The sequence below is a fragment of the Sceloporus occidentalis genome, unplaced genomic scaffold (assembly GCF_023333645.1).
Source record: "Sceloporus occidentalis isolate IW3139 unplaced genomic scaffold, rSceOcc1.0.p SCAF_2, whole genome shotgun sequence".
NCBI classification, from domain to species: domain Eukaryota; kingdom Metazoa; phylum Chordata; class Lepidosauria; order Squamata; family Phrynosomatidae; genus Sceloporus; species Sceloporus occidentalis.
Window position 1 is genome coordinate 55,436,198 of NW_028316982.1, and position 119,092 is coordinate 55,555,289.

Here is a 119,092-nt window from a genome sequence, read left to right on the forward strand (position 1 = left end):
ATTTAGATTCTTTTGTTGAGCATTCACCATATTCTACTACCATTTACCACTATTCTGACAGACTGCACCCTGACTCTACCTGCAATCTACTAGATTCTACTCTGCCCATTCATTGAGCACTAACCAGACAGATAGTATCATGGCTCTTCTCTGGTAACATTTATCAGAATGATTGTGTGGTTGGCTATTATCACCTCTTTAGACAAACTGAACAGTTTTCTGTAGAATCCACATGGCATTGAGAAAGGGGAAACACAGTACTTCCCCTCACCCATTGTAACCTTTCTATTTTCCAGTTATGTAAGGTAATATATGGGGTGTGCACATGGCACATGGTGGTGTGAAACGCTCTCAAAAAATTTCAGCTAATAAGGCAGATCATTGGAGATAGCTATCACTTCCCAGATCAATCCGAAGATTATCATTGGGGTTCTGTTTGTTTTTTCAATAAGAATTTTAAAAAATCTGCTCCTCCCTCGCATTCATGGACTGACCAATATAAAGAGTACAAGGAACTGGAGAAAACAGATACTATATTGTATCTGACGTATGACAGGTGAGAGAAATAATGCCATCTCCCTCCCTTGTTAGTTAGGACAGATTGAAAGCTGGATGCTTAGGAGCATTGGTGAGATGAAAGACAATGAATAATAGCGAAAGAGTAACAGGCTGTTATTAGCAACCTCTGCTAATACATTTGAATTCTTAAAGAAAGATGAGCTGACAGTAAGGATCATAACATTTTCTAGGGATATAACCACATATTTTACTTTGATAGAAGTTAGGAGCTTTATCCTACAGGTTTTCTGCATTCCTACATCAAGAATGAGGAGGAGATTAAGGCTTTTGTGTGGTGAAGGGTGACAAATTTTGGATAACAAAAGAAAAAAATGGATGCAGTGGGTGAATGATCCTAACCATCCTATACTCTGTCTCAGGATGTTTAGTTCTGATAGACCATTGGGAGAGAGGGACTTGCGGAAATTATTGAAGCTTTATCGCACAGAGATTTCAATGGCTGTGGATGATGTCTTTCCATTACTTCATGGACTTGCAGACTATGACGTTGTCACTGAAGACATGTTCAAGGTGAGAGAAGCAAGAACATTTCTGAGCCTGTTTGTTCTTCAGGGGATAATGCAAGAATATCTCCAGTTCTGTTACAGTGTGCATATAATTTGTATACAAAAATAGTTTACATAATTGCACTTTTAAGTTCATATAAAACCATCATATTCAATCTGAATTTTTGTGCTTTGTTTTTGGAGTTGTAATGTTTTATTTTGCATTTCTGTATGGAATTCTGCACAAGGTTTTAATTTTTTAAAATTGCTCGTTCCTATAGTGGGCAATGTATACTTTAAAAGAAGATACAATTTCTCAAACTAATAGGAAAAAAGCAAATGTCAGACATTCAACCTATACAATGATATCTTTTGGGGAAGTGTGGTCATTGACACCATTCTTCACAGCCATGCATTTTTATTCCCATTCTGCTTACACTGGCCTTTCTCTGAGCCCAGTTCTGAATAGAAAAGTTCCACCAGAGACTGAAATTGGGTAGTATACTGCAGTACCAACCTTTGGGTTGAACCTTGAACTGTGCTCCAAAGTCTGGTCGATGTCTTACACACCAAAGACTATTAATATCTTTTCAAAATCCTGACAAATAGCTAAAAAATCTGTATCTGATACTCTGTGAAATGATTGTATCGTAGCTCTTCAGAGTTGTTTAACATTCAGACGATAACATATAACAACATATCCACAAAATCAATACCTTTATTAAATCAACTAAAATGCACAGAATACATCATACAAACTTCAGGCTTCACTGGCTTGATGATCATACAAAGATGTTAAAAACACTCAGATGATAAGTGATACTTGTGTGGTTTCCTTGTTATTCAGTATTCCCCTTTTTAGTTGTATTGCCTTCATGGTGAAACTTCACTTTGTGGAAGCTGTGAAACACATCCAGCATAAATATAATCTTACATAGTCCCCATTTAGCCACTGATTCTCTCCTCCTGTGGAAGATGGATCTCACTGAAACATGTTAATGGCCCATTCAACTCTGTTCGGTGGTTCTGTTTGGTAGTTGGGTTTTTCCCCCCTTCCTTTTTCTTTTTTCTTGAAGGAGACTCTTCATCTGAATGAAAAGGAAGGCTGTCACAAGGCTTTTCATGCCATGTTAACATGGCTGCTGAGCCAGGATTCACCCTCCATCCAGGACTTCTGGAGGGTCCTCTTCAAGGATTACAACATGGAGAGATATTGCAAGCTCCAGTCCATTCGAAGCAGCTTTCCTAAAGGTAATTGCTCATAACATCGTAGCCTGTTTATCAGTGAATTATAAAGAAAAGATGGAGAATGGCACACCCTTAGGTTTAGAAGCTGGGACTTAGGGGTTGAATCCTGTGATCTTTCCTATTGAAATCAACAATATGGAACTTAAGTCATGACTAACTTGTTCCACTGATTTCCAAAGGACTGAAGTTTGCTCAGTTACAATAAGGATCCAGTCTTAGATATATTTCACATTTCTATTTTGGAAGATCACACTTGAAACTTACAGAACCACTTGAGGATACTATTTCCTCCTCTTTAAAATGACTACTGTAAGAGGGGGGACTCTTATATAATATCTATTCCATCCTAATTGCCATTGTTGTGGCAGCTGAGGCAGAGAAGAATGGGCAGTATCTGATGGACCTAATCCCCTCCTCCATTGCCATTTCTTTTTCTTTGTGTGTCTCATCTTATTTAGACTGTATGCCTTAGGGCAAGGAACTGTCAAATTAACCATTTGTAAGCTACTCCAGGAGCCTTTTTGGATGAAGGGCAGGGTATAAATATTCTAACTAAATATCTAAAGCATAATTTATTTGCTTTGGAAAATATATAAAGTATATGTAAAGATATAACTAGTAGCCCATGTGTTCCATAGCACAACATTATTTGTCTTCCTGCTTTATGGAGTATGTCTTCCATTTTCACAGGTAAGGTTTCTATAGGTTTAGCCAACAATCCCCATTCAGTCTTGGTGGTTTCCCTTTTTTTAGATATGGATTTTAACAGGCATCGCAAGGCAAGGAAACTCACATCTAGTCCCAAGGTACTGATTCAGCACAAGGCTCAAGGAAAGAGGAAGGCAATGGAGGAGAAAGACTGTCTGCACCTCTCTCAATCTTCATCAAAAGGCGATCCACACTTTGGTACAAAACTATATCTTTGGCTTTGATGTAGTTTTTGTGGACATTAGAATTTAGCTGAGGAAGTATGGAGAATAAAGTTTAGCCTTCCACATCTGTATGCACAAAACAAAAGCCCCAGAGACAGAATTCTGTTAAGATAATGTATTTCCTCTTTTTGTACATAAGAACTGTGTGTATATCAAATGCAACATGGAGTCCATAATTTTCATTTCATTTCATTTCATTTCCATTTGTGTACAAATGATGCATGATCTTCTGACAACAGCCCAGACAACCTTTGTTATCTGAATGGGATCTGTAACTACTTCTCAGTCTGGGGGGGGGGGGGGACCCATATCCTGCTTTTAGTACAGTATTATAATTTCTTTTGTAAATCAACAGGTTCCCTTCCAAGGACAAAAGCTATGAAGAAATCAGAAAATGTTGGGATTCAACATTACTCAATTCTCACTGGTAAGCTTTATTTATAAATAAAGTGACTGCAATGCTTATTTGTTTTGTTGTTGTTAACTGCCTTCGAGTCGATCTTGACTCATGGCGACCCTGTTGATGAGGCATCTCCAAGACCCCCTGCCCTCCATTGCTCTGCTTAATTCCTGCAACCCCATAACCGTGACTTCCTTAATACAGTCCATCCATCTGGCATGTGGCCTTCCTCTCTATCTACTTCCCTCTACCTTTCCCAGCATAATTGTCTTTTCCAATTAGTTCTTCCTTCTCATGATGTATCCGAAGTATGCCAGCCTCAGTTTGTTTACCTAAAGTATTTATATATCACCTCCCAGCCTACCAGGGCACCCCCCCTCCCACTATTCCCAACCAGCTTGATTTCCATTTTTAAAAAATATATATTTCTTTTCTTATTCTTTTTATAAATTAACTTGTAGTAGCAGAGCTCTGTAATTCTGTGGAAAAAGTGAAAATAAAAATGAAATTTAAAAAATGCAAGGCATACTGGGCACAGGACAAGGAGGCAGGGTTAAGGGAGAGTCAGGAAGGGAGTACGATGGGATCAGCAGCCCCAATTGCATGATTGAGAAGACATGCCATGATGTTCAAATTTAAAAAAAAACCTGACATGATTCCTGTGAGAATGGAGTTCATATGATAATGCCCTTAGGTTGAAAATCTGTTCCTTGTTTTTGGGAATGTAGAGATTTGTTCTGTTCACAGAATTCTCACCTAGCCAAGCATCTGTGAAATTAGATGGAAAGAAAACTACTTACCCGAGACACTCAGGAACTTATATAGCTAGGCATTTGAACCCAGATTTACCATATGCAAATCCAGTAAGCTATCCATTGTACTGCAGTAGCATCTGTACCTACAATATTTTTGTGAACCAAATTATTATCTGAATTTTTGTTCTTTCACATATAGTCAGTCCTCCTTAACCACGGATTCTGTGTCCATGGATTCAAGCATCCAAAGCTTTAAACAAATTCCAAAAAAGCAAACCCTGATTTTGACATTTTCTATCAGGGACACCATTTTATTTCACCATTTTATATAATGGGATTTGAGTATCTACAGATTTTGGTATCAGGCACCAGATGTTGTCTGATCTTGGAAGCTAAGCAGGGTCAGCCCTTGTTAGTGCTTGGATGGGAGATTACCAATGAACACCAGGTGCTGTAGGCTATATTTTCAGAGGAAGAAGCACTTCTGAGTATTCCTTGCCTATGAAACTCCTATTAAATTCCTGGGGTCGTCATAAGTCTACAGGTGGTTTGAAAGTGCATGCACACACATCAAGGTTTCCCTACGCTAAATGTATGTGGAGTAACATGTACTTTCTTTTATCTGTCCTGGATCTCTCACTATTTGTGAGTGTTTTAGTATTATGAGAGAGGAAGAAAATGTATTTCCTATCTGGTATCTCCACACCATGCATCATTTTATACATATCTATCATGTTTCTCTTCAGTTACCCCCTCTCTTTTTTTAAGCAAAATAGCTCCTCACACGAAAATTGTTCCAGTTCTTGTTTTGATTGTCTTTTTTTCACCTAGACATTGCTTTTGTGCACTGTTTACTATGCAGTAGTTTGATACATGCCAAGAAGGAAGTTTTAGTTTAGGATTCCAGCTATAGCTAAAATGCAAAAGACCATTATAACAGGGGCAACTTTATATTCCAGTTCTGATGACATACAGTCAATACAAGCTTGCTTTTTCCAGGTGATACCAAGAAATGCATCAAAGCTGGTGGTGAAATGTATGCATCAAGCAAATTGGAAAACTTTGATGAGAGGAATAAAGTTTGTGAAATGAAACTGAGCATGAAAGCCAAAGAATCCCAGGTCCCTGAATATGTAAGTGACACTCGCATCGTCTCATTTTCTAGGGCTCTCTTGACCAGATTAATATATATACCAGGCTGGTTTACCTATACACATCCAGGACCAATTACTAAGAATGTAGGGCAAGTCAACAGCCCCCTCCTATTCTCTGAGATTTCAGGCCAAAACTGAAAGGAGTGGGTCTTCCTAATGTCACAAGAGTGGGGTTTTGTGATGTCATAGAAGGTGCTGTGAGCCACAAACACATCTAGCTAGTTATTATGTCTATAGCTCTTGCAGCAAAGTCCTTTACAATTAACATTATCAGTTGTATAACATCTGTGTTTCCCCACCATTCCTTTTGTGTAGTACTCTGTACTGCCAACCCAGAGCTTGGAAAAGTGGCTTTTTTTTACTACAGTCTCCCAGCCATGCCAACTGGGAGACTCTAAGAAAAGTAGTCCAAAAATAATTATTCTTTGCTTTGATTTGTGTTGCAAAACTGAGAGCCTCTGACCATGTCAAATAAGTCACATGGCTCATTCACCACACTAGGGAATTCCACAGGGTCACTGAGAACAATAAAAAGGTGCATAAATCAGGCCTTAGAAGGCTGCTGCTGCATCCAAAACCCAGAGCACATCATTCAGGTGTAGCTTTAGCTCTTGTTTCACTTTTCAGCTTGGCTGTTTCACTTGTGGAAAAATTAGTAAAGGTTTTTCTGCATTTCTTTGAATTTCAGGTAGGCAACGTTTGGCCTCTAGATATTGTTATACTGAATCACTCATGATCCTCACCATTGACTATACTTACTAGAACTAATGGAAGTTGCTGTCCAACAATATCTAGAAGAGCACAAATTGCCCACCCCTGCTTCAGAGAATACTAATGGATACTACTCTCTAGCTCTCTGGGTCAGCTGTGTTTTGATGACCAGCATAAAGTTTGTGTTATCACCATTACTACAGCTGTGGTAGAAAATAGCATTAGAGAAAACAGTGTTAGTTGACTGGTTTGGTTAAAGACTGTGGGATGTTCATATCCACAGATCTCTGTATGTTCTGGGTGGGATAGATCTGGAGACGAGTGTAATTTTGGCTTTTAAAGCTAGAGGCCCTTTTATATTGCATGTCTATAGTGCTATGAGAATCAGTATGTAGAGAGATCTTGTAGCATCTTTGAGAATAACTGAAATAAAGAAGTTGGCAGCATGAGCTTTTGTAGTCTAATAATAATAATAATTTGTTTTATTTATATACCGCTGTTCCAAAGATCATAGCGGTGAACAGCAAGTAAGCTAATTAGCAAGTAAGCTAATTTGCCCCCAACAGTCTGGGTACTCATTTTAGCGACCTCGGAAGGATGCAAGCCTGAGTCGAGCTTGGGCCCTTTTGCTGGTCTTGAACTCGCAACCTTGTGGCTTTGAGTGAATGGCTGCAGTACAGGCATTTAACCACTGCGCCACCAGGGCTCCTTCTATTTCCTCAGATGCATATAGACTGAAGTCTATGAAAGTTCATGCTGCCAACTTCTGTATTTCAGTTAGTCTCAAAGCTGCTACAAGATCTCTCTACATATTGATTCTGCAGACTAACATGGCTGTATCTTTGAATTCCACCAGTATAGTGCTATAACTTCATTTCAGCTTCCATGGCTACATCTCATAGAATCTTGACCTTTGTAGTTTGATGAGGCACTAAAGCTCTCTGGCTGAGAATTCTAAAGACTGCTCCTTAAATTGTGACTATACCATAGAATGGAGCCATAGCAGCTAAAGTGGAATCATAATGCTAACATGATGTAGTGTGAAATGGCCCTAGGTATAGAAACACTAATGAATTGGTGCATTTTGTGCCTTTAATCAAGAATGCAACCTGTTCATGTTTACTTGGAAATAAGACCTCTATGTTCAGTGGGATTTGTCCCTTAGTGCAATGATGGGCAAGTGTGGTACTCCAGATGTTCATGGACTACCTGTTAAGGAAAATGCAACATGGGACATACAGTAATAGAAATAAAATATGTATGTGAAAGTCACAATGACTAAGCAAGAGCAATTAAGAAGCTACACAGGTGAAAAAGCTAATGTAATTTAGAAGTCTTGAAAGTCAAGGACAGAATTATAGAATGTACAATTGGAAACACCTGAGATTCATTAAGTGTACAAGGTAAAATGATGAAATACTTGGGTTGGTCTTAAGTGTGAGTTGAACTATGTGAACCAATCAAAATGAATGTACACACCCACTGGGTGGAAACTGACTAGTGGGTGGTGATTAACAATGGCTATAATAATTGCAATGTTTGCCAATGTTTTTTGTTGGGTAGTTGGAGTGGTTTGGAGATATTGTGGAGTATTGGGCATATAGTATTTGTATATAGTAGAATAAAGTAGATCTTTTATATAAGACTACTGAGTTGTCTGGTGTCTTGAGTGAAGATACAAGAGCCAGCAGAATCCTGGAGAAGTTTGGAGACATCTGAGGAAGAAGAGTGAGAAGGCTTGGAGAGTTTGTCAGGGTCTTCAGCCTATTCTCTGAAACTCTGCTGCTTGGAAGAAAAGCATTAACCACTGACCAAAGCTGGTCAGCTCTGCTGCATAACAAGGTGGTGAGTTAGAACCACAGGTGAAGAGCTACAACTCCCATCATCCCTGACACTACCAGCCCCATAATATTTCCTCGTTGGCTCTGCTAGGTACAGCTAATAGGAGTTGTAGACCAAAAATATCTGGAGGGCCATAGTTGCCCACCTTTGCCTACAACAATGTGCTCTTTTCTCTGTTTTCAGAATGGACATCAAAAAGCTAACTTGCAGGATGAGTGCCACACTGTATCTTTGAAGACTGGAGATTCAGTTTCCCAACAGGTAATGAGATTTCCATCCCCACTCCCCAGTACCAGGGATTTGCCTGTTCCAGCCCTACTCTCTCAGTGTTCTTTGCATTTTATTTTGTTCTCTCTGCACATTTCCTCATCTTGAGATTGTGATGTATCGTGTTATCACATTTTTAAAGTAACATACAGTATATCAAAAATTGTTCAGCCTTACACTCAACAATCATATTTTATTTTTAATCATGTTTTTACTCCACCTTCCTGCAAGAAGTTCAGCTGGTATATACATAAGACTATCCTTACCTGTGAAGTAGATCATGCTGGGAATGACTATGTGGGGATTTCAACCAAGGTGTCTACAGTCTAACTGCAAATGCACTATCCTTTACGTGCACTATTATCACCTTAGAAGTGGGAAGAATTTGCATTTCCATGGGATCTAGAATTTATAGGCTGGGCTTAGTCAGGACAAAAAGACTGAAGTTGAAAATTATAGGTGAAAGGAGATTAATTTGTGAAAAAGTACATGTTCAGTATTATATATATATATATATTTTTAAAAAAAAGGAAAGTAAGAGACAGAAAGAGAGCAGCAAAGCAGCTTCTTATGAAAATATATTATATAAAGCTTAATACTACTCTAAACGTCCGTCACAAGATTGGTAAATTCTCCTGAGACAGGTACATATCATGGGTCATGCTGAGTGCCATCCTTTGTGTTATGATATTGGTGTCTTGTAATTTAGCTCTTTAGTCTTCTATCTTTGCCATTTATTGTTTCATGAAAGGTCCACCCGACATGGGAAGTCCCGGATTTCTTCAGATACTTAAATTGGTGCCAGATTAAATTGGTGCCAGTGAGAAAGGGGTTTTATCATAAAAAAAACATTTTTTCTTAGTAGAACTTGAACCACTCCTGCTAAGATGGAATTCCCCCAAACACTTCAAAGTTAAACAGTGGTTGCAACTGTTTACAGCCATTTCCCAGGTTATATCCAATGCATTACATGTCAGCACCTTCCCTTGCTTAGGTTTGTTTGTTTGTTTGTTTGTTTGTTTCTTTCTTTCTTTCTGAATAGGGGCAAATGAGCAAGGCTTTCAAATGCTTTGCATATCCTCCAGACATCTCACCAAAGATGTCAGGTTTATAAAAGAGTCCATACGAACAAAGAAGTGAAAAGCTAAGGAAAGAATATCAGTTATTTTCTGAAAAAGAAGTGATATAAACTTTATTATTATTATTATTATTATTATTATTATTAACCTTTATTGATGAAGCACTGTAAATTTATGTAGTCAGGTAGGGCTTCCTTCTTTTTAAAAACATCTCTGCAATGCTTGCTAAATTTTAGGTACTTAAAACGTGATAATAATTGCAGAGGCTCCTGATCTGGCTAGTGGGTGAAAAAAACTTCAGTGACACACTCTTCAGTCATGTTTAGAAAATCTAGATGAAAACTGAGGAGTTTATCACATGGGAGGAATTTCTCTTAATTTTGAATGAAAAGAAAGTGGGGCCAGAACACATTCACATGAATTTGCTAGTTCAGCTAATTTACGTGAATTCGAATTGCATTCGAACTGACTTCCAATTGCCCGAAAATAGCTTGCTATTGCCTGAAATTGTGTGTGGTAGTCTATCACACAATAACGTGAAACCCCATGATTGCATTCAGACTGACTTCCCATTGCCTGAAATTGCATGTGGTAGTCTATCATGCAATAACATTAAACCCCATGATTGCGTTTGGATTGCCATTGGATTATACTTCCAATTCCCCTTGTCTGATAAACTCCTGAGTCTTCTTTCTGTTTTAGTCCTCCCTCAATTTGCTGGGCCAGAAGAATGATGATGAATGTGCTGTCTGCAGGGATGGTGGGGAACTGATCTGTTGTGATGGATGCCCCAAGGCCTTCCATCTTGCCTGCCTTGTACCACCACTGACAGAGATTCCCAGGTAATGACAATTCTACTAGTGAATGTCAGTCTAGTGCAGGGGTAGGCAACCTTTTTGAGCCGGGGGCCGGGTTGCTGTCCCTCAGACAACTGGGGGGCCAAAGCTGGGGGTGGAGCTTCCACCCTCCGGAGGCGGAGCCGCACACGGGGGTGGAGCTTCCACCCTCTGGGGTGGAGCTGCATGCCAGGGCGGAGCTTCCACTATCTGGGGGCGGAGCCACATGTCAGGGGCGGAGTTTCCACCCTCCGGGGCGGAGCCGCATAATAATAATATTTGCAAGAAGCTACTAGGCAATGCCATAACACAGGAAAAATGCATGCACACTGTCTCAACCCAGAAAAGAGCAAGCAAGTCCATGTGGGGGGATTTTGCAAAGAGAATACCAAAGGACAAGCATAATGATAGCAAGATTTGCAAGCATGGAAGCGACTAGGCAAGGCGACAAAACAGCAAAAAACGCATGCCACTGTCTCAAACCACTTTCTTTCTCTCCCTTCCTCCCTCCCTCTCACTCCCACCCTCTCTCTCTCTCTCTCTCTCTCTTCTCCCCTCCCTCCCTCTCTCTCCTCTCCCTCCCACCCTCCCACCCTTTCTCTCTCTCTCTCTCCTCCCCTCCCTCCCTCTCTCTCCTCTCCCTCCCACCCTCTCTCTCTCTCTCCTCCTCTCCCTCTCCTCCCCTCCCTCTCCTCCCCTCCCTCTCTCTATCTCTCTCTCTGCCTCCTCCTCCTTCTTCCCCCCTGCCCCTCCATTTATAGGAGGGAGGAGGGAGGGCAGAGCCAGGAGGGAGGTGGGCGGCGCCCATTGGAAGGCCTGCTGCGGCCACCGGAGCCCCATTTCTGGGCTCCTGCTGCAGCGGGCCTCCCAGAAGCCCAGTGCGGCTGCTGGAGCCCCGTTTCGGGTCTCCGGCTGCCACAGTGGGCTTCCCAGAGGCCCGGTGCAGCTGCTGGAGTCCCGTTTCAGGGCTCCGGAGGCCTCAGCGGGCCTCCTAATGGGCGCCGCCATTTTCCCCTTCAAAATGGCGGCGAAGTCTCGCGCGGCCTTTATGGTTGCGCGAGACTTCGCCACCATTTTGAAGGACAAAATGGTGGCCGGAGCGGCCAAAATCGGCGGCGATTTCAGCGGCAGGAGGGACCAGGGGCCGGCGGAAAAGCGCCCGCGGGCTGCATCCGGCCCACGGGCCAGAGGTTGCCAACCCCTGGTCTAGTGTCTCTAGCTTACATGGAGGAGGTCTTGAACAAAAATATAATAAAAAAAATCAAAGGAATATTGGAAAGAGAAACAGCTGAACTGGGATATACAGTCATATTACAGTTAACAAAACCTCTGGAAAAAGAAGCTCCTTTTTACTGAGTCTTTTCATGTGAGTCCAGTCCAGCTCCCCACCTTTCTTGTCTTTTGTGTAAGTGGAAGGTTTTTTGCAGCTTTATCATTGGGAGGATGGTGAAGGAAGGCTGGAGAAGACAGACTTTCAGTGTTAGGTTGATGCAGAGTGTCTGCAGTAAACAATGCAATTAAACTTCACATGGGAATGAATGGGATTCTACTCTAGATGGTCCTATTGTAGCTTGTGTGCTTATGTATGAGATAAACAGCCATTTCCAGAACTACTTACTGAGCATGCGTGAAGAGCAAAAAAGAAAGAAAAGAGGAAAGCAGATTTGCCTGCCTCACTAGCTACACTGGCATGTTGAAAGGCAAAGGTGTGTGATGCGTTTCACCAGTAAAATGGAAATCATAAGAAAAGTCAAGGCTATTGAAAGAAACAAGTCTTACTGAGATGCATTTTAAAAAAAGCTTTCAAGTGGTCTTTAAAAGACTTTTTTTATGTGCTTGTTTATGCGAGGCTTACCTCACCTGGCTGTTTCATTTCACATGTGCAAAATGTAATTTTGGTTTAAAAGTTTGCTGAAACATGTTGAAATGCCCTTCTTTTTGTGGTGTGGGAGCCTATCCCTATTATTTCCATATTATTTTGACTCCTAGTAACAAAGTTTCTGTTAAAGAAGTAGAACATATCTACTTTTGGTGGTACACCTGCCACACCAGTTCACACCACTCATGCCAAGGACTACTAGAACAGAAGTCTGGAAAGGAGGGGGAAGGCAACTGTTCTCCACTTTTCCTGTTCCATGATTTTTATGTACACAGAGAACTAACCTGGATGTAAGTGCCTTTCTCCACTAGATTAATGACACTACACAAAGATGCCATTTTTCCCCAAGGGGAAGATTTTGATTTCCAAAAACATTTGCTTAGCTTCTTTGTGTATTTCTTCCTCTCTCTTCTCTTGCTACAAATGTATTTCTACTTTGGGGCAGTGGGACATGGAGGTGTGATTCCTGCTCACCTGGGAAGGTGAAACAAGATCAGTGCAATGAAGAGGAGAACAACAGAGAGCCGCTTTCTCAAACTCAGGTAACTCTGACTTTCCAGAGACCAACAATTCCTTGTCTCCTCATGCTGCTCTTTTTTGAACAGCTCCAAGGCGATTCCATCTTGCTCATGCATTTCCTTCTATGGCTGGTTGTGATATGAGGCAAGGCATGCTTTTCAGAGCTGGCCTCACCATTGGGTCAGCTGTTAAAAGCAACTGATACTGGAGAACAGGGAACCAGGTGTTGAGAGCTGTATGTGCCATCCTGTACTCCCTCTCCCCCCAGCAAGCTAGCCTATGAGGGTCATTCAATAAATACTTAGCCTACAAAAGAAAAACGAAAATTTTGGAAAAGTGGCGATTTATTTTTCAACATAGTCTCCTTTTAGCTCGATACACTTGGCCCAGCGATGCTCCAACTTTTTCAACCCGTCTGAAAAATACTTTCCCCCGAGGTCTGCAAAATAGGCCTCCGTGGCGGCGATGACCTCCTCGTTCGACCCAAATATTTTCCCGGCGAGTGACTTTTTCAGGTTCAGAAACAAAAAGAAGTCACAGGCGGCCAAATCTGGAGAATACGGTGGATTGGGCAGCAATTCGTAGCCCAGTTCGACCAATTTGGCCATGGCGACCGCAGAGGTGTGAACCGGCGCGTTGTCGTGGTGGAACAGCACTTTTTTCTTCGCCAAACGGGGCCGTTTTTTCTTCAATTCTGTGCTGAATCAGCCCTATAAGTCGGCATAGTAGAGCCCCATGACTGTTTTACCCTTCTCGAGGTAATCGATGAGGATCACACCTTGTGAATCCTAGAAAACGGTGGCCATCACCTTTCTGGCCGATAGAACAGGCACCTGGGTGTGGCTCATCAAAAACCGACGTGCGGCCACGAACAAACTCGTTGAACCAATTCTTGACAGTCGCCATCGAAGGAGAAGAGTCACCGTACACAGCATCCAAGCGCTCTTTGATTTCGCTGTGCGTTTTCCCTTCCAAAAACAAGAATCGAATCACCGAATGATACTGCTCTTTTTACATTTTTGTAAAACCGACCGACACACTCGCTTCCAAAGGCTATCAAAACAAAACAAATGAAGGGAATTGACTGAAACTTTGACAGTAGGCTTCTAAAAGAATGTACTGCACAATGGTAAAACTCTTTTGTAACAGCAGCGCCATCGGGCGGTGAGACTAAGTACTTGTTGAATGACCCTCGTACTTCTCTGAAGTGTAGAAATGCTGCTCTAATTGTTAAAGCAAAGTTCAGTTGCAAGTCTGGAGCTAGATTGTATGTGGAACTGGAGGAAGACAGTGTTGTGTCCTTTGTCTCAAACAGAAAGTGTCTTGTGCTCTTTTATGGTGGCTCACTTTTCCTTCTGTGAGAAAGGAGACAGTAGCCTGATAAAAGGAGAGCAAAGAGGGGACAATCTAATCTCCTGTGGCAAATAGTTCCATAGCACAGGAGCAGACACTGAGAAGGCAATCTCCTGAGACTGAGAGAAAGCCCTCCCCTGAGAGTCTTAAAATGTGAGCATATTTTGAACTGCAGCTCCCAGTCAGCATGGGCAATGGTCAGTTTTAAAGAACTGAAGCCCAGCACATCTGGTGGGTCAAAAGCTGAAAATCCCTGGAACAGAGAATGATATTAATTTTTTTTATACCTGACTAGAGTGCTATATATGTGCGAAGGACAACAGAAGATGGGCGGAGAATCCTTATCAAAGAACCTGTGTGTACTTCTTTGAGACAGCCTCTGCCCCCCTTGTCTCCAGTGCCTGTGACCGTGCTGCCAACATTACAGTGTGTGGGAAATGAGAAACAGCTGGTCAGTAGTAACTGTGGAATATTTTACATGCTCCCATGGATGTCAAGTCAGTGTGATGCTGCAAAATATTTTGTTATCTTGCTTGCATTGTCTGTCTTCTGCCACAGGCTTGCATACAGGGACGTAGGGAAGGGGGGGTTGGGGGTCCGGACCCCCCCTTCAGGCCCTGGGGGCCTTCAAGCTCCTTCCTCCTCCCCTCCATCAAAACCACGGAGAAAGCTCAGAGAGAGAGAGAGAGAGAGAAGGAGGAGGGAAGGGGTCCTTGTGATTTCTTTCTCTTTCATTTCCATCGGAGTCCGGCTTCCGCTCCTCCGCCTCCTCCCCCCTCCTCCCTTGTGCTTTTGCCAGAATAAAAGTCTCCGAAGAAGGGAAGGAAGGGGAAAAAGGAAGGAAGAATGATAGGGAGGGAGGGAGGGAGGGAGAACTGAAGAAAAGAAGGAAAAGAAAGGGAGGAAGAGGAAGGGGAGAAAGGAAGAAAGAAAAAGGAAGGAAGGAAGCTTCTAAAGGGAAACATAAAAGAAAGAAAAGGTGACTTTTAACTTTCCTTTCAGCAGTTATATCCATATACAATATAGTAAGATAATAATAATAATAATAATAATAATAATATCCCTTACCCAAAATGCTGAGGACTAGATGTATTTAGGATTTTTGAGTTTTTCAGAGTTTGCTATATTTATATATGTCTAATGGGATATAATGGGAGATGGAATCCATGTATGTTTCATATGCATCTCACAGACATAGACTGAAGGTAATTTAATGCACAATATTTTAAAAATAATGTTGTGCTTCTGTACACTGAGCTCAGCAAAACCCTGAGACCACCATTCCTTGTATAATTCAATAATTCAGTAATTGATCTAAACCTTCAGGATTCCCAAGTTTCCATGAGGTGGGGTCAGACTAGATGCTCTCAGGGTCAGTTTTGGATTTTGGAATAATTTAGGTTTCAGAAGTCCAGAGAAAGGAGACTCGGACTCTACTCTGGACATTTCTCCTGAGAATGGACTCATGTTTTCAAAAACAGTCATTTCTGGATTTTTGCAACAACAAAAAAGAGGAGGGTCTGCGATGCAAAAAGGCAAGAGGCTTCCTTCCAGCCTTGTTTTTTCTCTTTTTTAAAAGACAAATAGAATAAAATACAGTTAGCTGGCCCTTTTTCAGCATGTCAATGGGGATGCTTTGATGGAGAGTTCCTGCATGGCAGAATGGGGTTGGACTGGATGGCTCTTCTTGAGGTCTCTTCTAACTCTATGATTTTATGATTAATTAATTAATACTGTATATGGAATCAATCTAAGATGATGAATCGGGGCTGTGGAGTCCTATGGCCTTGCTCCAGGCAATGCTAGACTGCAGGCCCCATCATCCAGCAGCACCACAGACTGCTGGAAACTGCAGTCTAATAAGGCTGCACACTGCAGAAATAATCCAGTTCGACACTACTTTAATGCTATGGAAAATCCTGGGATTTGTAGTATGTTGTGCCACCAGAGCTCTCTGACAAAGAATGCTAAATGTCTCACAAAACTACAATACCCAGATGTTGTTGTTGTTATTTTCTTATATCCTGCCTTTCTCCCAATATACGGACTCAAGGTGGTGATTTTCCATAGCATTAATCTATAGTATATCTTTCTACAATGTAGATGGACACCTCCATTACATAATTTGTTGGGGATGCTTTGACTGGGAGTTCCTGCATGGCAGAATGGGGTTGGACTGGATGGCCCTTGGGGTCTCTTCCAACTCTGATTCCATGATTCTATAGCACTCTGAGCCTACTGTGATTTTAATTGTTTTTAAATGTATAAAGGTATAAAGTCTTATAATGCAAGCCATGCACTGATGGACTATTGCACTATAATTTTTTATTGATTGATTTTATACCCTGCCTTTCTCCCAAAATAGGATTCTCTTAAAGGGGTTTGTTTTTCATAAAAAGAAAGGAAGGTATAATGTCTTGGAATTTAAAATTATGATAGATAGATAGATAGATAGATAGATAGATAGATAGATAGATAGATAGATGGATGAGTCTTGGAATTAAAAATCGTGTGTGTGTGCGTGCGTGTGTGTGTGTGTATGTATGTCTTGGAATTAAAAATCCCTCATGGAAGTGGGAATGAAATGTTGTGTGGATGCAGCCTGGGTTCTTAGCTCAGCTCAGAAGTTGGAATGCAGTGTCTCAAAGCATGAGCAGAGTGTCTCTGAGCATGAACAGAGTGGCTGCCGCTCATTGCGTGAGCAGCTGCACTTTGCTTTATCGAGCTGAATTTATCTGATGTAAACACCTTCAGAGGAAGGACTCAGTTTGCATCTGCACTGAAAAAATAATCCAGTTTGATGCCACTTTAACTGCCCTTGGCTCCATGTTGTGAAATGCTGGGATTTGTAGTTTGTTGTGGCACCTGACAGATGACTCAACAGGTCCTCAAAACTACAGATCCCAAGATTCCATAGCATGAAGCCATAACGGAAGTTAAAGTGGTGCCATCGAGGTGTCGAGGGTAAACACTCGACCCTCTTTTTGTGTCTTGGGAGGGGGCCCTTAGCCTCTCAAAATGGTGGCACTTAGTCTTGACCCCCCCCCCTTCCCAAAATCCTGGCTACGTCCCTGTTGCATATTGCTAAAGTTCAGACAAATTATGACATAGTTCACAGAATTACAAGCAAGAAAAGTAGTTTAAGTTTCTGCAGGTTCATCTGAAGCAGGTGGGCCTTCAGATGCTCTTAAATTCCAACTTCCATCAGCCATTGCTTAAATGGTCAAGAATCAGGAATGCTGGATATTATAGTCATTCAGTGTGGAGTTTGGAAAACTTATTTTTGGACTAAAGCTTCTAGAATTCCCAGTCAGTATGGACACTAACTAGAGGATTCTGGGATCTGTACTTCACAAAGGGATTTTTCTAAGCTCTGCTCTGGAGTGCCTGAGAGTATTTTTTCTGATCTGAGACATAACAAAGATAGGTGACTCAGTTAATGACATTCGTGTTAATCCTTCAGTTATAGCATGATGGCATGGCATCACATGGAACAAAGCAGCAAGAAATGTTGAGAAGTGTACATTATGTTTCTTAGCTGATCTACTATTTTAGAGTATAGACAAATTCCTCTAATCCAGATTTTATTTAGAATTCAGTTTATCTGACCTACCCAGATTTCTACTTACCCATGGTGAAGTCTGGGATTCCTAGAATTTTAAGACAGTGAAAAGAAACATGTTTTGTTTTATTTTATTTTACTTTATTTAAACATTTCTGTAGCACCCTTTATCATAAAATCTTAGGGCACTGAACAATATATACACAAATTTTGCTTGCATATGATGCACAATTAGAATAGGGGAGGATAAACATTTACCAGAAGTTGGTAGTCTTGGGTTGCACAGTGAGTCCTCCATATTCACAAATTCTTTATCCACAGATTCAAGTATTGTAGTGCAATAATTGTGTACAGCTTTAAAATATTTTGTAAAATATATACATTCTAAAAGGCAAACCCTGATTTTGCCATTTTATATAAGGGACACAATTTTATTATCTTTTGTATTTAAAGAGACTTGAACATCCAAAGATTTTGATATCCGTGGGGGATCATGGAACCAAACCCCAGTGAATACCAAGGGCCTGCAGTAGTTAGAGTGTAGAACTGGAACTTAGATTGGGAGCCATTAAATACAGTAGGTGATCTTGGGCCAGCCACTTCTTTCCAGTTGGACCTATTGCACTTTAAAAGAAGAAGAACCACAACCACCACTACAAACACCGCCATTTTCATCTTGTGCCCCCTAAAAGACTAATAAGTTTCATTTTCATAAGCTTCCATGAACAGCATCCCAATTCATAAGATTATGGCCTCAGCCCTACATCACAACAGGATAGCATGAATATCTACATATGGACCTATGCTGAACTGGGCCATATACAGTACCTTTCTGCTCACTTCCTGCAAAGCTCCTGAAGGTGCCCTGCATAGCCTTTTTGTGCTTTGCAGAATGCAGTCAGAATCTGGCTAAGGAGGAAGACCCTGCCAGATCTCAATGCTGATGTCATCATTCTGTACCTGGCTATGGGATGTGTCCAAACACCCCTCTGATTTTGCCTGTTTACTGTGAAACACAGAATGACCACATGGGATGTCTTTAGGGGATTTACAATAAAGTGGAGGGTTTTGGCTGCTGTGGTGGGAGAACAGAAATATCAGCCCCTACAGTGCCCAACCCCTGAATGAACCCATATGCATAAGGGATACTAGCCCTAACAGAATGCTGGCCTCTGTCTATAAGCTGCTAGCTATCGAAGCTTATGCCAAATACAGCTTCTTAGTCTTTAACGTGCCACAAGACTCAACATACCACAAGAAAAGTGGAACAGTCTTTCCAAGTATAACCTGATTCCCAATTCTTCTTTTTACAGAAACTGACCATTGGTGACAAGTGTGGCATATGCAGGAAAGGAGGAGACATGACCTACTGCAATAAATGTTTCAGGGCTTTCCACTGGCCCTGCCATTTTCCTGCCTCTACAGATCAAATCAGGTATCAATTATATCCAAGAAGAACAAAGCTATCCTTAACTCCCCAACTTGTTACCCATGCCCAAATCATTGCTTGACACATTTTAACATTCCATTATCCCTGTTTTGTCCCAAGAGCGATGCTATGGACTTTGGGTGTAGTAAGGCCTCTGGCTCTCGGGATCACAGCCAGAACAAAAGACTTGTCCACAAATTTCTTAAGTTTCAAAAGCTTTACTGGTTATAAACACAAATAACATGAAACTGATTTCTTCTTTCTCAATAGTCCTTCCTAAATACCTTGCTCTCTTCTTGATGGATTCTATCTTTTTTCTTCTGAGGACTATCTTTCTTCTTTTGTGGACTTATCTTTTTGTCAAAGGAAAATACTCTCTCCAGGTCTGACTTGGCTGAAATCTACTACACACAGAAACTAACTAGAGGGAGACAGCATAAGACCCTGGGATTTCCCACAATCCTTGCCTTTCTTAAAGCTGTAGATCTCTATTTCCCCTTCTAAACTAATTACATAGAAAACCTAATATAATCTTAACTAAATATATGTCTCAAGAGCATCAAAGATGCTCTGGAGGCATGACAATCCCCATCATCATATGGGACAAATACCACAAGAAATAAGTGCCAGTGAGCATGGAGATTGGGATGCTTTTGATTTAGCCCAGTTGTGACAAATCATAGCAGCCAATACTTAAAGACTATGTAGGTTCTTGCTTCCCAACCAAATGTGCTACTTTATCATTAAATTGTTTGATCTCAGTAATTAATTTTTTTTTCAGAGGCGACCATGTATTTTTAATAAGAGCCATTTGTGCTTGGGAGCTTCCACTGTGTACCTGGACTAACTATCCTCCAACAATTCTTAGCATCAGTGTTCCTGTAGTTTGCAACTTTTGGACCCCCGTTTGTTTTGGACTTCAGATCCCGGAAGCCCCAGCCAACATGGCCAATAGTTGGAAATTATGAGAGCTGAAGTCCAAAATATCTGGAGGACCAAAGGTTGGGAACCACTGCTGTAGTCTTTTTAAAAAAGCTCCTCCGAGGGCAGTGCTGTTTCATACAACTCGAGACAAGCCCCGGCTGCATCGGGGGTTAATGCCCAACAGTGGTCTTGGGCTCTGTCATATAGTTGGGCAGCCAAATTATCATTTGTATAGGTCAGGAGTAGGCAACCTTTTTGAGCTGAGGGCCGGGTTGCTGTCCCTCAGACAACTGGGGGGCCGGAGGCAAAAAATAAATAAATAAATAATGTTTTTTTTTTTTTAAAAAAAATTAAATAAATAAATAAACCGGGACAAATGTAGGACAAAATTTTCTAATGGAGGACATACGAAAAAATGTGTTGATTTTTTAAAAAATGTTAATATAAATGCATGTTTCTGAGGCTTCTATAGACAATTGCCCCCCCCTTGCCCCCTCACGAGAGAGGCCAAAGGCCCCAGCGGCAATCAGTGGCAGGACCAGGCTGGGGGCGGTCCCAAGGCCTCGCTGGGCCGGATTCGGCCCACGGGCCGTAGGTTACCTACCCCTGGTATAGGTGATTGGGTCAGAGGAAGAATCCTAGGTGTTGGCCCCTTTTCTGGGAAAGATGAAGACTGGTTCAATTAAGACTCAACCTCCTTTAACAGAGTTCACAAATGGAAGTGCTGAATCTCTTGGGTTTCTCAGACTAGTTTTAGGAAAATAAGACAGTATTTCATTGCTACGAATTTCTTCACTAAAAACTTTACTAATTACATTCAGACATGTGTACATTCAATGCCTAAACCCTGACTTTATAGAAATGTTCCAAGAGGGCAGCTCAGCAGAGCCTGCACTCCCTATCTTGAATGAGAAAGAAGGGGGGGGGGGGAGACTTTTGTGTTTGCAAACATACCTGGAAGGTCCTCTGGTTGCTTAGATACATCCCCACAATGGATACCTGAGCAAATGGGGGAAGTTTTACAGACAACATGAATAGGGTAGAGAGGCATGCAGGAAACCCTTACTGCTTGAAGTCCCATTGCTCTCATAGCAAATGGGTGAAAGGAGTTAAAGAGAATGCTCAGTTGAGAAGCGTTTTCCAACATAAATGAGCCTTACACTTGATCAAGCAGCACATAATAGTAATAGTATCCTGCCTTTCCCCCAAACTGAAAATCAAGGCATCTTACTATTTTAAAAAAATGATACAGCTTAAAACATAAAGAAGTAAACATTAAAACTGAATGAAACTATTCACAGTATTTAAATATGTAAAAAGAAAAAAAGCAATTAAAACAATTCAGTTTACAAAGCAGACACTGCCTGTTTCGCATCACAAAGCAGTTGATCAAATGCTGTTTCTCCACACCAGAAAGAAAGATAGAAAGGAAATGTTGCATACAGAAAACTAAAGGTCAGCAAGAAGAAACTGGAGGTTTGTTTGTTTGTTTGTTTGTTTTGTGAAAGAGCATTTAGGGATGAGAGTCTGAACCTGCTAGTTTAAGAAGGAGTTCTATCCAGATTTATCCTGTTATCCATGGTTTATGAAACATAAGCCTTTGTCTACAATGTGTACATCAGTGTTTTTCTTATATTCTGTTCCAGTGGAATCTTGATCTGCAAGTCCTGTTCTGGCAATTCTGCAGTCATCAACTTGGAAGGAGATGCAAACTCAACTACACCAGCACTCCGAGCTGTGAAGGTCAGAGGTTCCATATTTTTTCCTGCTTTATCAGCACCAGTGGGTAAAAGTCATAAAAGAAACTTGGGGAGAACCATATATGATGTCAATAGTTCCCAAAGACTTGTTCCTCAGCTGTTTTTAGTTTACAACTCCCAGAATCCTTGACTGTTAGATGTTGTGGTTTCTTATATTCTACTTTAACTGCCATGGTAACATCTTGTGGAATTTAAAGGTTTGTAGTTTAGTGAGGCCCAAGAGCAAACAGGCTGAGAATTCTAAATGCCCTTCACTAAACTGCAGATCCCAGAATTCCATAGGATGTTGTCATACGAGTTAGACTGGAATGTAGCATTAGAACAGTGTAGTGTGATAGTCTCCATGACCCTCTTCTGAAGGATTCTCAGAATTGGGAACATGGCTAAAAATATATATCGTAGCACAAGAATCTGTGGATACGAAGGGCTGACTGTAATTTATTCCAACATATTTTAAAAGTATGATTATTATTAATATCTTACATCAGCTTTCTTCCAATTTGCTTCCACCACTCCACTTATGTTGAAGGCAGAGGCTAGAGCCCTTGGTTGTGCCTGAATTAGTAAATTTTTGGACATTGTAAAAGTGTCCTGGTGATCACAACAACAACCAAGGGGTTCGTTCAAGCAGCTCCATTCTCTCACTCACTAATTGGCTGAAGAGATCTAGCGGGAAAGAAAGAACAGTGTTATACTAGGGATGAAAGTTCGTCTTCCTTCTCCCTATGCAAAAGGGCAACTGGAGCATCCCGATTTGACTAGTAGCTGAGGAGATGGAGCTGCACTTCCACACGCTCCACCTCCTGTTGCACACCTAGCGAGGAAGTGGGAAAGAGGGACCCTCAGCTGCCCAGATGATGGTGTTAAATATGCAAATGGAGACATCTTCCAGCATGCGTGTGGTATCTTGTGTGTAGGTGGCAGTAGCAGCTGGGAGAATGGGTGTATTCTTGAATGCTCTTGTGCAAAAGTTCTACATGAAGACTGATGTGACTTCCCATTCATCTGTTCATAAAGTACTGTATTTTTAAAAAGAAAAATTGTTTTAAAAGGCTTCAGGAGATGGATTTTAGTGGCCAGCTGATCAGCACCTGCTTCCTCATACTTGCAGAACCACCTCCAGACCCTGGAAAGAAAAACCAAATTCAGATTGAACAAGTGGGGTTCTTTGCAGAACACCGCCATTGCTCTGGAAAACATTACCCTAACAGTAGGCTACATATAAGGCTTCTCTTAGCTGATTCCACCTCCAAGCATTTCCATTGCATAGAAGTAGAATTTAATTATTATGGCTGCAATATAATAATTATTCAACTGAGAGTACATCCCATTGAATTCAGCAGGGTTTATGTCTGAATAAACACACATAGGATAATGTTCTAAGATAGTATTTTGAATCTTAGGTGGTGGAAGAATCTGCTGGAACTGGACCTGTTCTGAACAAAGATGAGTTGGATTCCCTCTTAGGGGAGGTAATAACAATCTTCTTGTGATTTTATGACATAGCACATTTCTGAACAGTTCTACAGATTAAGGAAATCATAGGTTTCTACAGAACCCAATCCCTCCTAACTTTCAACACTTGGCATTCTAGTTATAATCTGACCATACCCATATATGTATCAGGTAATATGGTAACCTCCCTAGGTTCCAATTGCTGCTGCTTAATGCCAGATTGGTAAATGGTAAAACAGCTGCCATTCAGGACTTGATCCTGGATGAACAGGCCAACCTAGCGTGTATTACAGAGATCTAGTTGGATGAGGCTGTGGTGTGTGTGTTAATCTCTCACATCTTTGCCTACCAAGATTCTCTGTGTTGCAGCAGGCAAGACTTGGGGGGCAAAAAGGTGCAGTTGCAGTGGTCTCTAAGGATTAGAGATTCCGTTGGTGTACTGCCCACCCTGCTGCTCAACAGTCTCCCTTCCTGAGCTAGCTGGTGTGGTCTTGGGGGTGGTGTTGGAGTCTTTGCAGCTTGTGATGCTGTGAGACTTCAGTATCCATGTTATCCTGTTGGGAGTAGCTCAGGATTTCCTGTCTGTCATGACAACCATGGGTCTGTCCCAAGTGATATCTGGCCCCACTCATACTGCTGAACATCTCTAGATTTTGTTTTCTGTAAGGAGAGGATGATGGTGATCTGGGAATGTAGGAGCTTTTTACTGCTCCTATGTCATGGACAAATCACTTCTTGGTCAGGTTTAAACTTGGTGTGACTCAAAACCTATGCAGGGGTGGGAGACCCATTAGATGATCCACCTTAGGAGGCTTATGGAGCCAGATTTATTCCTGATGGCTCTTGGGCAGTTTCCTGCTGCCTTGGCAGGTGATCCTGTCAAAGCCCTAGTTGATCACTGGAATGGGGAAATGACCAGGGTAGTTAACATGATTGCTCCTAAGTGTCCCATCTCATAGAGCAGAGCTAAACCAGCCCCTTGATTTTCTAAGGAGCTAGCAGTAATGAAATGAATGAGATGGGGATGGCAGTGGCAGGCATTCTAAGCAACTGAAAACAGGCTAAAATCTATCAGAAGATGTATGTGGGTCAGTAAAAGTAGCAAAAAAAGGCACAATTGCTTCTGCACAGAACCATTCAGTAGAACAGTTTTGAGTGGTCAAGGGTCTGTAAACAATCTAATCCAAAGGAGAAGGTAAGGCACTCAACAGCTCACTGTGAATAATTTGTCCACCATTTCACAGATAAAAGCTCTGTGGTTCACTCTTAGGGGTCATTTCACTATGAAAAGCTCTGAATCCTGATTTGAGCTATATACTCCTGGTTTCCACTGGAAATCGATCCCAATCCTCATTTGATCAATTCCAGTGGGGAAAATGTGGAGCAAATGCAAAGAGCCCGGGGTGGTGGTGGTGGTAGTACTTTTTTTGAGTTTTTTCCCCGAAGAATCGATTCAGACACGTGTCCCATGAGTAGGAACACCAGAGTGGAATCAATTCTTTCAGGGGGGAGGGGCAAATGGCAGAGGGGGGTGTGTGTCCCATCCCTCCCCAGAGATGTCACACACACACACAGTGCTGCCTTCTTGGGTTCTTTTTTTTTCCAAAAAAGAATAAATTGAAAAATCGATAGATTAGTCAAGCAACTACTTGCAAAGCCAAGTAGTTGCTAAATCATTCTATCGATTTTGCGATTAATTTTATTTTATTTTTAAAAGAAATATGTTCTCTGTCCTCTTCCTCCTCCCCCTGGGTCCCCCAGCCTTTTCTCCATCCTCCTCCTCTCCACTCCCTCCCCCGGCCCTAGACTTCTTGCCCCTCTGCCTCCGTTTGCCTTGCCTCCCCAGAGCCTTCTTGCCCCTCTTCCTTCTTCTGAAGGGTCCTCTGTTTGCCTTTCCCTCCCAGAGCCTTCCTCCCCCTCCCTCTCTTCCTTCTCCTGCAAGGTTCCTGACCCTACCTCCTTCATCCTCCTTCTCCTGCCTCCTTCTTCCTCTTCCTCCCCATCACGCTCTCTCAGCCTCAGGTCACACATTTCCAGCTTTCAACCCCCCCTCTCCATTTCCAAGCTGGGCTGCTCAGGCTGCCTTTTACATCAGATGATTGACAGGGGATTCAGAAGCGGAGCTGCCAGTGAGAACAACAATCGAGGGGGGAAAAAGTGATCACACTTTCTAAAACGGAGCAAAGGCAAATCAAGAAGCGATTCAAATTGCCAGTGGAAATGACCCCTTAGATAACAGAGTTGACACAGTTCTGGTGGATGTAACCTTGGCCCATTTGTCCATCATTGATGGACACTTTTCAATCTCTGCAGCTTAAGGACGATACTTGGAAAGGAGGGAGCCACCACATGTGTACTAGACCCTTGCCCCTCCTGGCTAATTAAGCAAGCAAGAGGAGGACATGTGGTGGCCTCTCAACTTCAGGGGCTCCTGGATAAGATAGCTCCAGATCCATTTTACTCTGGATTAAGACCTGGTTATGAGACGGAGACAGCTTTGATCACCTTCATAGATGATCAATGCAGACAACTGGACAGGGAGAATGTGTCTCTGTTGATTCTGTTGGATCTCTCAATTGCTTTTGATACCATTGACCATGGTATCTGTCTGAATTACCTCTCTGGGATGGGGCTTGACGGTACTGTTCTACAGTAACCCAGTTGTTTCTTGGCAGGATCCTCTCACAGGGTGGCGCTAAGGGATTCCCACACAACCCCTTGGCCATTGGCCTGTGGGGTGTCTCAGGGTTCATTCTTATCCTCTGTGCTATTTGAAATCTACATGAAACTGCTGGGAAAGGTTGTCCAGAGTTTTAGAGTAAGGTGCCACCAGTATGCTGCTGCTAACCAGCTCTATCACTCCTTTTCACTTAATTTCAAGGAAGCCATTCTTGTGCTAAACCGGTGCATGGACTGGATGAGGGCAAATAAATTGAAGCTTAATCCAAACAAGATAGAGGTACTCCGGATCAGTCAAAAGAAAAATCTGAGAGTAGGGACTTCGCCTTTGTTAGATGTAGTTACACTCCCCCTGAAAATGCAGGTTCACAGTGTAGGGGTACTCCTGGATTCAGCTTTGAGCCTGGAGGTCCAGGTCTTAATAGTGACCAAGAGTGCATTTGCATAGTTAAAGCCAATGTGCTAACTGTGCCCGTTCTTGGAGAAGTCATATTTGGCCACAATGGAACATGTTTTGGTTACACCCTGTTTGGATTATTGTAATGCCTCTACCTGGGGCTGCTTTTGAAAAGTGCTGAGAAACTTCAGCACTTGGTTAGTCCAAAGAGCTGCAGCCAGGTTGTTAACAGGAACTGGTTACAGGGAGCACACAACAACCTTGTTACAACAGCTTCATTAGCTGTTGTTTTGTTTCCAAGGACAATTCAAAGTGGTTTTGAGCTATAAAGCCCTATATGGCTTAGGCCCAAGTTATTTGATGGACTGTATCTCCTTTTATGGATGAATTAGAGTTCTAAGCTTGTCTAGAAAGGCCCTTCTTTCTGTTCCACCACCTTCTGGTGCTTGTTTATTGGGAACAAGGGAGAGGGCCTTCTCAGTGGCTGCTATTAGACTTTGGAATTCCCTCCCTAGAGAGGTCATGGTGTCCCCATTCCTGTGCTCTTTAAATCTTCAGGTAGAAACACTTTTGTGCTGTCAGGCCTTTATGGATGAGGGCTGGGCTTTTAAGTGCTGTGCAATTAAAAGTTTGTAGCGTAATTAAAATACATCTTTCTATTTTAATGGTTAATGTTTTCAACTTTATAAATTGTTCAATGGCTTTGAAAATATTATATTTATACTTTCTAGTGTTTTTGTATTGTTTTTAATTTGTGTGGTTTTACACTTGTTGCATTGAGTCCATATATGGGGGGAAATGTGGAGTAATAATAGTAGTAGTAGTAGTAGTAGTAGTAGTACAAGGTCTTATACAGGGCTGGTCCTACCATTAGACAGAATTAGTTGGTTGCCGCAAGTAGTAAATGCTGGAAGGGGCAAGCTGTTAGAGGAGAGAGCTGTTTGCCATGTAACTTGTCCTACATCCCCCCCCCCAAAAAAAAATCTATCTTTCAGACAGAATACGCACTTTCACCATTATTGAATCTTTGCTTATTTGGTCAGTGGACTCAAAATTCCTTTACAACATGAGATTTCCTTTTTGACTATATTTTTTGTTCTGTTACCATGAGTTGTGTCTTTTTAATAATTATGTTCATGTTCATGATCAAGTAGAAAAATAGAAATGCCTTTCTTTTTCCCTGTAATCTTCCAGAATACCTTTGATGGGATCTTGCATTGGGCATTCCAGAACATGTCACGTCCTATTTCTGACACCCAAGGATTGTTCTCATAGGACTCTGGATCTGGCCTTCTTTTGCTGTAACATCAGATGTGCTTAATTTTTTTTTCTACTGCTGAATACTAGCATCCTAGTAAATACTGCTTTAATGTGGTATCCATATTACTGTGACAATCATTTTGTCAAACCGATACTTCTGTGCTTTCCAGTTGAGATAATGCATTTTTTAAAATTTGTATAACAGCAGGTAAGCAACTAATCTCTCTCCAATAATTGCATGATGAAACATTGATTTGTGAGATACTCAAGTTTTCTTTTCTCATAGAAATGTCAGCAGCAATTTTCAGAAGCAAAGCACTCTAAATATTCTTCTGGGCCATGTTCCATGTGTCCTCCATTCAAAGGGTGCTCCTGCTGTACCATTTAAAGAAAATCTGCCACAGCAAAGGTCTGACCATCCATTTTCCTAAATTACTCTACACCTTACTTAGCAATTTTCAGAGAGAGACATGCCCAGGGAAGGGAGGACAGGGAAGGGCCTTCTGACACATTTAAAATTAACAGATTTATTTTAGCATGAGTTTTTGTGATTACACTCCACTGCCTCAAATGCACTGAGTAGTTTATAGGCACCATAAAGATAAAAAGTGGAGCAGATGGTCTGAAATAAGAAAGTGGGATCTAAGATATGAGGGTACAGTATATTCTTGGGAAAATGGGTCTTAATCCTATTTTTAGATCATTTTAGATCAAAAATAGATCAGTCTATGATCTCTCATACACTAAGTTTCTGAAGACAGACTGCTAACCACATAATTCATTTGTGAATGCTCTAGAAACCGGTGAAGTAACAACCCAGTTTTGCAGAAATTGATACTTCTGCAATTATTCCTACCCATAAGGATTGTATTGATCCTGTTACAGATTTCTTTTAACTTTGACACAGTTGACAATGTGTTCCTGATATCATTGCGTGTTTGTGAGTTGGTTTTGAGACATTCTGTGCATCCCCGATGGTCCCTCATTTGCTCTGAGAATGATTCTCTTTAGTCAACCCTTTGTGTACCAGATTCAGACATCAAAGCTCAACAAAGCAGATTTACTGGCTATCCTATAAAGGTAGATTTTTTCTTCACTAAACTCTCTCACAGTCACAATAACTGGTAAAACCTGTATGGGTTGCAATTGGAAGTAATCTAACAAAAAGTTTAAACTACATTCTAATATGTATTTTTTTAATGACACTTGATTTTAATGGGCTTTTATGCTTTCATAAATTAATTACCAGGAATGAAGTTGCCTAGTTTTTGGAAGGTTTTAAAAACTGCAAAGCCTCGTTGTCCAGCTCTGTGTCTTCTAAAACTTATTTACTAGTTTGTATTAATGAATGATAAAATACTGTATGATTCAGCTGCTTAACTGTAGTTAAACACACCTAAGAACAGCTTTAAAATATAACTAAAGACAAGGAAGAATGAAACAATGTGCATAAAAAAATTTATGAAGATGGTAAAGATGTCACAGTCTTGAAAACTGGGTTTTTATATCTTTTCCCAATACTAGTAGAGGCACAATGGATGTTCCACATGTATGGCCCCCACATCAAAGTATAGCACTGTCTCTCCCTTGCATGAATTCTGCGCTGCATTGGATCAAGGGTGAATGGTCTATTTGCAGATATATATCTTATACCTTCTCAGACCACCCAATTTCATTATCCTCCTTATACAACCACTAGGAACCCCTCCCCCCATTATGTCTGCAAATGGCTGAAGTACCAACTTTGAAAGAGTACATAATGAGCAACAGACTTGTACCAGAATATCATTTCAGGGGAGGGGTACACAAGAGATAATGGAGGTAAACGAATAGAATTAAGGCAGGGTGGGAGAACAGCACATTTCCTTATAGCTGAGGCTCTTCCAGGCTCTGGGCTTCCAGGAGCCTCCCCACTGATGTATGCAGCTTTGTCTGGTAGTGAATGATGTCATTCATTTGTTTCTGTACATCAGACATATTTGAGGCTTGTTCTAGGTGCTCCTGCAGGCCATCCAGGAGATTTTTTGTGGCTTGGAGCCTCACCTCCATGTTATTGCAATTCGATGAAATCTTCAAGATTCCCTCCCCTATTTTGTGCAGGATGCTTTGACATGATGCTATAGGAAAGAGATAGAAAGATTAGAATATCAAACAAGTAATAATCCATAGACTCCTAGTCAATTTAGGGCAAGCTATAGCATGAAGCCTGCAGGGGCCCCTTCACCAATTCTGGAGCCAAAAAATGGTTGACCACAGCCTAGATAGGGGCCTAAGACTTCACCCTTGCTCTAGCAGCTATGGCTAGTGGGAGGTGTTGAAGTATTACTCTAGGCTGCAATTCTGGGGATCTAGCTATTAGAAGGGACTGGGACGAAGCAGCCATGGAAGGTGTGGCTTGAACTAGGCTCTCACTGTAGGTGACTTAGCTGGGATACAAGATGTTGGGACTGGGGTAGAGAACAGACTGTCAACAGACTGGGAAGCAGTCTTCTCAGGAACTCTGCCTGGTTCCTGTAGTCCTCTGCTGCACCCATGGTATCTGTGGACCCAGGTAGTATTGGGTCCACAGATACCATGGGATAGAATTTCAGCACCCTCTGACAGTGACTCTGACGATGTGGCCCATTTGAGACTGTCACCACAGATTACAGCCAGGGTAGAAGTTGAATCAGAGGAAGAAAATATGTTAGCATGTTTGAATTGGTAAGGCCACTTTTTTTACAGCCCAGGATGATTCCTGTGTCACTGCAGTTGCAGCAATTTATCTCTGAAGTAAAGCAAGCGGCACAGGATCACCACAGACACAGCAAGGTGCATATTCAAATCACCATACCCTCACATAGTTTTATGCATTCACAGGCCTCTCAACCAAGCTCCTTCACATACATCCTTTTCTAAATCTCCATAACCTATATGCCAGGTGTCACCACAGGCTGGCTTCCCTATCTGTTCTCAAAGGGCAATGAATGGCATCTGTCTCTTCAAAGTGTGATTGTGGTTTCTTATTGGTTAGAAAGTATGTGCTTGTCCTTGTGTGTGCAAGTATGTTTATGTGTGCATGTGTACATGCTTACTTATAGCCGTAAATGAATGTTCTTCATAAATATATTTGTGTGGATGTGAACTAACTCTCCCACCCATTCCTACACATACCAGCATACATATATACACACACAATGGCACATGCGTGCACATCTCTCTCTATATATATATATATGTGTGTGTGTGTGTGTGTCTGTGTATAGAGATGTAGACATTTGCTCATGGGTACAAATAGGCACATCCATGTGAACGTACTGTGAGCCCTGCTGAAAGCTGCGCGGGGAGAAAGGGCGGTGCGTCCCATAGGGAATAATGGGGCATGAGCCCATGGCGCGCGCCACCGCACCACTGCGTGCACGAACCTCATTCGTTTAAATGGGGCCCGAACATAGGCGGAATTTGCTTTACGTGGGGGAGTCCGGATCAGATCCCCCGCGTAAAGAAAGGGCACCCTGTATCTACATTTCTGTCCTTCTACCCATCCCAGTACACTTACTTATTGCATGAGGTGGCACACTTGCAGAAGCAGTAGAGATACCGGGTTGCTGCTGCTGCTCCTCCTCCACTGTCTCCGCTGCAGCTGTTTGTGTTAGCAGCATAACATTTTATTATGGTATCTGGTTATGTACACACATACACACATATATAATATGCATATATTCCATATATGTATATGCACATACGCACACGTATGCATAGTATTCATATGTGTGTGTATGTATATATATATATATATATATATATATATATATATATATATATATATTGTGTGTGTGTGTGCGTCTATATATTCATATATATAAACTGCAAACTTCATCCTTTAGGGGAAGTGTGACCCCATCCAGGATAAAGCTCTGTCCCTGGATTTGGGGTACTTATTGCGAGCACCTCCATTTTCTCTGGATTCAACTTGAGCTTGTTTTCCCTCATCCAGCCCATTACCAACCTAAAGCAGGCATCCAGAGGAGAGATGCCATCCTTAGTCACTGCAGCAGTCAGAGGAGGCTGTGTATTGCCTCATAACAAACTGCAGAGCCACTTGGTTATTTGTCCAGACTGCCCACTTCTCCTTCCCTATAAAATCTCTTATATTGTGCAGTCAGAAGGGTGAATTTTAGCAATCAGTGTATGGACAGGTAAGACAAAACTGATCTGAGGAAGAAATGCATGTCTGAGGCAGCCTTTGGGAAAAGAGAATGTTTGTAGGGTAGCTGGCAACAGAACTCTGAATAAGTTGTTGCTGGACCAGAGTGGAGACTACAGAAAGGCTATAAGGTTCAGTTGAATACAATCCCAGTGATTACTACTTTTAAAGCCCATAGCATTCAAGCTGTTAAGGGTAGAGTTGCACAGGAGGGACTGGCTATTGCAGGACTAGGCACAGTGTGGGCTGTAAAACTGTTGTGCCCCCAGCAACACTTTGGGACTACCTTTTTCCTCCTGACAAAACAAAGAAAAAAGGTAAGCTGCCTCCCCACAACCAAAGGCCTCTGGAAGCTGCAGTTCACCTTTTAAATAAGTCACAGTACCCACTCCAGTACTGCTTAACATTTTTTTAAAAAAAATATCTTTTTTCCAAACCTAGAAAAACATGTATTTCTGGGCACCTCCAGATTTATTTTCTCATGTTAGCCAGTCTGTATGCCTCCTTCCAGGATCACAGGGGTAAAAGAATGGCCTATAGATCCAGAAAGGCTGGAATCCAAGTGGTGTGCATTATTCAGATCTTTGTTTAAGCTTCACCATAGTTACCTACTTCACTAAAGGATCAGTTATCACCGTACAGATAGAGTAACTCAATCAAGGAAGCCATGGCCCTGAGTTTGCAAGGCTGGTGATGCCTAGGATGATTCTTGGAAGCAATTCATTCACAGGCTGCCATAAATTGAAGCCAATGATAGCATGTGTCAACAGCAAGCAAAACTGGATAGTACAGTCCTGATCTGTGTATGTTTGCATTCAAGGTTATACTGGAAATGATGTATTTTTACAACTTTTCCTATCCGTACAAGGCAATCTGTTTATAATCTTACTGCCTCTATGGGATATAAATGAAATATGCAAAGAGTTTACAGTCAAAAATCACTAATTTAGTCAGTCGGTGGAACAAAATGTGATAATTTATTGCAGGGTAACCTGTTGCCCTCCAGATACTACTGAAGCATAGTTCTTATTATTGAGCAGGCTGCCTGTGGCTGATGGATGCTGGAATCCAACAACATTCCAAAGAGCAGCAAGTTTCCAGCTCCTGGCCAAAAGCTGTAGCATGTACAGGGATGTGGCCCTGTGTTTCCTACATATAAACCAACTAACCAAAGTTGCTACTGACCTGATGACTGGAACTGTGGTGATTGGTGAACTGGCCCTGAAGCAGTCTTTCTCTGTCAAATAAAAAAAGGTACAAGTGATTCCACTATGTTCTGTAAGGTGTGCTTTTCAGCTACAGATAACTCCAGAGTTACCACAGGTTTTGACTTGTGGTAGCCATAAAAGTTGTTAATGACAAATATAAGAGGGCTCATGTTGCTACCTATTAGACGATATTGTGTAACTATTTTTCTCCATTCCACTTTTCTGCATAAAGAAGGGGGGAGGGCAATAAAGAGTCAGAAGACACATGTGGTTTATCAGTGGAAGATGTTGGGACAAACAATGTACACCCTACCTGTGTGTTTCAGCAGGGCAGGTGCAAAAAACACCATTTTGTGCAAACTCCCACATGCACACACATGTATCTCTGAGCAAAATAATTTCTGAAATCACTAGAATGATACTAGGTGAAAACTGCATGAAGTTTTTGACTGAGATTTATTTTTTCTGGCTGAGTTTTCCAAGTGTCAGGAGACCAGTGTTTGGCTGGGAAGTGAGTAATAACAAATATTCTTTCCATCCACAATGTGCAGTGGATCTTCATAGTCTAAGGGGACTGATGGATATAATATGAGTATTCAAAATATGACAGGATTTTCCCTTCAGAGGATGAGCAGACATTACACGGAAGAATTCTCTGTCCTATAACCTTTTTGCTTTAAGACAAAGTGGGGACTTTGTTAAGCTCCAAGGGGCCAGACTGGTACCCCAGAAATCTCCTGGGGGTGTGCATGCCTGCAAAGCACAAAGCAGGTGTTGCCATACAACTCTCTTACATCTGCCTTCACCCATGCATGCATTTTTTCACAGCCACTAATCCTGAGCTGATCCATGCAGATCAGTTGCAGTGAGGTTTACTTTCTTTGCTCAGCACTGAAAAATTGAAACTTTCACAGGCCTCAGCCAGGAGATGATTAGAGATAAAGAGTTTTCCCTGGCTGGAGCTAGGGGAGTGGGTCCTATGGAAAAGCCTCTTTGGATGCATGAGAGACCACCAGCAGTTTCCCCATGCATTCCTAACAGCTACTGAAAGAAATCTAATCAGAATTCCAAGAACTATTAGAAGAGTAGGTCCTGGCACTTGTCAAAGGAAAGGAGTGATTGGAAAGCAACCATAACTAATACTCATGGAGGAGAAAATCTTAAAAGTTGCCTGAGGGCATTACATGGGTAATGTCGTATATATTTATAATATTACAACACTGATAAGGCAGAGGAGGTTTGATAGAAGCAATATGAGAATATGGCATATGGAAGGGTGATTTTAGTAGGGAGACATGCCTGAGAAGTCATCACCAATCTGACATGACCACGGATATAAAGAGGGAGAAGGCGTCTTTTCTATGATCACGTGGTAAATTTGCAAGTCAGTCCATGAGCTTAAGCTTCTTTTTCAATCATTACCTTTTTTTTTCTGTGGTTGCATGGTTCAGGAAGTTTTCCTTTCTGAAAGAAACACCATGTTTATTAGAGTTATTCTGAGGCACAATATTCCAAAATACCATGAAATACCAGAATTTAAGGAATTAAAGAAGTTAGATCTATTATTTTCTATACGTATTTTTTCACATTATTACAGTCTATGTACATACATATATATGCCTTACTGCTATATATACTGCCATATCCTCGACTATGAATTGACCTCATGTATAAGTCGAGGGCAGCTTTTGAGGTCAAAATGTTAGGGATTTTGATGTAACCTATGGATAAGTCGAGAGTACAACATAGTGGCAGCCATGCTGCCATTAGAGGCAATGGGGAGCTCAAAGCAGGGGATTCAAAGCGGCTCACAACGTAAAGGAAGGATACAAATAAAATACAGGGGCTGGAAGGAATTGGGAGGAAGGATAAGTCAAAGAGACTCACCAGAGACAAGCTGATCATACAGAGTTCCCCCCTCCAAAGTCCTCCTCTCAAAGCCCTCCTTGGTAGGCTCCACGTGTGAGCCCTGCAACAATTGTTCCAAAAGGTGCCCAGAGTGCGCTGCTGCTGCTGCTTCTTCCTTTCCTCGGTGGGACTTTCCCTTGAGAAGGGGGTTGCTTCACTTCTGGGGTGGCTTTAAACCCACATGGGAGGTGATGATTGGGTGCCAGCATCTGGTTTAAAGCAGTCCCTCCTTCTTCTTCTCGATGGCAGGGGAGGGGTGGAGGGGAGAGTGAAGGGTCAGTGCTGGCTCCTTGACCCTCCTCCCCACTTTGGCTGTGTCCCAAGAGATAGCCAAGGTGGAGGGGAGAGTGGAGGGCCCCACTGAGGAGAAGAGGAAGAAGGGGCTGCTTTAAACCAGATGCTAGCACCCAGTTATCACCTCCCATCTGGGTTTAAAGCAGCCCTGGAAGTGTCGTTCCCTCCGTCTCTCAACACCAAGGAGAGGAAGAAGCAGTGGCGGGAGTGCACTCTGGCAACTTTTGGAGCAATTGTTGCAGGGCTCACACATGCAGCCTGCCAAGAAGGGTTTTGAGGGTAAAACATGGGGGGAGGGGGAATTCTGCATGATCAGCTTGCTTCTGGTGAATCTCTTTGACTTAGCCCCCTCCCAATTCCTTCCAGCCCCTGTATTTTATTTGAATCTGTCCTTTACGTTGCAAGCAACTCTGAATCCCCTGCTTTGAGCCTCTATTGTTCTCAGTGGCTGCATGGCCATGTGCATGTGCTGCCATTGGGGACAGTAGGGGCTTTCCTGATTGTATTGACCCATGTATAAGTTGACCCAGATTCTTGGGTCAATTTTTGGAAAGAAATTTTTTGACTTGTACATGAGTATATACGGTAAGTGAAACTTCCTCTACAGAATATACATCTCACCTTTAACCATTGAGAAAATACTGCAGTTTAAAATGCCTCTAAAAATGAAGCTCCATTTTACATAGGTTTTTTTTTTTTATACCTGCCAAACCCCTGCCTTTCTTGATCCTCTTTTTAAAATTATTTTTTTGAGCATTATCAGCACTGGGCAATGAAGAAAGAGGTCTGGAGAAACACACTGTCAGTGTCGGATTGCAGCAACACATATGCTGTAAACAAAGCTTGAACTTGAAAAGTAGGATTCTATTGTAGGATTCTGCTGTAGTTGATCCCATGGTGGCCATGTGTGCATGCCTACAACAGGAAAGGTTAATTTTTTAAGGGGAAAAAAACAGCTGCCCCAAGCATCCCTTCCTGTACATGCATGAATAGCAAAACAAAATAAAAAAGAGGGAGAACACCAGACCCTCCAGTATGTTTAAAAAGCACAGATTAATAGGTTTGGCCACCAAAATTGGAATCATAAGAAAAGTAGAATCTTGATGCATTTTGGAAAAAGGCCTCCATGTGGTCTCTGAAAGGTTCAAAGGGTTTTTGTTTACTTATGCAAGGCTTACCTGACCTAGTTATGTTCACATGTGTACATTGTTATTTCTCAATAAAAGGTTTGCTGAAATAACTTGCTGCTCTTCTTTTTTGTGTTGCAGGAACCTATCCCTCTTCTGTGTTATTTCTGCTTCTGGTACCACATATTCTCTTAAAGAAGCAATACCCTGGAATGCATCTATTTTGTCAACTGAGGTATAACTGTATCAGAATGACCTATACATCCACTTTTATATTGGTGTCTTTACTGTAATTATTTATACCCTGTTCAGAATAAATCCAATTGATAACCTCATCCAGAGTAGAGCCAATGAATTAACACTTACATAAATTCCTGTAATTGGGACTGTAAGTAAATTTAGGCCAGTGACAAACATCACAGTCAAAATATTGTAAATAAAGCATAGAGACAGCAAAAGCTTAATTTTCAAAGGCATTAAAATTTTGCAGTTCCTTTCTAAAGAGTAGAATCTGAACAAAAATGTTTATACCTACCACTGAAAATGCCCTGTACTTGCAGAAAAAATAGCAGGGCTACAGAAGCTGATATTACAGTGCAGAGAGGTACATACAAGTGAATCAGTCCTAAAAAGAACCTGCCCTAATGTTGTTAATGGAATTTAAAGGTGTTATCAATGATCTACATACCTTTATCAAGTCTCCTAATTGAACGCTATTAAAACAAATACTTCTCTTCCAGCATTTCGATGGCCCACGTCCTCCTTTTACCTCAAATTCTGATGGTGTGAACCATTTTCCATCAGAATCCTTGATACATTTCTCTGAAACACCTGTAACAAATATGGTAGTCATATTAATCAGGGGTCTCTCTCATTAAGCAAAATTCAGCAATGAAAGATTCCCTGCCACCCCAACAAGATCATCAGGCTGTCTTGAATTCTGTGCTGGGATATAAATAAAATAAAGACTATTACCCTGTTTGTTTTCTTAGGCCAATAACGCCTGTACTGAACTTTTCCATTGACTCTATATATGTTTGTGGTGGTGTATATATGTAAAACTGTCAGAATATTTATAAGAAGGAACAAGTATAACCTTCTTTGCTTGATACTGTATTGCAAAGCATGACAATTTGGGCTTAATTAAATGTAAGTTATGGCTTAAGCTCCTGTGCTCCCTAAGCCTGAAACACAACATTTATTTATACTTACAAACTGCTACAACCAGGCAGCAATTAAAGATTGGGAAAAAATGCTTTGTCTGGGTAATGTGATGTAAAGTTTACAGTGTAACAAAGCTATGTATCCTCTAGTATCTTCTGCAGGCGAATGATATTATGCTTATGCAGGCTGCAAAAGACACATGTACAAGGACATCCAAATGCATCAGAGGAACTAGACTGCCAACTTCTTTCTTTCAGTTAGTCTCAAAGGTGCTACAAGATCTCTCTTGCATGCTGATTCTACAGACTAACATGACTATATCTTTGAATTTTGCACAAGTATAGTGATAGTGTGTGCACAGTATTGGCACCCACAACTGCTAAGTGGGGCAGAAAGTGAATTTGAACTGGCTTTCTTTGAAAATGGTGTGGCTAATCTGTCCAGAATTTTAGGATGCAGAGGCACAAGCAGTAATATGTTGAAGAAAAACAGGAAAATGTGTTTTGAATAAGTTATTTATCTAGCACAGTTACTGAGGAAATCACATATGTTTTTCTGAATTAAGAGGGATTTAAAAGGACTAAAATCTCAACCATATCCTGGTTTATTGTACAATTTGAATCTCCCATATCCAAAATGCTTGGGATGAGAAGAGTTTTGAATTTCAGAATTTTTCAGCTTTGAATATTTGCATATATAACCAGTTATCTTGGAGATGGGACCCAAGTGCAAACATGAAATTCATTTATGTTTCATATACACCTTATCCACATAGCCTGAAGGTAAAGTTATACACAATATTTTTTAATAAGTGCATGAAATAGTTTGTGTAAACTGAGCCATCAGAAAACAAAGGCATCACTATCTCAGCCACCCATGTGGATGATTTTGGAATATTCTGGAATTCTGGATAAGTGAGACGCAACCCATATTCTGTCTTTTTGTAAGCTGCTTTTAAGTTAGTAGAAACTGACATCAGCATCTTCAATCACAAACATAATTACCCTTTGTCTGGCTGAAATAGTCAATTGTAAATACATTTGCATAGCCTGGAAGAAATGTGGGATATAAATAAAGTGATGGATGGATGATGAAATTGCTTTAAGTCTGAATTCATCAGCTAGAGAAGAGTATGTATAAATCAATAATTAAATTGTGTTAGGAAAAGTGAGAATTTTTAAAGACTGTAACCTTATACACACGCGCGCGCCTAGGTTCAAAGCCTATTAAATTCAATGGGACTTAATTCTGAGTAGCCATGTATAAGATCATGCTCCAAGTGTTATTTCCAAATGCAAATTATATCAATATACTAATTGCATAATAATAATAATAATAATAATAATAATAAATATTTATTTATATCCCGCCTCTTCCGTTTTGAGGATCGAGGCGAGTAACAACAAAGTTTATATAACATACAACAATAAAAACAACAAGCTCCACAAGACCCCAACCCAACCCTCTCTCCCAAGTATAAAATTAAACAATAAAACATGGTTAAAAATACATAACAATATGACAAAATTAATAAGAGTTAATTTCCCTATCCCAAATATTTTAACCTGTCATTGGTATAGCTTGAAGAAATTTAATAGTACTCTTCCAAAATTATAATTACCTTTTTTCATTTTTTCTGTGTATAAAACACCTGTAGCATCTCCACAGCTGACTTTCAGTGTCTTTTTTCCTAGATGAAACCAACAATTGAAGGCACAAGTTACAGTTCCAGTATCTTAGAGGCTGTGCAGACCGGCGTTAAAGGCTGGCATCAGGGCGGAGTGGGGGCATGGCATCTGCATGACGCATGACACAACCTGCCCTCATGCCAGTGAGGGACCATGTGCCTCACCACACAGCAGGCAGCATCATGACACTCCTCTGGTGCTGCGTCTAGATGACGCAGCACCAAAGGAGTGCCAAAAAGCCACACCACCAGTGGCTACAGCGCCCTTTCCACAGCGTAAAAAGGAGCTACTTTTTGCAGTTCCTTTTTGCACTGCGGAAAGGCCAGGTCTGGGAGCAGCCCCAATCTGGTGAAAAGAGGCGTCTGCAGGCTTCCTCTTAAGGGCAGTCTGTACAGTCCCTTAGTTTCCTAAAAAAGGACAACTATTTCATTTAACTGAATACATGGTCAGTATAAATGTGATATGGCATAAATTGCCAGGGAGACACCAAGTATTAATTAGATTTTATGATTATATCATATATGTTTACTAATATCCAGGAAAGGTGTCTCTTTTTCCTTTTGTCCTTTTTAACAGTTAACTATTTTTAACTGCACATTAAATGTTGGGACATTTTTTGTACTTTGTATTCTGTGCCTTTTGTTTTAAATGTTAAATGTTTTATGCTTTTTGATAAGCTCATTTTGTCATGGCCTTCAGCTAGTACAATAAATGTTAACTTAATTAAGGATATGGCATAGACTCCTTCAAATCACTTGAAGATGATGAAGTTCACCATCAGAAGAAAACAGGAGACACATTTCAAGGTGTTCTCCAATATCTGTTAATTATACTAAACGCTCCCCAATTTTTGCTTCCATCATTTAACTTTTAAGAACACTGAATTTATATTGAAAAAGAACTGGAAAAAAGGATGTGCGTGTGTGGCACTGTAACATTCAGTCAGTTTAACGGCTATTACTGTAGTTCTAGAACAAGAGTGATAGACTAAGTACAAATTAAATAGATATAAGAATGAGCATAAAAGGTTAATTCAATATCAATACATCTAACAACATTCCAAAGAAGTTGTGATGTTCTGTAGCACTGCATTATATTTATATTCCTGATTGCATACCATTTACTAAATAGCACAATGTCATTATCTTTACCTTTTGGAATGCGTGGAATTTTCCCTCTGCTTCTTGTTTGTCTTTGGGGCCTTCTCCTACTCTTTGTCCCACCAGCAAGTGCTGCAAAATCATTATTGAAAATCATACCAATCTATTTTTAGTTTCTCTTTCAGTTTATATTTTGGTGTCCAAAAGCCTGATAACCCCCCACCCCTCCCCGCCCAAAGCCATTTATCTGCTCTTGGACAGTATGTTAATAAGTTTTGTCCTAGTTTCCTCTGAATTTTATTTCTCTCATTTGTATTTTAATTAGGTATGTAATACTATGACTCAGTGCACAATATCCATATTTGCCTTCTTTTGTAATTTCAACCACAGAGAGTGTGATAAAACTTTTTAGAAAACATAAAAACATTGATCGGCTGCTACCTAATCAGAAATTAACTGGGGAGAGAGAGAGAGAGAGAGAGAGAGACTGAAGGCAGACTTAGAATTTAAAAATAGAATAGAATTTAATTAAAGAAATGAAGCTTTAAATGACATTTAAAACTAAATGGCGGATAACTGTAGAAACGTCCATATATACCAATGTGTCTTCAAGCAGGGTAAATGTGTGGCTCAATTTGAATTTGGATTAAAAGGGGGAATTTGGCACTAATAAGGCAAAACTAGGGCTGGATTCTATGCACTGGACATGAATTATTTTGTAGGCGTGGATTCTGTCTGAATTACACAAGGGCTCAATTTCAGTTATGCAGCATAAGGTACAAAGGTGAAAAACTAAAAAGGTATGAATTATTGTTTATAAAAGTGCCAAAAGCAAACTAAAACAGAAAATTTTGACCAAATCTTTAGATATTTGCTTTTGGTGATTTTATTTATGCCACCAGAGCCAACTAAACTAGCAAGTGTGTGTTCCAAACTGTTCAGATGGGAAAGACACAATTAGTGCACTAATGATCAACTAGGGAGCTTATCGTTTGGGCAAATAAACCGGCTTACCTCTTCCAGCTTGAATTCAGGATCTGGGATGCCCCCGGATGTTATCATACCTAAATCACCACCAATCTAGCTGGGATGCTGTCATCTGGCTGCATCTTGAGTCAAAGCGTGACTCAGCCAGCACTTTTTTGAAGTCAGGGAGCTTCCAACGTCAAAACTTGACCAGCTGAGTGAGGCTTCGACCAGGGATGCATCTGGGTGGCGGCATCCCAACTAGATTGGTGACAATTTAGGTATGATGACATCCGGGGGAATCCTGGATGCTGAACTGAAGCAGGAAGAGATAAACCAGCTTATTTGTCCAAGCGATAAGTTCCTAGTTTTCCTGGAAGGCCAAAATGAAAATGGAATGACAAGCTGTATTCCAGTATTTTAAAATCAAACCCAAAAAGTAGAATGATAGCAAGGTGCCATCTACTTAATCTTTTGCCTCTCTAAACTGACAGTTGAGTTGAGAGGTATCACTCAAGGGACCAAATTTGGCTCAGATAACTCTAGTTATACTCACTTTTCATTGCAACTGATAACTCTAGTTATACTCACTTTTCATTGCAGCAGAAGACATAAGATTGTTCCCCTCTGTACAGAGTACTTTGGCGCGTTACAGACCGCCCAGAAGGGGCAGTCTCGCGCCACTGCTGGTTACTGCGTCCAGGAACCGCAGCATCCAAACTGTGTGGTTCCCGGATGGAGCAAAGAAGAAGCACCGAAATGGCGCTTCTTCTTCCGCCCCTGGATGAGATGCCGCGAAGCGCTACTCGCGCACTTGCGGCGTCACATCTGGTGTGCGATGTGCGGATGCTATGCATCCAGCACGTAAAGATGGCGGTACCCGTGTGTATAGGGCGCCACCATCTTTACGCCCTCGTCACGTGCTAGGGGTGAGGCCAGTGTGGACGCTAGGTCCTCGGCCAACCCCTAGCACGTGACGGGGGCGCCAGAAGAGCCCGTCTGTAACAGGCCTTTGTTATTCTTCCTTGTTGTAACAGTATTGTTTTCAATATGCTGGAAAACTGAAGGGAATACTTGAAAAGAAAAATGACATTAAATTATAGCATGACACTGTAGTCAAATCTATAATTAAGGAATATGAAATGATTTCTTCCTTGAGATGACTCAGAACCAATTACACTATGGGTCCTTCCAGACAGATGGATCCTAGTGCTATCAAAAGACTTGTAAGGCCTGGGTTTGATAGTAACATGTATACAGAGTATTTCACATGTTCAAAGGAGTCTGTATACCTTTTCTGTAGTCCATCATTAATACTTGATTCTTTTTTAAAAAAGTAAAGATGCTAGGCACTGAACATTTTGCATGCAAAGCATATGCTTTCTTGCTGAGACCATTTCTCTATAAATTTTGATAATTACTTGCAATTATCTCTAAGACTAGCTTAATGGGGTGATCATAGCCAAAACAACTACTTACCATTGTTCACATCATGGAATATTGTGTTTAAATCTGGATACATCTCCAAATTTCTGTTGCAGAAGATCCCTTTTAGTGGTGAGATATTGTTTGTCTTTTTAAACAAGTCACATACTAGTTTTCCAATATTGTCTGGATTTGAAGAAGATTCATTTTGGTATTGCTAGAAGGCAAAATGCACATTATTATTATTATTATTATTATTATTAACCTTTATTTATAAAGCGCTGTAAATTTACACAGCGCTGTACATACAATCTTTTTAATTGGACGGTTCCCTGCCCTCAGGCTTACAATCTAAAAAGACACGACACAAAGGGAATGGTGGTGGGGAAGGGGCCTTTCTAGTAGGATAATACATATAAAATAGTACATAGCAATATAGGAAATGATTCAATAAAACAGGCACCAAAAGAACATCAAATAGTAAGCAACAATTATGCAATGCCTGGGAAGGCTTCTCTGAACAGGATGGTCTTCAACTCCGTTTTGAAGCTGGTTAAAGAAGTGATGGCTCTTGCTCGCGGGGGAAGAAGGTTCCAGGAGTGAGGGGCAGCGAGTGAAAAGGGGCGAATCCGAGATGGGGCAGAGGAAATCCTGGGCTGAGACAGCAGACCTTGCACTCAAAAAATATTTTAGACTGATGGCAAAAAGCAATAATATTACCACTGGCAGCAATGGTAATAGCTTCCCGTCGTGGGCTATAGCAGCTTTGAGGAGTACAGCTCTTTGAGCCTTGTCACACTACAAAAATAAGATAGAAGTGAGTTTCTGTTTACATCTCCTCATGCTCTCAAAGCACATCTGTTCTATTTCCGACTGAGATGATCTTAAATGTGTGCTGTTTGTCCTGCTGGAAAATCCATTCAGCAAAAGCCATACATTTACCGCCATCTCACTTTGGAGGGAGAATAGAAATACTACGACATCATACGGGGAGGTAAGAAGAAATTCGCTTCTATCTCACTGCCTCTTATCATTCTTTCATAATGTGACTGTCAGGACTGCAGCAGGGAAGGTTAAAAACATTCACCTACTTCAGATGTTTACTTCCTGTGCAGCTGTGCTTTAGGTAAGCAAACAAATGGGCCCAAAAAAGTGGGTTATGGACACTTTGGGGGCGTGGCATTCAGATGATACATGCCCCCAAAGTGGCTGGAAGCTGCTCTGAAGCTGTGCTGAGGCATTAGGAATTGGACTTTCCAGGGGGGGATTAAATCTGCTCCTGCTGGTGGCCTAACACTGCCTTCCACAAGGTGCAAGAGATGTGTCAAAATGGACTTGTCCAGTTAAGAATACTGCAATACTTGAAGTGATGATTGAAGATACCCTTACCAAGCCTCTACCAAGACAACGGTTCCAGAGACTATATGAAGGGATGAAGATTCTTGATGTCAGTCCAAGAAAATGAGAAGGGGATGGTTGGAAGATTTTTGCATTCTCTTTCCCCCTCCTTAGATAGATAGGGATTTTCTGCATGCAAATTCCTCTCTCTCTCTCTCTCTCTCTCTCATTCAAACTACTCCCCCTTTTAGGAGGAGCTAACACTCTAGACATTCTCTCTCGCAAAGATTTTCAACTGAGCTGAATGTTTTCCAACTTCCCCTTCTCTCAACTTCTTTGGAAAGATGGTGAGATAAAGATTTCTTTTATCTGAAGTATTCACTAGCTAGATTAGGATATAACTTTTATGTATATATAGATTAAAGCCATTAGTAAACTTTTGTTTGAACTACAAGCTACTTGTGTTATTTCTGGAGTTAGTCTCAGTTCTTAGGAAAGCTGAGGGCCAGTACACACTGGTGGCAAAATGCCGCCCCTCTTTGCTACTGAAGCAACCAAGCCACGGGGTGACGCTGCACAGCAAAAAAGAAGCCGCCTAGAGCGGCTTCTTTTTTGTGGCATCATAAGGGCTGTGATGCAGCCCTATGACGCCGCTTCCTCTAAGAGACGTGTGGGTGCTCAGATGCCCACACATCATCTACATGCCCCTGTGTGGGCGTGTAGCCACACAATAATGGCACTGCCAGCATGTCATAGGACTCGGGAGTGTGCAGTTGGCCCTCGCTCACGAGCCCTACTATCGCTGCCAGGATGCCACTTCCTGGTGGTGTGTACCACACCATAGTTAGACAAAGGCTCATTTCTGCTATTCTGCTGATTTAAAGCTAGACCCTAACAGACTTGGCTTTGACATGTTTTGATATTTTAATATTTGTGTTTCCTTACCAAAGGCTGAAGCCTTTGAAAACTTAAATTGCCTTTCAGTTCAGGATTGCTGTGGCAGCCCGCCTTAAGAACAGGCTGTCTGGTTGCTGCAGTCCTGGCCCAATTGGGGCTGAAGCAGCCTCTAGCCACTCTTTCATGCTGGTCTGCTTTACACTATGTCCAGTTAGTTAAAGATAAAGGTAAAGGTAGTCCCTTGACATGAATATCTAGGCGTAACCAACCATAGAGGGCGGTCCTCATCTCCGTTAATAAGCTGAAGAACCAGTGTTGTCCGAGGACTGCTCCGGTGGTCATGACTGCAACGACTGGTGTTACTTTCCCACTAAGAAGTTGTACCTATCTATCTGCTTGCAATTGCATGCTTTCAAACTGCTAGGTTGGCAAAAACTGGGACTAGTGACATGAGCTCACCCTATCATGCAGCACTTGGGCCTCAATCTGCAAACCTTCCGATCTTACCCATACTATATTGTTGGTTCATTGAGCATTTCCTTGGTATTTTTGAAACTGTTTTCATAGATTTGAGGGCTACAAAACATGTTTTCCAAAAATAAGCGGAGATTCTAAGATTGTTGAAATCCAAACACCAGATTTAGAACACTGTGGGTAATCATGGAGTCACGGAATACACAAAGCACTGATATTGCACAGAACATATGCTTCATATGTTCTTTGTACTTTAGAGTTATGTGGTGCTATTTCCAGACTCTAGCTCTATTCATAATAGCTTGAATACAGGTCAGTCTCAATTTGAGTTGTCCCTACGTTTCTCTAGAAATAAATGAGTCTCATTCACAATGCACAGCCTGCTGGAGAGGGTTGAGCAGGATAGCTGCTGCTTCTCCAGCTGTATGCTCTATACCTGCTGCAGGAGATCCAGTGGGAAACATGCTGCCTCCCTCGCTCTCCTTATTCACACTGTACACCTGGGGAGCCTGCTGGAGAACAGTTTTTACCAGTTGCTTTCTCTCTGCCTGCTCCTCTAAGGAGAAACTGTCACCTAATTGCAAGCTAGTTCACCCAAGCCAAACCCCTTGAGATCAGCAGTAGCTGCCTCTTCTGATTCCTCTGGAGAGTATCTGTACATTTCTGTAGCTTTCAAAAGGTAAGCACTGAAGTTTTGTGTTTATATCTCTTTAAAATTAGTGGTGGGTTAAATTTAGCTCGATTGGAATGCATCCTCCTTTTTTCTGTGGAAGCCTCCTTTTACGTCAGTCTCAACTTACATCGCAAATAAAGAGGTTAATCAGACGCAAGTTTTGGACCCTCAATTCCGCTAAGGAAGTGAAACGAACATTGTGAATTGACCTTATAACGCGATGTTTTACCACATTGTTTGCTTTTCCGTCATTCCCCCGAAACGTGATGTTAGCGCTATACAAGGTGATTTGCGTGATGCGAAACTATGCACAGTGGATCTGTTTACTACACCAGCGCCTTCCTTTTCTGTCGAACATTTCACATCAAAATCTTTGTGCATGCCCTTTGGAGGTTTTGGTCGAATCGTGACCTTTGTCCCCCCCCCCCCCCATCTCTAGGATCCTATTTAGCAGATGGGAGGGGGAGAAGGAAAGAGCCAAAGGAAAAAGGGGAATCTTGATGCAAAGGGTGACAGAAGGCAAAAGGGGAAATCTGGATGGCTTTAGGACTGCAAAGGGCTGTCATAGGGAGGTGGGGGGGGGGAATAGAGAAAGTGATGGAGGAGGAGGAGGAGGAAGGAGCCGTGGGAATAAAGGAGCCATGGAGGGTATCCTATAATGGAGCAGGAGGATGAAGGAGCCAGGGCAGCTCAGAGGGAAGGAAGGAAGAGGAGGAGGAGGATTGCCCAGGGAAATAGGGCTGTGGAGAGAAGCTGGGGATGTAGGGAAATGGATGCAGCAGAAGCAGCCTCTTTTGACAATTTATGCGTGTGATTTTTTGGGTGCTTGCTTTCCTCTTGCTCCTGGAACTTAAGAGCCATTATTATTGTTGTTGTTGTTATTGTTATTGTTTGTGTTATATGCGGATGCTACAGTCAGAATGCCTGCGCTGCATTTCCCTTTTATTCCCAATTGATTGCATGGGTCACTTGGAATTGACAGGTCTCTCTCTCTCAGTCTCAGTGGAAGGCAATGGCAAAGTGTAAGCAGGAGGAAAGGGGGCAGTTCAGGTTAGGTCAGGTCAAAGGCAGGGCACGAACAGAGCTCCCATCAGGAACTTTCCTCCCTTTTTTAAAAAATTATTTTTTGGCAAAATGTGTGCATGTTTTGTTTTGTTTTTTCTTGAGAAATATATATATTCTTGCCCTTTGCAACATTTTCCCTTTGCTGGAAGTCAGCAAATGAAAGGGAAAGGGAACAAGCTGCCAGCCAGTTATATATAGACTTTTTTTCCTTTGAGAATCCATCCTAAAATGCGAATGTTACATTCGAATGTTACATTTGTTGCTCTTGTCAATTAGGCAATTGGCAAAACGATACATGCTTTTGCAAGGAATTCAGGGATAGCTCTGAACTGCTTTTAAATGCATAAAAGAATGCATGACAATCGCATCCTTTTCTGGCATTTACGAGGCTATGAATTTATTATTATTATTATTATTATTATTACATGTGCAAGAGGCATTCTGGGGTGGCAAGGAGTGGGGGATACAGGATGCATTAACTTGCATTTTGGGGTTGAAAATGGGGCCATGGGCAAATCATAAGAGGTTTATTTGACAAAATGTGTGCACTTTGGGTTATTTTGTGCCTGGCTCTTTTAAAAAAAGGAGGGGGGAAGGGTTAGGGTTAGAAGGGGATGGACTGGATGGCCCTTTGGCACCCCTTCCATTTCTAGGGTCCTATTTATTCCTTCAAAAAGAAGAAGAGGCTGGACTGGATGACCCTTTGGGGTCCCTTCCATCTCTCTGGCATCCTATGTATTCCTTCAAGGTAGAAGAAGGGGCTGGATTGGATGGCCCTTGGGGGTCCCTTGCATAGATTAGATTTACCTATAGGTACAAACCCCACTCCCCCCACATATACATATACCTAAACATATACATATAGAACACACACATATATTTATACACACACACATATACACATCCATATATATATATATATATATATATTCACACACACACACACACACACACACACACACACACTCCTACCTCTTTATTAATACAGGCAGACAAGACAGATATACATATATATACACATATATGTCAGAGACACATACTAATAAACATCTCTCTGCATATTCACAGTATCCACAATAGCTGATAACACACACACATTTTTATATTCACATGTATTCCTTCAGGACAGAAGAAGGGACTGGACTGGATGACCCCTTGAGGTCCCTACCATCTCTCTGGCATCCTATGTATTCCTTCAGAAGAAGGGGGGACTTGATGACCCTTTAGGGTCCCCTTCATTTATAGCATCCTATGTATTCCTCCATCACACATCAAGGCAAAACACACACACATATATGCACGTTTGCATTCGCGCAAAGAATGTATCTCTGCACATATTCACTCAGAACACACATTTATATATATATATATATATATATATATATATACACACACACACACACACACACACACACACACACACACACACTCAAAAACCCCTCCCCCGGGTTTGCCCTGAAAAAGGAAGGCCACCGGAAGGGAATGGGGTGAAAAAGCAGCTCAGCATCATGGGAACTTTGCAATCAGTAACTTTTGCATCGAGTTGCATTACTCTCTACCACACCAAACCATCTCGCAACAAATTAGAAAGGATAACGGGAGACAAATGCCGGCCTTTCCTTTTCCCCCGTAATACCCAAAAAGGGGAGGAATGACGCTAAAACTACGGAAACATTGCGCAACAGGCTCCCATAGAAATGAATGACGTCTGGAAGAACATTGCGTAATCGCTTTATTGTGCAATGTTGGTTGCGCAGAAGTGACTCTTTGTGCAGGAAAAATCACCAAAAACTTGCGTCTGATAAACTCCTTTGTTTTTTTTACTTCTTAAAAGTACTTTTTTACTGATCTGGATCAGGCCCACTGTGTGTACATAGGGAAGATAGTCTATTGGAACTACAGTGGTGAAAGCACATAATGGGGTCATTCCCACCTGGGGTGTAATCCGCGTTCTGATCCGGCTCTGCTCCGCTATCTGAAGCGATTCCCAAAAGGCCCCTCGTTCTCACTATGAAAAGGGGACCTTTTGTGGAATCGCTTTTTTTTGCTGGGAATGCTTGTCATTCCCATTAGATGGTGCTGGGGGAGGCGGCAGCCCTTGAGCCAGTGGCCCACCCCCCAGGAACCCTTTGAAAGGCTGCAACCCTGATTGGACCCTCTCTCTCTCTCTCTCTCTCTCTCTCTCTCTCTCTTTCTTTCTTTCTTTCTTTCTCTCTTCCTCCCCTCCTCTTCCCTCCCTCCCTCTCCCCCATTTTTTCTTTCCTTTCTTCCTTCCTACTTTCCTTCTCTCTTTCCTTCCTGCTGCCACTGCTTGCCCAGTGCTGGCAGGGCTTCCAGTGCAACTGCTGTGCTGCTGCCGCTTGCTCAATGCTGGCCGCTCGACCAGCACTGGGCAAATGGTGGCAGCTTTCATCTTTAATGGGAGCTTGGCTTGGGCTGCATCGGCATTGCAGAAGAGGGAGCAAAGCAAGGTTGGGGGACCCAGGAGGAGAAGGAGGAGGGTGAGAGACAATTAAAAAATAGAAATAATAATAGTAATAATAATAATAGTAAAGCAAGTAGTTGCTTTAGCAATATATTGATTTTTCGATCAATTCTATTGCCAAAAAAGGGGGTGAGAGAGAATCGATTCTGATCTGCACTTATTGAGCATGCTTCAGAACCGATTCCATTTTTTTTAAAAAAAACACACTTTCAAACTAGTGTCAGTAAACCCCGGGTTATTAGTGCTTGCCCTGCTTCTTTCCTCCTGGAATCGATCCAATGAGAATCAGAACCAAGGTCCCAAAGTCAGATGTATGGCTGATTAGTAGCTTCCATTCAGGTCTCCTCATCTGCATCATACCCACCTTGTTGTTTTCTTGAACTGTACTGCCCATGTCACCCTATATATAACCTTTCACAGTTAGGAATGCTGTATGTTTTCTACCACAACAAAATCCATTTACACTGTGGCCTGCTGATATACCATTACTTGCACATTAAAAAAAGTTCACAAGGGAAGGAGGCTGAAACTCCCTCTTTCCTTCTACCTTCCTTGCTCCCAATTCCTGACTCATTTCAAGAGTCAGAATTGTAAAGGAAGGTAAGGCACGAGGATGATTCAACTTTAGTAACAAACACCCTGTCAGCTATTGGAATGTAAAATTTCTGGAAATTTAAACCAAGGGGTGGGGGCATATTTTTCTATGCTAGGAGTGGTAGTGGATTTTTTAAAAAATTGAAAAATGCAGTATTGGCATGGCACAGTCGTTTGAGTGTTGCATTGTGACTCTGGAGACCAGAGTTCGATTCCCAACTTGGTCATGAAACCTGTTGGGTGACATTGGGCAACCACATGCTCTCAGGCTCAGGGGAAGGCAATGGCAAACCTTTTCTGAACAAATCTTGCCAAGAAAATCCCATAATAGGGTTGCCATAAATCAGAAACGACTTAGAATCATAGAATCATAGAATCGTAGAGTTGGAAGAGACCACTAGGGCCATCCAGTCCAACCCCCTGCCATGCAGGAAATCCAAATCAAAGCATCCCCGACAGATGGCCATCCAGCCTCTGTTTAAAGACCTCTAAGGAAGGAGACTCTATCACCTTCCGAGGAAGTGCATTCCACTGTCGAACAGCCCTTACTGTCAGGAAGTTCCTCCTAATGTTCAGGTGGAATCTCTTTTCCTGTAGCTTGCATCCGTTGTTCCGGGTCCTGTTCTCTGGAGCAGCAGAAAACAAGCTTGCTCCCTCCTCAATATGACATCCTTTCAAATATTTAAACAGGGCTATCATATCACCTCTTAACCTTCTTTTCTCCAGGCTAAACATCCCCAGCTCCCTAAGTCGTTCCTCATAGGGCATGGTTTCCAGACCCTTCACCATTTTTGTCGCCCTCCTTTGGACACGCTCCAGTTTCTCAATGTCCTTTCTGAATTGTGGCGCCCAGAACTGGACACAGTATTCTAGGTGGGGCCTGACCAAAGCAGAATACAGTGGCACTATTACTTCTCTTGATCTAGACACTATACTTCTATTGATGCAGCCTAAAATAGCATTGGCCTTTTTAGCTGCCGCATCACACTGTTCACTCATGTTCAACTTGTGGTCCACTTGGACTCCTAGATCCCTTTCACATGTAGTTTCATTCAGCCAGGTGTCACCCATCCTATATCTGTGCATTTTGTTTTTCCGCCCCAAGTGCAATACCTTACATTTCTCTGTGTTGAATTTCATTTTGTTAGCCTTGGCCCAGCTTTCTAGTCTATTCAGGTCATTTTGAATCTTGATCCTGTCCTCTGGGGTATTAGCTATTCCCCCTAATTTGGTGTCATCTGCAAATTTGATAAGTATGCTCCCAATTCTGTCATCCAGGTCATTGATAAAGATGTTGAATAGCACTGGGCCCAGGACAGAGCCCTGTGGGACTTGAAGGAACACAACACACACACACACACAGAGCATCCTTCACAGATTAAAATTAACTTTGTTAGTTTAGGAACATAAAATGAATTATATGTAACTACCGTAAGTCTGGAATACAGTTATTGTATCTAATATTAAAAGTATAGTTTAGGCAGAAATCTATTATAAATTCAATATACTATTGTTATTTTTAATATATGTGTGTGTGTGTCTGTGTGTGTGCATGTGTTTGTGTGTGTGTATGTATGTGTGTGTGTGAACACATGAACTATAAGGAACCTCTTTGGTTTTGCCAGCTTGAGGAGCAGGCAACCAACAACAAACAAAAAGAAGAACCCATAAACATGGGTAAAACTGAGAAAATGACTCTATTATTTCTCTATAGTGTCAAGCAAAAATAACACACTCATTCCTATGCCCTTCCTGGCTGATAAAACAGCCACCCCTCTGGAAGGGCATGGGAATCGAGAATGCATCAGTCATGCCAGTTTCTGGATGCTCCTTGATGTGTCAAATCTGGCCATGGCAAGCCATGCTTTGATTATATCCCATTTGGACTGCTGTAACACACTCTATGTGGAAATGCCTTTGGAAACTGCTTGGAAACTTCGGTCGGTCCAAAATGCTGCAGCCAGGCTGCTAACCATGCCTGGTTACAGGGAGCATATAACGTCCTTGCTGTGACAAGAACAAGCTCTGGCTTCATCTCTCAAATCTGTCTCTGAGCACAATTCAAAGTGCTATTAATGACCAATAGAGCCCTATGTCTCTTAGGTCCAGACTATCTGAAAATGTAAATCACCCTGGTCAAGTCTTCCGCTCTTTGGAGGAGGGCTTTCTCTCAAGTCACACCAGCTTCATAGGCTCCATTGAAGAAGACATGGAGGAAAGCCTTTTGGGTGACTGTTCCTAGTGTATGAAATTCCCCTCCATGATTAGGTTACCCTCATTTCTTATCACTGGCAGGCAAAGACCTTTAAAAAAAAAAAATATGCCCCAGCTTTTAACTGGTTGGGGCTGAAGGATGCCCAATGGGTCTAATGTATCTTATGTGTTGAATGTCTTTTTAATTTGTTTTAAATTAATGTTTTGATTGCATTGGTTGTTTAATGGTTTTTTTTAATGTACTATATATTGCTTTGGCTTTTTTGTTTCAACTTATATTGTAAGCTGCTTTGGATTCTATACAGGAAGTATATATACATTTTATTCATTATTTAAAAGAAAAATATTGCATAATACAATATTCCTATCCCTTGCCCGAGGCCTTCATGTCTCTAGCAAACACAAGATCACATCAGGTTTTGGCCCCAACAATAGCCTAGAAGAATTCCCAAAGACCAAATTGGTCTTAAAAACCCTTGAATGGACAGCCTACAATAGTCACCTCAAATTCTTCTTCACTGATTATATTCTCATTTCGTAGACTTTGGAGAAAAGGAAGTGGATTGGTGATTGCAGAAGAAATTGCCACTTCTTTGGTTCTGAAGAATTCTTCTAAATCCTCATCTCTCAAATTTTCATTTTTAGAGTCCATGCTATTAAAAAAGAGCAAAACTTGGAATAACTTCAAATCAAAAATGAAAACTTAAACAACAGTTATTGAAAGAAGAATTTCTAACATTATAATCATAACCAAAATCTAGAATTAGGCACTTAAACAGAAAGAAATGTATTTCCCAAAGTGAAAAACAACAAAAGAGGTGGAGGACAGGGAGTCTTGGAGATGCCTAATCCACAAGGTTGCCATGATTTGAAGTCGACTTCAAGTGCAGTTAACAACAACAACAATGGGCTCACAAAACCACAGACCCCTAAATTCCACAGCATTGAACCAGGGCAGTTAAAGTGATGTCAAGCTACTAATTCTGCAGTGTAGACACACCCTAGATCAGTGGCTCCTAAACCTTGACTCTCCATATGTTTTGGGCTTCAGCTCCCAGAAGCACCAGCCAGCCAACTTTGCCAAGAGCCAGGAATTCTGGGAGCTGAAGTCCAAAACCTGCAAAATTTGGGAACCATTGCCCTAGATTCTCACCAAGATTGCAAAAGCTTTCATGAGCGGCACTACTGAATTTCTGAAGTGGATTTAGATGCATTATCCTCTGGTCTTTCTTGTTAAAGGCCCTCCTATCGCATAACATGAGACTAGATTCCAGTCATGAGAAGTGTATTCTATAAATATAGAGCAGACTGGGGAAGACTCTGGAACTGTAGTCCAAAACAGCAACTGTGTGGGGAAGGAAACATAGTTCTTCTTCCTCTGATTCTCAAGCTTGGACTACACCTCATAAAAACTCCAGGCATCATGGCCACACATTGGGGGAGTTTAAGAACAGCTGTTCTAATCTGACTCCATGGAGGAAACAATCACTAGCAAAACAACAGAACAGCAGCAGGATTGTTTAGTTGTTATTTGTTGTTGCATGCCTTCAAGTCGTTTCTGTCTCATAGTGACCCAAAGTTGTGTTTATCACAGGATTTTCTTGGAGAGATTTGTTCAGAGGTGGTTTGCCTTTGTCTTCCTCTGAGGTTGAGAGAGAGTGACTTGCTCAAGGTCCATACTGGCATCCATACTGCCAAAATAATCCAGGTTTCTTCTGAAAATAGGCCACTGAATTAGATTTATGTTGAGGTTACACAATAATCCATGCTCAGTCACGGAAACCTCACTGGGGCTGCACCCACACTGCAGAGATAATCCAGTTTGACTGCGCTTTAACTGCCATGGTTCAGTGCTATGGAATTCTAAGAACTGTGAAAATTGAAAAAGCATCTGAAGAAGTAGACTGAAGTTCACAAAAGCTCACGCCGCCAACTTCTTTCTTTCACTTAGTCTCAAAGGTGCTAGAAGATCTCTCTACATATCTGGGAGCTGTAGTTTTTGTAAGTCATCTTCTCTGTCAGAGAGCTCTGGTGCCACAACAAACTAGAAATTCCATAGCACCAGAGTGGTCTCAAACTGGATTATTCCTTCAGTGTGTTTGGGAGCCTACTTCCTTATAGGCATGGGGTGGAGTGGAAAGCGGTGTCAAACCGGATTATTTCTGTAGTGTGGATGCAGCCCCAGATACAAAATGGTGCACAGAGGGTACAAAGGAACAATCCATGCCCAAAGTTTCAGAAGCTCCATAAATAAAATCAATTTTTTCTTCTCTGGAAACAGTCTGACACTTACCTTCTACTTTTGCTACAACAAAAAGCCCAAGATGGATTCAGACTGATCAAAAGGACTCGCTTTTGGAGGAAGAGTCTCTTCTATGCTTTGATTTCTGCAATGAAGAATCGAAAGGGAAAGTAATCTTAGTCCTGTCAGCTAGAAAGTTGGCAGGGTGCCTAGAAAGGGAGGGAGAGAGCAACCTCTCTATTTCTAAAAAAAAAAAAAAAGGCAAAAGGGGGCAATTTGTGTTTTGAAGGAAAATCAAATAGTCAAAGACCCAAGGCATCCTCTTTTTCTAGGACATACCCTACATTCCAGCCCCCTGTCCTCCATTTTGAGTATGGCTAAGAAGCAAGAATTTATATAAATGTATCTAACTCAGGGTGACCAGATGTCCACATTTTCCTGGCCACGTCCTACATTTCAGCCTCCTGTTCAGGAGGAATTCCAAAATTTCCTCCATTTTGAGCATGACTAAGAATCATTAATTTATATTTATATGAGTGTTTTTAGCAGAGAGTGATCAGAGGTCTTCCTTTTCCAGGACATGCCCTTCATTTCAACTTTCCCTCTAGGAGGAATTCCAACATGTCCTCCTTTTTGAGCAGGACTAAGAAGCATGAATTTATATTTATGTCAGTGTTTCTAGCTCAGAGTGACTAGATGTCCTCATTTTCAATGCCTTTATTGCTCACTTTAAAATGATGTCACTATTTTTGTTTCCTTAATGTTCAATTGTAAACCAGCCTGAGCGTAAAAGCTGCAAAGAACAATAGCACACATTGACAAGCTCTCCCCTTTTTTCTTCAGTTAGTAGGAAAAGGTACCCAAGAGATTGAAACTCCTGGTCAGTTTTAACACTATAGTGGAGAGGATTTCCCTACTCTTGCAGAGGTAACAGGCAATCTTGTTAGTTAATTCTCATATTCAGAATCTTTGTGCATGCTTCTTTGAGCTTGAGTCAAATATTGCACATCCAAAAACATTTAATTTCCATCTAAATGCAAAAGTGTCTCTGTGTGTGTCCATCCAGCTGGCAGTATCATTTTCTCCAGCACAATACAAAAACTGAGCTTGGCAGTTTATCAGGGCATTTATAGTTTCAGCTATTTTTGTTGCTTTGACAGTTATACCAAAACTTTTTATTAGTGGAAAAAATGCAGCTGCTGGATTGTTCACAGGGTCTGGTCATTGGGAATACATTACTCCCATGCTCTGAAATATGTAGTGGCATCATATTTTCTCACATACAATTACCATATATACACAACTATAAATTGACCTCATGTATAAGTTGAGGGCAGGTTTTGGGAGTAAAAATTAAGGATTTTGATATGACCCATGGATAGGTCAAGGGTAAAATTTATGGGCATGGAACAAAAAATCTAAAGGATGGAACAAAGGAAAACTATGTCAAAGAACTTACCAAATTCCAGCAGGCATAACTGTTTATGATCATCCTAAAGGCCTGAGAGAATAGAGAGGGGTCAGTGGTTCCAGTGCAGACTACATTCTTGCCTTTCACCAGGGGATGGTTCCTTTTTTAAAATAAGAGTGAAAGTACAGGACTTACATTGAACCGTGGATAAGTTGATTCAGGTTCTTGGGGGTCAACTTTTTAATCTAAATTTCTAGACTTATACATGAGTATATACAGTACTTGCTTTGGCCTTAACATCTGGACCCAAGAAATAACTTCCAGGCTGGCAGGCTCAAACTCAGATAAGATGTAAATCTGTCCACATTCTCTGATACTGTGAGATATACAAAACAGCTTCTTAGTCTTATTCTGTCTACTCTTAAGGGCTGTGCAACCCATCTGAACTCCTGTTTGTATTATTTATTTATCTTCAACACAGAGAGGCAAATACACACATGTATTGACCAATAACAAAGGTTATTGGGGTGCTGTGGTTTACAAGGAAAAAAATAAACATTCTATATAACATCTAAAGAAGAGCCCCCAAAACTGAATTTAGGGCCTGGGAAGGAATATTTGGCAGGAGGTGACCCTGCAATTAGCTGGAACTTAAACCATTTGGGCAATAAAGGTTACTGCTAGCACTTTAAATTGGATCCAGAAACAGCCTGGAAGACAGTGCAGATGCCAAACCCTGGGGTAATATGATCATATTAACCTGTTAATCTTAACCACCTTGCTGCCATAATTTTGAACAGCTTTGAATAGATTTCTGGACCATTTTAAAAGGTAGCCCTGCCTACAATGTTCTGCAGTTATTTAAATGAGATGTTACAAGAGCGCTGAAAACTATAGCTACACAATCTTTGCCCAGATTTTATTTTATCCTTGTACAGGACCCAAGGTGGCATACAGCCAATTAAAAATAGGATAAAGCTAAATGAGGCAGAATAGTGGTTTCAGACTACAATTCTGGGAGCCAAGGGTTCAAATCCCTGCTAAACCATAGAAACCCCCTGGATGTCCTTGGACAAATACACAAAGGCAATGGCAAATCTTACACTATGATAGGTTCTATCCTTGGGGCAGGGTGACCAGATGTCCTCCTTTCCCCAATCATGTCCTACATTTCAACTTTCTGTCCAGGAGGAATTCCCAAATGCCTTCCATTTTGAGCATGACTAAGAAGCATACATTTATATCTATATTTGTGGTTTTAGGCTTTATGTGGTCATGGCCTACATTTTTTTTTGAAATGTCCTTCATTATGAGGTGCCTTGTCCTTCTTGGGGGTTAGGACATCTGTTCACCCTGCCTTAGGATCACAATCAGATGGCAACAAAGGCATGCAGCAACAACAGCTAAAACATTATTTGTATAAAATTTAAACGACAAACAGCAATTTGGTAAAAACGCAAAGGTAAAATAATAATTTATCACACAGGGGACAACTGGAAGTAAAATGGTGATTAACCCGTGATAATGACACAATTGCGCTTACGGTTTCACATGACATCATGTTCAAAGTGATATTATCACTATCAATAAACCATTATTATTTTGCAATTGCGCTAATGGCTTTCACACAACGTTGAGGTAAAACGTGATTAAAGTGCCATTAACCCATGAATAAACAGGCAAGAAACAGCAGCAAATCATTCATAGGATTTTCCTGTGGATTAATTTTTGCTGTTTGTGGCCTGGTTATTCCCTGGTTATTCACAGGATAATGGCTCTTGTGCTAATCTCATTTTAATGGCGTTTTTAATGTCAATGGTGTGATTTTCTCAGGTTAATAAAGTCTCAGTTTCCCCCATGTGATAAACTCCTATGAAATAGAATTAAAACATAGTTTAAAAAAAAGATAAAAGCACAACTGTCATTAAAAGCCCATTCTGCCACATGAACTGTATGCCTAAGTCCTGGTTGAATAAAAAGGTCTTCTTCACCTGTTGGTGGAAGGAGAGGACAGAGAGGATCAACCAAACCTCCCATGGAATACAATTCAACAACCTGGGAGCATGCACTGAAAAGGCTATTCCCCATGTCCTCCTCACCAAACATTTCATTTAGTTTATTAGTCTTAGGTAGAAGGCTGACAGTGATGATGCTGGATCTAAAAGCACACTGAACTAGGAGTCTCTCCAGCAGATCCAAAGAATTCGCCCTCCATTCAATTAGGTGGACTGCCAGGAAGTGACAGTCTTATCTACACTGAATATCAGTGTATTTGCCCTGTATTCAGTCCATACCTAGGCCTAGCACTTTTACAGAATTATTATTGCCTCCCCTAGATTTGATGAAAAGTCAAATGAAGTGTCATCCGTGTACTATATATTATTTCAGTGTTATTTTTTTAAATAGACAGTAAATAGAACCAAGGATAAAAATTAAACTATGTGAAACCTTGCAACTTAACTGCAAGTAAAGCATTAGCCTCCTTGATTACTATTTGGAACTGCTCATCTGAATAGGAGAAGAACCACTGCATGACAGTACAGTGGTCCCTCCACATTCACTGGGGTTAGGAGAGAAGGACCTCGTGAATACAGAAAAATGGCAAAACACTATTCTTTTTATCTAAGAGAATATCTCTTTAGGAATCTCCAGATCAACTCTGTGGTCAACATCTGCCAGAAGCTGATCACAGAATCATGCTGGAGGACCTACAAATGCCTAGAGAAGTGTTTTCTCTAGGAACATCTAGGTTCTCCAGCACAACTCTATGGTCAACGTGTGGCAGAGTTGCACTGGAGGACCTAGAGATTCCTAGAGATAACATTTTAAATCAAAACCACAAATAATCAAATCTGTAAAAGTCAAAGCCTCAAAAGTGGAAGCCCAACTGTACTTCCAACAGCAAATGAAAGCTGCCTATTAAGGATACCATATTCCATAAGACCAAACCGTTGAGAGGTCAAAAATAATTGGCAAATGTCATCCCACAGGGATATAAAGAAAAGTCATGATTGTATATGCTATTAAAAATCCCAGAATGAACAAATAAATCCAAACATATGGTTGGCCATCAAAATGGCAGATAATCTGAATGTTATTTTTATGTACAAATGCATTTTACACAGGACTTTTCTAACATTTTAAATGATTATTAAGAACTCCCCATTAATTCTTGTTTATGCTCACAACAATTTTGTGCAGACAACATCCAGCAGAGGGCAATCCTATCCTGCTTCAAATTCAGGCATAAACCTCTCAAAAATTAATGCTTTCCTGCAATTAATGTTGTATGCAGTTCTTACTTCCTGTGGCTGCCATAAATTGTGTCTTAGCTTTTGAAGTTTTAACATACACATCGGAACAAAGTCTGCTTGTAGCATGTTGTGTTTCATTTTACATTTCTGTTGCTGTTTCAGCACTGACAGCTGTGTTTACATATTAGTTTGGTATTCCTTCTGCGATTTTGCTTTGGCACCCATTCAGCTTCTCACATTCACCAGAAAGCATGAGCAAGTATACTCGTTGTTTCCTACAGTAAAATAAATAGTTGGCTGTTCATAGACTTGGCCTACATACATGGTAACTTTTTTGTTGTTGTTCCAGGCTATACCCTAGAGAAGGGAGGGAAGTATTGGCTCTAAATTTTTTAAGCGTAACATTTTCTTTTTAACTACCCTATTGTTTCCTGGCTGCACCTACAAACAATTGCTGTTATGTTTCAAGCACATTAAATAATTGGTTTGGAATCCCAAGCCAATGTATTCACAAAAATCCCCTTGGAGACTCTAAGGATATGTTCCAGGGTCACCATACAAAATGAGAGCATGTAGTGTTCTTATTGCAGTGAGCTTTCAAATTGTTTGTGACTTATGGTGACCTGATGGAGAAATTATCACAGGGTTTTCTTGGCAAGATTTGCTGAAAGGTTTGCAATTGCCATCCATTGCAGTGGGTTTCCACGGCTGAGCTGGGATTTGAGTTCTGGTTTCCTGAAGTCCTAATCCAACACTCAAACTAATACACCACACTGGCTCAAATTAGTATTCTAGCAGTATTCTACCAGTCATAATTGCCATCCGGTCCTTCAAAATCACTTTAGAGCGGTGCAAAAATCTCCCTTTTTATCATTCTTTAACTATTCCAAATGTGTGTAAACAATAGGACAGTTAATGAAGGGGAGGAACTAATAACTTTTCTTCAGTGATCTTGTAAAAGGTCTCATCATACTGTTCAGACTCAAAAGACAATCTGCCCTGTGGTTAGGGAGAAGTGCTGGGAGTATTTCAAGCCAATTTACTGAGTTGGGACAACTAAACTGGGTTATGTATTGGTAGAATTCAAAGGTATGTGGAAATCAGTTTGCAAAGAGATTTTGTACCACCTTTGAGACTAACTGAAAGAAGGTAGCATGAGCGTTCATAGACGTCAGCCTACTTCCTCAGATAACATGCTTCTGAGGAAGCAGGCTCAAGTCTGCAAAAGCTCATGCTACCAACCTCTTTCTTTCAGTTAAGCTCAAAGGTGCTACAAGATCTCTTTGGAGACTGAGTCATGTGGAGGAGTGACAGCTTCTGAACAGTTTATGAAGGCAACACAGGAATAAAATTGAGGTAGAAATTAAAAGAAGTCATAATTAATTGATCATTTGAAATGTGAACAATTGATATATTTGCATTTGGCGGAAACAAGTTTGGAACAAACTGAATGATTACTCTGCTTTTTTTTCTTTACACAGGCATCTGTTGACTAGCACTATCTTAAAGCCATTCCCTATAGGAGGAATCCCTCTTCCAATATGACAGCACCTATCAGTATTTTCCCCAAGCACTTTTATTCAATATGATTTTTAAAATTCTGCTGTTTAGCTTATTATCTATTGTTCTTTTTAATAGGGTGGTAAGGTGGCCTCAGATTCCAGTAGAATCCTAGAGGCTGATTAGCCATCTTGTCTAGATTTCTGTAAGCAGTACAACCTACCCAGATCATAAACAATCCTGGACATTTTTTTCCAGCTGCAAAGTACAGGTAGAAAGGTGCTCAGTTAACCTGAAAGAGCTCATGCAAATAAGTATTAGGAACAAAATAGACACTGGCTCAATATAATTTGTTAAAAAGGGGTGGCAGAGCCCAAGATGACATAAAAATCTCACCTTCTGGCCTAAAGCGATAGACAGTGCAAAAATTATATTTTAACAGCACCAGTTGCATGAGCAGGAGGGCCTGGCTGTTGTTAATCTGTGGTGAGTGTCATGTGTTCCGACATGTTCAGAGGCTGTATCCTTTGCTGTTGTTTTAAATATACCAGATAAGCCCTCCAGTGAAAAGGGGTTTAGAGCTAAGACAGAGAACTCTGACTCAAACTATTGCTTTGTTTGGCTTTTCTCATATGCTTCTTCTCCATCTTGTTGTGTGTGGGGATGACAGAATACACTACGAGCTTTTCCTGCATGCTCTGGTTAGTTCCAGAGCTAAGCTCAGGCATATCTGGAGCATGCTATTGCAGCACTGGAACATTTCTGTACTTTCTGAATTTTTCCAGAACAAAGAGCATCATATCTGGAGAGTAAGGAATGGTATAAGCTTGGTAGTAACAGGTAATTTTATCTGATGAGGTAAATTTTATATGTTTCTGTGCAGAGGGTGGTGCGGAGCTGTGAGGCAACTTTAATTACAGGGTGATTTCACCAGTGAGCAGCTATGATTTCTAAAAGTGATTTTTCTCGCCTTGGTTTTTAAATTTGGGATGCTGTCTTTGCAATTCTGTGCATATGAATGTTGCCTGGAAACATTAACCAGTAAACTCAATAGGACTTACCACCAGTACACATGAATACAATTCTGCCGTAAATGCAGTCTTAAGTATCCTTGACTACTGTTTGTACTGAGACTTTAGTTTTTCAAATATAACATTCTGTCTGTACTTTACAGTTATTCACATCACGGAACAGATATAATGTGCTCTTACCTGTGTTTCTGGATGTACATTGCTATTTGAGTATTTAAACTTCTTGATTAACATGCTTCAGAGTTGCTGCTAGATGAAGATTGTCTTGTGGGCAATAGTTGCAGTTTTGCCCTCTACAAGTTGGTGGTTTTATTCACAGGTTCTCCCTATGCTCTTTTCCCGTTTCTTACCTTGCATATCTTCCACTCGTTCTCAGTTCTTGTTCTCTCCTGGCTCCCTCACTCCTCATCTTCAGAATTTCCTGTGACAGCTTCTTAGGGACAAAATGGGTAGAGCTATACGCAAGCTGTAGGAGGCTAAACGTTACATGGGGCACTTTCACAGTACACAGTTTGGGTGGTATGATTCCACTTTACCATCCTAAGTAATAGCACCATCCTAAGTAATCTTGGAATTTACATTTGCATGTTAATTGTTGTTGTCCCCTGCTTTGATCCATGCGGAGAGGTGGGTAACAAATCATCATCATCATCATTTAGGGAAGAGTATTTAAAATTCTCAGCTAGACAGCTCTGGTCCCTCACCAAACAATAAATCCATGGATTCTGTAGGATGCAATTGTGACAGTAAAAGTGCATACCCTCCACATGCCATAGTTTGTCAGGGACATTGATATTCTGTTCAGTTTCGCTCTCCTCGCCTTTTCCTTTCTGATTGATTTACTTCAGTGGCTGCAAACTGAGTACCAAATGCTGAAGTATGCTTTATTAACTCAGCAAAAGTGAGAAGAAATGTAGGGGAAGTGGAGTCATGCCTTTCTTAAACTCAGTGCATGTATTCCCGGGGTTTCTCTTCTTAAAATAGTCATTTTGTGTGTTTTTCCACATTAATAAATTTTACCCTCTTAGTGCCTGGCAACACCTTTCTGAGCACTCTGTGACCTACCTTGGCCAGACATTATCTAGTTTTTGTGAAATACTGGATTTTATGAAAGTGGGATCATAATACTATAATTGTGTAGTATGAAAGTGCCCATGATTACTTAGTTAGTGAACATGTGTCAGTAAATTCACACAGACCTAACCTCTTTTACCCAGGTACAGCTATACACTTGATTTGTACTCTGCATATAAGAGGGTTTTTGTTGCTGGATACAAATCAGGAAGTATTGTAGGTATAGAGATTCTCAGAAATATCTGGAATTGTGTCTGTATAGTGTAATGCATGAACATACATTTTATTGCTTTGAAATAGGTAACCACATGTTGCCACACTTTTCCTTGCCACCATATCTCTCTCACATTGGAATTTGACTCCCAGGCAGAAAAAGCTTTACCAACCACTCTAAGCAAGTGTCACCATTTCAGACAAAAACCAGGCACTGTGCAGAATTTAGGACAAAGGAATTCCCTTTTGATGAAGCAGTTTGGCTAGCTCCCATTTTGACCAAAAAATGCACTTAAGGAAAGGATCACAGAGTCTCTTATCGACTGATCTCTTTGGGGAAAGGGTGGGGTGAAGACATAAATAAGAGTCATGGCCACACCCACACTGAAAGAAAACCTCTGTTGGTTCCTTCTGGGAGAGAGCAAGTCAAAGCATAGTGTTGAACTTGGGACTTTGTTCTAGTTTATTTTAGACCCCAGGAGATATGTGGGAGGAGGTGTGCCCCAGTAAGTTTAAGGAGGTCCATCTCTTCTGGGATGGGCAAATGGCAAGATCATGCCTTGCATGGAGAGGAAAAACCAAACAGCTTCTCTCAGACCTATCTGAAGCAGATTATAGTAGTTTGGTTTTGCCAATTGTGGGAGGAGTATGTAAAAACTGCTTGTGAAGAATTTATAGTGGGCTCTTGGTAGGTTTGATTCCAGGTTTCCCCATGTATACCAAAATCTGTGGATGCTCAGGTTCCATTAAATACAATGGTGTCTCTTATATACAATGGCAAAATCAAGCTTTGCATTTTGGACTTTATACATATTTTTAATATTTTCAAGCTGTGGATAGCTAAAACCTTGGATACAGAGGGCTGGGTGTAGTCCTATAGCTCCCTTTATAAAATTAGGTCATTTCTTGGTCCTGTCACCTCTAAATCACACATTATTATGCCCACCCCATATAGCAAAACAATTACAGCCAGCTCTCAGTATCCACGGATTCCTTATCCACGGATTCAGCCACCCATGATTTGAAAATATTTTAATATATATATATATAAATTTCAAAAAGCAAACCTTGATTTTGCCACGTTATAAAAGGAACACCATTTTACACCACTGTATTTAATGGGGTTTGGTCGTGGAACCAAGCCCAAGCAGACACTAAGGGCCCACTGTATAATGCTATGATTCCATTTTAATTGCATGGCTGTTAATGGAATCCTGGGATTTGTAGTTTAGTGAGCCTTTAGAGCTCTATGACTTAAAATCCTAAATACTCTCCCATTACAAATCCTAGAATTCCATAGGATGGAACCATGACAGTTAAACTGGAATCATAGTGCTGTAAAATATGTAGTGTGAAAAGCCCCCAACACGCTACTTTCCAAAACACTTTGGAAGTTTAAAAGAAAACCCACCCTCTGTCTTTAATTAGCCTATCTGCTGGTTAAAAGATAGTAGAAAATGTTAAGTTATACTTTGCTAGTTACTTTTTTTAGGTGTCACCTTTTGGAATTCACCTTCCAGATCATTTAAGACAGCCTTTGCTTACTATAAATAACCTAAAGACACCATATCCCATCTGCTCTTGGAAGCTAAGCAGGGTCAGCCCTGGTTAATATTTGGAAAGAAGACTCCAACAAACAGCAGGTGCTGTCAGCTATATTTCAGAGGAAGGAACTGGCAAAACCAGCTTTGAGTATTTCTTGCTAAAGAAAACCCTATGAAATTTACGGGGTCGCCATAAGCCAACAGGTGACTTGAAGGCACACACAACTACTGTTACATTATTTAATTAACCACCTGCAAGTTAGAAGGGAGCCAATGTGGTGTAGTAGTTTGAGCATTGGACTAGATCTCTGGAGATCAGGGTTCAGATCCCCCTTCAACCATGGAAACCCACTTGGTGACCTTGGCCAAGTCACACACTCTCAGCCTCAGAAAACCTCACCTTAGGGTTGCCATAAATTGGAAACAACCTGAAGGCACACAACAGCACACGGGAAAAGTGTAGTAAATGGCGTAGCTTTTAGTCAGTTCAAATGCACTCGCAAAAAAAAAAAAAAAAATTGTGTCAATGATTCTAAATATACAATTTAGGATTTTTTTCAGATTAATTTGTTTCATAACCTGCCTTTCTCCTGCAATGGGATAATTTAATAACAGAGATTTAACAACAGTGTACAAAGCATTAACTGGAATGAATTTAGAGAGGTTATAGGTGGATCCATTGATTCAGACTACTTCATATCCTAAAGTCACCTGTCTGATCTTGGAAGCTAAGAAGGATCAGCCATCCCTGGTGCCTGGATGGAAGATTGCCAGTGAAGACCAGGTGCTGTAGGCTATATTTCAGAGGAAGAAACTGGCAAACAACCTCAGAGTACCCCTTGTCTAAGAAAACACAATGAAAATTCATGGGGTCAAGTTAAGTCCACAACCTGAAGGCATGTGGGCGAGATCATGGCTTCTAAAATTTCTGGCCAGTTGACTGGTTCTTCAAGTTAGGTAGCAGTTTCCCAATAGAATCCCCATCCACTTATTTGTAATATCAATACATCTACCTGAAAGGAGCAGAACTAACTTTGGAAGAGACCTGTGTTCAAGCTATTTGCATTAATTATAAATGCCAATGGTACAAATCCTTCAGCTTCCAAAACAAATGTGCTGTTTGTCCTTATCCCAGGGCCATAATTAAGGAACAAAAAATTATCACATTTCAGCCTCTGGAAATAATTACAACAAACTTTCTTAAAAGTACTGCACCAACTTTGTAATTTAACTCTAAAGATAAGAGCTGTTGAACATTAAAATCTCTCCTACCAAAATCTGACATGACGCCACTGACTTCAACCAATGTTAGGCAAAGTGAAGTCGAAGGCTTTCATGGCTGGTATGCATAGTTTTTTGTGTTCTAGAAGAGTTTATTCCTGGGTATATATTCACAGTGTGTATACACACACACACACACACACACACCATTCATTTCCATGCCAGTATTCTCTGAAGATGACAGCCACAGATGCCAGGGAAACATCAGGAATAAACTCTTCTAGAACATGGCCACATTAGGCAGACTGTGAATGTAATATGAAGATGGAGAGAGAAAGAAGGAATGGCAGAAGTACTGTAAAAGCATGGCCACTTCTTGTGCCACTTTCAGATAATGCCTATATTTTCATTTGTAAACAGGTAAGAAACTGGACTTGCCAAAGATTCAGGTCAGTTTATTCCAGGAGCTGAGGGTGGTCTCAGAGGGTTTCATGTCATTTCTGACTTACGGTGACTCTAAGGCAAATCTATAATAGGGTGGGTTTTTTGGCAAGTTTCTTCAGAGGACATTTGCCATTTCCATCCTCTGAAGCTGAGAAAATGTGAGACTTACCCAAGGCTACCCAGTGGGTTACCATGGCTGAGCCCGGATTTGAACCCCTGGTTGCCAGAGTCATAGTCTAGCATTCAAACTACTGTATAGTGTAAGTAGTTGTTATAAAAGAATATAAGGTTGGGTGCTTGGCTCTTACCAACTGAATGGTTATTTTATTTTCTATGGCTTGTTGCTGTTGTGTAACTTCAAGTCATTTCTGACGTATGTCAACCCCAGAGTGAACCTATAATGGGGTTTTATTGACGGTTAGTTCAGAGGGTTTGTGATTCCCTTCCTCTGCGGCTGAGAGTGTGTGGCAGGCCCTTGGTCACCCAGTGGGTCTCCATGACTGAGCGGGAATTCGAACCCTGATTTCCAGAGTCATTGTCCGATGCTCAACCCATTGTATCACTCTTAGTCACAGGAAATACTGAAGAGTTATAAAGGGCAATGATGCCCCTGTTCTTGTCTACTTAAATTTTAATTGGCCATTCCTTTCTCTGCCCAAGTGCATCAAAACTGTTTCAGCAGCCTTAGGGGACAGGAATGTTCCTTTTAAATATCAAGAGGGAGACCTGCATCAGTTTCTTGCATCTGAAATCTTTGAAGATGGAGATCCTCATTTTGAATTCTTCACCCATTACTGTATCTCTAAACGACAGACAAAGTAGTAAGAGCCACTGTGGCATAGTGCTCTGAGCACTGGACTATGACTCTGGAGACCAAGGTTTGATTCTCAGCCCGGCCATGAAACCCACTGGGTGACCTTGGGTGAGTCACACTCTCTCAGCCTCAGGGGAAGGCAATGGCAAACCTCTCATGATTTTCTTGGCAGGTTTCCTCAGAGAGGAGGCTTCCCATGGCCATCCTCTGAGGCTGAGAGAGTGTGGGACTTGCTGTGCAAGGGATCCTGGGATTTCCTTGGCAAGTCCGAGGGGGGTGGCCATCTTCTTCTCTGAGGCTGAGAGAGTGTGGGACTTGCTGCGCAAGGGATCCTGGGATTTCCCTGGCAAGTCTCCTCAGAAGGGGGTCGCCAGGGCCATCTTCTCCGAGGCTGAGAGAGTGTGGGACTTCTTGCCCATTAGTGTGTAGTGCGTGAGGAAGGAACGCTTTATTTCATACTTCCAACACTGTGTGTGTGTGTTGTGTGTGCCTCCAAATCGGACCTGACAAGAGCCCTGTGTGTGTATTTGTGTGTGAAGGGGCCAAAAAGGGCAGGCGACCCTAGCGGGCGGCGTTCCCTTGCCAGTTGGAGGAGGAGGAGGAGAGAGAGGCCATTCCCCGGCGCCTCCTTAACTCCGGGCCCGGCCTCCTGCTCCCTCCGCCTCCGGCCCTCCTTCCCCGCCAAAGTCCTAGAATAAAGTTCTGAGGAGCCGCCGAGTTTCCCTCAGAGAAGAAAGAGAGAGAGAGAGAGAGGGGCCGCTTTCTTTCCCCTCATGGCCTCCGCGGAGTTAGCCGAAAAGCTCCAGCGCCGCTTGCTGAGGGACGGCAGCACTTCCGAGCCCCCCGACGGCGACGGCGACGGCCAGGGGAGCCATGGCCCCGAGGCAAAGCATGCAGCGCCGGCAACGGAGGAGGAGGAGAACCAGGAGGAGGAGGAGCGGGCGTCGGTCAGCGCCTCCGCAGACCCCGAGCTGAGCGCCAAGCTGAGCCGCCGCCACGAGATCCACTCGGGCGCCGCCCGGCCCCGCTTCGCCCAGGTCTTCAACCCCTACACCGAGTTCAAGGAGTTCTCGCGGAGGCAGATCAAGGACATGGAGCACATGTTCCGACTGTAAGCACAGCCCCTTCCACACTCACAACAACAACAACAACAACAACATTCAGCCTCCAAAGGGGTTTCTTGCAGCAACTTTCACTGGGAGAGAGGGGTTGGTGGGAGGAGGAGGAGGATTGGTGGACTTGAGTCTGCTCCCTCAGCTGCATGGGGTTCATGCACAATAATAACAATAATACCTAGTAATCTAGTATAAAAATAATCCCCAGCCCAAGAGAGAGAGGTTGGTGGTAGGAGGTTTGGTCGACTTGAGCCTGTTTCCTCAGATGCATCAGGTTCATGAATAACAATACCTAGTCTTAAAACAGAGAGATTGGTAGAAGGAAGTTTGGAGGATTTGAGGCTGTTTCCTCAGATGCATGGGGTTCATGCATAATAATAATAATAATAATAATAATACCCAGTAATATAATATAAAACAATCCCCAGTCTAAGAGCGAGAGGTTGGTAGCAGGAGCTTTGGTAGATGTAGGCCTGCTTCCTCAGATGCATGGGGTGCATGCATCTAAAACAATCCCCAGTCTAAGAGAGAGAAGTTAGTAGCAGGAGCTTTTTCATAGACCTAAGCCTGCTTCCTCGGAGGCATGGGGTTTGCTAGATCCAAACCAATCCCTAATCTGAGAGAGAGAGGTTGGTAGCAGGATCTTTGGTAGACTTGAGCCCACTTCCTCGGAAGCATGGGGAAGCAGCCTACTTGAGGAGGAAGTAGGCTCAAGTCTACCAAAGTTCCTGCTACCAACTTCTCTCTTAGTCTCAAAGCTGCTGCAAGATCCTTTTGCAGACTGGTTTTCCAGGCTAATACACTGCTATGGCTTTGAATTCTAATGTGCAGTGAGGTGGGATTTCCCAAATCTTATGTGGAGCTGGGCGTGCTTGTTCTGGAGCAGAATCCGGTGGCATATGTCTTTTTAAAATGATCCTGAGTGCAACCTGGTTCTTCTAACTCCTTTTTTTTCTAGGTCAGTGTTTCCCAGAGTGGGCAGTATGCCCAACCTGGGCAGTGGAAAGATCCAGAGCAATGGTGAGGGGCAGCATGGGGGCTTTCAGTCAAAGTATTGTTGTGTGCAAGAAGGACAATGGGAACCACAGCCTTAAGATCATGGTGGGAATGATGGTTGCTGTTGGATTGCTGCTCCCAGGGTGACCTGGTACAAGGGGAGCAGGGATCAAGTAGATGGCTGAGGAACAGCAACTGAGAAGCCTCTTGCCTACACTGGCCATTACCACTGGCACAGGTGAGAGGCTTCTTGATTACTGCTCAGACGGCTGCTTCTTTACTGCGCTGTGTAAATTTACAGCGCTTTAAAATAAAGATTAATAATAATAACTGGGTGCAGAGGGAGCAACGATTGAGATTGGGGATTGTTTTGAATTTGCAGTAGAACAGTAAACCTAATATTGAGAGCCAGCATGGCATAGTGGTTTGAGTGTTGGATTACAACTCTGGAGACCAGGGTTCACTTCCCAGCTCTGCCATGAAACTCACTGGGTGAACTTGGGCAATTCACATGCTCTCAGCCTCTGGGGAAGGCCATAGCAAACCTCCTCTGTACAGATCTTGCAAAGAAAACCCCATGATAGGGTCACCGTAAACGACTTGAAGGCACAGCAGCAACAACAACAGAGTGCTAAGATTGTCACTCAAGAGGAAAGAGGGTGGTAGCCCAAAAAAGTTTGGGGGAACACTGTTCTAAGGGATAAAACTAATGTTGACTACAGCCTAGTTTACAGCCACCTCCTAAGGGAGTTTGGCTTTTTATTTATTTATTTATTTATTTATTTATTTATTTAGAGTATTTATATTCCGCAAGCCACAAAGACTCTTAGACTGATTTACAGCTTGCTAATTTGACTGTTCTCTGCCCCCAAGCTTACAATCTAAAAAGACATGACAAGAAAGGGGAAGGGGATTAAACGCAGCAGATGCTGCTAGTTCTTCTCTCCCTCCAAGGCCAGGGCAGTGGCAATTGGAATGAAGGGGGGACCTTTCATCTGCCTCTGGCAGATCTTGCTTCACAATCTTGTGCTTATTTTCTTTGATCAAGGATGGGGAAGGTTGCCAGCTTTCATAAGCAGGAACTGCACTTGCATTGGGAGTATTGTGGTTATTAATGTCTAGCCCAAATCCTGGTGTTCTAAGGACAGAATAAGAAGTTTTGAAATCCTCCCTCCAGAATGCTGGCCAGGTAGATGGTGAAAACTCAGCAGTTCTTAACTGCCAGCAAGTGACCAGTGGCATCACTGGAGGGGTGTGGCCTGCACTGGGTGACACCTCAGAAAAGGGGTGACATCAAGTAAGCCCTTCTGCTACAGAGTGAGAAGAGAGGATCATGTCCCTGCAGTCTTCACAGTGGCTTCCTTCTGAGGAGGAGGTGTCTGCCACAGTGAAGGAGAGGGCAAGCATGTCCACTTGGTCACTGCTGCCCACTTGGGTGATCCCCCCCCCCATGGGTGACAGCTTTGAGTTACGGCAGTGAGAGACAGTGTCTTCCTGTTATCAACAGCCCTACTCAGGTCCTGCAAACCCAGGGCTCTGGATTCCACATTACACTGTTGTAGAGCAATATTCAACTTTAACTGCCATGGCACCATCCTGTGGGATTCTGGAGTTTGTAGTTTAGTGAAGCTCAAGGGCCCTCTGGCTGAGAATCCTAAATGCCACTTCCTAAACTGCAAATCCCAGGATTCCACAGGATGTTGCCATGGCAGTTAAAGTGGAATATAGCATTATAACAGTGTAATGTAATACAGAGAGTCTGTGCACCTGTAATGTGGTCTTCCTCTTTTCCTGCTACCTTCTACCTTACCAAGCATTAATGTATCTTCTCAGTGAGTCATGTCTTCTCATGATATGGCCAAAGCAAGACAGTCTCAATTTACGATAGTCATTTTGGCTTCTATGGAGAGTTCAGGCTTTATTTGCCCCAGGGATTATTTATTGGTCTTTTTGACAGTCCATGGTATCTGCAGAACCACTCCAAAGCAGTCTTGTAATCTAAAACATGATCTATCAGGGAGCAACTTGTGTTGGACTCAGTGGGGTTTAGTTCATAGTAGGAACCAATGGTATACTATAGTGGCTTGAGCTCTCCAGAGAACAGGGTTCAAATCCCTGCTGTGCCATGAAACCCATTGGGTGGCTCTGGGCAAGTCACACTCTCTTAGCCTCAGCGTGCAGGCAATGGCAAACCCCTTCTGAAGAAACTTGCCAAAAAACCGCCTGTGTCACAAGGTAATCATAAGTCAGAAATGACTTGAAGACACACAACAACAAGATATGGATAGGATTTTATGGCAGTTTTTTTTTGTATCACTATTCCTCAAATGCTTTTATTAAGGAATGTGAAAGGGTACCAGTGTAGATGCTTTTGTATGCTTATTTGGAAATAAGAAACACTGTTCTAGTAGAGCTTACTGTTGAGTAAGTATGAAAGGAATTGTTGCATAAAATTTGGAACTGCTTCTGTAGAATAAGTGCAAAGCTAGGTTTCTTAAGCACAAGTTCTTGAATTTTAGCTCTTTCCAGGAGAAGCTTGTTTCTTTGTTAGGTTGCTTTTTACAAAGCCAATTTAGGATATTATTCTAATCTGCTCATTCTGAAAACATGAGATTTTAAAAATGCCCAAGGGAAAAGATTGGTAGTATTCATGTGTCTGAACGTCTTTCTTTTACTAAGCTTTGTGCACATACTCTAATGAATGGGAAAAGGTGAGACTGGATTTGTACTTTTTTTGATTTTTTTGTAAAATGTTTACATTCACTTGATAAATTAAAAACAACTTGTAGCTTTCAACAAGCAGAAATATATCACCTTGTAAATCTCACCTCTTGTAAAATATGTCATTGTGTGCCTTCAAGTCATTTCTGACTTATGGCGACCTAGAGCGAACCTGTCACAGGGTTTATTGACAAAATTTGTTCAAAGGGGATTTGCCTTTGCCTTCTTCTGAGGCTGAAATAGTCGATTTGCCCAAGGTCATCCAGTGGGCATCCATGGCCAAGAAGGGATTCAAACTCTGGTCTCCAGAATCATAATCAAGAGTCAAACCACTACACCACATTGGCTTTAGAGGTTTACTTTTCCTGTGTGGTGTATGTAGGCTTGCAGCAGTTTATGCTTGGTTTGTAATATTCAGAAACTCACACTGCAACAAAAACCCTGACCTTCCCCATCTTTGCAAAGTCAACTACAGTTATATTTAGCATGTTCTTTTTAAGTCATGAAAGATGACTGTTTCTCACGTGTTCCAAAGTTGCTAAACCGGCCATAGAAAAGAGATGTTCGAGCTGCCTTCTTTTAAAACTAGTCCTATGCATTGACTGCAGAAAGACACTGTGTATGCTTAAAGCTGCAGCCTAAATCAAAATTGTAGTCTTATGCACAGCTGATGAGGAAGGGGAGAAAAGCCAGCATGGTATAGTGTTTTGAGCATTGAACTATGACTCTAGAGACCAGGGATTAAATCCCCACTCAGCCATGGAATTGCACTGGGATACCTGGGGGAAGTCACACACTCTCAGCCTCTGAGGATGGCAGTGATAAACTCCTTCTGAAGAAACTTGCTAAGAAAACCCTATGATAGGTTTGCCATAAGTTGGTAATTACTTGAAGGCACACAGCAACAACAACAACATACAGAGTTGATCCAAGTGAGGATTTGCATTTAGGTAAGCATGGAAAAGATTGTGAGGGTCTTCTGATACTCTGTGAGTTTACAGGTGTTTTTCTTAGCTGAAATAATGCACATTGAATCTGTCTCCTTAATTCAGAACAGGGCTGATATGAACTAGGGCTATGCTGGTTAAAACTCATTCATTGGTGCAGGCCTTATGTAAGATATTTATATAAACCTTAATTTTTTCAGGTATTTCAGGTGCTAATACTGTTGTTTCTGGCTGATGTTGATCTCATAAACCTTTGCTTCTGGAAGATAAGTTGGTACTAAACAGCTATTTGTAAAGAGACTGAAAAACCAATTTCCTTGTCTAATGAGTGTGACAACTATAATAATGTCATAATTATGTAGTGTTGCAACCAAGGCCCTGTGGCCTTGCTTTCTCCTTGACTTGTTGCATTTAGGCGATTTCCTTACAGGAGTTGAGGACTGAGTCCTAGAGTTGATCACCCAACCTGATCAAGGCCTAGCCACAGAAAACAACCTGTGAAACTGAGAGAGAGTTTTAAAAAATGAGTTTATATTCCAATTCCCTAGAAACAAGGGACTAAAACTGATGGTGCTTCCTCTATAAACCAGCTGCACAAAACATTGCATTTAAAATGAAGCTGCCCCTTCTTGAATGGGAAGAGAGACAGAAAGCTCTGTTTATGTCTCTCAGTTGAAGATGTGAAAAATAGAACAAATGAAGCAGTAAGGGGCCCACAACCCAGTATAAGTTTTTTTTAAAAAGAACGGGAATACATAGCTATGCTAAATGAATTCAGGTTTCCAGGGCCTAATGAACTACTGTACATCCAAGGGTATTAAAGGAGCAGATGTAATCTCAAAACTACTACCAGTAGTCTTGAAGGATTCTGGAAGACCAGAAGAGTACACCCCCCTATTGGAGGTGCGCTTGTGTTTTCCCCATCTTCAAAAAGGGGAAGAAAGAGGATGCCAGCATCTACCAACCGATCAGTATGATGTCAATACCAGGAAAGATGTAGAAGAGATTATTAAACAGTCAGTCTGTGATCACTTAGAATAGAATGTTGTGATTACTAAGAGTAAGCCTGAGTTTCTCAAAAACATGTTAGACCAAACCAATCTTCTCTCTCTCTCTCTCTCTCTCTCTCTCTCTCTCTCTCTCTCTCTCTCTTACTTAGTATAAGCTTGGTAAATCAAGTGAAAACTGTAGATGTAATAGATCTTGATTTCAGTAAGATTTTTGACAAGATCACCCATGATATTCTTGCAGATAATCAGGTAACATGGGCTAGAAGACAGTGTTATTAGGTGGACTTGTAACTGATTGACTAACGACTAACCAAACCCGAAGAGTACTCACTAAAGGTTTCTCTTCATCTTGGGGAGAAGTCACTAGTAGGGTGCCTCAGGGTTCTATCCTGGGCCCAGTGTTGTTCAGCTTTTTCAATATAAATAAACCCAAAGTACTACATTTAGGTTGGAAAAATAAAATGCACAAATACAGGATAGCTGAAACCTGGCTTGATAGTGGTGCTTGTGAAACATGTTGGGGGGGGGGTCTTGTTGTTAACTCCCCTTGAGTAAAATTTGATTTATGGTGACACCATGAATGAGAGACATCCAAGCCCCTCTGTCCTCACTTGCTCTGCTCAGATCCTGCAGGTGCTGGTCCATGGCCTTCTTGATTGAATCTGCATCTAATATGTTGCCTTCTCTTTCTGCTGCCCCCCACTTTTCCTAGCATTATTGTCTTTTCCAGTGAATCATGTCTTATTATGTGGCTAATGTACGGCAGCCTCAGTTTGGTCATCTTGGTTTTCAGGGATAGCTCAGGCCTGATCTGCTGTAGGACTCATTTCTTTGACTTTAGTACACCACAAACTGAATATGAATCAACAGTGTGATGTGGTAACCAAAAAAAGCCAATGCCATTTTAGACTGCATCAACAGGAGGATAGTGTCCAGACTGAGAGAAGTAATTCTATTCTGCTTTGGCCAGACCTTACCTGAGTATCTGGTTCAGGACCTCACAGTTCAAGAAGGATGTTGATAAACTGGAATATGTTCAGAGAAAGGTGATCAAGATGATCAAACGTCTGGAAATCAAGCCCTATGAGAAATGACTTAAGGAGCTGGAGAAGAGAAAACTGAGAGGTGATATGATAGCTATCTTTAAATATCTGAAGGGATGTCATGTATAAGATGGAGCAAGCTTGTTTTCTTTTGCTTCAAACATGAACCAATGGATTTAGTTTACAAGAAAAGAGATTCCACCTAAACACCAGGAAACACTTATCTTACTGTAATAACTGTTTGACAGTAGAATGGGCTGTCTTGGAGGATGGTAGACTCTCCATATTTGTAAATCTTTAAGCAGAGATTCATTGGGCATTTTGAAGAGTGCTTTAGTTCTGTAGTCCTGCATGACAAGGGCTGGAATAGACTGCCCTTTCAGTCCCTTCCAGCTCTCTGATTTTATGAGCTAGAATGGTGTCACTTTTTTGCCCATGATATCTGAGTGTGTAATTTGCTAATTTTCACTGTAACATAATGTCAAGATCTGCTTCAAAGGTGATGACTTTATAGTCTTAATGCGGGAGGGAAATTAAGGGATGCATAATTGACAGTGTTATGTAATGCAGAATCATGCAATGTTTCACCCTCCACATGTTCTCAAACTATAACTTCCATCAGCCTTAGTCCAGAGCTTAGAATTTTACCTCTTAAAAGAAACTAATTGCACTGCTCATTACTTTGACAGTAATGAGGTCATTCATTACTATTAAACAGTCCAGAAAATAACTTGCTGGATTACCCATTATTAACACAGTACAATAACGTCAAAAATTCACAAAACAGCAACACTTTTACTGAATAACCAAAATGCACAAAATGCATTATCATTATCAACATGTTACTGTTACTCTTGTACCTTTGAAAAATGTACAGGGAAATGCTTTTTGGTCACCCTCCATCATTATAATTCTGAGTGAACTACCCTGTGTGGACTCCTACTCAGGCTCAGTGTACCAGACCATGTTCACGCCACACATATACAGTGCGCCCGCAGCATACACGGGTGAAATATATGCTGCTTTGAAAGAAACAATGACGCGCACGCCCATAGTGTGCATGTGCCACCGGCGCCACGCACTGCCGCAAACACAAGCCCCATTACTTGCAATTGGGCTCGAGCATACATAGTTTTTCTTTTATGCAGGAGGGTCCAGAACCGATCCCCTGCGTAAAACAAGGGTGCACTGTACATTGATTGGGTGCGCAGGAACAGTCACTTAGGAACTCCTCTTCCTTTCCTTTTGCCCTGTCCTCCAAACAAAAATGTTCTGAATCTCATGCCTGAGCTGGTTTCAAAGATCCCCACTGTACCCTGCCCCAAAAACCCTCTCACACAGATCACAGCAATCCAGCCAGTTCAGGTACACACCTTGTACCATTGTTTGAAGCAGCCAGACTAGCAAAACAGCCCTTCTCACAGCACTCATGCTGACTCTCTTTGTAGCAGCAGCAACCTCATATTTTTTCACATTCTAACTGACTGGAGTTTCTAGTATAGTTTATGTTTTCAACATGTCTTCTCCTCCCCTTCTTTCCTTGTCACTGGCCCCTCTGCTCCTCACTAGCCTGCACCACATCCCATAAAGAGGCAGCACTCCCTCTACCCTCTCCCTTTAGTTGTGCTATATCAGAATATTTAGGTTGAATGAGGTTGAAAACCCATTTTCTCTGTTTCTCCTACTCTTCAAGTATTTCTACTGAGCCTGTAGTAATTTTGTGCAAATATGAACTAGGAAATGTTTAAACCATGTTTGTGTGCTAGGACACACAGACAACAATGGATGGCCTTCAGGATAGCACCTGAAACATGGCTTGAAAAAATGTTCTGGAGGTTGGTATTCTTTATTTGTCCTTCTTGCCTGTGAACAATTACTTTGACTTGGGATAATAAGAACATAAGAGCAAATACCCCTAGGCTGTGTAGTCTAGCATTCTGTTTCTTACAGTGGTCAAGGAGATGCCCTTGGGAAGCACATTAGCAGGACAAAAAAGACAATAGTTCTTGCCCACTGTTGTTTTTCAACTTGTATTCTCATGCTTTCTCTGATTCTGGCCTGGAAGGGTATCCATACTACTTTCTTTATCTTCCCTGAAACAAGGTCATCAGGTCTGAGCACAGTTCATAGTTTAGTTGTTCCTTTTCTCACCCATCTTCATTGAATATCCAGTTTTATTGGGTGACCTTGGGCATGTCTGTGCCTTTCTGTGCTTGCTCCATGTTGTTATTGTTGTTGTTATTGTTGTTGTTGTTGTATGTCTTCAGGTTGTATTGACTTAGGGCAACTCTAAGGCAAATGTATCACAGGGTTTTCTTGACAAGATTTATTCAGGAGTTTGCCTTCCTCTGAGGCTGAGTGTAACTTCCTCAAGATCATCTAGTGGGTTTCCATGGCTGAATGGGGATTTGAATCCTGGTAGTGTCAGTCTTCAAACCACTGTACTATGCTGACTCTTCTTTTATGACCCTGCTATCTCACATTTTTTAAAGTAAGGGATGGATACCATGCTCCAGATGTTAGATTTCCACTCCCAATCTTCCCTTCTCATTTGCTATTAGCTAAGGATGATGGGAGTCACAGTCCAACAGCATCTACAGCAGGGGTCGGCAACCTCCGTCCTGTGGGCCGGATGCGGCCCGCGGACGCAGCAGGACCGGCCCCCGCTCGCTACTGCCGCCGATTGCGCCGCCGATTGCCGCTGCTCCGGGTGCCATTTTGATGAACAAAATGGCGGCGCCCATCTAAGAGGCCCGGTGTGCTCTCTGGAGCCCTGTTTGAGGGCTCCAGGGCCGCACCGGGCCTCCGAATGGGCGCTGCCCTCTTCCCTCCTCCTCCTCCGTCCTCTCCCTCCTGTCTCCACCCTCCTCCCTCCGCCCTTCTCCCTCCTGGCTCCGCCCTCCGCCCACCTCCCTTCTTCCTACTGGCTCTGCCCTCCGCCCTCTGCCCTCCTCCCTCCGCCCTTCTCCCTCCTGGCTCCGCCCTCTGCCCACCTCCCTTCTTCCTACTGGCTCTGCCCTCCGCCCTCCTCCCTCCGCCCTTCTCCCTCCTGGCTCCGCCGTCCGCCCACCTCCCTTCTCCTTCCTGGCTCTGCCCTCCACCCTACTGGCTCTGCCCTCCTGACTCCTGGCTCCGCCCTCAACCCTCCTCCTCTCTATGGAAGAGCGGAGGGGAAGGAGGAGGCAGCAGAGAGCGAGAGCCAGACCCACAGCCAGACCCACAGCCACGGCCAAACCCACAGCCACAAGAGAGGTTGGTTCATTGGGGGAGGGGGGTTATCGGAAGCTACACCTACTACCTGTGTCTTTCTGGGTTGAGAGTGTGCATGTATTTTCCTTGTTTTGTGGCCTTCAGGTAGCTTCCATGCTGCAAATACTTTTCTTATTATGCTTATATTAATTATGCCTTGGTATCTCTTTGCAAAATCCCCCCACAATGGGATGCTTGCACCTTTCTGGGTTGAGGCAAGGTGTGCATGTATTTCCCCCCTGTTTTGTGGCCTGCAGGTAGCTTCCATGCTGCAAATGCTTTTCTTATTATGCTAATATCCCTTGGTATCTCTTTGCGAAATCCCTCCACAATGGGATGCTTGCTCCTTTCTGGGTGGAGACATTAAGCATGCATTTCCCCCTGCTTTGCATATGTTCCCATTTTGTTTTTTACTTCAAAATATGTTTGCAGTGTATGTAGGAATTATTTCTTATTTTTTATTTATTTAATTTTTTAAAAATTATTTAATTATTTATTTTTGGGCTTCGGCCGAAGGAAGGGACCGAGGAGGAGAGGCCAGGCACACGCCTCCTTCTCCTTGTGGGGCTTCGGTGGAAGCTCCACCCCCAGCATGTGGCTCTGCCCCTGAAGGGAGGAAGCTCTGCCCAGCATGTGGCCCCGCCCCAGAGGCTGGAAGCTCCGCCCCGGCATGTGGCTCCGCCCCTGGAGAGTGGAAGCTCCGCCCCGGCATGCGGCTCCACCCTGGAGGGTGGAAGCTCCACCCCTGGCGTGCGGCTCCACCCCCGGAGGGTGGAAGCTCCACCCCCGGCTTCGGCCCCCCAGTTGTCTGAGGGACAGCAACCCGGCCCCCGGCTCAAAAAGGTTGCCTACCCCTGATCTACAGGGCCATACATGTTGGCTTGAATCTGTTGTGTCAATCTAAATTTCATGAGACTAGTTTGATTGTTTTTTTTAAAACCAGAGGGATTAGTATATGTGAAGGAGTATATGTGATTAGTATATCTCCTCACATTCCCACTCGTACCCTCAGTTCTGGTAGTCAAGGTCTGCTGTCCGAGCCTAGGATCTCCACTGCCTTGTCCCAGATTCGCCCCTTCTCACTTGCTGCCCCTCACTCCTGGAACCTTCTTCCCCCACGAACACTGGTCATCACTTCTTTAACAGTTTCAAAACTGAGTTGAAGACTATATTGTTCAGGGAAGCGTTCCCAGGCATTGTGTGATTGTTTATCCGATTGTTAACTGATATTTGATTTGATATTTGATACTTGATGTTTTTAATTTGTTGCCTGCTTATTTTTATCTAATTCTGTCTTGTATCATTATCTGTTGTTTTATATGTATTTTGTAGAATGTACCCCATTGACAGGTTTCATTTTTATTGATTTTATTGTTTGTATGTACAGCACTCTGTAAATCTACAGTGCTATATAAATAAAATATAATAACAACAGCAGCAACAACAACAACAATAAAGGAGGCTTCTTCCAGTCACAGTAGGGACATTTCCCAGGGCAGATAAACTGCTGATGTAACTTGGTTTATTCAGCCCCAGTTAAGATAACAGTTTATGTTCACAATCACCTTTACCTTAGACTACAACAGTTTTTAAACAGAAGAGGGCATGGTTTCTAATTGGAGTGGGAGAAGGTGGGCTGGAATTTTTTAAAAAGACAGATAGGTTCAGGAGGAAAAGAACAGTAATGGGTGTCTTTCTGATCAAATAACACATAGAAAACAAAGCAATTGCTGTTCAGCATGGGGATTCTGCAAAAGGATTTTAGCCAGTTTTGTTGGAAAATTTGACATGTACCCAGATGGAATTTTAGATAAAAACTTATCCAACTTCAATGTCCAGTAACCACTCCAATCCTCCCCTTTTAATGATGTCCATATTAATTTGTTTTGCATTATAAATCTGTGTTTAAAAGTTTGAAATGAGATTCATGGAGCCACATCAATGCTCTTTCAGGTTCAGTATCTTCTCTGTGAACTTAATTTCATGACCATCTCTCTGTTTTAAAATACTTTAAAATAAATAATTGAGAGGAGATGCCACTAACAGAATAGCAAGAGGTCATATGTGGGGCTGATGAGTTTTCAGGACCATCATGAATCACAAAGGAATAAATTTTGTGTCCCTTACCCATATTAGTTTGGTCAATAGATGCCAATATTCACATTCATTCATTTTGCCCTTTTTTGAACCCAACTTGACTGTTGGCCAGATACTAGTAAATTTCAAAGGCCAGTTCTATATTGTGCATTGTATTTTCATTTGCAGACTGCATGCTCATATCATTCGTCTCTCTCCATTTCTAATATTACTTGTAACTCACTGGAGCAGTTTCAGATCTTGGCCATGATCAGGAGATGTAGCTATGAGATGTAGCTATGATAATCTCCCATCCAACACCCACTAAAGTCACCTTTTCTCAGCAGCATCCCTCTGTCAAATCCAGCCATTTCCTGGTAAGTAGAGAGTGAGGGGGAGCAGCAGAAAAGTGTTCAGCTGCTTTTCTATAGCTGGATACACAGCAACAGGAATCCACAGAGATCTCTGGGATGATGACATTACTCTGTGCCCAGCTATATGAAAATAACTGGATGCTTGCCTGCTGTTCCCTTCGTCTCCACCGTCCAGGAAATGGCCAGATTTGGAGGGCTGCAGCTGAGAAACAACAAATTGGGGAGATTTTGATGACCAGTAAAGATTCAGATCTCTGCAGCATCCCAAAAAGTGAGTTACAGGGGTGTAAGTTTGATTTATATCTTTGTAATTCACCAATAGGATGCCATGTTGTGCATTTTGCTTTTTCTCCAGTGGACCATTTTGGCTCTCAGGAATTAAATGAGCTGCTTATGGGTTATTGTTCATCAGTTTTTGTGCACAGTCACGTTGAACAGATGTGCCTGTTCGTATTCCTTCATCTTCAGGTTCTAGGGGAAACTTTTGTGGATTCAGATCATTATATAGAGTGGGATAAGGATTGGAGATTGATGTGGTAGCAAGATTTCAGTTGGGTGTCCTTGTTTTTGAGTGAGGTTCTGCTTAAGGGCTGAGGAGACTGTAGTCCTCCAGATGTTGGACACCCATTCCATTGGTCCTAGTTAGACTGCCCCACTTTGAAATGTGGTGGAAGTAGTTCATCTACCATACATCTGGAGAGCTGAGGTTTGCTTAACCCAATTTTATTTCTTCTTTACATATGATGGGTATTTTGCATTCATACAATCCTGCCTATTATAGCTGATGGTTGCAGCCCTATGTGGATTGAGCCCTAGGTCATAACTGAGTGCCAAAGTATGCATAGACATGGTGATTTTTCTGTGAGTCCCAAAAGCTGATAGTTTGAGCAAAACGCTGAGAATTTGTGCTCTTCATAATTAAAACAAATTAGCAAGTTATTTTGTTTTCAAGAAAAGATTCCTGTGGTTAGAAAAATGGGCTTCTATTCACTATAAAACTCCTTATCATGCAGTCCTTTTATGCACAACCTGCCTCTGCTTCATATCTCCTGTCATACTTTCCTCTCCATTTCCTCCTTGCCAGAACAACTCCATAATATTTGTATTAAGCAGTTTTATGTGGGTTGACAATGAATAGTTCCTATAACGAACCTTTTCTTTTCTACTTACAGAACTTGTGGGTATGTCTAGTGGGCAATTATAGATCTCCTTCTCTTCTCTTTTTTGAACAACACAACTGGAACTGATGGCAGAGTGAATTAATTTTAGGAAAATCTGTTAATGATACATACTTAAATGCAGAAGCAAATAATACCAAAGATGTGATCTAGTGCATTTCTAAAAGCCAATTAAAAACACTGTTGAAAAAGCCCTTTAAAACTTTACATTGCTAAAAGTCTAATGGAATAATAATAATAATAAGTTGTTCTTGTTTGCTGGTGGAAACACAGCAAGTATGGTATTAGTCTAGCTTTCCTAGGAAGGGAGTTCAAGACCCTGGGAGCATTGGGAGCATTCCTCCCATGGGGAGGAACCACTACTGTGCTCCTACTAGACATGCCTGTGAGGGATGATAGGATTGAGAGAAGGGGATCATCAGAAGGTATCAGAGGCTGAACTAGCTCATATGGGAGAATATAATGCACATATTTTACTGACTCATTTATTCACAAGCAAATCACCCCTCAATATTAATATTTCAGAATATGAATATATGTTTTTCCAGTGCAGTCCAGATGTTAGATTATATGAATGGGCATAACTGATCTGTAACTGCCAGTGGAAATAATAGAAACAGGTTTAGCATGAATTAATTTATAAGTTTTAGGCCTCTTGCTTGTCTGCCAAAAAATTGTGTTGTTCCTGATGGTTTCCAATTAGGACAAGAGGCTACAGTTAGAACAAAATACGGAGAAACAGAATGGTTCCCAATTGGCAAAGGGGTCAGGCAAGGCTGCATTATTTCACCCTATTTGTTCAGCTTGTATGGAGAAAATATCCTATGAAGAACAGGCAGAGACAAGATATAAGAAATAATAATAATAATAATAATAATAATAATTGGAAAAAAGAGGAGTAAAAATAGGAAGAAGAAATATTAACAATCTAAGATATGTGGATGATACCATACTGCTAGCAGAAAACATTATGAACTTGGAACAATTATTAAACAAGGTCAAGAAGAAAATGTTGAACATAAAGAAAATAAAAATAAGGACCATGGAGGATGTACATAAATTCACCCTAGATAATGAGGGAAACGAAATAGTAAAAGTGTTTCCTTACCTTGGATCAAACGCCGATTTGAATGGAGACTGCAGCCAAGAAATCAGAATAAAACTAGGCATGGGAAGGGCAGCCATGAAAGATCCTAAAGTGTAAAGCTAAACAACTGATTTCCCCTCTCAGCTGGCTGAGTATTGTTCTTTTTAATCCTGTGTATTGGTTTTATGGCTTGTAATGTATTTTATTGATATTCTGTATGTCGCTTTGATCACATTGGAAAAGCGGGGTAAAAATAAACTATTATTATTATTATTATTATTATTATTATTATTATTTATTAAAGTTAGAATTGTCCAGATGTGAGAGCTGGACAGTGAAGAAAGTCAGTCAATGAGAAGAAAATTGATTCATTTGAGATGTAGTGTTGGAGAAGAGTGCTAAGGATACCGTGGATAGCCAAAAAGATAATTGAATGGGTCTTTGAACAGATCAAGGCTGAAATCTACTTGCAAGCCAAGTTGACCAAACTGAGGCTGTTGTACTTTGACCGCATCATGAGAAGGTATGACTCATTACAAAAGGCAGTAATTCTAAGAATGGTGGAGAGAAGTAGAAGAAGTGGAGTAGAGAGTCATGGAGATATCTGATCCACAGGAGAGAGCAGTGGAGGACAGGGAGTCTTGGAGATGTTTCATCCACAGGGTCGCCATGAGTTGGGGCTGACTCGAGGACAGCTAACAGCGACAATAATCTTCCTTTCTTTCAGTGGAAATAAAGGAGCAGAGACAAAGTATTTTCTATGAGAGCAACCAGAATAAGGCTAAGTGAAAAAAAATCTCCATTTTAGTGTGAGGTATAAATATTGCAAGGAAATCTGAATGTTCTTTTCAGAATGGTCAGGATTTTATGGCAGAGTAAGCAGGCCTCCCTTCTGACACAGTACTTGTTCTTCACTATCTTGACATGAAACCAAGCACACAATTAAATGGGGACTTTGAAACTGAATCCCACCCCCAGTTGCATTGGTGCATATTTTTAAAGCAACACTTAGTCTTTTCATTCTCTCTTTGGCTATGATCCAGCCTCTGGTGCTATTACTTGTCTCTGTTTCTCTACCATTCAGACAGCTGCCTTTGTACCCTTCCAATCAACTGGCTGTGTAGTATAAAGTTCCCTGTAAGTCTTTTAATCTGGCAAAAAAAAAAAAAAAAAAAAAATCCCAACCAAAAAGGGAAGTGCCGCTCCTTAAAACTTCTTCTCCACCCACAGCTACCAACAGATTGGCACATGTAATAGTTGGAAAGGAACTGTTTGTATAAGGCTACTTCTCCTGTGGAAGATGTGAGATATTTATTTTAATTACGCCAGCATCTGAAAATAATCTGTGTGTTCTGTTGGTGTGAGTTGCATACTCCTTCACAGATTATAGATGTTAGCGCACAGATGTTGGAAAAAACAATACCTCCCTGAAATCACCTAAACAGCAGGGTGGGGGATTCTGGGAACTGTAATACAAAAAGCAACATTTGCAATGACTGAGTCTATGGACACAGAGAAATAAGTGGTGTGGGGTAAGCAACAATTTTTTTTATAAACTATTTAAAAGGTTGAAACAAAGTTTGTATAAACCATCTAAATCTTATTACTACTGCCACCCAATGTTTCTCTTTTGATAGAACAGCCCTCTTTAATTATATAGAGAATGTGCCAGATCTAAAGTTCCAAAGCCTTTTTTCAGCACTATTGCATGCCAGGAAGGGAGCAATGGTATGATGCTGTAATCAGTCACCCTCTCCTGTCAGCCTGTTGGAGAGAAGGAAGTTGTAGCTGGACCTTGAAACACTTCCAGATGTTTTGCAAGTACTGAAAAATAGGCAAAGGCCCCACTGTGGAGAAGCTCTAGAACCATAACATGTGTTAGTCTTACTTGTACAAAGTGTTACAGACTGCTCAAACTACAACAAACACTGCAGTAGAGCATTTAGTATTTGGATGAAATGTTGTCAAATATGCTTTTTGCAATTTGTACCTTTTAAAAAATAGGACTAGAGTTTAGTTTGCGATAGCTACATTATAAAATTATTTAATAGTCCATTCAGAGAATATGAGTTGGTTTCTCTCGTTCCTCATTCTTTGAAATGTCTTTATCTTGGTGGCTATTAATCCCTTTGAAATAGATACAATGGCCCATGACTCAGTTATGTTCTGTGTATTTCCCAGAATTAGAATTTGGGAGGCACTGTTCCTAAAGTTAGAGTTTCAGGACACTGTTCTGGGAGGAACTTATTTTCCCAGATGTTAATCACTCAGATCTTTGGTTCTATCTTCGAAGATGGTGCTGGATTTTCTGCTCCCATCATCTCCAGAAAATATGGCCAATAGTTTGGGACAGAGGCATTAGTGTTGTAGGCCAGCAACAACTGAAGCACCACATGTTCTAAAAATAACACAGCTTGATGAAGTGGACAGTTTGGCTAAGCCTTTAAGATATAATAGAGCAGGGTTGATTGTGTGGGTCCAGGGACATTTAATCCCTTGCTGTACCAGGAAGAGAAGGAGGCTATAGTGTACCCTCTGCTGAAGGGGACTTTTATAGATCAAGAGGTATGTGAGAACTACTACCCTATTACATACTTGAGCATGTAGTGGCTGGGCAACTTTGAGGAAACTAGCTAGTTGGACCCATGAAAAACAACAACCTTGTTGATCTCTTTGCATTTTTCTGTGGCTTTTGATACCACAGATATCCTACTTGACTGGCTCTGCCAGATGGGAGTGCCAGGGGGCGGCATTATGTTCAGTGGTTCCAATCCTCTTTATAGGGTCAATTCCAGAGAGTGGCATTGGGAGGATTATGTTTAGCTTTATAGCCATTGAACTATGGAGTGCCCAAGGATTCATTCTTTTCTCATGTGCTGTACAATATCTATATGACATCACTAGTGAGGGTGGGGGTCATCAAGAGTTTTGCGGCTGGATGCCATCAATATGCTGATGATAGCTTAACTGCTCCTTGTCCAAGACAGTTGAGGCTATACAGGTGCTGGATCAGTGCCTGGATGCTGTAATGGGCTGGAAGCGGACCAGTAAACTGAAACTGAATCCTGATAAGACGGAGGCTCTGTATAGTGGTGGTTCTCTAGTTTGGGAACTGGGTAAGCTACCTGCCTTGAATGGGGTTGCAATATTGCTAAGGAAGGAGATGTGTAGCATGGGAGTGCTCTTAGATCCATTTTTGCCACTGGAGGCCTCCATGACTCAGAGTATTTGGGGCCAACTTGGCTGGTTGACCAATCATGGCCTTTCCAGGTGCTGGATATGTGGAGTAACTTAGTCACAGTAGTCCATGCACTCACACTATCTAGATTAGACTACTACAGTTGCACTCTATATGGGGCTGTCCTTGAAGGCTATTCAGAAGCAGCAACTAGGGATCAGTGCAGTGGCTAACCTGCTGACTGAAACACTGTACATAAACTGTATAGCACTGGCTTTGAAGCTTAGAGAAATGGTACTGGCTATCAATACACATCAAGTTTGAATTCATGGGTAATGACATTCAAAGACCTAAACTGTTTGAGATACTTGAAGCAGCACCTTGTTAATGAATGCCTTAGTCCATATTTTAGAAGATGCCAATATACACTGTATTGCTATCACCACACCCCATAGTGGTTTTAAATTATTTTTACATATGATGCATTTGTCTATAATTAAAGGGCACTCAAGATTTTAGAAAATATGTTGTCTTGAAAATAGAGAATGAAGAACGAGGGGAGGGAGGGATTCTGTATCTTCTAGTTTGTATGGGGAACCTCTTTGAACCAGAAGGCTCCATTCCATAGTACCTATCCTTTCAGGGGCCTAATGCCAGCAGTGAGTGAGTCTAAAGCAGTGTACCTACATCCGCCCACATTCCATTTACATATTTAAATATAGCCCAGCAGGTAGTCTAGTTACACCAAACACTGGAATGTATTTTCTTTCCTGCCACATTAGGTGTTCCTTCCTGCCCAGAATTTGACAGTATCAAATTCAGCCTTGCTACTCAGTCTCCAGAAGTGACACCACTGTCACTTTCTTTTCTTCCTTTGTTTTTTCTGTTCTATTTAACAATCAATAATTTAGCAAAATAATTCCAAATTAGTGGCCACCCCCCATCTCTTCCTCTCATACTCTTCTGGTCATTTTCTCCAGCTTTTTCTTCTTCTGCTACTGCTGCTGCTTTCCTTCCTTCCTTCCTTCTTTCTAAAACAGATTGGATGCTTTCTCTTCCTTTTCATTTGCAGGCCTGCTATTATACAAGAAAGCACTGGCTGAGCCAACTCTAGCTTCATTATCTTCTCTAGATAAATGAAGAAGCAACTGGAGCAGGAGCTAGTTTGGATGGTATTTGTACAAATAGCCAGTTGGATTGGCAAAGCAGGGACACAACACTGTGTTTTGCCAGTCTAGTCACCATCCAAGTCAGCCATGCTCACAGTGGAAGTAACCCTGCTTTCTTCATGGCTAGTATGGACATTTATCAGGCAGGCATGTGAATGAGGGACAGAGCGCTGTGCTTCAGCAGCCCCCCATATCCAGTGCCCCTGGTTCAGTTGACAAGGCAACAAGGATAGGTTGTATTAGATGAAATATGAGAGGCTGGTGTTTGACGGAAAATTACAAGAGAGCACAGACATTAACCCAGACCTAACTGTTGTTTAAAATTAGCATCTCGCTTAGATCTACTGTACAACATTGCCTTTGTTACTTACATCAACAGCAGTCAGTAACCAATAGGAATTTCTAAAACAAATGCCTCCTTCTGGAACAGATGTCTGCTGATACTTAGAAACCATACGCTGGGGAATTCTTTAGGAGGGTGTGTAGGAGGAATGAGTCTTAAAGCCTACTTTAAGATAAAGGTTCTGTTCTTGACAAGTGTGATTTATAATTGTTTTCTATGGTTTTATGCCATCTTTCTTCCAAGTAATGGAAGACAGTATACATTCTCTCCTCACATTTTATCTTCATAATCCTGTGGGGAATGTTTGTCTGGTTTGGTCACCCATTGAGTCTTGTTGCTAAAGGTGGGGATGTCTGTAACCCATGATCTTGGTCTGTTGTTCCATTCAATGTAAAATACTAATGCTGTCTGTGACATATCACATGAAACTTTCCACAAAAAATGGCTAAAACTGATTTCAATGTTGCAACTGTCTTTATGTGGCATACTAGTTTTGTGCAGTCATTGGAACTGAGGAGCAGCTCACTGTGTAGAGTTGTAACCACATATGTACGTATCCACAGGGTCTCTATTTGGCATCTCTTTTGAGTGGAGTGTTATTGTGCTAGATTCTAGTATTTCTGTGATGTAATCAGTTGGCTGATTCAAAATAGTGCATTGACTGCAGTCATATATTTTGATGCCAAGACTATCCTTGTGTTGGTGGCTTTCTTCTGCACTGTCATTTTAGGATTATTAAAGTATCTTCCTCAACCATCACATTTACTAGACTCATAGTTTGTGAAGTGGAACTTGATACTTGGCCTCTGTGCCTTCAGCAAAATACTGTACCGTACATAACTATGTGTTCATAGAATTGGGAACCCAATCCTTCTTTGTATATTCAGTAAATGCATAGATATTTGCATTAACATCACCTGAGAGCAAATGCCAGGGACTGTCACCTTTCTCCCTAATCCTATAGAAGTCTGGACATGTACTCTTAGGACAACACCTGGCCTTCTTTGCTCTGATCGTTATCATAATCACATCTTAAAGCATGACCTGCCTTTTATAGCTGCAGTGGACAAGATCCAGTTATGTATTTTTCCTGTATCCTGCTACAGCTTTCAACAGAATCAAGAGGGAAATCTCTCTCCCCATTGTCCTGCATGCTGTTGCCCTCTCTATATGCTTTAGCAACCTGCACTGGAGGGCTATTTATGTATTTATTGTTTAATATCATATTGAATTTGAGACTGTTACTTAACATAAAACCTGAGAACGACAGTTGAGTCAATATTATTAATGGACATTTAAATGTTTAACATTGGAGACATGAATAATTGATTATAATAATTTGGAATTTAGTTGTGTTTTGTTAAATCATTGTTACCTTACAGTTTTTGTAAGTCTTCATTTGTACTAAGTGAGAATTTTAAATTCTTAACCTTTTTGTTGTACTAATCAATTCATGAAGTAGTTTGGATTACTTGGAGAACTGAGCCAAATGAGTAACTAAAACTGAATCCAGACAGAATGGAGGTACTCACAGTAAAGGCCCCTATCCAGGTTTTGTGATACATTTACCAGTCCTAGATGAGGTCACACTCCCCTTAAAGAACTGTGACTGCAGTCTGGGAGTGCTACTAGACTCATCGCTCCAGATGACAAATCAGGTAAACGTGATGGTCAGAAGTGCTTGTGATTTGGCTGATAAGCTAGCTGCGTCCTTTCATGGAACCAAGGGACCTGGAAATTGTGGTACATGCACTGGTAACCTCACGATTCAACTTCTGCAATGCGCCTTGTGCCTAGTACGGAAACTTCAGTTAGTTCAGAATATGGCAGCCAGGCTGGTCACTGGAAAAACCAGAAGTGACCATATAGTACCTATTTTAAAATTGCTCCACTGGCTTCCCATTGGTTTCCAGACGCAGTACAAGGTGTTGGTTATGACCTTTAAAGCCCTACATGGCTTGGGTCCAACCTATCTACGGGACTGCCTCCTTCCGTACAATCTGCCCCACTCACTCAGGTCCTCTAGGAGGAATCTATTACAGGTTGATTCAACCACCCAGAGGACCTTTTCTTCAACCGCTCCCATAATATGGAAAGGCCTGCTAGAGGAGATCCGTCATAAAAAGGCTGTCAAGACAGATCTCTTTCGGCAGGCCTTTTCTGAATAGCAAACCCGGTCATCAACTGAATCTATCACTTCACTGATTGCGCCGTAGCTCTATCTGCATGTTCTTATTTATTTTAATGGATGATTTTAATTGTTAATTTGTTTAATCGATGTTTTAGGGGAGGAAGGGAATTGCTGGGATGTTGGGTTTTGTATGGTTTTTTAATTATAACCTGCCTCGATTATCATTTGACAGAGAAGCGGGGCATAAATAAAGATGATGATGATGATGATTATTATTATTAACTTGTTCTTACAGTTCAAAAAGCCACATATAAAACTAATGTCTAAAACAAAAAACAGTTTGAGAGTGCTTTAACTGGCCTAGCTGACAGAGAAGGCTAAATGTCTCACAAAATTACAATTCCCAGAATTCTGTAGCATTAAGCCAGGACAGTTAAAGTTGTCTCAAATTGGATTATTTTTACAGCACAGAATGCTGACAACACAGAATGCCTAAAATTGAAATTAATTGTCATTTCAGGGAAAAAAAGATCCTGCTGTTGTAGTTGTAGAGTATTTCATCACAGGTATTTAATCTTTTACAATTCTCTGTTTAATGCCCTTATTGAGAGATCTTACACAACCATTAGAACATTGGTTCCCAACCTTCCTAATGCTGCGACCCTTTAATATAGTTCCTCATGTTGTGGTGACCCAGAACCATGACATTATTTTCGTTGCTACTTCATAACTGTAATTAAATAGGTGTTTTCCAATGGACTTAGCAACCCCCATGAAAGGGTCATTCGACCCCCAAAGGGGTCCCGACCCACAGGTTGGGAACCACTGCATTAGAAGAAGCATCTTGGGGCTCTTTATAAAGTAAGCTGGGTTTCTTTGTGGGGCTCTCATTCAATGTAAATATCAATAGCACCTTCCTTTCAGTGCTCTCATCTCCTTTCCAAAGGAAGGGAAGGACACCTGGAAAAAAAAACAGTTTGGCAACTTGAACTAGTTTTTTGTGGGTTTTTCGGGCTATGTGGCCATTTTCTAGAAGAGTTGATTCCTGACGGCCAGCATCTGTGGCTGACATCTTCAGAGAACTAGTTTCTGTTCACCCATTTCTGGAACCTTTATGCAGATATTCAGCCAAATCGCTTGACTTTTTTCAGTCAACACCATTAGTAGCCTGATGAGCTAGGCCAAACACTATATTTTCTCATAATGTAATACAGTGCGCTTGCGTCATACGCAGGGAGAAGGGGGGGTGTCCCATAGGGAACAATGGGGTGTGCGCCCATGGCGCGTGCGCATGCCACCGCAACCACCATGTGCACAAACCCCATTCATTTAAACGAGGCTCAAGCATAGGCAGAATTTACTTTATGCGGGAGAGTCCGAAAGAGATCCCCGCATAAAGTAAGGGCGCACTGTATTTTGCTATCTGTTGACTAATACAGGTTGAATTTCCCTTATCCAAAATGCTTGGGACCAGAAGTGTTTGGGATTTTGGAATACCTGTATTTGCATAGACATGCATAATGGGATATCTTGGAGATGGGACCCATGTCTAAACAAAATTCTTTTATGTTTGATATACACCTTATACATATAGCCTGAAGGTAATTTTATGCACAATATGTTTAATATTATTGTGCATGAAACAATGTTTGTGTACACTTGAATCATTAGAAAGCAACGGTGTAATTAGCTTGTTGTCCCTTCCAGCTCTGAGATTCTATGATTCTACTTCAGCCACCTGTTAATTTTTTTTTTGGGGGGGGGGGGGGTTGGAGTATTTTGGATTTTGGAATTCTGGATGAGGGAGACTCAACCTGTTTCTTTGTATGGATCTGTAAATCAGAGGATGGGCATATGGTATTAGTATTGGAGAGATGCTTTCCTTTTGGCTTTCAGATCTCATCACTTATAGTAAATTGTTTGAGGGATCATGTGTCTTACATATCGTATTGACAATAGTGCTTTTTTCCTCTTAATTCTGGATCTTTCCCCATAAACAGATTTAGTCAGATCCTTCCAAAGAAGTCACCCACAAAGGCACATAGGTTAAGAACTAATTGTCACTTATGAATCTGTGATACTTTTTAATACTAAACCCAACAAAAGTGGCACAAATATTATGCATATCATGATACTGTTGTACTTATTCCAACATAGCAGATGACTGGAATTTAGAGGCACTGGCTCCTTTGTATGGTTGCAGTCATATGTTGTTGTTGTTATTATTGTGTGCCTTCAAGTCATTTTAGACGTATGGTGACCCTATCACAGGCATTTCCTAGCAAGATATGTTCAGAGGAGATTTCCCATGGCCTTTCCCTGAGGCTGAGAACATGTGACATGTCCAAGGTCACCCAGTGGGTTTTAGGGCCAAACTGGGAATCAGAACCTGGTCTTCAGAGTCATAGTCCAATAGTCAAACAACCATACCATGCTGACTCATATACCTATTGAAAATTTAAAGTATGGTGCAGTGTGTTTAACATTATGGTTTCTTTAAAGGTAAATGTTTCCTCTTGATGTGAATGTCTGAACACTGTTACCTTCCCACCAAAGTGATGCCTATTTATCTACTTGTATTTGTATGCTTTCGAACTGCCAACCTTAAGATCGTCCAAATTGGTGTCTTAACCACTAAGCCACCATGTCCCATTGTTTCTTTGCCACTCTTCAAAAAGGTTTCCCAGGCATCTTATAAAAACTGTATAAGAAAACCAAAATGCAGTTTATTTTCTATAAGTTACATTCTTAAAGCATAGTATAAAAAGCAGCATAATATCACAAGTACAGATAAAACAGATTGTATTGTATCAAAAGGCCTAGGTGAATAAAAAAAAATCAAGACACACAGGTCCTTTCTCCAGTAACCACCCATCACATTTCAGACGGTGATGGTACCTGGAGAAGGGCCTTAGGTAAAGAAATAGTCATTTTTAGGTACCCTGTTCCCAAGCCATAAAAGCTTTCAAGCTCAAAACCAGGACTTTGAATTAAGCCTGCCAATGGACCAGGAGCCAGTGCATTTGATGAAACACTGTGCTGATCCTGTAGAATGGCTGAGTGAGCACAGGCCTTTAGAACAACAACTCCAGTTTGTGGGGAATGCTGCAGTCCAGCTATATGATGCAACTTTCAGTCTCTGCTGGAATTTGTATTAAGCTTTCTGGTCTGGAAAAACAAGTTTGTCTTTCTTGTTCCACACCCACTGACTGCATTTCTTTTCTTTTTTGGAAATGCTGCATCTCAGGAGAAGAAACATTATCTCCTTCTAATTCCCTTCTGTATTGCTGAACTGTTTCATCTGCTGCCTGGCTCTTGCTGAATTGAGGACAGATTGAGTATTCCATGGCCTCTTTGCTTTTTGAGGCAGCACAACTTTGGGAAGCTGCGTTTTGAAGGCTGGCAGTAGCACACACTGAACATCTATTGTGCTGCTGGGATAGGGCATGGCTTTGCCATTTCAGCCCACTGCTGGCAAGACCCAGTTTCTCACAATCCTGGCTTTGTATTGCCTCTGTCCTGGAATGACGGATACGTGAGGCTTGCTTCGATGGCTGTGGATCGAGTACAGTATGTTAACCCCTGTGGAGTTGCTATTCCTCTTGAAAAGCAGATTTGCAGTTCATGCAGCACTCCAAGGACCTCTTTTCCCCTTTCCCAGTGACAGCTCTTTAGACATTACCTTATTATCCTTTGTACAAATAATTTTGGCTTGGAGAGAGAAAATTAGGTTTCCTTGTTTTATAATAACCTAGTTCTCTGCTACAGCCTGCCCTTGAACACAGGCGTTGTCTTACTTAAATTCCCTCATCAGCATAGGGGCATTATGTTAAGGAAAAAAAGTACTTAAATTTTATTTTTCTCTGTTGTGAGCATCAGTTCCTGATTGTGGCGATGTCCTTATTTTACATGTCTTGTTTCAATGGGTGGGACATGTATAAGTACACAGTTTTGAGAACATTTAACCTTGGCATTAGTGAGTCTTAGTAGATTTATCCTACTAACTCATATTCCTACAAATTTGATTTTTCACTATTGATGAAAAATGTCCCTGTGAAAATTCATGCTAGAAAAAAAGTAAGGTGGAATACAATTGAGATGGTATATGTGTGCCAAATCAGCTAAGAGCCTTATGCCTTGCACACCTGCCCAATTCTGTCACCTTGGGAGAGCTGGTGGAAAACCACTGGCGTCACAAAGACTCCAGATCATGTTCTGTATTTACCAAAACCTCTAGAGGATTTTGGTTAGTAGATGTGGCAGCAGAGAGCTTGAAGAGGCCCATATGGAAGACAGTAGAAAGGCAAAAACTGGTCACAGTTCTTTCCTGTGGTTCATCAAGGAAAAGGCTGCACCAGGGATGTAGCCAGGGGGGGATCTTGGGGTCCAGACCCCCCCTTCCATTAGAAAAAATGAATGATGTGTGCTGCTGCACCCCCGCACCCAAGCCCCATTATAATGGTGGCACTTAGTCTGGACCCCCCCCCCCCCTTCCTAAAATCCTGGCTGCGTCCCTGGCTGCACAAAGGGGGTGTTTGAAGATGTTGGTGAACAGAGCTTATATACATGCCCTCTGTATTCACAGATTCAACACCATGGCTTGAAAATAACACACACACACCCGAAAAAAAATTGAAAAATAAAACCTCGATTTAGCTATTTTATATAAGGGAGACAATTTTACTACCCCTCTATATTTTCCTGTAATGGAACTTGAGCAACCTTGGATTTTGGTATCCGTGCAGGATCCTGGAACAAAACCCCAGTGGATACCAAAAGCCCACTGTACATGTTCATGTCCTTATCTCTGGTTGTTGCACTGTATGTGTTCCAGCAAATTTACAACTAGTATTTAGGTGGCAGACTTTTGATCACAGTTTGGTTGGAAGACAGAACTAATTTCGCAGCACTCACACAAGGACAAGATTGGGAAGCAGGTAAAAGAAATTGAGAGTATTGCTTGTAGAGAGTTATTTTCAGAAGATTGGATATCTTTCAGGGATCCTGTCTCAACATAGTATTCAGGATAACCTAATGGGATCTTGGGAAGAAAACCTATTTTCAATGAAATTACTATGAGGAAATGTGCCATGAGAAAATCTGTTCCAAGATCTCTGCTTTAGCGAGTGACGAACTCATATGGCCCAAATTGGGCACCTTGGGAAAAGGGCTCTGTCAATACTTCAAGTTTCATGGTAAAAGTCTTTTCAGAAAACTCTCCTATCTAGGACTGAGAGAGTAGCAACACTGATCTGAAGGTTGCAATTTAAAAAGTGTGACCCTTTCATTATCCTAAAATGTACTGCTGTAGCAAGTAGATGAAAGACCAATAAGAGTACTTGTATTCCACAACAAATATGCTTTTTATCCTTCTTCCTTTCAGCTGGTCACATAACTTCATTTGTGTCTGATGGGTCTCTGTCCCTAGACCCCCTCCCCCCAGTTTATCTACAGATACATCCTCTGCCATTCCTAATTACTCCCGTTTGGCTCTGCTTTATTCCACATCATTCTTTATCTAGAAAAATGGTTTTTGTCTTTATGGATTAATTTTTTTAAAGTAAGTAACAGGAAGTTGGGGAGGGTGACAAAGGAGTGTTAAGCATTCGAGGGGAACAGAAAACTTAGCAAGCATTCAATTTTTTTTTCTATTGAGAAGGAATCATAGATAGGTGAAGTGCTCTTTTGTTATAACTGGAACTAAACAATCTAGTTTTAGATTCCTGCTGCCAACTAGTTTGGGTGTGTGTGTGTGTATAAGAATGATGAGTGATGAACATGGTTCTTCGTTATCATTTTTTAATTGCAAGTCAACCAAAGATTTTAAGATAGGCTCTTCAAAAACAAATGTCTTCTTCTTAGCTCTTTTTTTTTAAAAAAAGAAGTTTTAGACATCTTTGGCATAAATAAGTCTGATAAATTTTTCACCATTTGTACTATTTGTTTCTTCTTGATTGCATATGTAGTAAGAACAGATGGCTTACCTATAACTGTGGTGCTTTAAGTCATCTGTGAACTCAATATATGGGTCGTTCTGCGTCTGTGCAGCCTGTCGTCTGAAACTTCTGGAGTTTTGGTAGTAACCTTACCCTCTATTCTGCCTGTGCTATGGATGGTTCCTGCTTAGATTTTCTCGATTTATGTCCACTGTAGTGGAATCAAACAGTAAGGAGAAGAATGATGGTGGGGTGGAAGCTTGTGTGACTTTACAGATGGCTACTTGAATAACACACTCCTTGCAAAGAGACTTCCATCAGAAATGCACATGCAGCTGAATCTGCTCTGGTAAAACGACTCCAAACTTGTGTGGGCAAAGGCTTCTTAGCCATCTAGTGGATGAGAATAATACAGGTACCCTTGGTTAACAAAGCAGATGTGTTTGTGAGCATCACTTCTTTAACAGAAAATATGGTATTGGAGGTAGAAATAACATGGAAAGAATAGGGTTATGTTCCTACTTCAAAAACAGGGCAAGCAGTTCAGCATGTTTCAGCAACCTTTTTATTCAAGTCTTTCAAATATGAAACAACCAGGTCAGCTAAACCTTGCATAAGTAAACAGAAACATTTTGAACCTTGTAAAGACCACTTGAAGGCTTCTTCCGAAATGCACCCAGGGATGACTTTTTGTTTTAGCAACTTTTCTTATGATTTTCATTTTGGTGGCCAGACATACAGATCTTCGTTCTTAATGAGTTGAAACAGGTTAATCTTGTTCTCCTTTTCTTTGCTTTTTTGCAGTTCACACATACTCAGTAAGAAATCTTGGAGACAGTTCCTTTTTAGTTTTTTTTGCTGTAGACAGTAGGATCAGCTAGAATAAAATCACACTATTTCCCAGTTTAAGATTTATTTAATTCTTTACTGCAGACATGTTGCTGCAACCTGATCCTAAATGTGTTTCTCCAGCCTTCCTTTACCATCTTCCCAATGCCAATGCTGCTAAAAAAATCTCCCATTTAGATGGAGGATAAGGAGGAAATGGGCACATAAAAGCACTCTGTAAAAAGGAACTGTTTGTCAGAGGCTTTGTTTGCCTGAAGTATGCCTGAATTGCTTTTAACCCATTTTGAAATGTTTTGAGAAGAGGCCTGATAGCATTTCCTCCTAGTCCTAGGGCAAACAATAGCCTCTGAGACTTCCTAAATTACCTAGGATAATTGATGTAAAAGGCTACTGCTCTTCTCACATCTTGGGAGTGTGATGAATGTGTTTCTTTATTCACCTCATGACTTGAGGCAGCTATGAGTCTTTCTCAGTGCATATACAACATGAAAACAAATGATAACAACCACAATATATTTCTCTAATAGTATGTTTTCTGTAGCAAATACCACTCAAGAAATCTTCCCATTGCTTTCTCAAATGCTCTGTATTGTGTCCTTTATTCAGAGTGGTTCTTCCTTGATGTTTGAAGAAGCATTACAATTGGTCAGAATAGTCCCAAGAGAACCTTTGTGCTATGTAAAGGATATAAATGCTGTCCAAAGCCAGTTTTATTCCCCATTTCAAAGGGATAGTACAATATAGGGAAAGAGAGGTATGGTTTACTTATCAATGAGCAGAAGTGAATGAACTTTATTTTCTATGTGAAGCAGAATGTTTACTGTAGTTTACATGTTGTCTCAAATCTGTTGAACCTATCCACTTAACCATTTACTTTTTGCTCCATGGTTCTAGCTTCAGGTTTGCTCATATTATGCAATGTACTGAAGCAACTTTCTTCTGGTAGTATTGAAAGTGTTTGTGAGATAAAGAATCATAGCATCGTAGAGTTGGACGAGACCGCAAGGGCCATCCAGTCCAACCCCTGCCATGCAGGAAATCAAAGCATCCCCGACAGATGGCCATCTAGCCTCTGTTTGAAGACCTCTAAGGAAGGATACTCCACTACACTCTGAGGGAGTTTGTTCCACTGTCGAACAGCCCTTACTGTCAGGAAGTTCCTCCTAATGTTAAGGTGGAATCTCTTTTCCTGTAGCTTGCATCCATTGCTCCAGCTCCTAGTCTCTGAAGCAGCAGAAAACAAGCTTGCTCCCTCCTCAATATTGACATCCCTTCAAGGAATTGTTGTAGTATTTATTTATTTATTTCCGCCCCTTTCCCAAAACTGGGAATTGTCATCCCATATGACAATATAGTTTAAAGTGTTGAGCATAGCTTGAACTATGATGTTAAGGACCAATGAATCATCCCATAAACTAAAAGCCAGTCAACAGAGCCCTCTGACATCTTTATTATTTTCTTCCTCTTAGGTATGACTCAGGGAAAGATGGGTACATTGACCTTATGGAATTGAAGCTGATGATGGAGAAGCTTGGTGCACCTCAGACTCATCTGGGTCTAAAGAACATGATCAAGGAAGTGGATGAGGACTTTGATGGCAAACTGAGCTTTCGTGAGGTAAACATCAGCAGAAAATAAAATGCAGAATCAAATGTGGAACTTTGCTAACCCATCTATTTTGTCCATTCTCTGTGCGTGTCTGACTACGTTTTTTAAACACATGCACTCTTAAGTATTTTTGTTTTACCTGTACAAAAAACTTCAGCTTGTGAAATAGCTCAAGGTATGAATGAAATATGAAAAATGGGATTTTAGCAATACATTTATATTCTTACAGGAAGGTGCTTTTAATACAGGATGATATGATCCCTCAAAGTTCTGTCCGGCAGCCCTGCCCCACTGTTAATGCTGAGTGTCAGCTAAGGGGGTTTAGTGAACGTTGTCCGAAGTACACAACTTTAGTTTAGGTACTGTGGCATAGTTTTAGGAAAGAGAGAAATCCTGGAGAAAGCAGATGCCTTTTCCACACGTCCTATTCATATGTTCATAAGCATCCCATTAGGACTTGAAAGTCTGAAGTTATATCCACTTTTAAACATAATTTTCATCCTAGATTTCCCTTGTATGATTATACTGCGGACTAAGGTGGGTTATAGACCGCCGCTTTGAGGCGGTCTGCCGCCGCTGCGGTTTGCTCCGTAAGGGAGCCGTCGCAGCCACACCGCGCGGCTCCCTTACGGAGCAAAAAAGAAGCTCCAAAATGGAGCTTCTTTCTGCGGCGCCTCTGTGACGTCACGAGGCGCCAGGGGCGCATTCGCGACGTCACAGGCGCCGCGACACGTTCAGACACACAGCGTCCGATACGTAAAGATGGCACCGGCCGTGTGGAACGGCCGGCGCCATATTGTATGGACAGAGTCCATATTAGACCCAGGGGCATCTAGAAGAGACGCCCCTTTTTTAAAATGGGACGTCCTGTGGACGTCCCAAGTGCCGGTTTGTAACCGGCCTAAGATAACCTGAGCCTGCTCTGTTGTTTCATAGCAGGAGAAGGAGTCTGTTCAAAAGTACTTTAGTACCATGCTCAGAGATGATTTAGAATCATGCATTATTACCAATGCATGGTTTGTTACCAAACTCAATTATCTCTATAGCTGTGTAAACAGGCTAGAACCTGTACTTGATGTGACTGTTTAAATGTCCTGTTTAGTACAGTGGTACCCCGGGATACGAAAGCACCGCCTTACGAAATTCCCGGGATACGAAAAAATTCCAAAGAAAAAAACTGTTCCGGGTTATGGTTTTTTTTTCGGCTTACGAAAAAAAATTTTGGTGCTTTTCGGCGCGATTTCACACGAAATCGCGGCTTTCGCTATTAGCGCCTATGGGCTATTCGGCTAGCGAAAGTTTCCGGGTTACGAAAGCGGCGGCGGAACGAATTAATTTCGTAACCCGGGGTACCACTGTACTTATAAATGTTCATGGCTAGATGTTTACATAAAAGCTAGGTAGTCTTCTGGTATGATATTGAGGGGGTTGTATCTTTAAATGCAGCATAAAAATAATTTTAAATGAATTAATAATGAGGACCAAGGTGAAAGTAATGGCAAATGGTGTACAACTATCTCTTGGTTTGTTTTTTTAATTTGCTCAGGAGAAGTCTTCAAAGCAGATGTTTTGGAGTGTTCTTTTTCTATTCTGTGCATTGTTGATGTGTTCCTTCAAATAGTGTCTAACGTATGGTGACCGTAAGGTGAACCTGTCACAGGGTTTTCTTGGCAAGTTTGTTCAGAGGGAGTTTGCCGTTGTCATCCTCTGAGACTGAGAGAGTGTGACTTGCTCAAACTCACTCAGTGGGTTCTTATGGTAGAGCCAGGATTTAAACCCTGCTTTCCAGGGTCATAGTCCTGTAAGCACTACACCACACTGGCTCCTACACTAGTGCATTATCACTTAGAAAGAAAGGGCCTGGCCACTATTGTCCACGTTTTACTAACTTCTAAAATTGATTCAATGATTACCAGCCTCCTTGGAAAACTCAACTGGTGAAGAATATAGCAGCTAAGCAGTTGATTATGGCTGACAGATATTGACGTATTACACTAGTATTAAGTAAGCTTTATTGGCTTCCAATTCATAACCACAATTTAAAATGCTCCTCTTGATTTCTAAGTGCTGCTTTCCCCCCCATGAGCTCAAGGCAACATACATAGCTCTCTTTCTTTCTACTTTATCCTATTACTCTGAAATATGTCAGGCTAAGAATGACAGGCATAAGGTTACCCAGTGTGTTCAGGAGGATGTAGAACTTGGATCTCCCTAGCCCAGCATTCCCACCAACTACACAAGTATAACAGTATAAACAGATCAGTATCAGAAGCTCTTGCCTGGGCGCCCTTGCTTGTAGGCAATTTGGTAGCTAACATGCCAATTGGGGAACTTCCTTCCATAAGAGACTCACCTAGTGTTTTCATTATTATCTTATTATATAGGACAGTGTCCTGTTTACATGTGCTTTCCATAGGTAAATGAATTGATTGTATTTGGTAGTGTGTGAGAGAATAAGGAAACTGCTGAACATACTGTAATTTCTACTTTTATGGCTGTTTATGTATAACCACATGCTTTCTCACTTTAACCAGACTTTTATGTTTTTATTGTACTGATAAGAGCTACCTAAATGTGAAGTCTGTTGGAGATGTATTTCAAAGGCAGCATACTGAGTGGAGTACTACTAGATGGTCATTACCACGCAAGCAGTGGAAAAAAGGCCAGGAATTTCAAGCAGTGGGAAACTTTACTGTGGAACAGTGGCTCTTCCAGCTTTTAAAACATTCCCAGAAAACTACTTCCTAACTAGGACATTATGGTGTGGTCATCCCTCTCCTAATAAGACCCAGAGACCTCTCCCATGGTTTCTTTATAACTTACTGTGAATACTGTGTTTTTATGGTATTTTTCTTGACTTTCACCAAAAACAAATAGAGTAGAACAATTTTATCCAACTCTTCTTCTCTTGTTCCCACCAATCACATTTAGCAGATGCTTGGAACCAAGTTGTAGCAATCATTCTCTTTTACTCTTTCTTCCCCCCCTTTGTTCTGATATTACCAGCTGTTCTTTGAAGTTGAAGCAAGGGCTGTTCTTTCTTGGAGACTGCTTTTACTCCAGAGGAGGATAAGGAGCCCTGGTTTAGTTTTGGTTTGGCATGGATCAATAAACTGCCATCCAAGAACGTGTCCTCTCTCATTTATGGATGTCTGAATTTTCCACTAGAAGGGGTCCCTTCTCCCGCATCCTATTGTGCCAAGTTTCTTCATATGATGCACGCAGCGACAGAGACAAAGCTATGTCAAGGTCAAGCATGAAATTGTGATCAATTTGTAGGATCTTTAAGGAAGCTATAAAGAACTAAAGCGGAAAGAGAAGGAAGATCAAGTGACCTTTAGTTATACTCTTTTCTCATTTGTGACCTTACTGCTAGTTAAGTATGCTTTTGCTTGTTCCCACCAGCTTGTACTCCTAACACAAACAATTGATTAACTTTAAAGATAGTTCTCTGCAGCATAGTAAATGTTATCTCTAGAGCTTCCCTTCCTCTGCCAACTAACAGCAACTTAACCAGTTTCAGCCAGGTTTTTTAAATATCAACAAGATTTGCTCAATAAGTCTTAAAGAGACAGTATATTATTCATACATTGCTGTAACCTGATATCAAGTTGCATTCAGCTTTTCTGCTTATTACTTGCGGACCTTGATTTTGTTTTTACCTAGTTCTTACCAGAAAGTTCATTTTAATTTTTGAGAACAGTGCTATACTTCATCATGGGAAATGGAATAGAAATTACTTTAAATAAGTAAATAAAGAAGACAGTAAAAAGTACATTTTTTATTTCTTAGTGGAGTAGTACTGTGAGTTCTGAGAGTGAGCAAATAAACCAGGCCTAGGCAGAGACTTTCTTTGTAAGAAAACATCTTATTTCCCCTATCTTGAGCTCATGAATTGGCTTCAAAATAATGAATTGCTTGACATATAACATTTGTGGAAATTAAACTGCTTTTTCTGCATTTTAAAAATATGCATCAGGAAGAGGATGAAAGATGCAATTTTGTGCTGATCTGAGAAGTCTATAAAAGGCTACAAAACTGCTCCACAGAGAAACCATCATATTATTCATACTGGAACCAACTGTAAGTTTATCCTAGACATAAGCAATTTGTACCTGCTTGTGTTCTACCATCTGCACTGTAGCAGTTTAGCCACTAGCAACTGTAGGACAAGCTCATATTCTTCTGATTTCTAAATTGCTTCCAACTATGTTCCACCCCCACTTCATAGTAGAGAAAAAGAACTAACAGGAGTTCCCTAGGGTGGTGAAATAACTCTGGAACTTGTACAGCCCTTTCCTGTTGTATCAGTTACTTATTCCTGCTTGTCTTGACAAAGGACCATTTTAATGAAGTTAATTTTGTACTTTTGGCATTTTGAGTCCATCAATACATCACCAATTGCCTCCAAACCAGTGCACTCTACATTTCAAAGTGAATTTAAAGCCATGTGGCTGCTATTAACTTTCCTTCAACCAGAATAGTGATATTTGCTGTTACATATCTTGCTTCCTTGCTTATTTATTTATTTATTTAGGGGAGTTACCTTAAAAAACTTGTGTCATTGAGGCTCATAAGATAGTGTCTGATCATCAGAATTCCACGGTGAATCTGCCATTAAGCACTGTAATATGATATGTTAACATTGTTTTATCATAATTCTCCAAAATTTTGTGACTATACCGGAAGAGAATATGATTTTATTCTATGGGTATTTGAAGAGCATAGATTGGTTGTATAGTTTGTAAAACCCTAAATTATATTCTTGAGCACATTCATGTCTTGTTAATTCTGTCCTGAATTATTGTGAGGATCTCTCCAAAAGCCACGTGGATTATGTGAATATGCTGAAATCTCTTGCCACTTATACACAGAGTCCCTTCTGTCCTTGTGCACAGAGATGATCTGGATTTGGCAACTTGTATCTATGACCTGTTCCCAGCTGTTTGGTGAGTCATTCCCACATGCTTTTTATTGGCTGGGTCAGCTGGTACAACAGCATATTTCCCTACTTGCCCAGCCAAATGGGGGAATTTGCTCACTTCTGAAGACTGAATTATTTTTCCACTCCTCTGCATCTGTCTTTCACAATATGCTTACCTGGTCTGAACTGGCAGACTCAAATCTGCAAAAGCCCAAGTTACCAACTTCTCTCTTTCAGTTAATCTCAGTGGTGGTACAAGATCCCTTTGCATACTAGATGAGAATGTGTTTGGGTATCAAGGGCTTCCTGCTGGTAGTCAATTTATGAAGAAGGTGATGTTGGAACTGGGGGAAGGAATGACTGATACTGATATGGACCAAGCTTCAGGAAGTATTAAGTCTGTGGGACTGGACATACTGGAATTATAGCTTACATTTTTTCAGGGGTAGGCAACCTGCGGCCCGTGGGCCGGATGCGGCCCGGCGAGGCCTTGGGACCGGCCCCAGCTTGGTCCTGCCGCCGATTGCCGCCGGGGCCTTTGGGGGGCAATTGTCTATAGAAGCCTCAGAAACATGCATTTATATTAACATTTTTTAAAAAATCAGCAAATTTTTTCGTGTGTCCTCCATTTTTTTTTAAAAAGTGTCTTCCATTTGAAAATTTTGTCCTACATTTGTCCTGGTTTATTTATATATTTATTTTTTTAAAAAATTATTTAATTATTTATTTTTTGGCTTCGACCCCCCAGTTGTCCAAGGGACAGCAACCCGGCCCCCGGCTCAAAAAGATTGCCTACCCGTTTTATATGGTGTGATGGGTATGTAGGGCTTGACTGGGATGTTTTCAGTTAGCTGGACTTTTAATTATTTCTCTGTGCAAATCTACCAGTTCACAAAGCCCTTCTCCTTTTTTACATAAGGGCACTCACATGGACAAGCATGTGCTATGCTTCTTTCAATATGGTAGCTGTTTCTTCATTAATAGGATAAGAGACCAGTGAAATTGGGGCACTCCATAGCTCAGTGGTAAAGAATGTGTTTTGAAAAAAGAAATGTATGTATGGATTTATATCTAACAAATACCTTACCCTTTTATCCAGTCAACAATATTCTCAGAGCAGATTTACATAGAATTTAAAATGTGATGAAACAACAATAAAAACCAGCAGATAAAATGCTAGCATTAAAATTCATTGTGTTCACTGTCCTGGGGAAACGTAAAGATGTTCACCTGGCCCTGAAAATAAAAATGGTGCTTGGGGAGCAAAAGCCAAAGTGGATGAGGTACAGTAGAAAGCACCCTAACGCCAATAATGTGGGAACTTAGATAATAGCTTTAGAAAAAGATCACAGAAGGTTTATGTGGAGACGGAGGTTTCTTTAGGCAGCCAGGCTGTCTTTAAAACCAATACTTCAGTGTGAATCAGCACAGCTGCTTTAGACTGACATTCCTTTGACTGGTCAGCAGTCTAGTTGTTACATTTTGAATGAGCTGTAGTTTCTGAAAACTCTTTAACGGTAGCTTCACATATAATGTTTGGGTGAGATGTCAGTGCAAAGCAATCTGTGACTAGGGAGGGCTGCAGTTGTGTGGCGGATTTTTGTCATATAGACTTCTTGGCCTCCAAGGACAAGGTTGGATTTAAAAGCACCCCTGACTGCAAAGTTAAGCTTTAAGAAAGAAGTGCACAGAATTGAACTTGGCTTTCTTGACCAGACAAAGCATCCACTGACACCAAAACCATTATGTCTGGGCTGAACGTTATGGGTCGGTGTTCATTTGATCTATTAGCAGTTGGAGATAGTGATTCAGTACATTTACAGCTTTACCTGAAATTGATGAAAAGGAAAATGAGGAACAAAATGGAACCTTATGGCAATCCTTCTGCCGATGAAATTGGATTTCAAATTTGATGTTAGATTTCATGTTTGAAACTTTGGATTTTAATTTCCAAAAGACCCACACATAATCATTGTATTCATAATTATCGATAAATTTTATTTTTTTCCTGCCTCTCCTCAAGGTGGGGGTACATGTTAAAATACAAAACAATTAAAAACACATAAATGAACAGTTAAAACACAATACTATAAAATCATTAAAATGCACTCATAAACATTCATATACAGATTAAAAAGTCATGATCTGAAATTGACTGGATAGGCCTGCAGGAAGAGATGTGTCTTTAATGCTGTTTCAAATACTGTCGGCATTTTTAGCTGTTCTGTCTCTTCCGACAGGTCATTCCACAGTCTGGGGGTAGCAGATGAAAAAGTCCTCTGAGAAACTGTTGCCAGTCTAGTCCTTGCTGGTTGGAGCAAACATTTCCCAGACAATCTGACTGTACAGGGTGGATTGTACGGGAGAAGGCAATCCTGTAGGTAACCTGGACCCAAACCATGTAGGACTCTAAAGGTATAACCAAAACTTTATAGTTTGCTCAGAAATTAATTGGCAGCTAATGGAGTGATTTTAAGATTGGAGTAACGTGATCACTCTGATGTATCCGTAATCAGTCTGGCTGCCATATTCTGAACCAGCTGGAATTTCTGGACTTGGTACAAAGGTAGCCCAAGGTATAACACAGTCTTAAGGTTACCAGCACACCTACTACATCTTTAGGTCCTCTGATTCTAGAAAGGGGTGCAGTCGGCATATCAACTGAAGCTGATAACAGGCCCTCCTGACCCTTGCATCTAGCTGAGCTGACATTTGGAGGGATGGATCCAGGAGCACCCCCATACTGTGAACACAGTATTTCAGGGGGAGTGTGACCCCATTCAGAACTGGTTGAAACACCTCCAGTTCCGGATTAGGGCCCTTGACAGTAAGCACCTCTGTCTTGTCTGGATTCAGTTTCAATTTGTTTTTCTTTACCCAACCCATTCCCTCTTCCAAGCATTCATTTAGAGGATACTTAGGTGGGATACAGACAGGCAGGGGAAGACGTCTTGGAGGTGTATTCTGCTGAATACGGAGCCTCCAGACCGCCCACCCTGGGGGCGTGGCTCAGGAGATGGGGCTTCCACATGGGGGGCAGTGAAGACGCCTCACCTGGGGCCGTTTCTGACCCGCAGTTTCCAAACCGCCGCCTCGGAGGACGCTGCAAAGAGAGAGGCAGCTTCCTCACGGGCGGCCAAAAACGGTGCTTTTTTTTCTTTTGCCGGCTGGCGGATGCGCAGCTGCGCAGCTGCAGCGCTAAGCAGCGGCGGCAGAAAGCCTATGTGCACATTTAAAGTGCCCAAGCCCCTTTAAAACTTTTTCCCCCGCTCTGCCCAAGAACAACGGTGGTCTCCTGCCAGCTGGTGATCAGCTGGTGTTGGCATCCTTGTCCTCTTGCACTTTGCCAGTGTCACCAGCATCATGGATGCCTCCTCTCCTTTGGTCCCCGCACTCTTGCTGAATCTGCAATGCACAGCCACAGCTGTCGCCGCTGCCACCGCTGTCCCCCTGCCATCCCCCATCACCTCCCTTGTACATATGTAAATATTTACAGTTTTAGCGGTTTTTATTGTTAGGTGAAAATGGCACAGGAATGTGTGTAGGGGCTCACTTTAAAGTCCAAACTTTCCAAGCAGCGCATGTGTACATGTTGCTCTAGGGTTAGGGTTAGGGTTAGGGTTAGGGTTACGAGTCTTAAAATGCGCTGCAGCTGTGCTGCAGCTTCCACACCTGCATGGCAGCTGACGCTGCAATTAAAGCCTGACTGCAAACTGCGCATGTTCCAGGACCCCAACTCATTATGCGACGCAGCAGACACGGAGCTTTTAAATGGGCAACTTAAATTAGCGGTGTAGCAATTCTGGCGTACCGGTGCAGCAGCTTACAGACGGAGCTGCGCAGCTGCGCATCAAACGGAAAAGAAGCGGAGAAAAGCAGCACCTTTTTAATGCCGCTTCTTCCCGCTTGGGGCGTGCGGGGGGCGTGTTCATGGCGGCATTCAGGTAAGGCCCGTCTGAAGGCTCTACCTTCATGACGTCATGAATACACCCCTTTTTGCCCGTCTGTATCCCGCCTTAGTTACAGACTGCCAAAATAAAGCTGCTTCGGGTCTCTTTGGAGGTATGCTGTTTAAATGATGCATGCATCCTAAGAATCCGGAAGCTGCACCAAAGCTGCACTCCAGTGCTTAGGAATGGAATGTGGCTTTGGCATGACCTCCGGACTCTTAGGACCCATGCATCATTTAAATAGCATACCTCCAAAGAGACCCGAAGCAGCTTTATTTTGGCAGTCTGTAACAGGCCATAGTACCCTTAGCTGAAGCTGTTTTTGAAGGCATGGAGAAGTATATTTGGGTGCCATTAGCTAACTGATAACATCCCGCCCCATGCCTGCGGATGATCTCTCCAGTAGTTTCTATAGATATTGGATAGTTTTGGGGATAGAATGGCACCTTGAATCCCTTCTGAATTTTGCTACCTGATTTTTAGCCATTTGCCCATCTGCTTCATTCACTCCAATAAAGTAACGCTGGTCAGGCACTTCTAACTTAGAAGTGGATGTGTTGTTTTTACAGAGTTAGTGAAGCATTTACAGAAATTGCTGCCATGCTGATAATGCACTCAGGAAACTACCAATATCAATCTGCTTCCAAGGATCTATCATTTTCATTAGTGTCCTGCTTTTGCAGACAAAAGCCACAGTGATTTGACTATGAATTTTAAAACTATATTGTGGCAGCTTTATTCTCAAGCCATAATAAGAATACAAAACCTAGAAGAAGACCTGCAAGGTCTAGTGAGCAATTTTGAAATAGATTATAGACAGTACTTAGGTATGCAGACCAATGGTCTGTCTTGATAGGAGATGGCTTCATAATTGTTTACAGTTTTCCAGCTGCAGGAAAGTTTAAGTTATGTGCCTTGCATCAGGAGTCGAATGATACTCTCGAAGAGGAATTCAGATATAGGGTGTGTTAGCCAAGTCAAAGAGCCTCTCCCTATCTCCACCCTTTCCCGGTTTTCACTCTCTCTGTGAGTAATGGCCACATCATGACAATGCCTTCATTAGAGATGTGTTGAGATTAAGAATGTGATTCAGTACAAGTTCTGCACTGTCACAGCAAAACTTGCAGGCAGTTGGTGAATAAACATATTATGTGTGTGGCTTGAAAATAGCCAGCAGTTTCATTATATTCCCTCACTTATTCCCAGGGGATTTTGGGAGTCTTTCAATTTCTATTTCAAATGCCATATTAGTGAGCAGCTGGGGAGAAAACGTGGGAACAAAAGGTTCTGCCAGATGCCTAATTTCCTGGGTGTAGTTTCTAGCATGCTGAGACTCTGCTGTCCTCTAGTGAAAGAATATGATCTGTGCATGGAATGAACAGTGACATCAATACTAAGTGTATATGAGTAAACTTAAATGACTTGTAAGTAGCACTTGCTATAATTACTTCTCTGATTTGTAGACGCACCTCTCCTGGTTCCTTGTTGGTAAAAATAAAATAAAATATTGGGAGATCAAACCATGAATCCTCTGCATTTCATCAGTTTTGGCTTAAATAAGTATATTTCTGGATCAGTAGAGAATGGAATGCTATTCTGCTGCAGCTCCCCATTATAAAAGTGTAAGCTCATACTATATGAAACTTTTTTCTGTTACCTTTTCCAAATAATTATTTTTCACACTTTCTCTTTTCTTTAGTTCCTACTAATTTTTCACAAAGCTGCAGCTGGGGAGCTCGAAGAAGACAGTGGTTTGATGGCTTTGGCTAAACTCTCTGAAATAGATGTTGCCCTTGAGGGAGTAAAAGGAGCCAAGAATTTCTTTGAAGCAAAGGTATGAACAAGAGCTTTGAATCTTGTTACAGTGGGAGAAGAGTGCATATAACGGCTGGAAAGTTCTGCTGGTACAACTCCATAGGATTGTTGAGAGGTGGCACACTTGAGGGGGCAAGAAGTGGAGCTGTGCCCGAATGCCTCACTGGGAGCATTCTTGATCGTAGTGCTGCCAGGGAACCCACATGGAGCTGCTTGCTAGTTATACAAGCTCATTAAAAGGATATCTGGCATTGCAACTAGCAGTTGCAGTAATGTAATGCATGGCACTTCTGGAGCATAATGCTCCACAAATCAACACTCTTCTGGCCTTAGACTGTAATCTCAAATAGTTTTCTAATGAAATAAGCACCACTGAACACAGTGAGACTTATTTATGAATTAGCATGTGCATAGAAGAAAGAGTCTGGCTTTCTACAAATTATTATGCTTTCCTTGAACTAATGGATCTGTCAGATGAAACACAAATCCATTTCACAGGGTGTGTTCAGAAGTACATAATACATGAGCTATACACACACACACACACACACACACAATTGGACACTCCTTTCTTCGAGATCAAGTTCAGGATAAATGTGTTCTATGTGTTTGTGACAGAGTCTAGCTGTATGCAACTCTGCATATAATCAGTAACATAAACTCCTCCCACCAAGTATTTTTTTTTTAAAGTGACCTATTTTACATTTTAATTGGAAAAAGCCCTTTACACTGTGAGGGGAAATGTGCTGTAATGCTGGTTTTTCTTCTACTGGTAACTTGTTGTGAGGATTTCTGAATGAAGTTGTAATGTTAGGCCTTCAGTGTAATATGGGCGGAATACATACCTCCATTTTGTAGCGTGGCAGCAGCAGCAGTAGGGTTAGGGAGCACACACCATTCACACGCTCCCTAACCCTAGTACATACTGGGAGTGAAAAATGGCGGTGCCCTGTCTACATGGGCACCACCATTTTGACGTGATGGATGCCTAGCGTCCGCATGTCCCGGCATGCTTGTGACACCGCAAGTGTGCAATTGGCGCATTGTGGCATCACAAGCGTGCTGCGAGATGAACCTGCTTTTTGTGCGGTTTGGCCGCTGCGGCTCCCTCGCGGAGCAAACCAGGGCGGCGGGAGACCGCCCTTTTTGGGCGGTCTGTATCCCACATGGTTAGCATCTGCAGGACTTTTAAAACATTGTAGTCTTGGAGAAATAATAGAAGTTGCTAATAATAATACTGGGTTATGATAATGTCATCTGTATGTAGGTGATGCAATGTGTATACTTTATACCAGTCCAGGCCAAGAGATCAGGACTATCAGCGTGTACATCAGCTTTAAACCAAGCTGATGGTACTAATCTTTTTGCTTGAAATATTATTATGTATTATGTTTATACTCTGCCTTTTCTACTGATAGCTCAGGACAGCTAATGAGGAAATGTATCTTTCATCTCCTGATCCTTGCCTTGTGTTACCTATCTACTGCTGTATTTTAGGTTCAAGCTTTGTCTTGTGCCAGCAAGTTTGAAGCAGAAATAAAAGCAGAGCAAGATGAGCGAAAGCGTGAGGAAGAGGAAAGAAAGCACCGCAGAGCAGCATTCCGAGAACTCAAGTCAGCATTCAGTCAATAACTGGGACAATCTGTCTGTCACTTGTGACTGGAGTACATTCTTAAAAATCTTGCCTTTGGCTAGCCATTCACCTGCAGAGGAAACAAAACTGATTTGAATCTATTTGCCAAAAAACAAACAAAAATTCTCCTAACTAAAAGCTGGAGGATATGCCATTTATAGTGGTATTCAGATTGATGCGAATACTAAAGAGTGGCCAAGGTGACCCTTTCATTTTAATGGGCATTGCTTTGGGGAAATCAAATTCCTTAATTTTAAGCCTCCAGAAAGGATATAGGAGCATCTGAGAAGTAACAGGATCCTGACCAATTGCATTTTGAGGTTACAATTTTTTTCTGTCATTCTGAATGTCTCTGTCTATATAATTTTCTTTTAACTTTCCATTCTGTATACCTTTTTGCCTCTTCCTAATTTTCACAAAACTAATTTCTTGCTTCCCAACAAACAGGGTATTCTTATGGGCACACATCATAATCTTTTCATTCATACAGAAATGTCCCAGTGGCTAGTTGCCCCCTTTGTGCTTCTTACCCTAGAAAACCCTGGTCCCAGTAATGGATCAGTTAGTAGATATTGACAAGGCATGAATGGCAGACACTTCCTCTCGTGAAAGGAGTTTTTGGCCAATTCTTTCCACTAGCCTTACGATTACTGCAGCTTTTCTTTAATCCCCAGCAAAAGATTTTCAGGGGATACAAGGGCCAGAAGATGCAAAGAGGTGTTAGGAAAGCCATGTTGCATATTCTACTTACACTATCTAAACCCAGGCCTGTCAAATATTTGTCACATATATTTTGCTCAAAGGCATTGAAGTCAATGTTCAGTTTTTCCCTTTCCATGTATACACAAGTGGCCATATTCTAAAGAAACAGTGCTACTAATGATACTGTCTATTTCTCAGGCCACATTCCATGCTTCTGCATGAGTTCATAGCTCATTTCTTTCTTTTTTTATCTATTGGGTTTTAAGAAGCCAGAAAACATCCATCAATAGGTCATTTAGGGATATGTATAATACGTTTTGGGGACAAATTATCTTTGTCTTGTAAATCTTCTTGTGGACATACGTGGGAAGGCAGCAACTTCTGTAGTCACCACTTACATAAAACTGCCACTTTCATCGGTTTCTGCTTGCAAGGAAAAATACATTCCAAATACAGATTATGGCATGTTATACTGTTCAACAAGCTTGTATTATATTCACAGTTTACACTTATGTATATATTTCACATACTTAGAAAACAAGAATGCCCTCCTGTGTTCAGATCACAAACCAGATATCTTCTTTATTTTGACTTCTTTTTTTAGCTTTTTACACTGTGACACTAAACTGTGAGTCCTGAATAATTAAAGGGAGCCCATTTAATAATGGGTGGGAGAATTGCTAACCAATTAAAACTGTATTTTCAAATCCACAGATTATATTTGATAAGAATCCCATGTTTTAGCTAAAAATATTTATAATAAATGTTTTTATACATTACAAAGTTGGAATTATTATTTCTTTTCTCTTGCTTAGTTGTGGAAATAAAACTTTTTAAAACTTGACTGGGGCTAACTTGATTTTCTTTGTTCTGTTTCAGAGTAAAGGGGTGGTTGGCTGCACTTCTACTGTGGAAAAATCTTTCTGCGCTTTATCCCAATGTCAGAAGTTTTAGGTTATTGAATATATAATGTTTGCTGAAATACTGATTGGGGTACTAACCTGAGCCTTAAAGATAACATTGTCTAGAAATATTACTCAAAAGCTGATATGGTTAATTCTCACTGATCCAAGATTCCACCAACCAGCTCTCTCTTGTTTTTATAAGTGCCAATCTTAGGTTAAAATCTTAGGCCTAGTTATTTGTAATTTTTTACATTGCCGGTAAAAAAAATGATATAATGGGATTTGAATCAGTTTCCCACTTGTAGAACCATTTGAAATTTTTTAGGTAAGGTGTATAGAGAGGCTGTTTTTGTATGAATTCTTATTTTGACAAAATACTTTGCTACCTGTTTTTTTTTAAAGTATAATTTCCTTAAGGAGTGCCTGCTCAAGAAAAAAAGCCAAGGCGGCCATCCTTAGTGCATATTTTATTCAGTGATTCTTCAATGAACAGGCTGTGTAGTTCATAATAATAATAATCCTTTTATTTGAGCGCCACCTACTGAAAGATGAGTGAGCATTTTACTAATACATGCATGATACTTCTTTTAGAGGTCCTAAATACCCTGGCCTTTGGGCAATTTGCATGCTCTGAACCTCAGGGGAAGGCAATGGCAAACTTCCTTTAAACAAATCTTGCCAAGAAAACCCTGTCATAGGGTCACCATAAGTCAGAAACAATGTGAAAGCACACAACAACAACAAAGACACTTGAAGGTGTCATAGGCGGTATCCAGACAGGTGCAAAGCACCGGCCTGGATACGTACTAGGGTTCCCTCGGGGCGTCCTTTCCAGACACCCCGCAACCCTAGTACGTGGCTGTGGCATTGTAATGCCGGTGCCCTTTCTACATAGGCGCCGCCATTACAATGTCACGGCCCTGCCGCAGCCAAACAGCACGCCACAGACGTGACATCCTGGTGCCCTTTCAGTGGCGCCAGAAGGAGCTCCGTTTCGGAGCTCCTTCGGCCACGCATATCGCTGGTGCGGTCTTTAAATGGCTGCACCAGCGATACAGAGAGAAGGGGGTCCCTTTCCCCGCTGCTGTTGGGGTGTCCTTGGGGCATGAAGCCCCAAGGACACCCCTTTCCAGGCTGTGGGGAAGCGGCTTTTTGCCGCTTCCTCGAGGCCAGGAAAAGCGGCGGATTGGGGCCTCTGGGGCTGCCAATGTGGCAGCTGAGGCCCCGATCCGTCGGGGAAAGGGGTGCGTGCAGGCCGCCCCAAAGGGGCGGTCTGTATCCTGCCATAGAATCATAGAGTTGGAAGAGACCACAAGGGCCATCCAGTCCAACCCCCTGCCATGCAGGAAATCTCAATCAAAGCATCTTCAACAGATGGCTATCCAGCCAACTCTCTGTTTAAAGACGTCTCTCATACACACACACATGCACACACACACACGCTTCCCCTAGAAAATGTGAAATTGTAGAGTGAGAACATAAGAGGTGTGTGTGCATGCATGCCTTCAAGTTACTGTCAACTTATGGTAATCCCATGAGTTTTTCAGAATTTTATTTTAGGCAAGGACTACTTGGAGGTAATTTTGCCAATTCCTTTAAGATACGGCCTACAGCAGCCAGTATTTGTTGGCACTCTCCCATCCCAAGATCACATGGGATCTGGTGCCTTTAGGGTATATATGCAGGGGCAATAAAGCTCCTCACTAAATTAGACATTTTATATATTTAAGATAACTGTGGTTATGTTACTGCTGCTATGCTTTTATGTTTGCATTTTAAAAAAGATTTAGCGTTTTGAGAAACTTGCTGTTTCATGTTCATTTGTTAGCCACACAAAGTAAAACAAACAACGTCCTTTTTTGCACAAGGAAATTTGAGGTTTGAGATTTAGCAACTTGGTAATTGCATGAATGACTGGTCTGGAATGATATGGTACAATGGGCAAATTGGCTGTGGCCAAGTGCAGGAATTCTTGAGAGCTCCAACTCTTTTCCTTGGCTGCCCTAAATTAAAATTACAGACTGTTAATCCTGCTTTATGACAGAAACTAAATAAAAACAACTCTAGATAAGAATTTTGCCAGGGGGGATGACTAACATTGATGCTGAACCTTGTAATTTATAATTGCTGTTAATGTTTATAAAGTTACTGTATTATAAAGTTACCTTTTTTGGTTATTCATTTTTGGTTATTTTTTCCTATTCATTGGACAGAGAATTCTTTTCTGCTATTCAAATTACTAAATCTAATAACTCTGCATCACATACCTGTTGTGAATCCTTTACTATACTGTACTAAAATAGGTCACCGTTCACCAAAGAGTTTCTCAAGACATTGAAAATGAAATAATTATACAACATAATAAAAATTATAGAAAAAAATTATTAAAAAAATAAAAATGATAGAAAACTAGTGCAGAACAGCTGTCAATCTCTTACTGAAAGCAGTGTCAGTTATTGTGAAGCCATATGATTCACAGATTTAGAGAACATGCTGGAGCAGGGCCGCCTTAATTGCCAGAGCTGGAATACTAAACTATAATGGCTGGCTTAAATTAACTAATTATTTGATTTATTTTTGTACTTTCATACTGATGTCTGTTTTAAATGATTTTTATTACTGTGTGTGCTGTTCGCATCTTGGAAGGAAACTGAAATCTATTAAATGATTATAAAATGATTTCAAATAGTGTTTATTTCCCAGCACCACTAAATAGGAACGTCCTGTCCTCCTGTAATCTGGGTTTAGCTCCTCCTATTTGCTCCTGTAGGCAGGAACAATAAACAAAAGACCGGCCCCTATATAGGGAGGAGCTAGCCCCCCTGAGCCTCAGTCTTGTTCCTGCCTATGCTCCTAGCAGGATGTGTCTCTTCCAGCCAGCAAGGTTTTTCCTTTCTCGAAAGCGGTTTGAGAGTTCTCTTGGCCTTCCCTTCTTCTCCTCTCTCCTGCCTTTCCCCCCTTCCTTGGTGGTGGCTATGGCAGAGGACCCCAAGAGCACTGGCTAAGGGTCATCCTTAGCTCAGGCTTCCCTAGCTCAGGGTCTGCCAGCTCAACAGAAGGAGCTGGCTTCAGAGACAGACCCATTGGGATGTGTTTGCTGTTGCTCTGCAGCTTCTTCACTACTGCCACTTCAGTCCTTTTCTTCTCTTCGTTTCTCTTGCTGCCTTGGGAGCATGAAGAAGGACTTAATATGGCAAGGGGTCCCAGGACTGGAGAAAGGTCTTGGCTTTGCCAATGACTCTCCCTCCTCCAGAGCTGCCCCCTATCATGGTGGGAGCACAGGAGATTTCTGCAACAGCATTGCAGCACATGGGAGCCGTGGGAAGAGATGATGAGGGGCATCCCCTCCATATCTCTGTTTCTCCACATCACCTCTGCCCAGCCTGTTTAAGGCCAGGGATCAGTGAGGAAACTGGCCGGAAGTTATGGAAACTTCCCTTCTCAGCGTCTGCTCAGCCCATTTGCGGCCAGAGTTCAGAGGACAGGCCAGCCAAAAGCCATGGCAAGAGATTTCTCTGCATCACCTCTGCCCAGCCTGAAACAGGGCCAAGGTCAGAGAGGCAAGCCAGCCAGAAGACACAGGAGAAGGGTGAGTACCAGGGGCCCTCTCTCTCCAGCCATCAAATAGCCTTTGCCAGATCTAATGCCCTCTCTCGGGGCAGGCATTGCCATGAGGCCTCTGCCAGGGCCATTGCAGGCACTATGCCTAGCATAAGGTTTGGGACTCTGCCAGGAGGGCAGATGGGGGCATAAACCCTTGGTCTCCCCCTTCCTTCCCATCTCTGGCCCCAATAACACCCAGGACCCCATAGGTGTGGGGGATCCTTTTGCAGACTGGGAAACACATGGTGGTGTTGCCAGGGCTCCTGCACTTTCCTTTTGAATTCTTATATTGAGATGGTGTGTAAGGAGGCAGAGGACTCCTCCTCTATGTTGTACAGCCACATGGCTTTAAGGAAGCTGGACTTGGCTCAGCAGGAGCTGAAGCTTCCAACTCTAAAATGGTCCTTTTTGGCTGCCACAGAGCATCCCACAAAAAAGCACAAAATGGCTTCATGTCCTCCACAGAGAGAGCATGGCCTCTGTCACCCACTTCTAAACAGGGGTTGGAGGGCCATCTATCGGGTATGCTTTGATTGAGAGTTCCTGCAGGGCAGAATGGGGTTGGACTGGATGGCCCTTGGGGTCTCTTCCAACCCAAGAATTCTATGAGAGAGCACATGGATACAAATCCTCCTGTGTTCCCTTCCCAAAAATTACAACAATAAAAAGGGGAAAGCCACTTGTGGATATCATGAGTGGAGAGTTCCCTTCACTCCCAATTGTGTTTGGCTGCCCCAAACTGTGGCAGCGGGCCTCTCCTTTCCATCAGAGATTATCCTTGTCAGCACACAGACATGCCTCAGGTAAATGTACAGCCATGTCCCACAGCAGCCCCTCTGCCCTTCCCAGCTACTTATGCAAGTTGAAAGGGAGCTGAGGACCAAGCCATCTTCTATAATGCAGCCAGGTTACTATAAAGCCTGCCTGAGATTAAAAGGGCTAAGCTTCTAAACCCCAGCTTGAAGTTGGGGCTGTTTTAAACATAAATAAAACAAAATGCCCTGTGAATATCAGGGCTACACTACAGGCCATATACAGCTATCTACCCATGATTAGCAATGGTCTTGGGTCACTGCTAACCCAGGAGCAGTTTCCTCAGTGCCTGGAAGAAGCTACTGCCCAGGCAGCCTCCCTTGATGGGGCAAATAAAGGAGGGGAGAGCCCCCCCCCATAGCAACAGGTCTAGGGGCTCCGATTTACAAGAGATACTGGTTAACTTTTTCTGGTGTTCATTTTATTACTGTTAGCCCATGAAGTTTGAGTTGTGCTGTTTCTGCTCACCCCCTCTCCTTTTTCCAGGCCAGAGAAGATGCCTGGAAACTAATTCAACAAGGGAAAGGGCTAGCCATAAGCCAACATGATGATTTTTCTTCCTTCCTCATGGGCATCCATCTCTGTCTCCATTAGGGCCACAGCCTTTTTGCCTTAGCTGGAACAGCCTAAGACATAAGATGAGTACATGGTTCTACCTCCTTTGTGCAAACTGTTATTCAGCCATACCACTTCTCATTAAGAGCATAAGCTTTAACAGTACAGATTCATTTAAATGCTAATAAACAGGTTAACAAGCAAGGAGAAGGCCTCTGGTCACTCAGCAGACCTCTAATGCTTACATACATTGAGGATCTTTGGTAAAAACATCTCATATTAGATGATAGATATATTGGATTAAGGTGACCAAGCAGCTTCCACTTTATTGGCAAAAGGGTTATGTTCCTGTTATAAAACACAGGGAACCTCAGTCAGCTAGCCTCAGGAGAGGTAGCTCACTTTGCCTTCCCTTCTTTCATAGGAGAGATGTCTGTTAAAGGGAAGAAACTAAAAGATACAGTTTCTTCCATGAGATGGTTCTCACTAATACAGGGAGTTAAGAAAAATTATATAAAAAACAAACAGACAAACAGCCTCCTCTCCATGGGGAGGAGACCCCCCCCTTCCTCCATGAGTGTTTTAAAACAATATAATCAGGTTTTTCTGCTAAGAGGTTGCTTCAAATCCCATTCAGACATCCTGCACAGCCCTGAAGAGTCTGCCACAAAAATCACAATTACCTCTTACCTTGGCTAGATAGTTTACATTTTAAATAAGAATGCCTGCTGATGGGCTTGCCATTCAGCTGCTGCCTGGCTTGGAAGACCCATTGTAACAAGCTATGCATATGATGAGTTCAAGGCCATGAAGGTTCATGCTGCCAATCTCTTTCTTTTAGAGGTCTCAGGGTGCTACAAGATTCCTTTGCATATTGTTGGGCAGGCTTTGATTGTGATTTCCTGCATGGCAGGGGGTTGGACTTGATGGCCCTTGTGGTCTCATCCAACTCCATGATTCTATGATTTTATTGTGATAGGTTAGCTGCTGTGTGGGGGAGTGTCTAATCTGGGTTTTCATGCCAAGGTCTGGCCCAAACAACACCATTGTCCACTGCCTTCTGAGGCTGGGAAAATGGACTTCCTAGTGCCTATGCTTTGTTTTTCTGCTAGCACAGCTTGTTTTATATATATATATATATATATATATATTCATTCATTCCAAAAACAAACTGTGATTTTACTATTTTATACAGGAGACTCCATTTTACTATACCATTATATTTTCTGTGACTTCAACTTCCATGGATCTGGTATCCATGCAAAGACCTGAATCCAACTCCAGTACATATCGAGGGTCCACTATACTATTTTAAATTTAGGTTTGTGTTCCTTTGACAGATCCCTTTTGTGGAAAAAATTCTCTCCTCAAAATTAGATACCAGAGGGCTATCCTTGCCAAGCCCCTGTTCCCATTTCATGACTCCTTAATCAGCAGTTCATTTAGCCGGGAGACCCCTCAGCCTTCATACAGGTTGATGATAGTCTGCTACATGGAGTTGGGGTGATTTTTGAAGTCTCTAGACAAGTTCATCCTCAAAAGAAATCAGACTTAATTCTGACCACATGCCCTGTTAACACAGAGTGCATCTATGCTTCTGCATGGACTCACCAATGTCTGCGAGATAAAGGTTAATCCATTGTCTTCTTTGCCTAACCATGGGATTAGTCTTATTTTACACAGGTTCACAGATGTTCCAGTAAAGAACTGCACATTGTTTTGAAATTTTAATTGGAGGTCAGACATTAACATTCCTCTTTCAGAGTGGGAAGTCTTAATCACTACAAATAAAATCACCTTAATATCACCTTCATTGCTATAACCAGTTGACAAGGTGATCAGTGATAGGATGGAAGCTGCCATAGGTCCAGATTAGATCAGGTTCTATTCTGATTGATCATATAATCCACTGCTTAGGCAAGTTCTCATCAACTGCTTCAGGTTTTCAGTGGCTGACCTGCTATAGTCCATCCAAGATGACATTAAGAAGGGACTTGACCCAACATGGTTATAAGGCAGGTGTCTGCCATCACGTCGTTTCTGCTCCATACGAGAGCAGCTAGAATGGCAGCCATCCTCACATTAAGAGGCTGTTGAGGAGAGTTTCCAAGAGGGCCAGCCCA

At 41.6% G+C, this 119,092-nt stretch overlaps 3 protein-coding genes and 1 long non-coding RNA gene across 5 annotated transcripts; 3 read left to right on the forward strand and 1 right to left on the reverse strand.

Moving 5' to 3' along the window:
- Positions 1 to 894: 894 nt before the first annotated feature.
- On the forward strand, positions 895 to 27,555 carry AIRE (autoimmune regulator). 2 transcript variants are annotated; one of them, XM_089507787.1, is made up of 13 exons: positions 895 to 1,089; positions 2,141 to 2,315; positions 3,066 to 3,218; positions 3,600 to 3,671; positions 5,399 to 5,532; positions 8,290 to 8,367; positions 10,179 to 10,294; positions 12,613 to 12,709; positions 14,335 to 14,490; positions 18,915 to 19,036; positions 21,601 to 21,697; positions 23,118 to 23,186; positions 27,440 to 27,555. In XM_089507787.1, exons 1-13 carry the CDS (start codon positions 895 to 897, stop codon positions 27,518 to 27,520), a joined length of 1,545 nt encoding a protein of 514 aa, XP_089363913.1. In that variant the 3' UTR covers positions 27,521 to 27,555. The 2 variants fall into 2 exon arrangements, with proteins under 2 accessions (XP_089363913.1, XP_089363914.1); XM_089507788.1 differs by lacking the exon at positions 8,290 to 8,367 and having other exon boundaries at positions 940 to 1,089; positions 5,399 to 5,520.
- A 1,391-nt stretch (positions 27,556 to 28,946) lies between these two features.
- LOC149318348 (uncharacterized) lies at positions 28,947 to 62,512 on the reverse strand. Its single transcript, XM_089509508.1, has 11 exons — positions 62,100 to 62,512; positions 56,013 to 56,124; positions 54,605 to 54,698; positions 42,626 to 42,788; positions 40,232 to 40,312; positions 39,014 to 39,082; positions 36,917 to 37,059; positions 34,322 to 34,363; positions 32,877 to 32,928; positions 31,044 to 31,127; positions 28,947 to 29,622 (listed from the first exon to the last, which is right to left on the reverse strand). Exons 4-11 carry the CDS (start codon positions 42,666 to 42,668, stop codon positions 29,372 to 29,374), a joined length of 765 nt encoding a protein of 254 aa, XP_089365634.1. The 5' UTR covers positions 42,669 to 42,788; positions 54,605 to 54,698; positions 56,013 to 56,124; positions 62,100 to 62,512; the 3' UTR covers positions 28,947 to 29,371.
- Positions 31,647 to 36,963, forward strand: LOC149318349 (uncharacterized). The gene is made up of 3 exons (XR_016280024.1): positions 31,647 to 32,008; positions 32,732 to 32,945; positions 36,370 to 36,963. It is a non-coding gene; the product is annotated as an uncharacterized LOC149318349 (long non-coding RNA).
- Positions 62,513 to 67,618: 5,106 nt separating the features above from the next.
- Positions 67,619 to 111,937, forward strand: LOC149318350 (EF-hand domain-containing protein D1-like). The gene is made up of 4 exons (XM_089509509.1): positions 67,619 to 68,170; positions 97,931 to 98,078; positions 108,643 to 108,777; positions 110,256 to 111,937. Exons 1-4 carry the CDS (start codon positions 67,833 to 67,835, stop codon positions 110,388 to 110,390), a joined length of 756 nt encoding a protein of 251 aa, XP_089365635.1. The 5' UTR covers positions 67,619 to 67,832; the 3' UTR covers positions 110,391 to 111,937.
- Positions 111,938 to 119,092: the final 7,155 nt, after the last annotated feature.

Coding starts and splice junctions, on each gene's coding strand:
- LOC149318350 (XM_089509509.1), top strand. CDS start 67,833: ATGGCCTCCGCGGAGTTAGCCGAAAAGCTCCAGCGCCGCTTGCTGAGG. Junction 98,079..108,642: donor GCAAACTGAGCTTTCGTGAG/GTAAACATCAGC, acceptor TCTTTTCTTTAG/TTCCTACTAATTTTTCACAA. Junction 108,778..110,255: donor AGAATTTCTTTGAAGCAAAG/GTATGAACAAGA, acceptor GCTGTATTTTAG/GTTCAAGCTTTGTCTTGTGC.
- LOC149318348 (XM_089509508.1), bottom strand. CDS start 42,668: ATGTATCCAGATTTAAACACAATATTCCATGATGTGAACAATG. Junction 32,929..34,321: donor GCAACCACAGAAAAAAAAAG/GTAATGATTGAA, acceptor TTTATTTGACAG/AGAAAGACTGCTTCAGGGCC. Junction 29,623..31,043: donor TGTGCCACCTCATGCAATAA/GTAAGTGTACTG, acceptor TCTTTCCTATAG/CATCATGTCAAAGCATCCTG.
- AIRE (XM_089507787.1), top strand. CDS start 895: ATGCAGTGGGTGAATGATCCTAACCATCCTATACTCTGTCTCAGGATG. Junction 3,672..5,398: donor ACATTACTCAATTCTCACTG/GTAAGCTTTATT, acceptor TGCTTTTTCCAG/GTGATACCAAGAAATGCATC. Junction 14,491..18,914: donor TGGGAAATGAGAAACAGCTG/GTCAGTAGTAAC, acceptor TTCTTTTTACAG/AAACTGACCATTGGTGACAA.